This window comes from Talpa europaea, assembly GCF_964194135.1.
Source record: "Talpa europaea genome assembly, chromosome: 9".
Classification (NCBI taxonomy): Eukaryota; Metazoa; Chordata; class Mammalia; order Eulipotyphla; family Talpidae; genus Talpa; species Talpa europaea.
The window spans coordinates 9012632-9152541 of NC_140076.1; the positions used below are offsets into that span (position 1 = coordinate 9012632).

At 56.8% G+C, this 139910-nt stretch overlaps 1 protein-coding gene across 6 annotated transcripts; it reads left to right on the forward strand.

Moving 5' to 3' along the window:
• Window positions 1–4408: 4408 nt before the first annotated feature.
• ARHGEF10L (Rho guanine nucleotide exchange factor 10 like) lies at window positions 4409–91268 on the forward strand (the record flags this gene model as incomplete). 6 transcript variants are annotated; one of them, XM_084242129.1, is made up of 28 exons in its annotated part: window positions 4409–4445; window positions 9705–9890; window positions 10643–10673; window positions 19952–20043; window positions 21481–21564; window positions 25694–25863; window positions 30308–30424; window positions 33123–33231; window positions 35709–35815; window positions 37892–37969; window positions 38409–38588; window positions 39568–39684; window positions 41050–41142; window positions 41668–41841; window positions 45698–45843; window positions 47470–47484; window positions 47721–47902; window positions 50309–50424; window positions 50931–51058; window positions 51956–52056; window positions 59635–59756; window positions 65441–65527; window positions 66736–66968; window positions 68372–68526; window positions 72551–72699; window positions 84319–84493; window positions 89636–89758; window positions 90730–91268. In XM_084242129.1, the coding sequence occupies 28 exons, from the start codon at window positions 4409–4411 to the stop codon at window positions 91266–91268; spliced, it is 3846 nt and encodes a 1281-aa protein (XP_084098255.1). The 6 variants fall into 6 exon arrangements, with proteins under 6 accessions (XP_084098255.1, XP_084098254.1, XP_084098257.1 ...); XM_084242128.1 differs by lacking the exon at window positions 47470–47484; XM_084242131.1 differs by lacking the exon at window positions 30308–30424.
• Window positions 91269–139910: the final 48642 nt, after the last annotated feature.

Sequence of the window (139910 nt, forward strand, 5' to 3'; positions counted from 1 at the left end):
GCCGGGCCCGAGGGAGCGCCACCAGCCACATGCTATTAGGAGGAGGTTAACAGAAGCCACTCAACTCTGCAGGTGTCCAGGGGGATTGAATCCCCTGTGCCCTGGGAAGGCAGGGCCAGGCGCAGAGGGAGACGGAGATCTGTGTGAGCTATTTGGGTGGTTGGGGAAGGCCTCTCTGATGGTCTTTGTGCAGACCCTGAAGGTGAGGGAGCCAGCCATGTGTGTCCCTGGGGGGAGGGCATTCCAGGCAGAGGGGCAGCCAGTGCAAAGGCCCCGTGGTTGTTTGAGGAGCCGCACAGTGACGGAACTGGGCTTCAGATGGAAACAGCTCCACAAGGTGATGGGGCGGCAGTTGATGCTGTCCCCTCCAGCCCCCAGGGGTGCCCTGAAGGCACCATTGCAGCGGCCTGCCTAGGACACAGCTGAGGCTCTGGGGCCTCCAGAGACAGGGCTGGGCAGCTCCGCCCATCATAGGTAGCTTTTCACTTGACCTTCCCCCCGGACCTCCTGCCTGGGATGGATCTTTGGGGTGAAGGGGTATTTTGGTACCTGGGAGACGAAGAGGAGGAGGAAGAGAGGGAAGCAGAGGAGTCGCGCCACTGGGGCAGCCCCGTCACGCAGTGTCCAGCAGCTTAGCCGGCCTGGCTCTGTTTCCTGGGCAACCGCCTCCAGGGATCCCCTCTTGCGGGGCAGGCCAGGCACTTCTGTCCAGAGACTTCCCCCCTGGGGGCTGCTCCCCATCTGTCCTGTTTGGGGAATCATTGGCCAGGGGTACACCGCAGAGGCCAATAGGGGAGGGAGGGCTGGTGGGGGGCCCCTACTCTGGGCTCAGGACAGAACTGTCATTGTCTGAGGCTTCAGCTACTGATGAAACTCAGCAGGAGGCAGCAGGAGGGGCTCCTCTCAGACCCCCACCCCTCCTGGCCATTGAGCAGCCTGGCGCCTAGTGAGCGAGGGAGGGAGCTGTCTTTGCTGTCACTGTGGCATTCGGAGGCTCCTGCCAGGGCTAGGGAGAGCCTGGGAGTCCTGCCCCTCCCCCCTCTCTCCCACCCTCCCACTCTCTACCGGGCACCTGGGGATGGCCAGCCACTCTCCCAACTCAACCCTGTGACCCTGCCCCGAAGCCACGAGGCCTTGAACCGTCCCTCTGTCTCAGCCTCTTTCCCCTGTCTGCTGTGGGAACTAGAACTGGGACGAGCCCAGCCTGGGGCCTGATGGGTGCAGTGCTTGGGAGAGATTAGCTGTTACTGTTTCAAAGATGATAGTTGGTGATCTCGGGGGTGACGAGGGGCGCGGGGCTTGCGTTCCGGTGCACAAGCTCGTCATTCAGCGGTCTGCGGGGCGGGCCAAGGCTGGCTGTCCTCGTGGGGCACCAGGAGCTCCGGAAGGATTTGCACCCCTCCTCCCCAGCTCTGGTCTTTCTGGACAGGGCAGTGGACACTGGAGGGGTGAAGTTGCCAGTGGGCCTGTGCCCCTCCTTCCATCTGGTAGGGAGCGAGCCCCACAGCTACAGCTGCACCAGGCCCAGGGCCGCCCCAGCCTCAGCGTTCCATGAGCAGGGATGGTTCCCAGGCTCTGGGAGTCATTCAGGGTAGGGCAGGAGCTGCTGTCCAGAGTGGGGCCAGCGCTTCAGGCACCACGGTGGCAGTCGTTCTCTCGCTGGCGACAGTTATTACAGGGGCTGGATGTGTCCCTGGGTCAGCCCTGGCTGCACCCTGGAGCTACTGAGTCAGAACCTTGGGCCAGACATGTTTGCTGAGAGCTCCATGGCCAGGCTTGGGACCCTGTCCGGGAGCTGGGTCTGCGGAGGCCTCATAGAGGCAAAACTTGTCCGGGCTTAGGGTTTAGGAGGTTGAGAAGAGCTTTTCTGGTTTTGAGAAACTTCTGCTCAGAGGAACAAACTGCCTGGGCAAAGGGGCAGTGTGCAGGACAGGCCAGAGGGTTGTGGAAGTCCTCGGCGGCGGGTACGGAGTCAGGTGGGGCCTGGGAGCTTCAGGGAGCAGGCAGGTCTGTGGGGAGGGGAGTATGAGTCATCGAGGCCCGCGTAGGGCCTGGGCTTACTCTGAGGCGAGGAGGGAGTGTGAAGGTGTAATGTGTCGTCTCTGGAGTGGGAACGGAGTGGCTGAGTACGCCTCAGACCGAGGGCCCAGAGCCAGAGCAGCCTCTGGGCAAGTGCAGCTGTGGGAGGGCCCTGCTCGTGACTAGACCCCGCACCTGGCCTTGCTCCACTGTCCCTCCGTTTCCTGGCTGTCAGGAGGCAGAGCAGCTGCCTCTGAGGCAGGTGTGAGATGGTGTCTGGGCCAGAACCTAGTCCTGTTTCCCACCGTGTGAGGCTGGGAGCAGCCCCCCTTCTTCTAGCAGGGCCACCCAGCTTGGTTGCGCCAGCATCTGCTGCCTCTCCAGCCCTGAGACTGACTTCCAGCCCATCCGGAGCACCCCACCGTTGGCCTCTCTCCCCGAGGCCAGCCTCCCCGACCTTGAACTCTTGGCCCGGCTAGTGCTGCCTTCCTGACTGCAGGGGCCTCCTGGTCTATTTCTCCGGTCTCAGGTGGAAGAGGCTGGGGCTTCTCTGCTGTGTGGGCGTGGGAAGTGGCCCAGGCTGCCCTGAGTCTCACTGGATAGTGAACAGGAGCAGGTGTGGGCTGGAGCAGGGGTTCTGGCTGCGCCCCTGGCCTGTGTGAACTTTGAGCCCTCGAGGGAGAAAGAACTGATAAGCGCTTTGATTCATTTCAAGCCAGACTGTGGGGTAGAGGGAGAGGAGAGGGAGGTGCCCATGTGGGTGGTCTGGGTCGCTGAGCTGACTTTTGGGGGATCCTGCAGCCAGAACTGGGGCTTCCTCCTTGCTCCTCTGGGCATGGTTGAAATGGGCAGCCTCCTGCTAGCATTACATAGAGGGGCACAAAAGAGAGGGCGTGAGAGCTGTGTTCAGGGGTTCTGCCTGCCCACCCAGAGTTGGCAGTTTTCAAGTAGATGACCTCAGGGAGGGAACATCCTCTCTAGCCCTAGCACCCCCAAGGATAGCAGTGGCCACCCTCCACCTCCCGGGTGCAGTAGATGTGCAGGCAGGTGCCCATGCGGGGTCCTTCTGTGGGATTCGCAAGGAGCCAGTGACAGTGGCGATTCTGGGCTAGGACGATTCGGGCAGGAGGGAGGCAGACTTTTCTTTGTGTTGTTTGCATTTTGAGAAGCACAGAAGTCGGTGGCTACTTAATGAGCACAGAACCTGTTTCAAACGCTGGCTCTGCCACTTTCCAGATGTGTGATCTTGGGTGACTTCATTGCCCATTCTGAGCCATATTTTCTTATAATTTGGGTTCATATGTGTTAATATTTGTAAAGTGCTTGGAATAATGTCTGAGCTATAGCAGGCACTGCTCGAATGTTTGCTGTAGTAATTAATTGCCATTACCTGCATCCTAAGCTTGTCTAGAAAGCTGGTTATTAACAGTAAAGGCTTCGCAATGGACAAGAAACAGGCGTGCAGTCAGTTCTGGCCGATTAGGCTGGGGGAGTCGGTGCTTTCCCTCCAGGGTTAATTCCGCCTTCATGGAATGATCCAGAAGGATAGCCCCCAGCTCAGAATTGAGGATGCCAGTAGGGAGTGGGGAGAACTTCCCCTCACTGCTCAGCAGGGCTTCTGGCAAGGTTGGCTGCAGGGTCCAGGAAGCCAGGGAGGCACTGGCGTCTCGGTTGTGTGAGTCCCCAGGGGAAACTGCTGCTAGCCCCCAGCACTGGGATTCTGCCCCTTCTTATGCCACCTGCCTCTCCACAGCCCTTTAGTCCCCTTGGACCCGTGTGCCGAAGACTGGGTGGCCCCTTGCCAGCTGGCCCACCCTGTAAGGGCAGGCCTGGAAGACAGAAAGAGCGAATGGCCTTCAGTGGGGGCTGGTGAGGGCAACTGGACAGGAGGGAGCCGGTGGTTACTGGGCAGGCAGGAGGAAGAAGCGTCCAGCCATGTCTGTGAACGTCCAGCTCCCGGAAGTCAGGGGCCTGAGCGTGAGCTGCCTCTTGGGGCTGGAGCTTCACCTGTAAACAGGAGAGGGGGATGGAGGAGTCCAGCTGAACCCCTGGGCGCCCGAGGTTGGTCTCCCTTGACTTGGGCTGAAGGAGAGTCTGGCAGTGGGGGCTTCCCCCCAGCTCTGGAGGGGGCCTTGCAGCTCTGCAGCGGCTGGCCAGGCTTTCTGGGTTAATGATTTATGAACAGTGAAGGCCCGGCCATTCCTGGGGCTACCCTGTGCTGCTGGAGCTGCTGGGAAGGGGCGTGAGAGCTGGGGGGCTGGGTGCACGGGCCATGCCCAGTGACTCTCTGTTGCTGACGCTTTGGCCATGACGGCCCTCTAATGAGATCTCTGGCTTCTTTTCACAGGCGAGCGGCTGGACGCTGCTGGTCTGAGTGGGACCTTGTCTGATGGCTTCCTCCAACCCGCCTGCACAGACTGCCAGAGGTACGGCACCCGGGCCTGCTCCCTCCCCTCCAGCGGGGTGGGGGCTGCTAGCTAGGCCAACCCCAGTGTGAATAGCGTCCTTGGGGAGTGACTTCAGCCCTCTGCCTCAGTTTCCTTGTCTGCTAAATGGAAACAGAACTCCTCCTCATGGAGTGGGCTCTGGATGAGCGTTGGGGTTGAGGGAGGTGCGCTTGGGCGAGCTGCGAGTGAAGGGTAGGAAAGGAGCCCAGGGCCTGAGGGCAGCGGGCGGGGCCATGTCACTCCAAATGTTCAGGCTCTAAGGCCACTAGCCAGAGGTGGCCCCCCAAAGAAGAAAAATGCATCTCGATGCTAAAAGCCAGTTATTTGTTATCTGAAATTTAATTCTACCCGCTGTATTTCCTCTGGCAGCCCTAGCAGTGGAGCCTCAGGCGCTGCAGGTGTCCAGTGCTGGGGGAGCTGGACACAAGGCCATTTTACCTCCATCCCAGCTTCCTGTACTCTTGTCCCTTTTGGGGGAGGCAGATGGAGGGGTGGTAATGAGCGAGGGCTCCCTGCCACTGCCACCATGGCTTAGCAGATGCCTCTGGTCTGTGGTTCTAGTTCATCATCATGAGCTTGGGGGTGTTAGTGACACCACCTCCTGGTTGTGGCAAGGTTCACGTCCCCAAAAGGCCTGGCGCGAGGTGCTGGGTGAGTGGGAAGGATCAGTGCCATGGTGTCCGCAGGAGCATGGTCCTGAGCCCTGGTCGGTGCCTCTTCCTTCCTGAACCTCCATGTTCTTCTGCAAAGGGGGGCAGCTCAGTGGACTCGACTTCTCCACATCCCTGGGTGGCTTCCTGGATCCTCACCTCCTGGACTTGCTGAGGTTGGCTCTCCCAAGGGTGGGCATGTCCAGAAACATTACCGCTGTGTTTGGTCAGAGGGGCTGGAAGGGTGCAGTTCAGCTCTCAGTCACCCAGGCTGGGTCTCCCGATCTCTCCTGAGGAGCCACGTGTGATGGCCCGTGTCTCAGGATCCTGGGGACAGAGCTGGGGCTGATCCGTAACTGTCACATTGGTCCCAGGTTGCCCACCTTCTGGCCCCTGCTGCCATGGGCACCCTACACCCTCTCTCCTCTCTACCCAGGGGACCCAGCGTGGAGAGTCAGAACAATAACAACAATATATCATCTTAGCATTAAGTGGCTGTTGTTACCTGCTGGATGGACTGGGCTCTTTGCCAGTTTCTGATTCTTCAGGAGCTTCTCATTGTCTCACCAAACACCATCCCAGTTTTCCCAAATACCTCTTTAGCTGTCTTGCTGCCTCCTCTTCCTGGCTCATCTCCTCAGTCGCACTGGGTCCCTGTTCTCCACTCCTGCTGTGACCCGAGCCTACAGGCCCCTTCCCAGCCTGTGGGGCCTTTGAGCATCCTTCCTCTGCTATATCAGTCCGCTACACCCAGCAGAGAGCTCCTTGCTGGAGGAGCCATGTCCCACTTCTGACCTCCTGGCCCGGGGCCTGTCTGGAGCAGGTTGCTGGATACATGACAGGCTAGCCGGACTGCGGTCGCCAAGGAAGGGTGCAGAAATGACCCTTGTCCCTGGCCACAGCCTGTGGCCAAGGGGCCTGAGACTGGCCCGGGAGTGGGGAGGCTGCCCACGTCACCCAGGTTCAGGGGCTGAGCCGTGACTCATGGTGATGGTGACGCAATGACGGTGCTGACGGGTAGAACAGTCGCCATGAGAACAGCTGACGTTAGTGCAGCATCTTGCGCCAGGCGCTTTACGCAGCCCATCATCCTGACCGCCCTGCAAGGTAGTCACCATCAATGCGCTCGTTTTACTGATCAGCCATGGCAGCTTTGGGGATAACCTGACACCCACAGGCCAGTATGGGGGAGAGTGGACTCTCAGCCCACCTGGCCTGACTGTGTGACCTTGGTCACTACATCAATAATGGCCATGGGTCAAGGGCCCAGCAAAGTCAAGTGGGCAGGGGCCCAGGCATCAGAATGCATCTGTGTCTGGTAGCCCCAAAATAGCAGGCAAGGACTTTGTGGTATTTATTCTAGTATTTTTTTAACTTTGATTCAACCCATAGCCCGAGACATGACAATAGCATGTATGTGTGTGGGTTTGTGTGTGTGTATGTCTGACAGGCTCTTGGCATGTGCCTGCCATGTGCTGGGCCTGGCCTGGAGGCAGAGGAAGCAGCCGTGAGCCAGGCAGACATGAACATGTGCCATGAGCTGGCAAGGGCCGCAGCGGGAAATAAGCTGCCTGGCAAGTGGGGGTCCGGGCATCTCTTGGGGTGGTTTTGATCGTGGCAGCCTCGCTGGGAGATGACGTATAGTGAGACCTGAAGGGCTGAGAGTGGGGGAAAGTGCCTGGTGAAGAACATTCTGGCTTCCAGGACTGAAAGCGCAAAGGCCTGAGGCAGGAGCATGTCTGGTACATTCCTGGTTAGCAGAAGGCCTGTGTAGCGGGGCGTTGTGAGCAAGGGGGTGGCAGAGGAGGGTGGTAGAGGATGGTACACATACACATGCACACACACGGGCACACACACGCACAGCCACACACGCGCACACATGCAGGCTCACACACACAGGCACACACACAGGCATGCACAGGCATGCACAGGCACACACGGGCACTCACACACATGCACAAAGGTGTCAAAAACAATGTCAAACATCTTACCAAAGGTGATTTGTTAACATTATAATTTTTAAAAATCCTCAAAAGGCTGCCTGGGAACCCCCTAATTGATTTCATGACCCCACTGGGTTGGGAATAGTAATTTGAAAATTGCTGCTCCACCCCGGACACTCCTGCCGTATTTCCTCTGTTAATTCATCACGGGGGCCCGGCTTCCAAGGGCTGGAGGCACTTTAGGAGGCAGCGGGAGAGAGTCCGGAGTGTGCACTAAGGCAGATGCCGGGTCAAGCCGGCTCCCTGCTTGTTAGCTGTGGGGCTGGGAGCTGGGGGCCTGTTTAACCCTCAGACTCTCTGGGTCTCCCTGTATGAAATGGAGGTGGTGGTGAGGCTCCCTCCACCCCATCCCCAAACATTCCAGTGTTTTTTCTCTGCTCCCCAGGAATCTCTGCCACAGGCCACAGCACTGCCCAGAGGTGTCTATCCCTGTGTTGGCCTGAAGTGTCCCCTAGCTCCCAGGAGCAGGGGCTTGGCCACCCATTCAGTGGTCTCTACCTGGTCATCACCCCCAGAAAAAGTTAGGAGGATGGGGGAGCCCTGGTTTCTGCAGTAGCGAGCAGCTGAGGGAAGGACTTTTTGAACCTGATATAGTCGCATCTAGGGCCTCCCTGGTGGCGCAAGGGGTTAAAACACAACCTATGGAGCTATCTGCAGCCATTGAAGCACCAGTTAGATGCCTGGCCAGGGAGCTACCCACATGGCGCAGCAGACCTCTCCTATCTTGCCCGCTGCTCCCCTCAGCAGTGTGTTTCAGTCCATCTGCCTGCTCTGTTCCCCACTGTCTCTGGTGAGTCCTCTCACCTCCACACCTCTGGCCTGTACCCCAGTTCTTGTATGCATAAATAAATAAATCTTAAAAAAAAGTAAAATGTTCTGTTCGAGGAAACCCCAGGTTACGTGTGGGACGGATTGGATTTTTCTGGTCAGAGAGATGGCTGGAATCGGACACGTCCATCTGCCCCTCTGCAGCTCAGTTCTTGAGTCTCGCTGCTCCCCACCCCCCCATCCTCCCATCGCTCCCTTGCATCTCTGAACACCTTGGGCTGGGTCTGAGCGGGCACCAGACAGTCCTGTCCTCAAGGCTGTCAGGCGGGGTGGGGACAGGAATTACCTCAGGTGTTACTGTGTGACTCCACTGGGCACTGTGTGACCCCACTGGGCACTGTGCCAGTGAGGGGTGAGTGTGCCCCCAGGGGATATTGGCAGTGCCTGAGGACAGTTTCTGGGCCACAGCTGGAGGGTACCACTGGCTTCTACTGGGTAGTGGCCAGAATGCTGCCCCACATTCCTCAGCGCCTCTCGCGGCAAAGGTCACACGGCCCCAAAGTCAATAGTGGCCAAGAAGCGCTGCCCGACATCCCAGTCCATATTCACTTCGGCCTTGCCTGCTGGTGCTGCTTTTATTCTCCAGTGTCCAGAGGGGGAAACCAAGGTTCAGAGAGGTGGAGTGATGTGCACAGAACCTCACAGCTGAGAGGACCCAGATAGGACAGGCTGAGCCCAAAGCTAGACTGTGTGGCCTGAGCAGAGACAGGCCCCACTGCTCAGGGGAGCCCAAGGGCGGGTGGCTGACCTCACAGACTTTTAAAAGCCAGACCACACTGCCCTTGGGGTTTGGCTTGGGTTTGCATGAGGCTGGAGGATGGACTTGGTGAATGCGGGAGCTTCTGTCCAGGCCTGGCTCGTAGGAAAGACATCTTAGAAGGGAGAAGACCATGGGCTCGAGGTTGGGGCACTCGGACATGTGAGGGCTTGAATGCTCTCAAGGACGGAGTTCTTTCCTTTTCTCTGTGACACCCTGGGCCATGACCAGTCCCCGTAAAGGGGACACTCAAAGGGTCTGCTCTTAGCATTCGAGATTGGTTAAGAGGCACAAAACCAATTGTATCCGGTATACAGGAACAGATGGAGGAAACACACAGGGCTAAGACAGAGGAGAGGAGGCAGGTCCTCGTTTAGGCAGGCCGTCAGGGAGCTCTGCTGGAGACATGGAAGACATGGCCATGAAGCAGGTCTCCCAGGAGGGAGAAGTAGGGAGTGAGGCCTTGTGGGACAGACTCCTTGCTGGGAACATGGCCCCTAACCCTGCCCAGGCAAGTCTGTGCCTGGTACCTGAAGCTAGTACTCCAGGCTGCAAAGACTTGCATTGCAGGCAGCTGTGCTTCATGCCACGTGGCAGCCTGTAAGCGGAGCCTGAGTGTGTTCATTCACACACACGCCACGTAACCAGACACACATGCTCGCTTGGGAACACACACGGAGGTGAGTGCCCACGGGCGCTCGTGCAGATGCCTTTAGAAAAGCCCCCTTGCTCACAAAGCAGGAAAATAGAAAGCCAAGACAATGAAAGTCATACATGCACCCCAGTACTGTGCCACATGCTCGCCATGGAAGCTCGCTCCTCTCTGTCCACTGCCCATGGACTTAGCGCCGGAACCAGCCACAGAACACCCCAGGTTCCCTGGCCCGAACCACCTGGAATCTTGTCTCTAGGACAGACCCCCAGCAAATCAGCACTTCAGCAGGCTCTGCTCTGCTCGGCCCAAGACCCTGCAGCCCCACTAACTCCTCCTTCCTTCCAGGAGATCCGCTGGTTCCCGGAGGCCCAGGCCCCTCCCCCGAGGTGGAGGATGACCCTGGAGAGGCCTTTGAGTTTGACGATAGTGATGATGACGAGGACACCAGCGCTGGCCTGGGCGTCCCGGGCACTGCTTCAGAGAAGGACACAGACGCCCCACTGATCCACTTGGACTCCACCCCCCTCACTGGTAATGTGCTTCTGGGAGCCTTGGTCCTCCCGTTTCCGGGCTTCTGAGAGCTTAAGGCTGGGTGGAAGAGCCAGGCTCCCCAAGATGCCTGGTGCTCCCTCCACTGTCCCCAGAAAGCAGGAAGGGAGAAACCCTTGGGTAGGAGCTGCATTCCATTGCTTCCCTTGGGAAGTGGGGATTCCAAGCATTCCTGCTGCATCTGGTGGGGGCACTCTGGCACTTCGGATCTGGAAGTGGTTGGTCTGGGCTGTGCTTGTGTTTCTCCCAGAGAATCACACCAGCCAGAGGAGCCACCTCCCAGGGGCCAGGCTCCAGTCGGCCCTGGGGAGCCAGTGGCCCTGGGGGTGGGAGGGCCCTGATAAGGCTGGTGTTAAATGGCAGCTTTTGGGCTCTTAGATTTTGTCATCTCAGAGAGGCTGGGGACCGGACCAGCAGGAACTTCCTGCAGGCTTGGGACAAGGGGCTCCTTGAGGAGCTGGGGGTGGGGGGCAGGCCCAGGGCAGGCAGGGCAGCTGGTTCTGCTTGGAGTTGCGATGTGGGCCATGGGGATGCGGGTGGGAGTGGGGGAGGTGCAGGTAGGACAGGTAGGAGAGCTTAATGATGGTGGCTGGAGGGAGGAGGCAGGAATCCAGCAGGCCAGCCAGGCCCTGTCTCCCACACCCCTGGGGAGGCTGGGAAAGGGGCGGGGATGGGCTGAGTCCATGGGGCCAGCCTCCGGCCTGACGGGCTCTCCCTCTGCTCTTCTCCCGTAGACCCAGACCCAGCAGCCGCACCCCAGACGCAGTAAGTGAGCCTCGTTCCTTTGCCTTGGCATTGGGAAAAGGAGAGACTGGGCAGGAGGTGTGGGCAAGGGTGGAGCTGTGACTGGGAGCCCCAAGACAGGTCTTTGCCAAGGAGGATGCTGTTCAAGATGCTTGGCCCCAGGAAAAGGTCATTCCCTGACACTCATGTGACTTCTTCCTTTATTTTGTCCGCAAGCCTGTGAAATTAGGCAGGCTGGGCTCCAAATCCTGTCTCTGCCCCTTGCTAGCAGCATGGCTTGAAGGCCTGGTATAAACCCTTCCTGTGTCAGCCTGTCCCTGTGCAGAGTGGGGCAGAGTACCCACCCCCTGGGTGGAGAGTCCCATGGCTGGCTGCTGGTGTTTGGTGCATCCATCCACAGCAGTGGTCTTTGCCATCTGCTGGGTCAGTGCCCTTCCCACCCCACTGCTGTTGTTGCCAGGGTTGCTGCCTCTCTCAGCCTGTGAGGCTGGGTGGCCTGATGGCCCGAAGTCGGGCAGGTGCTGGGTGCCAGCCTGGGTCTTACTCCGCCCCGGCATTGGCCGCGGATCCTGGTGCAAATTACTGCCCTCCCGTCTGTGCTTTTCTCATTGGTACAGTGGGCCCCTGACTCCTCCCTAGAGGGAAGCACTGCCCGGTGAGACCACGTCGTAGGCGTGGCCACAGTCCCTTCTGTGGTCTTTGGCAAGCCGCTCTGGGCTGAACTGCCCATGGTGGGTTGGGGCCCTGAAAGCTGTGGCCTCTCCCGTGTCTCTTCCCTGCTGCGTGCTGCCTGGCTTTGGGCACGCAGGTGCTCAGAGTCCGTTTCTAAAGGAAGTAGTGAGCGGTGGTCTAGACCCTGGGGCCTGAATCCTGACCACTCTGGTGGTAGTGGGGGGTCTTTGAACCTCCCTTGGTCTTCCTGAGAGCTGGGCCAGGGGGCTGATTCTTCAGCAGGAGCTGCCCTGCTGGAGCAGGCTGCGGCCTGGCCCTGCAGCAGGAGGTAGTCTCGGATTCCCGTCTGGCCCAGGACCTCCGCCTGTGCTCACTTGACGCCTGGAGTGGGCGGACCTTGGGAAAGCTTCTGCCGGGCCTGCTGCTGTATAATTAGGGCCAGAAGTAGGGGCCAGCCTCTCCTCCCTGATTAGAGACCTGAAATGAGTCAGCAGCACCTGTTTGTCCTGCACCTGGACTGGGGAGGTCGGCCATGGCTGTGGTCCCCCTGGATTCTGGGTAGCCTCCAGGGCAGGTCAGGCTGAAGCTTCCATGAGACTCAGCTGGCGAGGGATGTAGACACGTGCAAGCAGAGAAGGAAGCCCTGGGCGTGGGGACTGGGGCTGGACTGCAGGGGTCTGCAAGGCAGAGGGCAGTCAGGGAAGGTGTGTTTCGGGGTCTGGGTTTAGCACAGTGTCGGCTGGCGCCTCCTCACTCCTTGTCCAGTGCTCCCTCCACTCTTGGTCATTCCCTCCCTTTCAGTGACTTAAGCCCGTCTCCACTCCTCCCTGGGTGGTGACATTCTCTTCTGGAGCCCCCCGGGAGGAGAATCTTCCCGTTTAGTTTCTTCTCATTTTTCCCCCAAAAGGGAAAAAAAGGTCTAAAATCCTGCCTTGGAAAAACAAGCCTGCAAGTGGAGGACACTTCACGTCCTCCTGTGTTTTCTTGGCCCACCTGCCCAGGGCTTTGCTGGGTTGCTTGGCAGCCTGGCGAGGAGCTGGGGCTGCCCACTCTAGGCTCCTGACAACGGAGTGAGCACAGCTTCCCAGATCGGCTGCCTGAGTGTCTCAGGCCCAGCAGGGCGGGAGGTGGCAGCCCTGGTCCCCAGCTCGGGTGAGCCGCCCTGGCAGGAGCATGGTGGGCAGGTGAGTGGATGGCCGGGCTCTGAGCCACACCGGCCTGGCTTTAAGGCTGGCTCTACTGCTCACTGGCTCTGTGTCACGGGGCAAGTTGCTTCCTGTCCTGAATCTTGGTTTCTTAATTAGTTAAAGGGAGCTGGTAAGTCTCCCATCTTGCCGGACTCTGTGAGGGGCACAAAGGTTCGTGTCTGTCCAGCGCTTAGTCTGGCCGGCACATGCTGGCCACTCCCAATGTGCCTGTGTCGCTGTTCTGCATCCGGGTCTCGGCTTGGCTTTAGCGGGAGCTGGTTGGCCCTGGTCTCTGGACTCAGACAGGCCTGGGTGTGACCCAGCTCTGGCTGACATGCTGCCAGAGTCTGCCCTGGGAAGAGAACTACAGCTGCTGGCTGGTTGGTGGTTGGGGCGGGGGGGGGGGGGTGCGGTGAGGCTGACTGGCAGTCGAGGTGACTCTGCAGGCCTCTGGCTCTGAGGCCTGTGGAGGAGGCAGCCAGGCTGCTGTGGGGTAAAGAGAGCTGCTGGCATTGCTGGGTGTCTGTTCACCTGAAGCCCGTGGGTGATTTTAGGCTGCTCCACAATCCAAAGGAGTGAGGATGGTCTCAATTGTGTGCACCTTGCTGTTGGGCACAAGTACAATGGAATCCTACTCACCCACAGGAAAGATGAAACGCTGCCATTTACAGCAAAATGGAGGGAGTGATGCACAGTAAAGCAAACCCTGGACATATACATAGCAGCTGGCTGGATAAAGCAGGATGTGGACCCAGGCTAGCAGGCTCCAGCAGATTATGTGGCCTCTGGAGGTCGTCGGGTGAGGGAGGGTCAGAGGTCCATAAGGGAAGGCTGCGGGAAAAAATAAAGACTCAAAGCACAAGGAGCTCCGCTCGCTGGTGACACTTTCTCTTTCCCCAGCTGGTCACGTCTGTTGTCAGATAGTGACATCATAATCGCAGTGATGGAAATAATCACGATTACTGATTAGCGGGCACGGAGCTGAACGCCCAGTCCCTTTCTCCTCGTCTCCAGCAAGCAGACACTGTCCTTACCCCATTACAGACGGCGACGCTGAGGCTCAGGGAAGCTCACTCAGGACCGAGACAGGATGCTGGCAAGCCCCAAGGCTGGGGTTTCACCTCTGCGTTACCCCAGGAAGTGCTGGTCCAGGCCCAGAGCCTCATGGTGGGTTGTGGCCCCCCCAAAAGAACCAGCCGGTGGTGTGTGTTTACTGGGTTAAGGGTTTTGCCTGTGAAGAGAGGCTCTCTGAGCCCTGGGAGAATAGCTTCAAGCAGTCGGTGGGGTCTCCCACGCACCCGGGGAACCGGGCACAGTGGCCTCGATGCTGGTGCTGCTGGTGATTCTGGGTGAGGCCCTTCCCCCAGACATGGGAGAAGAGTAAAAGCAGACCCCCCCCCCCCCCAGAGGTCTGGTGATGGTGGAGGGGGCATGCAATTGTCACCCCTTGGAGAGAGGGTATTTTGGGTGGTGGGGGCGATTTGATTGTTGCTGTACCTGCAGCAATAAATCAAACTAATAAATTTGGGGCATCCCTCAGAGCCCATATGCAGGGCAGACTTTTCCTGGTGGACTTTGAAGCCTCTACACTCACAACCCCCTGAGCTCCTGTGGCCTAAAAGAGCTGCCCGAGTACCCAGTGGCCACCGGGAAGCCAGAGCATGTGGCCACTGGACTCAGGCAGCACTCTTCACCTCTCAGTACACCAACCCCTGGACTCTGGCCCCCTCCAGGTTGTTTGTTTTTCCTGCTCAGTTTTGCTGCCAGGCTCAGAGGCCCCCTCAGCTTCAGTATTGCCTGGTGGGTCAGGCCTTTGGCTCCCTGCCCAGACTCTCAGTGGCTCCCTGGAGGTGCCTTCCTGGCTGCCTTTCCTGGGTCCATCCAGATAAGATGGACTGTGCTGCCCACCCTGGCCTGGACCCTGAGGGAGACGGTCAGGCAGCTGGACTTCTGTGAGAGGCAATGAGTCGTGTCCTCCCCTGAGGACACACAAGCCAGTGCCGAGACACCAGAGGGGGCCATGCTCAGCGTTCAGACAGGACAGACTTAGGTACAGTACAAGATGCCTTCTTGTCTGCGGCTTTGAGGCTTCTGAGGTTAGTGGCGTTGGGGGACCATGGTGGCTCTTAGGAAGGGCAGGCTGATAAGGTTGGAGTGTCCCCCAGCACTGTCATAGAATTCCCTCTGAGTTTTCCAGATCCTGGAGACCCAGCCTGGGGTGCTTGGAGCCCTGGGCTGTGCTTCTGACTGCTGCCTTCCCAAATCTGAGCACCTGTAGCCCCCCGAGTCCTGTCCTCAGACACGGCAGATCGTCACCCCAGCGGAGTCACTCATGGGAGGTTATGGGGTTCAGGCCTCCTTCTCCAGCCCCTCAATCAGAAAAGCTGTATTTTATTTGTTGTTTTCCTTTCCACCCCTGGTTTCAAGGGTTTCCACAGTAGAGCTGTGGCCTTTGAATCACAGACTCTTTTGAGTACCCACTAAAAAGCCAGCAGCCTCCCTGTGAAAGGTACCCTTGGACCCATGTGTTACACTGAGCACCCCCACTGGGGGCCTGGTGAGGTCCACCCCTGGTCCTGCACAGGGGTGCTCTGCCACCTTCATCTTCCATCCCTGGTCTCTGGCACAAAGAAAGTACCATCCAGTAGTTGGCACGTGCCTCACTTTACAGTGTGTGGCTCATTCTGGTCCTCACCGCTGTGCTGGCAGGTAGGCCCCTCCCCCAAGCCTCCCACTCTAATCCCCAGAGCAAGCTTGGCAAAGGGACTTTGCAGATGTGGAGTCTCTTGCCTTGGGGACACTTCCCTAGACTACTTGGGAGACCCAGTACATCCCAAGTGCAACCAACCAAGGGTCTGAGGTGGCTAGATTAGGCAGGGGACATGGGACAGCTTCTCCCTCCCACCTCCCTCACTTTGCTGAAACCCATTTTGGATTTTCACCCTCCACAATTGTAAGATAATATATTTGCATTGTTTTAAGTCCCCAACGTTGCAGTCCAGGAGGAGACTAACAGAAGGAAGGTGAAGGGGATTGTTATGGGCCCCCTTCTGCAGGCCCAGAGAGGTGTGGTCACTAGCCCCAGGGCCTGGGCCGGCAGGTGGTGGTGCTGGGGCTCAAAGTCAGGGGCTGCTGCCCTTGGCCATTGTCCTGTTTGTTGATTGGGAATCCCACTGCCCTTCACCCCTGTCCCCCCACATCCTCCCACCCCACATATCATTATCAAGCGCCCAGGAAGAGCCTGGTGGTCCCTGCCTGGCTGGTGCCTTGCCTGTCATTTCCTGTGATGTGTTTCCTTTCTTCCTGTCTTTGTTTCTTTTTTTTTCTGATAAGTCATATGTGTTTATTATTAAAAAAAAAAAAAAAAAGGAAAGTACAGAAAATGACAGAGTAAAAGTGACCTTTAATTCTACTGCTGGGCTCCGGCCCAGCTTCCTTCTGTGTGTACACACACATACGCAGGATTCTTCCTTTAATGGAGCTGTGGTTTTATTGCACATGCTATTTCATGGCTCACTTTTTAACTTAATCAACTTAACTTTGCATTCCCCTGCGGGAACCCGTGTTCTACACCACCCCACATGGCTCTCGACGAGCCATGGCTGGGGGATGGTGCCTGTCCACAGTGGACCACACTGCCTCGAGGTTTCAGAGAGGGAGGCCAGGGTCTGCATGGCCTCCTTGGCTGTGGGACCAGGCCTGCTCATGGAGGTGGCTCCCTCATCCAGGTCTGTGTTCTGGACACTGCATGGGGGCTCTTCTCCAGATTTCCCGAGGCTTCCCCCCTGCTCTACTCAAGCAGAAGTGGATCTGTGCCCACGTGTGGGGCAGCACGGACAGACTGGCACTGTGGATGCTTCTTGTAGGGGAGGGGTGCGGCCCTGATGTGCAGGGCAGGCCTGCAGGTTGGAGCAGGACGCTGTCGCTGAAGCGGCCCAGAAGGATGGGGCTGGAGTAGCCTCGGCAGGTGCCAGACCCCCGTGCCTTCTTCATGCACTCCTTACCCGAACCCTGGGAGGGAGAGATCGTCACCCCATTTCACAGACAGGGAAACTGAGGCACAGAGAGACACTAAGTACTTTGGGCCAAGGCCCTGTTTATTCCTCACAACAGAAAGTAGACCCAGTTGTTCACTGTGGCATGAGTTAAATGACACTAGGTGACGTCCCTGCTCACAGAGCAAGAGAAAGAGCCATTTATCCCAGGTCTTCTGAGTCCTGAACATTCGCTTCCTCGGCCCTGAGCCCGGGAACCCTGGTTCTCAGCCTTGGCTCACGGGGGAGCCAGCGGGGAGCTTTAAAAATGCTGATACCTGGGCCCCTCTAGACAAGGGGTGAGAACTGGGGCTGGGCCTGGCTGGGCTGTGGGCTTCCCGGGGGCTGGCGTCATCTCTTCAGGTGGTTATAACCCTTTGTCTTTAACAGATTAAAAAGTTGTTGGGGCAGGAAAGAAATCTGGCGGCAGGTTCATCTGCTGTTCTTTTGTTGTTCTTGGAGTTAGGGGTAGTGGAGATGGGGGGGCTGGGAATTGCTGGGGACAGTCCTGCTGGGAGCCCCCTGGGCTGCTGATGGATTCATGAAAGGCCATATTTCTCATACCTTGTCCTGGAAGAGGGCCTAGAAATGCCCTGTGGGTGTTTGGTCCAGCTGGCCAGACCTTCAGAGCAGTCTGGTTTTGGGGTCTTCCCCCCAGCACCCACACTGTGTCACCTGTGGGATGGAGCCCCGAGGAACTGTCACCCACAGAGATTCACTATGAAGTGGGGCCTGCACCGGTGGCTGTGGGGCATTGGGACACTGCCCTTCTCCATAGCGGGGTGTCTTATCTTTAAAAAGCCCTGGGAGGGCATTGGTGTCCACGGTGGAATGGGGCAACCAGGATTGAGCCTGTCTCTGCTGTCTGGAGACTCTCACTCCCCTCACCTCCTCGCTGGTCCTCGGGAGAGTGGGTGGGCCAAGGAGACCCTGAGGGCACAGTCTGGTTGAAGGTGACACTGTCGCTGTGGGACTGGGAGGGTCCTGGCCTGTCTCCTCTTCTCTACCCAGCTCTCATTGTCTGTTCCTCTCTGTGGGCTCACTTCTTCCTTTGCACTGGGGAGGTGGTGACACCACCTTGTGAAACTGGTTGCGGTCACTAGCCTTTCTCTCCTGTGCAAACTGAGAGGCTTAAGAAGTGCAGGAAGCTGAGATAAATGTGAGATAATTGGCCTCTTACTGCTCTTGATGGCTCTTTGCTTATCGGGAACCTTTGTGGAGGCCCCAGAGTGAGTGTTTGCACAGGAGCATTGACTTTCCTGGCAGCAGCTGGGAGTGGCAGCCAAATGGCTGGGTGCAGGTTGGGCAGTGGCCTCGGTGGGCAGCTGAAGGGACTAGGAGGGAGGACGCACTTCCAGACTCCTTTCTCTCTCTGCCCTCTAGGCACATGCACCCTGAGCGCACAGCTCCCCTGCCTTAGACACATCCCTGACCTGGGGGACCCGCCCCCCCTCCTCCACCTGGGAAACACTTGCCCCAGAGCCAGTGCAGAGAGCCAGGCATTGCAGCCAGATCAGATCTTTAAATCGCAGCTCTGCCACCTGCTGGCCAGGTGACTTGGGGCAGTGGACTTGCCTATTGGGAGCTTCATTTTCCTCACCTGTGAAATGGTGACCTCAGGAGGGTGAACCTCAAGCTTCCAGGACACTGCTGGCAGACACCAGCAGGCCACAGGCCGGGACGGGGCCTTCTCTAGCCAAGCCTGCCTAAGACTCCTCTGCCCAGGGCCACCACTCTCTTCTCTGGGGATCCTGGTTTGTGTGCTTGTCTCAGCCAGGGAGGTGGCGGGGGTGCGCAGGAGCTGGACTGCTCTAAGCTATGTGGTACCCCACCCCCATCTCCAAGCCCAGGACGCCTGGGCCAGTCAGTACCTGGGGTGCCTGCTCCCTGGACCTCTGAGCCCAGGCTGGCTTTTCCGGCCGTGCAGGTGGCTTAGACCTTTGCTGTGCTTTATGGTGGCCGCCAGCCACATGTGGCTATTTAAAAGTCAATTACTACTTAAAAATAAATATAACCAAAAATTAGGTGTGTTGTGTTTTGGTCATGCTCAACCAGGAGGCTCATGTTGCAGCCTCTCTGGCTTTCATAGTGTCATGAAGTATTTCCAGATCCTTTGTGGAGCTGCCTGGCTCGCCCAGGGCTGTCCAGCCCCCTGGTGTCACTCTTAGAGTTTATCCAGGGCCTTCACGTGCTCTCTGGTTGACCTGCTCCGCGGCCTTGGGGCTGAGTGTTACCACTTCTCTTGAATGGAGACTTGAAGTTGCCACCGTCTTGGTACCCAGAGCTATTTCTTCCCTCACTTAAAAAAACATAAAACATCTGGCTACGTCCTGTGAGGCTCGGGGTCTCATGCTGCAGCAGGTCTGTGATGTAGGTGAATTTTTTAAAAAAAGATTTATTTATGCATATAAGAACAGGGGTACAGGCCAGAGGTGTGGGGGGTGGTGAGAGGATTCACCAGAGACAAAGTGGGGAACAGAACAGGCAAATTGACTGAAATACACTGCTGAAGGGAGCAGTGGGCGAGACAGGAGAGGTCTGCTGCGCCATGTGGGTTGCTCCCTGGCTGGGGATCGAACTCATGCTGCAGAGGCTGCGGATAACTTTATAGGTTGCTTCTTAGCCCTTTGTGCCACTGGGGAGGCCCTGTAGGTGAATATTTTAATGTGAGTTTCCAGCTTCCACGTGGCACAGTGGGAAGAACACAGCTTTGCAGGGGGCGGAGCGACTCTGGGTGAGTAACTGAGTCTCTGTGAGCCTCGGTCTCTTCATCTGCAGAATGGGCAGCAGTGCCCCCTCCTGTGCCATCTTGCAGAGTACAGTGTGCAGTCTCGTGACTGGACTGGGGCCTTGGGCTTGGGTGAGACAGCACCGAGGCGAGGGCCCTTCCTGCTGCTCTCTGCCTGCCCTAGGCCTTCCCCTCTGCCTCTAGCTCTGGTCCTTGCCAGTGTCTCTCAGCCCCACCCATCCTCAAATGTGTGGTAGGACTGATTCTGCCTCCCATGCGTGGCCTCTTCACGTTTGCCCATCCTTGTCTCTCTCAAGCGTCCGGTGCCCCCGCCCGAGACTCTACTTGCATGGGGGGGTGGGGGATGGAGAGCACCCCCGAGTCTGCCCTGGCCCGGAGTGCCCTTGATCCTCCTCACCAGGACTCCGTGGTGTTTCTGCTCTTGTGAAGCCTCATATCAACCTTCCAGTGCCTTCTAAAGATGGGGAAACTGAGGAGAAAGGGGCCTGTCCTAGTCCAGCCCCCCTGACTGATGGCTTTGGGGGCCGCTGCTCCAGCCCCTCAGCCGCCCTTGCCCATGCGAGGTGCCTTCCACGCTGGTGCACCCTCCATCCTGGCCCTTGGGCTCGCTGGTGGCTCCCCTCCCTGCCTGCTCACCTGTGCTGTTCTGGCCTGCAGGGTACTGCCTGTGCTGAGCAACGGAGATGCTGGGGATGCAGCTTTCTCTGGGGTCCGGCGCTCCAGCTGGAGGCGGAAGAGCTCCCGCCGCAGTAAGTAACCCCTGTCCTTGGGCCCAGGCGGGGACTGCTAGGACAATGACCTCAGAGCCCTCGCTGAGCTGAGGGGCCATCCTCACCGGGGGGTGGGGGGGGTGGGGGTGGGGGTGGGGGTGAGGAGTGGGTGGGGGTGGGTGGGTGGGGTGGGTGATGGGTGGGGGTGGGAGGAGGTGGGTGTGGGGGGGTGGGTGTGGGGGGTGGGTAGTGGGTGGGGGTGGGTGGGGGCATGGCGGCGGCTCGGGGGGAGGTGGTGGCATCCACACTGGAGTGGTGCCCCGTTTGCAGCACAGTGAAAGCTGTGCCCGGGAGCAGAGACAGGCTCCTGAGACACTTAGGGAGCCCCTGCAGCAGCTGGGCCAGGCGGGGTGGTGGGTGACTGGTGATTGGACCAGGTCCCTTGTTGGAGCAGAAGCAGACAGCATGCAGGATGGGTGCCAGGATGGGGAGGTGGCAGCTCCGAGACACAGGAATCCTGCAGGCAGAGGGCAGGGGAGTGGGGCCAGGGGAGGGGAGCAGGCAGAGAGGCTGTTGTGCAGGAGCCCAAGGATCAGCCTGGCCCCAGGGAGCAGCCATTTTCCACAGGCAGCAGGGAGCCGTGAGGCACGCGATATGGCCACCTTTGCCTTGCAGTTCAGTTTCTCCTGGGTGGGCTGGAGCCGGCAGGGACGCTGTCCTGGAACAGGAGTCTGCTGGTGGATCAGGGGCCTGGGGAGGGGTGGGCTGGCCTGAGAGCCACACGGGAGGCAGAATTCACATGGGCATGGAGAGGGGTTGGGGACGAGGCCCTGAGGGTCCCGGAAGCATCACATTTTGGACAGTGGGGACTTCACAGTCCATCTGGTTCCCTGTCTTCCCTCACCTGCGGGTGAGGACAGCTCCTGTCAGTGGAGGAGGCTGGTTTCTGAGCCCAGAGATGGAGCACACAGTCTGCGGGGAGACTCCTTGGCTTGTCCCCATTGGCACCGCTGGCGTGGGCAGGATGGGCACTCTGCCACACTCCACCCAGGGAATGTCAGGGATGCAGGTGCTCATTTGCCAGCTGAGTTTTGGGGACTTCCTTAGCCCCACTTTTCAAATCCACCCTGCCCCCCACTGCCATTCTCTATACTCACTAGGGCTGCTTTGCCCTCACCCATGGGGGCAGCTGGCTCCTTCTGGGGGGAGTCTGGAGACCTGGACCACTGAGCATGCTGGTGCCATGAGTCAGACAGGCAGGCAGCTGTGGGTAGCGGGGGGAGGCAGGGGTCTGCTGAGGTCACTGGGAGAGTCTGCGGGGCCCTGATAATGGCTGATGGGTCTCCCTGGGACTGGCCTAATCACCAGGATGCTGAGGAGGGAGGTGCTGCCAGTGCCTCCCTGAGGTCAGCCTGGCAGCCACCAGCTGCCAGGGCCGCCACAGCCTGGCTCCTGCTCTTCCACCTCTTTCCTCAGTCGACCGGTTCACATTCCCTGCCCTGGAAGAAGATGTGATTTATGACGACGTCCCCTGTGAGAACCTGGATGCCCATCAGCCTGGTATGGCCTCTTCCCAGCTTCTCTGGGGACCCAGGGGTGGGGCCAGGGGGCTTTCGGGTCTCCTTCCACTTCTTGCCCAGGCACCACCCAGCTCCTCCTCCTTGTCTTTATAAAGTGAGTCAGTCATGCAGGGGGTGTGTGGGGGCTGGAGAGCGTGGCCGGGCTGGGGAGGGGCCAGGGCTCCTTGTCCTTGATTTCTCCTCAGGAAGATGGGTGAATGATTGGGTTCCCCAAGTGTCAGGGGAAATGACAATTTCCTTTCACCAAAGGGTGAAGCAGAGAAAGCTTGAGAAAGCTAGTGCCCTGCCGGCACTGAGAAGGGGTGAGAGCTGCTCCCAGGAGGGGATGTCTAACAGCAGCCCACGGCAAGGGCCGCTTTGCCTGCTCACACCGGGCCAGCGACTCTGCCTGTGTTGTCCCAGATGGGTCTTGTCATGTCTGTGTGTCTCTCCAAAGCTTTGACTTGGGGTCTTATGCCCTCATTTCATAGGCCAGGACTGGAACTCAAACCTGGGTGGTCCTGACTAAGTACAGTGCTCTGCCCCTTCCCCAGGAGGATGCGGGCAGCCTTTCACGACAGAACAGCGGCTCACTCTCACTGTTCAGTCAGCCCTGTGAGGTTGGCGGGGCTTGAGACTCCAGTTGATGGTCACATCAGAGGTTAAGCCACCAGCCCTAGACAGCACAGCCAGGACTTGAGTGGACAACTGCTTGACTCCGCTCTTTCTACTATACCATCCTGCCTGCTTTCAGGGCTCCCCACCTTCTGGGGGAAACAACCCCTGCTTATGCCTGGCTCCTAGTGTGATGGGGTGGCTGTGAGCATCCTGGGGCTTATGAGGGCCGAGATGGGAGAGACACACAGACATGACAAGACCCATGGGCTCCCAGAGCCCCAATCCTGACTGACCCAGGCCCAGTGATATGGCCATCCCTTTAGCAAGCCCTGGATGAGTCTGGAGCATAGTTCCCTGCCAATCGATCATTTGAATCCTGGGAACAGTGGGGAGAAGACACGGTGTGCTGGTAGGCGATGGGGTCTCCCAGGAAGGTCCCAGAGCTGGGAGAGCTTAGTGGCCTGTTGTTGGGTCCCTTGGGGCTATTTTCCCATGGAATCAAATCAAGGATCTTGTTCCCAGTCTTTGCATGTCCCCAGGGTCTGGCCATGTGGCATGTCCCTGCCTTCCTAACACTTACCCCAAGGCAAGGTGGTTAAGAGCTGGGGCCTGGGACTCAGCTCTGAGCCTGCAAATCCTGCAGGGCTCAGGGGAGAGCGGAGTGTGGCTCTGATTGGCCTCACTTGGAATTACGCCCAGCACGGCGTGGGCTCATGTCCACATGGACTGGTGTGGGCTCAGCGTGGCCTTGGGGGCGAGGGTATCGGCTGAGGTGGGAGCCACACATGCCAGTGGACACACCATCCGGGGCTCAATTCTGGGCTCTGCTGTCAGTGGGGACAGGGTTCTGGGCCCTTGGGACTGGCCTCTCTCCTATAAAACCAGTATCAGGGGAACGATTGGGGTCAGAATGGGGGGGTTGCAATTGTATGGGGAATATAAAAATAAAATGTATTATAAGAACTTTAAAAAAAAAAAAAAAAGAAAAGAAAAAGAAAAATACCGGATGGTCTCACTCATAGCAGGAATCTAGAAAACTTAAATAAGGGACCAGGCAAATGAATAACTATAAGAAAGTGAAAATCAAAATCAACAAAAACCTATGAACCAGAGACACTTTTTGGGGGGTGGGGGGCAGGAGGGGAGGGATTGGGGTTAGAATGTGGGGGTTGCAATTGTATGGGGAATATAAAAATAAAATTTATTATTTAAAAAAAAAAGAGGTAAAAATAAAGAACCAGACCAAAAAAAAAATAACCAAGATGAAAATGGATATTTTGTTCAAAAATGAAAACGTGTAAAAATATGCAAAATAAAATAAAATAAAAATAATAAAGAATAATAAAAAAAAATAAAACCAGTATCACCCTGATGTCACGTGACTTGGAGAACACCAATAGCTCCCTCCTTAAGGTGTTGAGGCTTCCCTGAGAACTACTGTAAGGCGCTGAGCAGTTGGGGGGGGTCTTGTGAAAGTGGGGTTGTGACCGCCCTCGAGCATTCTGAAGCTCGAGACCCTGGGAGTAGGGGCAGAGGACCAGGAACCCGTGATTCTCCGGAAGCTGAGGATTTGGCATTTGGGTCCACCACAGGCTCAGGAATCTAGTGACATAGATGCCCTGGACAGAATATTCTAATTGGGCTCAGGGTGGCTGTCAGGGTGGCGGGACCTTTTGAAGGCTGCGTGGTGAGTGGATGGAGCTGGGCTAGGGGCCCGCAGCCACCTCCCCACGCATGGTCTCACCATGGGCCAGCCCTGTTTTCTTATCTGTCTGATTGGAGGGTGTGATGTTTTGCACCTGCTCACCCCACAGGGCCTCAGGGAGAACTGGCAGGCAGAAGTGGCACTTAGGAGTAGGGGGCCAGGGAGGCTGGTGCAGGCTGATCTCGAGGTGTTGCTGTGGCCCTTCCTTTTGCTCGTGGGTCACAGGGTCTCCCTTGCAGTAACAGAATGATCAGCCTGGCCTTGTAAAAGTCACAACCTGGGTCACAGCTGCTCAACTCCCTGGAGACATTAGTCACTATTATCTTTTGCTTAAAAATAACCTCGTGCTCCCTCATCCTGGGACCCGAGGCTCCAGCTAAGCCTCAGTGCCTCTGCTTTGTGGTTTGGCTGAGTCTCTCAGGCCTTCCTCCACCCCACTCAAGCCCCCCTCTTCTCTTGGGGGGTGGGTATGACGAGGGGGACTCTTGGTCAGCGTGATAACCCCCGAGCACACCAGAGCCCCCACAAGTGGGGGCCAGCCACTCTTGGCCCAGCACCCGCAATGTGCCAGGCTCTCTGCCAAGAGATTTTTGTTCATACTTTATTTGTTTGACCTTTCAGTGTATTATCCCCATTTTGCAGCGAGATCTCCAGTAACCAAAGTTCTCGCCCAGTGGCTTACATGGGTTTGGCCTGAGCAGATTATTTATTTTTGAGCACATTAAAAACAAAAACATAAAATCCTCCCCCAGCACCAGGTTTCTTCTGTGTTGACAAGGGCGTCCGGCCGGCCACGTTCTGGGGCCCAGCCTCCCTGGGATGAGGTCTGCTGTCTGGTCCCCTCAGGTGACGGGAGCAGGTGAGGCGGGGCCTCTCCCGGTGGTGGAGCCGGGCCCCGCCCTCTGGCCCCAGCGCCTTGCCCAGTGCACACCCGGGAAGCTGCGTCTCACCCAGACTTGACAGGGACCCCAAGAGTGGCCCTGCCCCTTTTCAGTTCAAGGCATTTCCTGTGGGTCTCTAGGCCAGGTGCGCCCCCTGCTGGACCATTGTGGACCCACACTGGGAACTTGGACTTGGGGTGAGGAGTTCAGATTCCTTGAATGAGCCCCATGTTCTGTGTTTCAGCCTGGAAGATGCTGAGGCCAGAGTCAAAGACCCGAGTCAGGACTTGGGCCTAGGTTTTATCTTTCCCACTAAGAAAATGCAAGGAGGGCCTCCCCAGTGGCGCAGCGGTTGAGCGCTGGGTTGCGAAGCTGCCTGCGGCCTCTGCAGCGCCGGTTCGATCCCCGGCTGCTCCCCGGCCACTGGAGGAGGGTCCCACATGGCGCGCAGACCACTCCTGCCGCCCGCTGCTCCCCTCAGCAGTGTGCTTTGGTCCTTCTGCCTGCTCTGCTCCCCGCTCTGGCTCTGGTGAATTCTCTCACCCTCCCGCGCTTCTGACTGTACCCAGTGCTTGTATAAATAAATAAATCTTAAAAAAAAAAAAAGCTTAATAAATTAAAAAAAAAATTATAAAAAAAAAAAAAAGAAAATGCAAGGAGGCGCCGAAGGAGCATCGAGCTCCCCGAAAAATAACGTGAAGGTGGGAGGCAGTGACGGAGCCTGTGGTGGGCCTGGTGCATTCTGGCTCTTCTCCCTTTTCGCGTGTCCTCCTCACTCTGATCCTGTGTTGTCTCCGCTTTATGGATGAGGAGGCAGCGCTGGGGCCCCGGGGCCCTGCCGTGCCCTCCCCACTTGCCCACCTCAGAAACTGGGTCAGGTGGGCTTTGCCAGGCCTCCACTCACAGCCCTGTCCCTTGGCCAGCAGGGGTGGAGCGGAGCCTGCTCTACGAGGACGTGCAGCGGGACGGGGTGCCCCGGGAGCCCGAGGACCTCGGCTGGAGCTCCAGCGAGTTTGAGAGCTACAGCGAGGACTCGGGGGAGGAGGCCAAGCCCGAGGCAGAGCCTGCCAAGCACCGCGTGTCCTTCCAGCCTAAGGTGAGGAGGGGGCAGCTCCAGCTGGAGACCCCCAGGGAGGCGGAGGTCGGGTGGTGAGGGCCAGGCCTGAGGCCTGCATCTAAACACCAGTGTTCCCAGGCGTGTGTGGTAAGAGGGACAAGTGTCCTAGCGAACCCCAAAATAGGGGATGACCCACCGGCATTGAAGTTGGTATGAAAAGCCCTAAACTTGGGGTGGGGGGCTTGGTGCCTGGTGCAGGTGCTCCCCCCACCCCATTCTTACGGTGGAAACTGGGGGTTGATCCTGCTGCCCGGGGGCTCAGTTCTGGTTTCAGAATCCCAGTCAACGCTCTGCTCCAGGCAGCCCCGTGGACTGATCGGCACTTGGGTCAAGTCAGCTTGACCTCCATGGCCTGCGGGGTGTGTTCTCACACCAGCCCTAGCCTCGCCCAGCCCTTTCCCCGCTCGGGCAGCGGAGGCCGCTGTGGACTGCCCTCCCCCCTGGGGGCTTCTTGCCAAGGCCTTCCGCGCACTGGTTTCTTCTGGTGTTTCTGCCTGGAACAGGTTCGTTCTGCTGATTTCATGGAGGGAGCCAAGAGAACCAGAGGAGGATGGACTGTGTGGCTCCTCCTGTCCTGTGACAGCTGGCTCCTCTCCTTTGTTCTAGAGAAGCCACCAGAAGGCAGACTCTATCCATGCTGAGCTTTGGGATTTAATGGGAGCAGCTTCTTACAGACTCTGCCCGGCCAGAGGTGACTGAGTCCCTCTCCGGTTCCTTCGAAAAGACTCAGACGGGCCGCTGGGCTCAACCTGTGGCCACGCCTGCTCTCCAGGCCTGGGCTGGGGTTGTGGGACCTCGGAGTCTTCCTTAGTGCCTCCTGCATGTTTCTGAGTTTGGGGATCCTCTGTGGGAGAGGGTTGCTGGCCAGAGCAGCACTCACCCCTAAGAGTCTCAGACAGGCTTTCTTCATACCAAGTCAGGCTCCCCCAGTTCTTGGGGGATACAGGTGAACAGGTTTCTCCTGAACCCTGGTCTCCTCATGGCTGGGCCTGCACTGACCAGGCTGTGGAGAATGGCCTTGGCATCTTGCCAGTGAAAAGTTAGGCATCTCTGACACCTACTGTGTGTCCAGCCCACAGCTTAGGGTGTGGCCTGGGGTGCCCGGGAACAGGAAGCCCTCACCCAGGCTCAGCTGACCTTTGTGGTCTAGGAGCAGATACTGTTTGGGCAAATAGCAATCTATCAGAAGCAAAGGGAAAATACCTTTTTGTCAACACGAGTACCGTGGCTACAGGCCCATCCCGGGTGGACGCGTCTGAGAGGCAAGCTGGGTGCTACGATGCAGCGCCCAGCAGGGATGGGAAAGGTGCCTGAACTTGCTCTGTCCTCGAAGGGCAGAGTGCACTGCTTTATGGGGGAAGGGGAGGTTTGGTTTTGCAGCCACTGTGTGCCCTGGCAGGCTCTCCACATGAGGGCAGGGCAGCCTCGTCTCAGCCCAGCTCTGGACAGCGTGGTCAGGGGCACTCCAGGCCCTCGGGGCAGCCCTTGTTGTCAGCCTCTGGTTGTTCCTCCTCATCCCCCACGGCCACCCTTCCAGGCCCTACCTTCTTGCTGGGGACCTGGAGGGAGCACTCGGCCCCTCTCAGGCCAGGAGGCATGGAGATGCGGGGTTTCCCCAAGGCTGGCCCCCAGACTGACAGGGGTGTTGGCATTGCGTGGGAAGCTGGTGAGGTCACAGTTGTCAGTTCCCCACTCCCAGGCACTTAGGTTCAGAGTTGGGGTGGGGCCCCACAACCCACTTTTAACTGGGAGAAATGCTGGGCTGTCCTCTGCATGGCCTGACCCCAGGCTGGGTCTCTGGGGGATGCTCATGAGCTTCAGTCCCTCACACCCCCTGGCTGGACACTGTGGACTCTTCCTTTGCAGACATTGTGGCCATGGGCAAGGGGTTCTCACCACGAGAACTTCTCTGGCCATGGCCTTCCTGTCCCCCAACAACTAGCTCCAGGGAGATAGGCTGTGGAGGGACCTTTCCTCTGGCACCTGCCTCTGCCCGGGAAACCCTGTTGAGCCTGCCTACACCTCTGCCCTCCTGAGCTGCTGAGGGCACCTGCTCTCACGCCTGCACTGTCGCACCTGCATGTCTCGGGGCCACGCTGCTCAACTGTGTGTTCTCTGTGCTGTGGGGCGCTGGGCAGCAGAGGTCTGGGGAGATGTTTTGTACTATCTCGAGTCTGATGGGGCCCCTGCACCCTGCCCAGCTGTAAGAGAACTAGCAGAGCCTCTCCTTCAGATGTCTGGGGAGGCCAGCCCTTGGGGAGCCATTCTGGTCAAAGAAAGTGACCAAGGGATCTGCAGAGGAACCTCAGAAGCACCTGCCCCAGGTATAAGCAGGAGCAGGGGCTTTTTCCCTTAGCTGTAGAATGCATGGGTCCATTGTGCTCTTCTGCTTTCTGGTTGTGACCTCTTCATGATCAAGGTCACCATCATCCAGCTGGCCAAGGCACTGGGCTGATCTGACCAAGCCTTGTTCACACCCCTGCTTTGATCAGACTGGTCTCAAAGTGGACCTGGAGCCTCATTCTTCTGCCCCTTCGGGAGGCAGAGGGGCGTCCAGAGGGCTAGGGGCCTCCTGATTTTATGTGTCATTCTGGTTTGCACGTGAAACAGGACTCCATACAAACCCCAAACTCCAGGTTTTATGAGGTCTCAATAACTCTCAGAAGAATCCCTGTTTTGCTGCTGCTTTACATAACGATAGTGAAGATGTGCCGCGTGTGCCTAGTGTGCAAAGCAGCTTTATTTACTTTCCCTAATATCCGAGAGGCCTGTTATTTGCATTGAATTGTTGATCAGAGAACCAGCAACAGAAACTCAGAGAGGTTAAATGATGAGGTTGGGGTAACACAAGCCAGTCAGTGGTGGAGCTGCACATCAACATCATGTGTGATTTGAAAGAAAATACCTCTTTCAGCAATCATCTGTGGATCCATCACCCATCCATCGTCCGTCCGTTCGTCCATCCGTCCATCCATCCATCCATCCATCCATCCATCCATCCATCCATCCATCCATCTGTCCCTTCCCCCCTCCTTCCTCCATCCACTTCCTTCCATCTCTCCAACACTCCACCCAACCAATTAGTCATCTGTCAACAATGTGGAACACTTATTATCTGAAAGCCAGCACAATAATAGCTTCCACTTTTTGAATACTAGCTAAGCCCCGGGCTTCCCATAGACCGTTCATTTAATTTTCTCAGGAACTCGATGAGGTGGTTATTATTATGGCTCTTTACCACTGAGGAAGCTGTAACTCAGGGAAGCAAAGAGGCTTTTCCAGCCAGTGAGCAGGGAGCTGCGTTCTGAATGTCGGCCCGTCTGCCCCAGACTCGTGCTCTTGAACTTGCTACTTGTTGCCTCTCTCCAAGTAGAGCCCGTCTTGGTCTTCTGGATGCTGTATCAAGTGTCACTGTTGCTCACACATACGCCTGTAAATGCCTGTTCGTCCACCCTCCTTCTTCCTGGAGAGTTTCTAAGCTGTTACCCCCCCTCCATCCTACCCCTCCTCCCCTCCTCCCTGCTTCTGTCTCTCTAGTCATTCACTCCTCCTTCTAGGAATGTGCTAGAATCACTCGTCCGAGCTCACAACGGTGTGTATCTCCTCCCAGCTTCCCATTCAGTGATCTCATGCTGGTAGCTTGAGACTGGCCAGTGTGGGTGCAATCACACCATGGAAATGCTGCGGAACAGGGCTCTTTCTCCTGGAAAACCTGTGGTTAAATACTTAGGAGCACCGCTTCTGTCCACCCACCAACCCATCTGTCCCTTTATTCATTTATCTGACAGTCTATTCATCCATCCATTTACCCTGCTTTATAGTCACCCAGCTACATGTTTCCATTTACTTGCTATTTCATGCACCAATGCATGCGGGCATCCGTCCACCCACCTGCCCATGAGCCTGTTCCACTGCCCATGTGTCTGTCACATTCATCCATTTTCACCCCCATCTTTATGCGTCACCCACACATCCGTTCATACCCTCACTCACCCATCCTGCCTGTCCATCCACTTGCCACCCATCCAACCATCTCACAAACTTGCAGAGAACCTTTTGTGTCCCAAGTCCCATGTGGGCTGTGGGATGAGGGGGCGACCAAGATGCAGCCCCTGACTGTGCAGTGTTCCCCATCCCCGAGAGAGGGGCCCGGGCTGTTCCCATCCTATCCGAGCAGCAGGATCCTCCACTGCCACGCCCCCGCCCCAAGCTGCCTGGCGCGCTGTGGCTGGGTGCTGCTGGCGCCGCCTCCACACAGGAGCCCGCCCGGACTGCTGCTCGGCTCCAGATCCCACCTGTCCCTGTGGTCCATGCCGCCTTACCTGAGTCTCCTTTTTCCTCTGTTGTCCATGTTTTGTCTCCTCCCTGTCCCGCCTGCTCCTCTCACCTGCTCTCCTTCTGCCTGGCTGCTTGGGGGCTCCAGCTTTCTCCAGACCTGACCAGGCTCAAGGAGAGATACGCCAGGACTAAGAGAGACATCTTGGCTTTAAGAGTTGGGGGGAGAGACATGCAGGAGCTGAAGCACAAGTACGATTGTAAGGTATTGTCTGTCTGTCCCTCCCTGGTCCTGGGTGGGGGCCCCAAAGGGCCTTCTCTGCTGCTCCTGGGGCTGCAGCAGTGGCCTGAGCCTCCAGCTCACTTCCGAGCTGACTTGCACGTCTGTGCTGGGACGGGTAGATGCTCCAGGCCAGCTTACTCCTTGCCACGAGCTGGCTACTCTTGCTCTGCCCACCCCCAAGTCACCTTCGCTGTCTGCAAGAATTCCTGGGTGGGTTTCAAACTTTAGGGGCCTTAGAATAACCTGGGAAGCTTTGGAAAATCCTGACTCCTGAACTTTCTGGAGATGCTGATTCCGTCGATCAGTGCATATGTAGCAGCTACCGTGGGTGGCTTTGGGTTATACTTTGACAAATGTGAACACTGGTGCTGTTGGCTCTTCCCCCCTCTCTGGGCTATTCAGAAAGATCCAGAGTAAGGAAGTCTGGGGGAGAAATTGCAGCCCCTTCTGCTAGATGCTCCTGACTTCTGCAAACGATATCAACAGCAGTAGCTTCTGTTAATTGATCATGAGTGGGAGCTACAGGCTCTGGAGTCCCGCAGGCCAGGGTTTGAATCCTACTACCTGCTCGTGGTACGATCCCGGGCAGGCCTCTTGACCTCTCTGAGCCTCGGTTTCCTTGCCTGTGAAATGGGAGTGTCAGGGGTCCCAGCCCCCAGGGTGGATGTGAGGACCGGACAGTTCAGGGCTGCACTTGCACAGCCTGGGAGCTCAGTGTTGGGTGAGCCTTTTCATTCCCAGGTCACCCTGGGGCCGGGGGGCAGCCATCTTCCTGCTGTCATTCAGCACTAGAGAGGCTGGTGGGTAAGATGATGGCTGGTGGTCATTCCTGCCATCAGTGGCAGGGCCCACAGAGGCCAATGGGGTGCCCAGACCTGCAGCACCGCCCATCACAGCAGAAACTGAGGCCTCCCAGGAGGGAAAGAGGCACTTTATAGGCTGGGAGGCCCTGTACAGACCCCCACTTCCCAGAGTGCTCTGACCTGGCGGGGGTAGGTTTGACTTAGGAAGCTGAGGTCAGAGAGAAGCAGGGGCCTGTGGAGGAGGGCAGAGTGCAGGAGGGCGCCTGCCGGTGTGTCCTCCACCTGAAAGCAGGGTGACTCAGGGACACCTGTAGTGCTCACCTGCTGTTTCTTTTTGTCCAGAAAAATGCAAAGAGCAGGCACTCTGATGGGTGTTTGGGGGTTTGTAGGAGGGTCCCACTGACGGCTTCCAGCCAGGCTAGCACCCGGGCTCTGGGACAGAGGTTTCCAGTCCAGGGCTTGTGACCCCACTCCCGAGAGGGTGAGCATCTCTGTGCAGTTTCTGGGGTCAGCACCTGTTCCTCTTCTTAGATTCTCAAAGGTATTTATGACTGCCCCTCGCCCCCACTCTCCCCCAAAAAGCCATGAATCACTGCTCTGGATTGCACCACTAGATGCAGGGGGTGATACTTCCCTTTCCCTCCTGCTGGTTGTTTCCAGAAAGCCAGCCTTGTTCCTGAAAGCCTCCACCCTGTCCCCAGCCCAGTGCCCACTGGGTTTTCATCCAGCCTCCCCTGTCCACACTCCCAGCATGTGCCCAGGTCCTCATGCTGGGGACCTAGGCCTTGTTTGGATGAAGGTGACAGTGAGACCAGAGACACCCAGAGAACTTCGGGCAGGAGACGTGTTCCTTGAACTGCACTGTCCATCTGCAGAGCTGAGTGGCTGTTTAAATGAAAGATAATGAAATACGACCAGGACTTCGGGTCCTCGGTCTCACTGGCCACTTTTCGAGTGCCCAATGGTTACCCTTGGCCAGTGGCCACTGGCGTGGGCACACAGGTGGCAAGCACATCCATCCTTGCAGAGAATTCTGTGGGAGAGCACTGACCGCGGGTGGAGAACATGCCAGGGCTGGGCTGGGAGCGAGGGGGCCAAAGGGTGAGTTAGAGGGCAGCGGTCTGTTTGGAGGCTGGGGCCTCCCCGCCACTCAGGGCCCCCCACCCGGCATGCCGTCCCCTGAGCCTCACATTCTGCTTAGCTTGCTTTGCCTGTGCCCTGGCTCCTCCTGCCCAGAGGAAGCCGCACCCTGCTCCTGGCAGCTCAGCCTTCCCCCTTTCCTGGGCAGAGACAGTAAGAAACCTGGCTATTTGGGGGGCTGGGAAGGGGGTTCCTCCCTCAGGTTCAGTGGATGGGAGGGGGGTGGCCACCTCCTTTTAGTTGCCCCTGAAGTAACCACCAACCTTTGTGGCATTAGTCCCACTGTGAGGGTGCTTCCCAGCCCTGGGCTGAGTCCTCACAGAGGCGGTTGTGGCATCTCAGTGAGGAAACTGAGGCTGAGGGAGAGTGAGACTTGTCCAGGGTCCCCCCGCCGGGGCGTGGTGAGCCGGGCCCAGACTCCAGGCCTGTAGCCTTCTGCAGAGTCACATTTCCTCCTTAGCTGACACCTAAAGCCAGTTAGGACCGCCCCCCGCCCCTCAGGAGGGTTCTCAAAGGAGATCCCTGGGGTGTGGACACCCCTTCTCGGGCCCCCCTCCAGGAGGTCCCTGGCAGCACTGCCTGCTGCCCCTGGTGACCGCTGCTGCCCATCTTTCCAGGAGGGAGTGGACTGAGGTCGGGGTCTGGGGTCCAGTGGGAGGCCTGGGTGGGGTTGGGCCCTTATGGCAGGTGTCCCAGAGCCTCTCTTGAGTCTCTGATGAGCCTCTGCTTTTGCCCAGATGACCCAGCTCATGAAGGCCGCCAAGAGCGGGACCAAGGACGGGCTGGAGAAGACCAGGATCGCTGTCATGCGCAAAGTGTCCTTTCTGCACCGAAAGGATGTCCTTGGTGAGGCTGTCAGACAGGGCAGGGGGCGGGTCTGGGGCTCAGCCCTGTGACGGCGGGGGGTGGGGGGTGTGTGGAGGGGGAGGGCGAGGCTCCACTCCTCACCCCGGCGGTGATTCTGTGCGCCTCTGGCAGTGGGGTGCCCAAGTGTTCGGCCGGGCCCAGCCTCTTCACACTTGCAGGCACAGCCTGTCTTTTTGGGGAAGGTGGGCCCCCCTTGAGTGTCCCTGCCTTTGTCGGCTCCCCAAGAGTGCTCCCGCTCACTCCTCTGCCCATCTCTCCCCCAGCCACTGTGACCCGGGCCTGCTGGGTGCCGCCCGTGCTGGCATTTCCTCCGGGAGCTGCTGGCAGGGGAGGGGGCACCCGCGTATAAGAGGAAATGACTGTGCAGCCGTGCGTCGCCTAGCGACGGGGCTCACTCTGAGAAACGCGTCGGCGGGCGAGTTTGTCTCGTGAACATCACAGGGTGTCATCACACACACCTGGACGTAGGGTCACTTCTGCCACATCTCAGCCATTGACAGGGAGTCCTGTCGTGCGTGCGACAACGTCGCATGTTTCAGCTTGGCGGAAACCACGCGACAGACGACAAGTGGGAGTCGCCAGGGCCCTGCTGGGACGCGGAGGGGAGAGCATGGAATGAAAGGCCAGGGAAGGGCTGAGAGGAGGAGGCCCAGGTCAGCTGGGCAGTGGGGATCAGCCGCTCTGGGGGTGGGGTGGCGGTGCATGCAAAGGCCTGGAGGTGGGAGAGTAGATGCCCAGGGGGTGCTTTTCATGATGGTCAACATTCCTGGAGCATCTGTCGTGTCCCAGGCGCTCCTCAGGGCTCTCCAGTTCCTTCCTTAGTTCTTGGAAACATCACCCAGGTGCAGGGGACGGTCCTATTCCCAAGGGAACGAGGGGACAGGTGCAGAGTGGACCGGGGACCCGCCTGGGGACCTGCAGGCATGGGTGGGGTGGGAACAGATGAGATCCGGCCTCTTGCAAAGGTGGGGACCTGAGCCAGGAGAGGGCCCTGGAGGACACCCGTTGTGTCCTCTTGGAAAGTTATATGTGTTACCCTCTGTGCCTCAGTTTCCTCATCTGTACAGTGGGGCTAATCTGGCATCTGCCTCAAGGACAGGGCGAGGGTAACCAGCTGGCACAGTTCCGGGCTCCCCGTGGCAGCACCAGGCCCGGGGGGGTCCACTCAGTGGCACTGCTCAGTGCTGGATGGCGCCTCGCTGCCCTGGCGCAGGTCTCGGCTCCCGGCCATGTGACCTTCACGGTCCTTCTCTTAGAACTGTGGACTCCTCTTCTGCAACAGGGGTTGAACCCCACCTCTGCATGCTGTTCTAATCCTTTGGGGTTCACTGGCCCCGGATGAGGGAGGGGACAGGCAGGGGAGTCATTCTTAGCAGAGTGGCAGGGAGGAGTGGCCGGGGGCAGGCTGCTGGCTGGGAACTGTCTCTGGTCATCATTCCCACCCCCAGGCCGGCCAGGCAGCCAGTGGGGCTCTCCCCGGCCCTGTCCACCCCCCGCAACCCGGATCCTTTCCTAAAGTGACCCTCCCACCAACGGCGTTATTAATAGCTGCGGCCGGCTCAAGTCACTGGCCAAGAATGTTAGCCAGTGGCTCAGGGGGGAAGAGGAAGCCACGGGGCCGGCGGCTGGGGTGGGTGCGGAGTGATGCCCGGGGTGCCATGTGGGCCAGGCAGGAGGGCCCTCAGTACCCTCACCCCCCTGCGGTCGTGCGCTGCCCCTCCTCCTCCTCCTCCTCTGTCTCCTGCTCAGGTAAGGGCCTGCCCGTGTCCCTGTCCCCTGTCCCTCTGGCGTCTCTGCCACTTCTTTCTCGCCCGCTTCCTCACAGCACCCACTTCCTGCCTTTGCCACCTTTGGGTCTCAGGGTCAGGAGCAGCCGCGGCCCGTCTTCCTGGGCCCGTGTCTCTCTCGTGGGGGCCAGAACCCTGCTGGGCCAGACTCCTGCCCTGCCCACCTCTCGCTCTCTCTGCCTGAGCCTGCGTCTGTGCCCTTCTGTTCTCATCTGAGACCGGCCCCCAACCCCCATCCTGAGCACGCAGCAGTTGAGCTTTTTCCCTTTGGGATTTTTGCATTGTTTTCTTTGAAATATGAAACATAAAGTCAAACAGACCTGTTTTTCTCGGGGTTTACCCCCCCCCACCCCTGTTTCGAGTGTCCAGAAGAAAACTATTTTTAGTGCCTGGTGCTGGGGACATGGGCGGCCTGGCCTGCAGCAGCCAGAGCGGAGGGTCTGAGCAGGCCTGTCCGGGGAGCCGGCCCAGCATGCTGCTCTGCGCGGCTTGCTCACTCACTGGCTGGCTCACGCGGTCTGTGGACCGTTCCAGAGAGCGTGGCAGCCAATGTGAGGAGCAGCCTGTGCCCTGCGTGGCCCCGGGGGCTGCCCACCCCTGGGGCCTGGGTCTGAGCGGGTGTGTGGCCCTGACCTTGCCTGTGTCGCCAGCATGTGTCTGACTTTCCAGGTGACTCGGAGGAGGAGGACATGGGGCTCCTGGAGGTCAGCGTTACGGACATCAAGCCCCCAGCCCCGGAGCTGGGCCCCATGCCCGAGGGCTTGAGTCCTCAGCAGGTCTGTGGGAGCAGCAGGGTGGGTGGGGGTGTTTTGGGGAAGGTCCAGCTTACGACCTGGTACCATGCACATGTGGGTCTTGAAGGGAAAGTGACGATCAGAGACTCTTGGCTGGGGGCTTCCTGGGGTCGCTCCCAGCCAGCAGCTTAGGCCTTCCCTGTTGGGCCCTGCTGTTCCATGCTGTAGTGGGGTGTGGGGCCCCAGTATTTGGAGCTCTGGCTTTGCACCTCCATGGCAACTAGAGAACCCCTATTGAGCAGTTTGAACTGAAGGTGGTGTGGGGAGAAGGGGCTGTCCTAGCCGGAGGGCTGAGCAGCCCTGAGCTAATGCAGCTCAGGAAGACCCTGGAGGGAGTGGGGTGCCCGTCCACTGTCACCTTGGGACTCGGGGTCCCCACAGAGCTGGGGCTGTGGGGACAAGGACTCCCTCCTCCCAGAGTGTCATGCCACGGTCAGGACAGCTCTGCTGTGGGACCTGGGCCTGGTCACCTTTGCTTCCCTTTCATCTCGCTGCCCTAGCTTGAAGTGGGGTGCGAGACCCCTGCCTCGCTACCCCCTGCTGTGAGGACATGGGATCAACAGGCTCAGTGAGAGGATTGGCCGGTTTCCTATCGGCAGAAAATCCTGATGTTTGGCTTCTGGAGGCTGGGGGTTGTGGCTGCGCTGGCCGGAGCGGAGGAGGCGGCCCCTGTCTCAGGGCACCTGTGCAGTCTGTCCACCTGCTTCCTTTACCTGCCTGACCCCTGACCCCTCCCCATGGCAGGGGTCACTGTTGGGGCAGAGTCAGGCTTTCAGCTCAAGGTCCTGAGCCTCTCGGGCTCTCCTGTGGGGTATTGCTGGGGGTCCCTGGAGCCTTTTGCATTTCTTGGATCAGACATACAGTTACTCCAGCCACCGTCTTAGCCAGTACGACTTTTCTCCCTCCCAGGGGCATTTTGTAACGCCTGGCAATGTTTTCTGTCATAACTGGCAATTGCTACTGGCAATGAGAGATTAGGGGCCAAGCATACTACTAAAACCCCACAGTGCACAGGACACCCCCACGACAGAATCACCCGGCCCCAAATGGCAACTTGCTGGGTAGAGAACTGTGTGGGCACAGCTTGGGGCCCAGGGCCCAGGGATCCTGATGGTGCTGCCATGTGTGGGGCGGCCTAAGGGCCTGGGGCCTGTGGGTCGTGGCAGGGAAGAGGGGAGGTTGGGCATCATGTGCCAGAGGTGGAAAAGGTAGTGGAGGAGAGCGGGGAATAGTGGTGCTGATGGACACTCTCAGGCAGAGCAGGGATCAGTCACCCTCCTGCCCTGGAGCCAGGTGGACAGCTCTCCCTGGGGACTCCCTCATCAGATGAGCTCTGTCAATAGAACCACCTGAGAGACTTTATATCCCCTCCCCCATACCTGAGCTGCACCCCATGCCAGTCCGATCAGAATGTCAGAGAGGGAGCCGGATGGTAGGATTTTTTAAAGGTGTCCACTTGACTCCAACATCCAGCCGGGTTTGCCGGCCCTCCAGGGGAGGGGTTGCTAGTCCCATGCTGGTCGACGGGGGCTGGCCAGGTTCTCTCTGTGCTGAGCTGCTGGAGGGGTGATTCAGGTGGAGGAGGGTTGGGGAAGGGACTGGGATGTTTAGTCCGAGGTGGAGGTCACTAGGTGACATGTTGGGGTTACCCCAAGGACTGTCGCGGGGGAGGGGTTGGCTAAGGATTACATCCACAGGTGATGGGAGCCGAGATTTCAGTTCCATTTGAGAAGGAATTTTCAACAGGGTTGGTCCAAGTTGGAGGAGGCTGCGAGATCCACGGAGGAGAGGGGGCGACCCACCTCCTTGGAACAGTAAAAGAGGCCAGACAGAGGATCTGCTTAGTCCCCTTCCTGCAGTCTGGGGAACAAAGGGGTCCTCTGGGGTGGACAGGGCTCTGGAAGGGAATGCAGCCTGCCAGGCCCCCATGGAACCAAAAATGGGCTCTGGGAGGAACACGCGCCTCTGCCCCCAGGCACCACTCTGAGGGCATCACCCACTGGGCGCACCCCCTGTGCCACGGTGGGCGTGGGCACTGACGTGCTTCTGCCTGAACAGGTGGTCCGCAGGCACATCCTGGGCTCCATCGTGCAGAGTGAAGGCAGCTACGTGGAGTCTCTGAAGCGGGTACTCCAGGTATGAGCCAGGGCCTCGGGGGCGGCAGGGACCCTGGGGGATACCTGCCAGGATGTGCGTTTCCCTGTGTTTCTGACAAAGCTGGTCAGAGAATGTGGTGCAGGCTCGGAGCCAAGGGAGCTGGCTGCCTCCTCCTGCCCCTGCCTGGTGGACAGGCTGGCTCAGTTGGAGGAAAAGCACAGCAGGGCCAGGTCTTCCTCCCAGCTCAGCTTAGCCCTGAGTCCTGGGCACGGATGGTGGGTGGGCAGGGAGGCCAAGATGTTACCTTCACGGGGTCCTTTTAGGACAGCTGAGGTGTGCAGAACAAGCGCTCCTTCCAACGGGAAGGACCACCCCTGGCCAGTTCTGATGGGCCCTGGCCAGGTGGCCGCGAGGGCAGGAGGGTGGAGGGGCTGTGGCCTGGCTCGGGCGCACCCCACTCTCCCTCCCCGCCCTGCAGGATTACCGCAACCCCCTGGTGGAGATGGAGCCCAAGGCGCTGAGCCTGCGCAAGTGCCAGGTGGTGTTCTTCCGCGTGAAGGAGATCCTGCACTGCCACTCCATGTTCCAGATCGCCCTGTCCTCCCGCGTGGCCGAGTGGGACTCCACTGAGAAGATTGGGGACCTCTTCGTGGCTTCGGTGGGTTTCCCCAGAGTCTTTCCTTATTGGTCAAGGGGAGGAAGCACAGCCCTCGCCTGAGGTCCTCAGGGCCTGCTGTCTCCCTCTCCCGGTTGCTTTGCCCCACTCAGCGCATCAGAGAGAAGCAGGTCTGAGTCTGCCTGGCCTGAGATGGGGTGGTGACACCTTCGAGTCCGCAGTGTGACCTCAGAGCTATCTGCAGGTGTGTGCCTGCTCCAACTCTGCCCAGGTGGCTGCACCTCCACGAGGCCACAGGTGTCCCCGCCTCTGGGGGCAGCCCCCTGCCAAGCACCGTAGAGTGACCTCTGTTGGGGATGCTAGTGCAGACCCTGGCCTTGGCCCAGAGGAGCCGCAGGGTGTCGGGGTGTGCTGGGTCTCGGTCCCAGCTCCATTTGACACCCTTGAGCAGCTCCAGGACCTGCTCCCGGCTCAGGTTCCCACCTGTGGAACTGGGGTGGGGGAGTTTGCATTGGATTTGTGGTTTTTCAAACTGAAGTCTCAGCCCTGAGAGATTGACGGAGCTGGGGGCATCAGGTCGGTGGAACTGCGCTTTGACCTGTTGTAGGTAATTGGGTTCTGCTAAAAGAAAAAAGTGTTTTTATTTGAAAACCCTGGGGCTAAAGAGCTCCCATACCCTGATGTCCAAGGGGATTGGTGACCCCAGAGAAGCCATCTCCACCCTTGGCAACTCAATGAGGGGTGCACTATTTCTGGGGAGGGGCTTGGAGTGCTGTCCTTGAGAGGGGTAGGCCAGGAATTTTATTTCCTGGGGAGGTCAGGAAGAGAATGTCTTGCCTGTGTGCCCGTCACCAGTGGGCAGAGAGTGGGGTCAGGAATGCCCCCCCTCCCCATCGGGGTGTTGTTTCCTGACCCGTTGTTTCCTGACCTTGGGCTTGCTGGATGCCTCTGGGTGGGTGCTGGCAGTGAGGGTGGGGTGTGGCCCCAGCATCCGCGTGACGCTGTGCCCATGCCGTTGCAGTTCTCCAAGTCCATGGTCCTGGACGTGTACAGTGACTACGTGAACAACTTCACCAACGCCATGTCCATCATCAAGAAGGCCTGCCTCACCAAGCCTGCCTTCCTGGAGTTCCTCAAGGTGGCCCCTCCAGGGCACTGGCATCAGTGGGCGTGGGAGGGCCTCTCAGAGGGAGAGTGCTGACACCCATCTTTGGGTGTCGCAAGGTCACTTTGGCCCAGATACCTCCTCTCCTTCCTTTGGGGCACCCCCAGTCCCGGCAGAAGAAGATGGGTCCCTCCTGCCCTCGTGAAGAAGATGATAAAGAGTTTAAGGGTCTGTGAGCAGCTGGGGAGCCTAGAGCTCTAACAGGCGGAAGGGCAGGCCCGAGGCATCTCTCTGAGGCGAGATGGCGGTGGGTCTCTTGTGGGTGACCCAGCCATGTCCGGCCCGTGTCCCTCGGTCCTGCTGGCCTTGCCCGGGCCTCATGTGGGACTCATGTTGTAGCTGGGCTGATCCCTTCCCCTCAAAGGGGTATGTTGGAGACCTCCTGGGAGAGTATAGGCTAAAGGACCCAAGGCCAGGCTGCCCCTGGGGAGTCCCTGAGGTGCACAGCCAGGTGGGTCGGACAGATGGGGACGTGCCCACAGGGAACATGCACCCTGGTGGAGGTCGTAGGTTGGCTGGGAACCTCAGCTGAGGAGCCCAGCGCCCTGGTCTGAAGAGGGTCTGGAAGTTTTCTAAATGGGATGCCATCTGACATAGGTCCTGGAGGTGGTGGAGTTGGTGATTCAGGGGCGGGGGTAGGGCAAGGCTGGTAGGATAAGGTTAGAGGCAGGAGGACAGGGGCAGATAAGTCTGGTGGGGTGCTGGGAGCACTGGGTGCCCATTGTGGTGTTGGAGGAGGAGGGTCAGAGGCAGCCGAGTTTAGCTGGGTGGTTCTGGACCTTCAGGGCTGGGGATGTCGTATTAGGTAGCAGGGACCCAGTGAGGATTTTGGGGCCTGGGAAGCATGGAAGTGGAGGGTGGTGTGGGGCACGGGGGAAGCTGTGGCAGCAGCCTGGCTTGCAGGGGGTGCAGGTTGGGGTCAAGGTGACAGACGTGCAGATGGGGTGGTGGAAATGCAAGCAGGAGGCAGGAGACCCCCGTGCCTGCCCCTCACTCTGGCCTGGGCCCGCCTGCTTTGTTACATGGAGGGAATGGTCGTCTCTGCTGCTTCTAGAATTCTGACCTCTTAAATAAATTGCTGAGTCTCCCTGTTTTGCTTTCCACCCAAGACCTAATGGGATGGCCTTAGTCTCCCCGGGGGAGGGGCTATGCGGGGACCATTGGTGGCAGGGACCCCGGGCTGTGGAATCTGGGACTCCCTGGGCTCTTCTCCAAGCTGGAAGTGAAGCAGCGCCCCAGACATGGGGAGAGGAGCCCAGAACGGGGCCCCAGGGGCACTCTGGGGTGCTGGGCCCCTGCTGCACAGGGTCCCAGACGACCCCCTCTTGCCTCCCACAGCGGCGGCAGGTGTGTAGTCCCGACCGTGTCACGCTCTATGGGCTGATGGTGAAGCCCATCCAGAGGTTCCCGCAGTTCATCCTCCTGCTTCAGGTACCTCCCGGCTTCCCACAGCCTCTGACCTGTGGTGGGGGCTGGGGCTTGCCTCTCAGGGCCAGGCAGGATGTGGGGGCACCCAACTGCTGATGGCAGGAGCCTCCCTGGGATCCCAGGACCTGCAGGTGGGGACTCTTAGCCGATGAGCTGACCGCTGCTGCGTCCCACAGGAGTGTTAGCCCCTGGGGCCCTCACCACTTGGGATTCTTCCCCTGATTGCCGAGGGTCCTGGGTGGGGGCACCCCTGTCACCAGGCTGAGGGCCCCAGTGACATTTTCCTCCCTGTCCTGGGAGCTGCCGGTCGCAGGAGTGCGTGTCCCTCTTCGCACTAGGTTGAGGGTTCATCGGGGCTCGCGACAGGCTTTTGGGAGGCCTTGCTCTGTGGTGGCTACTGGCTGTCCTGGCTCATTTTCAGACCTGGGCTCCCACTTGATGTGGAGATGTGGAGGGTGAGGCTTGAGCCAGCATCAGGGAAGGGTCTCGAGTGCAGCTTCTCAGGCCTGGCTCCTTGGGCCCTGGCAGGACATGCTGAAGAACACCCCCAGGGGCCACCCCGACAGACTCTCGCTGCAGCTGGCCCTCACGGAGCTGGAGACACTGGCTGAGAAGCTCAACGAGCAGAAGCGGCTGGCCGACCAGGTGGCCGAGATCCAGCAGCTGACCAAGAGCGTCAGTGACCGCAGCAGCCTCAACAAGGTGAGTGGCCTGTGCCCTCCTCACCTGTCCCTTTGCCTCTTGCCCCATGGTCACCTTGGTCTTCTGAGGGAGGGGAGTCCTTGCCTTTCTGAGCCCCAGACTTTAGTCTCACCTGGACCCCCTCATTCAACAGTTACTATGTCAGTTTAAGATAAAAGTGCACTTTATTCATCGGTGTCGCTGCCAGTAAATTCATCAGAATTGATACTCCGGTGTTGTGAGGAAATAAGTAATGTCAGAGTGGAGTCCGTATTTCTCCACTGGTGCCTGCTGTGTGGCCTCAGGGGAATCCCCAACCTCTCTGAACCTCACTTGACCCCTCTGAAATGAGGAATGCCCAGGGGCGCCTAACCCCAGACCTGTTCCTGGAAAAAAAGGTGCTGGCAGAGGGACAGGCCCCCTAATACAAGGCGACTGTCATCCTCACTGCTATTTTTAAAGGAGAAAATTGAAAAATCCATGCCATATTTTGGGGTCGCAACTTAGGAACATTCTAGCAAAAAAGATCTTGAATATCTTTCAAATGTGACCGGAGAGAACTTGGTTTTTAAAAACAAACGGCCAGTACAAAAAAAATGTTTACCTGTTGGTCAGCTTCAGTCCCGTTTTCCTAGTGGCACAGCACAGGCGCCCCGGCTGCACCCAGTCCTGGGAGGCCCCCCTGGAGATTGGCCTGGGGTGGCTCAGGGTGAAGCGACACTGCCTCAGGGCACCTGGCCAGAACATGGGGACGTCTTGTGGGGTCCTCAGGAGGGGTGTTCAAATCTTGAGGGGGATAAACTGGGAACTTCTTGGTCCTGTGAGCCCCTGAAAGCAGAACTAAGGCGACTGACTAAGGCTGGGAGGTTATAGCCATGTGGGGTGGAACTTTCTGGTGATACGGGAGGGTGACGGAGGATGGCAGCCCTTTGGAGGTGGACCACACTGTGCAGTGTGTGATGCCTCTGACCTGTGTGCCTCCCAGTCATCGCCACAGGCTGTGTGTCAGGGCGGCACAAGGTCACCTGCAGGGTCCCTCACCTCAGGGCAAATTCAGGCTGTATGTGTATTTTGGGGTCTCCACAATAATTTCAAGAAAATGGAATAATTGCCCGCATTTAAAAATAGAGATACGTTCCATGAAATTCAGATGTGTGAACAATCTTGATGACTTGGAAGAGCCGACCCACCTTCCCACACGGCCCTGGGTCCCCTGAGCAGCTGTGCGCATGCCCCTTGTCCCCATAATGTCCTCCCACTGCATTACCATGGACCTCAAAAGCGTTTTGAGTTTGCCGTGCCTGTTCTAGGAAGTTAGAACTGGGGAAGAAAAGATAGGGCAGGAGACAAGCCCCCTTCTGGGGGGATGTCCTCATCCTGTGGGGTTATTCCCTCTCTCTCCCCCCCACTCCAGGCAGGATCCCCTCCACCGGCAACACAGCCTCTATTTGGGGAGATTTCTCAGAGAAAGTCTTGGACCCACCCGTGGCCTCCTGTGCTGGTGTTTCATGGTCTCTGCACATGGGAAGTGTCTTCTGTCACCTGCTTTAGCACTTTTTCTGCCACCAAGAGGATTTCTCTTGCTCTGGCTCACACACCAGTGCACTGCTGTGGGCGGGGATGTCACAGGAGAAGGGGATGCTCAGTTGCAGTCACTTTGGAAAAGCCATCCTTGTTCCCCTTGCTCTGTACCCCTGGGGGAACCTGGCCAACAGGGAGCAGTGGGTATTGGCTTGAGGGCAGGAAGACCTGACTGCTGTTTGGGAAGGAAGTGAAGACTGAGCCTCAGGATCTCCCATCAAGGGGTGTCTGAGAGGTGTGGAATGTTGGTAGAGTGTGGCAGTACCTGCATGCTGTGGCCTCCTCCTGCCAGCACCCCTGGCCCCCTGGGGGTCTCAGCCAGTGCTGAGGCTGGTCCAGTGGTTTTCCTCCTGCTGTCACCCTGGAAAAGTGGAAATGAAACTGGGTGTGCCTGAAGCGGAACCCTGCCAGCTATTTCAAAATGTGCCTGATCAGGACCCTCGGGATACTTGTGCAACATCTGACTTTTTAAAAATCTGCCCGAGAGGCCAAGGGCGGTTTCCAGAAGCCCAGGAGACTCTCCTCTGGCAGTTTTGGCTCCTGGTACACTCGGCCCTTCTGTGGGGCCTGCTGTCCTCAGGACTCAGCATTGTGTTCCTGCACTGGAGGTCAGCTTGGTGGTGGAAGTGGTGGGTGGGGGAGCCTGGCTTTAGCAGTGATGGGGTGCCCCTGAGGGACCCCGAGTCCTCTTCTGTGTTAGCAGCAGCAGGGCCAAATCTGGCCTGTGTCACACCCAGCCTGCTGCAGGGGACAGTGCACGTGACCCAGCTCTGTCCTGCACTGATGCTCAGCCAGCCCGAGTCCAGAGTCTGGGTTTCCCCGTGGGGAAGAGGGGTGTGAGGGGCCTCACGGGACTGTGAGCCAATAAAATGAGAAGCAGAATATTTAGTGCCTGGCGCACAGTGGGTCTTTGTTAACATCCTGACTTTTGTGTTCACTTGAAAGACAGGGTTCTGGGGAGATTGGCAGGGCCTTCTCCGCAGGGGAGGCTTTGGGCTGATCTGTCTGGGGAGGCAGGGGAGGACAACTGTTGTCGTCAGAATCACAGGACTGGGAGATGGATTTTGCTGAGTACTCTCCGCCCCTCCTCACCCCCTTCCTGTTAGATGCTGTCCTCTTCGTTCCTGAGTGGGCTGGCAGAGGTTCTTGGTGTCCGCCTGCAAGTGACTGCTCAGATGCCTGAGGCCTGAAGGTCTCAGCCTCCTCCGACGTCCCCTCCCTGAGCGGCAGATCAGTCCCCAGCCCATCTTTTTTTTTTTTTAAACTTTTTTTTTTTAAAGACTATTTTTTTTTAAAGATTTATTTTTATTTATTTATACAAGCACTGGGTACAGTCAGAAGCACGGGAGGGTGAGAGAATTCACGAGAGCGGGGAGCAGAACAGGCAGAAGGACCGAAGTACACTGCTGAGGGGAGCAGCGGGCGGCAGGAGAGGTCTGCGCGCCATGTGGGACCCTCCTCTGGTGGCCGGGGAGCAGCCGGGGATCGAACCAGCGCTCAACCGCTGCGCCACCAGGGAGGCCCGCCCAGCCCATCTTGCTATCTTCCCGGCTGAGGGTGGCTGAGGCTTGCAGCAGGTCAGGATGTAGGAATGGGACCTATTTCCAGGCCACGGTCGCCCGCATGAGGCCCGCCTCTTATCAGCATGGGCTGTGACAGTGGGGATAGCAGTGGCCTTCAGTGTCCACTCTGTGCCAGTGCCGGGCAGCCTTCTCTGCTCTTGATCAGATTGTCACAAAGGGCCCTCTTGCCCTGGGCTCTGTAGGTGATGCAGCCAGACCCTCTTCCCCGACTTGGTGGTCTGAGTGGTGGAGATGCTGCCCCGCTCGACAGCTGAAGTGTGGAGATGTGGAGGCACCTGCCCAAGCGCTTCATGGCTGGTGTGAGGGGAGCCAGAGCTTTCAGATTGATCTGAAAATCAGTTACCGAATTCTACCTCAAAAAAATTCTAGATAGATACAAGATACTGACTCAAGAAGGAAGAAAACTGTGTTAGGATTTAAAAACCTTCCCATAAGACAAAGGCCACGTGTCTGTGACACCAGGACTGTGTTGTGGGAGGTGCCAGTCCTGTGGGACAGCCACAGGGCAGGCAGGGCTGGCTCATCTTCGAGGGAAGCTGGCTTCTGAGCTGAGAGGGCAGTCAGACTACCCAAACGGGGTTCCTTGGCGTCTACCTCCCCTGCCCTATCCAGTACCCTGTCGCCTGCCTCAGCCCGCCCCCCTCTCCAGCCTTCATCCCCTTTGTGTATGGGGGAGGATTCTGGCGCTGACCTTGCCCTGTCCCCCTCCCCAGCTGTTGACCTCAGGCCAGCGGCAGCTGCTCCTGTGTGAGACGCTGACGGAGACGGTGTATGGAGACCGAGGACAGCTCATCAAGTCCAAGGAGCGCAGGGTCTTCCTGCTCAACGACATGCTGGTCTGTGCCAACATCAACTTCAAGTGAGTGGTCTGGCCTCGCCCCCCCCCCCCGGACCCTCCCTGTCCCGTCCTAGCCCCTGGCTGGCCCCTCTGTGAGGGGGTCCCACGTCCAGCTTCCTCTCCCTTCCCTCTGGGCCTGCTCTGCCTGAGGTCCCCAGAGCTGGAAGGTCCTGCAAGATCACGGGGGATACCCCCAGGCCCTTGGCCCAACAGCTGCCCACTGTGCAGCGTGGACTGTTCTGGACTCAGCTCTTTACCCAGGCGGCTGCCTGAGCTCGGACCATGTTGAAATTCCAGAGGCTCTTTCTGTGTCTGCCCCAAGTCCCTGTCACCCTTGCTTGGGGCTTTTCCCTCCAGCCAAGTCTTTGCCCTTCCCCGCAGCCCAGGGCGTTGCGGGCTTCCCCGTTCTGGGTCAGAGGTCGTGGATGTGCCTGGAACGGGTGCCAGGCTATGCCCGAAAGGTTGCAGCCCTGGTGGGATGAGCTCGGTTCTTGAGCCCAGAGCCTGCGGATGTGGGGCCCATGGCGCCTCCAGGCCTCTGGAAATCTGTGGTTTGGCTCAAAGAAGGAGTTCCCCCAGGACTGAGGCACTTTCTTGAAAATTTGAAGATCCAGCATTCTGGGTCTTCACGCCCGGGGCCACTTGACCGCGTGACCTCTGGCTGGGGTCTTTCCGGCCAGGCTCTCACGCACTCGTGGAGGGCCCTGCGCTCTATGTTTAGTAGCATGTCATGAAAATGAAGGACAGAGAAGGACGATAAAAACAGCGATATGGCTCCAATGACCGGGCTCTAAATGGTCACTGTGTTCAGGTGCTAATCTCAGCCTGACTCGCCCCACTGCCTGCCGTGCTGGAACACGGGGGGCTGCCTCTGGAGCCCGGCTCAGACCCCCTCCTGGAGTCAGCCGGTGCCTTTCCGTGCATGGATTTGGGGGTTTGCTGGGGTTGTGGCTCACGTATCCTGGAAGGGGAGGAGCAGGGCTTGCTCTGCCTCCACCTGCCCACCTGCCTGTCATCCATCAGTCATCTACTGGGCCCTTCCTTTGTGCCAGTTCACAGCTCTGGACAAGGCCTAGCCCTGGTCAAGACTTAGGCAAGGAGGCCTCTTTCCCGATCTGTGGGACCTCGCTTCTTGCTCACTCATTCAGTCAGTCACTCGTTCAGTGGTCAATCAGCCACTCATCATCCACTCACTAGTCCAGTCACTCGCTTGTTCAGTCCCTAATTCAATCAGCCACATACCCTTTACTCAGTTCACTCATGTTCTCTCTCACACACTCCCTCATTCAGTCAGGAATTCACTTACTCATGGAATCACTCTACTTTGTAAGTCCCGTCATCCCCCAGGCACCTGGGATCAGTGGGGTGAGCTGCGGTAGGCATGTGACCTGTTTGCGCATCAGCGTCCTTGTCTGGGATAACACGAGCTTCCCAGCAGGGCCCTGTGGGCCTCACAGAAGGCCAATGCCCAGTCCAAGAGAAGGCCCTCCGTGTGGTCTCTGCGGCCCACCCTGGCCCCTGCTGCCGTGGCTCCTCTGAGGGGCCGTCTGTCCCTCCGCTCTGCTGCCTGGTCCCCAGCAGGCCACAGGCTCTGTACATGTCGCGCAGGAACAGTAATGACCTCCCTTCCTTCTTGTCTTTCCTCAGGCCTGCCAACCACAGGTAGGGGCTTGGGGGCCCATGGCATGTGGGTCTGGACTGGGGCTGGGACCCTGGTGCTTCTGCCTCACCGATAGCTGCCCTGGCTTGGTTTGGCCTGAGATCTTATGCTTGGGCTGCAAGGGGCCTGGCTAAGCTGGCGTGCCCAGCCCGGTGCTCTGGGTTTGCTCTGGGGCCAGGGTGCTGTCGACAGGCTCACCAGACCTCGTCCCAGGGCCTTGAACTCCCTGTCCCGGCAGGGGCCAGCTGGAGATCAGCAGCCTGGTGCCCCTGGGGCCCAAGTACGTGGTGAAGTGGAACACGGCGCTGCCCCAGGTGCAGGTGGTGGAGGTCGGCCAGGAGGGCGGCTCCTACGACAAGGACAACGTGCTCATCCAGCACGCCGGCGCCAAGAAGGCCACGGCCACCGCCCAGGCCCAGAGTGAGTACCCACCCACATCACCCCGAACGTGCACACACACACACACACACACACAAACAGGCACACACACATACACATACCCCCCCCCCCCCCGCACCTGGTTGAGTCAGAAAACTCACTGCCTGACCTCCGCCTACCTCCTGTGTTGCCACCTTTCTGTGCCTCAGTTTACCACTCTGTACAGTGAGGGAACCAGGTGACACTTGCCCTGCCCCCTGAACCCTCGAGGATCAGGCTCAGGGCTGTCTGATTCTCCCTGGACCGTCCTTCTCTGTCGTGACCATCCCTCAGACTGTCAGGAGACAAGGACCTCAGGGTGACCACCTCTTCCAGGCCTGGTGCTGCTGCAGTAGCTTCCTGGCTGGCTCCTCCTCTGCCCCCTTCCTGCCCACCCTCCTCCCTCCCCCAGAGCCAACTCTTTAAAATGCAGGTCAGATCTCCCACCCCAAGTCTGCCAGTGGCTCCCCAGCACTCTCAGGATAAAGTCCAGGGTCTTCCTGGGGGTGCCCATGACCACCCACCTCGGCTCACTCTGCCCCTCAGCCCTGGCTTGGCCACTTGCTCCCTCTTGCCCTGGACCTTCTTCCAGTTTCTGTGCTTTCCCAGAGTGCTCTCTGCCTTCTGGTTTCTGTCGGTGTGTCCTGACTTATGTTGGCTCTTCCTCAGGGAAACCTCTCCTGGCCTCACCTGGGCAGGCGCCTGTCCTGGGCGCAGGGCCCTGCTGTGTTTGCACCTACCTTCCTGGTGACCGGAGCCCTTGCCTGGAGCCCGGCACCTCCTGTGCTAGTAGACCTTTGCTGAATGGATGCGAGGTGCTAATTGCAGGGGTTCTGTGAGGCCCTCCCTCGCTCCCCACTGTGGGTCACGGCTCTGTCTCCACCACCCCATGGGGAGCTTGGACTTCTGGAACCTCTGTGGGAGTAAGCACCTTGGAGGGGTCCCTGCGCCCGCTCCCAGGTGCTGAGTGTCTGTCCCCAGGATCCCTGAGGCAGCACAGACTGCTGTGTGTTCCCCAGTCACTGTTCACAGAAGCACCCCCACCAAGGGTCCTCAGCCCCAAGTACCTCTCTGGAAGGCACCTTCAGCCCCAGCCCCACTCCCTATCCCCCCAGCAATGCAGCCCTTGTCTGGGAACCCCTTCAACGACTGTCTACCCTGGGCCATGTTCCTCAAATCCAGCGATGTACTGCCAGACCCCTTTAAAGGGGAAAAAAGGAATTCTGGTTGAACCCCAGCTGGCCTTGAATGATTTTTTATTATATTGTTATTCAAATATGTGCAAATATAAGACTAGGTGTAATAAGCTCCTTATGTTTATATCCCTCGAACAACTATAAAACCAAAACAAAGTCACAAATGGAATAAAAATGAAGCAACGAAACAATAAAATTCAAATCAACAGCATTAATTTAATGTGATGGATGATGCTGTGGTGCTGGAACCAAATTGCTCCCAATATGGATGTGGCCCTTTCACGGGACTGGGCATTTGGAGCTCTCTGCGCCCCTAGTTCCTCCTCGGAGTACCTCAGGGTCACCCGAGTTCCCAGCCAGCTCACCCCACTTGGGGGGCTGCAGGGCCCTTCTTTGCCCTCTCCTTGGTGTGAGCATGTCCCTCGCCTCCCGCGCCCACCTTGCTCCCTGCTCCTTACCTGGCGGCCATGCAGGTGGCCGCTGAGAACAGGAGGTCGTGGAAGCCGACGCCGCGCAGCCGGCTTGGCTTTACGTCGCCACGTCGGGTGGCTCAGGATGTGCCCATGTGAGTCAGATGATCATCTCAATGAAAGCCCAAGATAAGGCCCCCACCTTCGTATGTATCATCACCAGAAATCTCGGTGTCCTCACTCCCATCACTCCCTGTCCCTTTGTCCTGACGTCGTCTTTTTCTCCAGTACCTTTCACCATCTGCAGTTGTCAATTGACTGCCCCCAGCACCCCTAACTCATAAGCTCCATAAGAGCAGGAACCCCATCTTGTTTATGGCTGTCTCTCCAACACTTGGAATAGAACCTGGCACTCAGTAGGTTCTTTGGAACCTACTTGTGGACTTCGATTCGTGGACTTCCTCTAGCCACAGTGCCTTTGGACATGTCGTTCTTCCTTTTGCCAGTGCTGCCCGCTGCCTGGCCCCATGAGGTCTTCTCTGTGCTCTCAGGCACAGTGGGGCCAGTTCCCGGCCACCTGTCACCCTCTGAATGGGCTGAGTGTGGCCAGAATCCCAGGTGGTAGACTTTGCCCGTGTCAAGTCTGTCCTCACCAGCGGGCGGGGCACTCTGCAGGGCAGGAGCCAGGAAGCTTTCCTTCTGTCACTCTACTGCCCATCCCAGGGCCACCCTTTGTTTTTGCAGCAAGTGGGTTCCTGTGGGCGCCCCACCCTGAGGCTGAGTTGGGTTTCTTCTCTGCCCAGACAAGGTGTACTTTGGACCTCCACGCCTCTTCCAGGAGCTGCAGGACCTGCAGAAGGACCTGGCGGTGGTGGAGCAGATCACCCTCCTCATCAGCACTCTACATGGGACCTACCAGGTGTGTGGCCCGACCGTACCTTGCTGGGCTCCAGGGTGGTGCCCATACTTGGTAGGCAGCATTGGGGGTGTCTCTCTGTGCCCAGTCCCCCAATGTGCCCCTGGCTTCTGAGGTCCCCTGAGCAGCAGCAGCAGCTAGCACTCTGGGTTGCACCGAGGGATCTTCAGGTTTGGGGGGAAGGGGGCCAGGTTGCGTGATTTGTTGGGAATTGTTTTTGTCCTCTGCACAGCCGGTCTTGCAGCCCCTTTTTGGGCATTGCCCAAGGCTGAAGAGGGGCTACCCTCTCAAATTAGGGCTGTCAGGTGGAGGTCTGAACCAAGGGTGGGAAAACCTGGCTTCAGCTTGGACGGTGGGGAGTCATCCTTCTGCTTGTGGCTGGGCGAGGGGTACAGGCTGCCTCCCCGAAGCTCCCTGCGACCTTTGCCGGGTACCTGGCTTCTCTAGGACCTGGGGTGGCTTTGGGGGGCTGGCAGGCTATGTGACCTCATTGGCCTCCTCAACCCTAGAACCTGAACATGACTGTGGCTCAGGACTGGTGCCTGGCCCTGCAGAGGCTCATGCGGGTGAAGGAGGAGGAGATCCACTCGGCCAACAAGTGCCGCCTCCGGCTCCTGCTTCCTGGGAAACCCGACAAGTAAGAGGAGGGGGCGCCGGCGGAGGGGAGGGTTCAGAGAGGGGTGCCTGGCGTCAGGGCTCCACACCAGCATTGCTCTGACGGCAGTGGGCGTGGACACACCGAGCGCCTTGCCCAGCACAGCACGTGGCATGGAGTAGGTCTCATGTGAATGAATGAATGAATGAATGAACAAATGGGCCGATCCCACCTGGGGAGGCCCAGTGCTCTGACAGGATCCGCTGCTATTGGTCGGTTTCATTTGTCTGTGTCCTTTTCACTCACATCAGACCAGGCTGTGCCTTGGTGCCAGCCCTGTCTCCTTTCACCAACCTCTGCCTCTGCTCTGCCCATCCCGAATGCCCAGAGAGGGCCTGGTGCTCAGTGCAGCCTCAGCGGGTGGCCATGGAGTGCATGGCAACCTTGGCTCTCAGCCAGCATGGATGGGGAGGGGTCTTGCTGATGCTCCCGCAACCCCAAGCCCGTGCTCCACGCCCTCGTTCATCTCTTCATTCATTCGTGTGTCCCTTCAGCAAACATTTACTGAACGATGGCTGGGGGCCAGGTGCTGGGAATAGGCCCACTGAGGACCCTGCTCGGGTGTGCAGGAGCCTGCGAGAACAGGCCGGGTGGGGCCCCGAAAAGGCCCGTTGTGTCACAGCCGCTGGGCCAACCTGCTCTGGCTTTGCAAGGCACCTGGGCCGGGCTGGGGAGGTACCTCTCTCCTGGGGTCATGGCGGGGGAAGGGCCTCCTCCCCCAGAGCCAGGGGCTTGGCTGGGCCCCACCTCACTGGCCATGCTCAGTGCTCTGAGCTGACCTGGCTGTGTCCAGGGCAGAGCTGGGGCATGCCCAGGGGTGGGGGTTGGGGGGGGGGCTGGGCTCTTGTTCTGGTGCTCACCCTCGCCCTCTCACCACAGGTCTGGTCGTCCCATCAGCTTCATGGTCGTCTTCATTACCCCCAACCCCCTGAGCAAGATCTCCTGGGTCAACAGGTTGCATTTAGCTAAGATTGGACTCCGTGAGTAAAGCTCTAGGGAGGGCGCCTGGGGGTGGGCGCTGCTGAGTGTGCCCGTGGGGTGGGCCAGGGGGGCTTCTGAGCTGGAGGGGGAGGTGGAGAACCAGTGGGGACCAGGCTGCTGAATCCTGAGGCTCTTGGAAAAGTCACATCACCTCTCTGAGCCTTAGTTTCCCCATCTGTAAAATGGCAGGAGTTGACAGGTACGAAATTAGTGTTTCCAGGGGATGGGGTGATGCAGTGCAACTGCAGAGGGCTTTTTGGTGCGTGATGTGGTGTTCTGAAGCTAGAGCGTGGTGCGGTTGCCTCTGGAAGTGTAAGAAACCTGCAAAGTCACTTTTAGAAGAGTGGGTTTCACGGCACCTAAATTATAGCTCAGTAAAGCTGTTACCAAAAAATGATGCAGCTTGGACTAAACTGACTCTCAGCCAAGGACTTGTCTGCGTTTTTTCTCTCCTTGGTGCCCGTAATAACAATAGCGACACACAAGAAGCATTTACAGCGACTTCGGCGCGGCGAGCACCTTCTGAGTGTTTTACACACTGTTTCATTTCCCATGCACAGTAGTCCGAAGAGGCAGGGCTGCTGTGAACAGCTGAGTGTTCTGGCCGGGGACTTATCTGAGCTCACCCAGCAGGAGGGGGCCGGGTCCCTGCACACGCTGCTCCCCGAGTTGGCTTCCTGTCTACTCAGCCACATTGTTAAGTGATAATTACCTGATTTGTGCTTTTTTTTGAATTGATGAAAGGCCCCGATCCTTCCCGGTCGGAGTGCTTAGCCCCACGCGCCATGTGCTACATTCCCCTTTACTGATTTCAGCTAATAGCCGGCACATATTCTTAGTTTCATTTTTGGTTTTTGTTTCTGGCATGATGTTTTTATAGATAAGTATACATTTCCAATTGGTTTTAAGGCATTTCTGGAAAAAAGCCAGGACTTCTACCACTGGTTTTCATCAATTAAAAAGCTGTTTACTGAATCTCTGCAGTACTTCTAGACAGAGGGGAATGGAGCAATGGTGAATCCAGAAGGATCCCTGATCTCAAAGAAATTTCAGCGAGGAGCAGACAGATGGCACATGAGGGGTAATCTATAGTAGGGGTGCTGTCAAGGGGGTGGAGCTGGGTGATGTGACCATCCCCGAGCCTTGAGTGGACAGCTATCAGGGAAGGCCTCTGAGGAGGTGACATCTGAAGCCATGCAGAGAGCTGGGCACAGGGACCCAAGCTTTGCCACAGCAAGTGCAAAGGTCCTGAGGTAGCCAGAATTGATGAATGGGGGAGAGAAGCAGATAGATGGAAGCTGGGGGAGTTTTTCCAGAAAGCAAAGGTGAGATTTGTGCAGTGTTTGGACATGAGGGGAAGCCTTTGGTTTAGCTCAGATCCAGATGATGTCACAACCTGGTTTCCATTTAAGTGGATCATTCTGGCTGCCGCTCAGAGAGGGAGCCAGGGGAGCAGGTATGGAAGTGGGGGGGTTGTGACTCTGGAGGAGCCGGGGTCAGAGGCTTCTCTTTAGATCATTGCTGATGTTGCACAGGCCTCCACTGAATGTTTCTGGGTGACCAGGGGGCCCGGGGAGGGTGGAAGAAGGAATTTACATTAAGGCTATCGCTGGGGGCCCCAGCAGAGTTTGCCGGGCATTCTGGCCCAAGGAAAGATGAAAGGCTCCATCCCTGCCCACGGGCACTGCGTCTCTGGCCAGGGTCCAGTCCTGTTTGCACACCTGCTGTAAAGCCAGGTCAGTCTCCCGTTGGAAGCAGACACTTTGCTGGCGGGGCTCGGCGTGGGAGGGACCGGAGCTGACTGGCGTGGGCATCCCAGTTCTCAGCCGCCTCATCTCTACGCACTTTCACTGCTGCAAAGTTTTAATGGAAGGAGAGTCATTTGAAATCTTATTTGAATGCCGGGGTTCCCCTGGGGCTTGAATAATTTGTTCCTTTTATTTTGCCAGTTTGTTTTTTTATCTGCAGTGCCTGGTTGGGGGGAGCGGATGATAGGAGCCCTTTGGAAATAGAATATCTGAAAAACATTTATTCACAAAGGATGTTCTTCCTTTAATTTTTTTTTGTGTGTGTCTGTGTCTGCCTCACTCTCTGACTAGAGTGTGCCGAGGTCATGATCCACTGTAGATGGAGTCCGGCGAGGGATGGAGTGGGGGTGCCTAGGGCCCAGGGGGGTCAGTTCTGCCCCATGGCAGGGCAGGGGGTTCCTGGGGAATCTGAGGACCCAGTTCTCACCCCTGTGCCAGGTGGTCCGGAAAAGGCAGGCTCCTTCCCATGGGCGACTCCCCCTGTTGCCTTTTGGGGTCTCAGTCCTTAGTGACATGGGGCCAGACTGCCTGGGTGCAGTTCCCAGCTCTGTCACCCTGGGCAGGACATTAAACCTCTAGATGCCTTTTGAATTGCCATCAGAAAGTGGGGGGAATACCAGTGCCTCCTTCACGGGTTCCTGTGAGCATACGGGGAGACAGTCAGGGCCCGATACATGGGAGAAGCAACAAGGACAGGACAGGGGCCTGCAGCTCCCAGGTGGGGCTGCGGTTGTTAAGGCCACACAGGCTGAGTCCCTCCTGTCTCTCTCTACCAATTAGTTTCCCGTTTATCAAGGCCCCAGGAAGAGCTGCAGATGGAAGTTCCCCAGGAGGGATAGGCAAGGCTCGGGGTGACTGGGGCTCCCTTTCTGGGTGTCCCCAAACTGTCGTAGCTCTGCAGACCTGATCCTTACATTCCACCACCTGCGGGCCTCTCCGCATGGCCTCCCCGTTCACACCTCCCCAGACAATCTGGGCTGGCAGACTGTGGGCCAGTGTCACATTCACGGGACATGTCCATGTGGCCGCCGCCTCTGATGTGGTTCATTTCCAGCCCTCGTTACCCCGGCTCACCTCGTGTGGCCCTGGTGATGGAGTCCTAGCTGATCCTGGGGTCTGCATGGACTTCTCACCTTCGTCCTCTTTTTTGCAGCCATCTGGAGGTGGACTTGGGGACCTGCTAGAGCCCTCGCAGGGGTCTGTCCTCTAAGAGGGCTGAAGGCATTGGCCTTGGGACCTCGTGGGAGTTTTACCCCCATGGAGTGACCGTGGTTGCTCTCTTGGCCTCCCTGGACACTAGTGTCTCTCTCTGCATGAGCGGGGTGTTTGGAGAAGACCCCTGCTGAGTCCTGCCAGCCTTGGTGTCTGTGGCCCACAGTGGCCCTGTGGTGTGGGGGTAGAGGGAGCCTTTATTTGAGGAAGATAGAGAAGAGCAGCCTGGACTGTCCACTGGGCAGCTGTGGTGGGGAAGGCAGGGCGCTGACCCCCCATGCAGGAGGCGTTGGGGAGGCTCAGGAGGGGCTGGAGAGGTGGCCCCATGGTGGTGCATTGGTGGCTGTGGGCGCTGGTGTGTGCTGGGCATGGTAGAGCATATTCTCTCCAGAGCTTGCACCGCTAATGGTTGGCAGCGGCGCTGAGATGTTAGGTGTGCGGCTCAGCATCACCCAGCAAGTTGGGAGCTGAGTTGGGATTTGTGGCATCAGCCTCTGTGGCCAGCAGGGCTGTTCTGAGGGTTCTGGGGGGTGGGGAGCTGAAGGGGTCATGGCCTACACCCTGGTCCTGTGGGGTGCCCTTGTGTTTTGTGGGTGCTGGCAAACATAGTCGGGTGCTAAATAAGCCCCCAGTTAATGTCAGCTGGAAATCACGACTTTGCCGTTGATAGCAGCTCCTAATGTGACTTATCCCAAGCGGGCTTTCAATTTTCAGTGGCAACAGCCTTCTAATTTGGTCTCCGCCGCTCTGGTTTTGTGATGGGAACAATGGCAGCGGCAGATGGGGAGAAACAACTCCATTTTCTTTTAACGTTCCCAATTGCAGTCAGGAAGGCACCATCTGGAAGGAGAAGGTCAGATCATTAAAAATATATATAATAATACATTGCTGGGACTTGATGGGCTGTGGGTGCCTGGAGAGGAAAGCGAGGAAGGGGAGTGAGCTGGGGGCACCATGGCGATGGGGGCGGGGTTAGCTCACGGCTAGTGCCCGAGGGAAGCTGCTGGCAGGGAGCTGGGGTTGTGAGCGCTGCCGGGCACGGTGTGGCGTGGGTCTGCTGCACGAGGGTCCTTCTGTGAGGTGACGCCTGTCTGGAGTTGTCCTTCCCCCACCGGCCTCTCCTCTGAGGTGGGAACCAGGTCTCAGGACTGTCTCCAGGCCTCGTGGGCCCGACTGGGGAGTGAGCTCTGCCCGCAGGAGGGGCCGCACTTCTGCCACCCCTGCTCACGTGGCAATGCCTGATGTCCACGAAGGTCTCAGCTCTCAGGAGCATCTGGACCTGCCATCTCCTTCCAGCACCGCTTGCCGCGACTGGCTGGTGGCAATGACATTTTTTTAAAAGCCCCTTTGTTGATGTACGATTGGAGCACGGGAGCTGTGTGTGTTTAGTGCGCACAACGTGGTGAGTTTGGAGATACGTGCACACCTGTTAGACCATCGCCACAATCTGAGCCACAAACACACCAGCCCTTCCACAGTCCCCTCCTGCTCTCTCTTTTATTGTTACCATGATTGCCACTCGTGATATTTTTTAGAGCATAGCAAAGCGTTGTTGATAGGACGGTTCTGTTGCACAGACTCTCTCTACGGTGTCTTCTTCCTATGGAACCAGGCTCTGTCCTCCTTCAGGGACCCCTGTTTTCCCCTCTCCGGCAATGGCATTTCTCCAGTGTTCTCTGGGTGCAGGTGTGGGGACTGCTCTTCTGGCGACTGGTCCTCGCTCATGTCCACCCTTCTCTCTTGCATGAAAGTGAGTCACGGTGGCCGTACCCATTTGACAAATCCTGAAAATGAGACTCCAGGAAAAGTTGTTGTTCATGCTACGCATGTGTGGGCTGTTGTGGGTCCAGCCCTGTGTGAGGGGTGTGGAGTAGATGTTGGGGAGGTTTTTGCCTTCATGAAATATGGGTGTAGCAGGGAGTCCATGGGTGCATGTGCACACACACATGTGCACACATGCACACACACATGCACACACCATCACAGAAGAGGCACACACACTGTACACACACATGCACACAGTACCCACACACAAGGCACATGTACACAACGCACGAAGCACACATTCACACACAATGTGTATACACACAAGAAACATGCTCACATAGGCACACCACACATGCACACATGTGCACTCACACAAGGCACACATAATGCACACACATGCACACAGCGCACATGTATAAGGCAATGCAGATGCACAGGCGGATACATGCGTACACATGTGCACAGAGCACACATGGACACACATGAAATGATCACACATCCGGGGAGGGAGACAAGCCCATAGCAGAGCTGTAATGATGGTAAGAGCCAGACATACAGTGGGGCTGAGACAGGGAGATGGGGGGTGGGGGGGTCAGTCATGTCCACGCCAGAAGGTGCATGCTTAACGTGCACCTCTGGCAGGAGAGGGGCGGCCTTGGAGAGAGCAGAGGACGGCGTTCCAGGCAGAGGGAACACCTAGAATGAGGCTAGGAGGGAGGAAGCATCCTGCAGCCCTCTGGAAAAGTTCCAGTTTTATCCCAAGTGGAGCTGGACTCCATGGACCTTCTTAAGGAGGGGAAGAGCAGGACCTGGAGGAAGGGTAGCGGGACGGGGGGGGGGGGTCTGGCTGCTGGGGGTAAGTGTGACTGTAGGGGGCAGAAGTTAGAGTGGGGAGATGGGTCAGTGACCAGTGGGCACTTGTGGGCTAAGCTGACCTTTCCTCCTTAGGTGAGCAGGTGTGCAGCTGTGTTCCCTGTGCCACCAAGTGCTGTGTGGGTGGTGGGAGGGCTGCCATAATGGCTGCTCACCGGTGACCTCTCCTCCCACCTCCAAATCTCCAGAACCTCAGTTTGATGTCATTCTATAAGTGGCCTCCTCTCCTGGGGCGCCCTGTCCAGCACCCATGGCTCTTGGGGGTCATCCAGTGTCCCCTCAGCCAGGGTCAGTTGTGCCGGAAGCATCTGTGGGAAGATCACAGGGTTTAGGCTAAAGACCTAGCCTCTGAGTCAGACAGACCATTGTCCCCGTCTGGGCTTCACCACCTGGCCATGCACCCACTTAATCCCCGAGTGTCAGTCTTGTTCATAAACTGGCAACTGTTAGTCTTACTGTGCTTGGTTATTGTGACAGCGAAGCCAGGGAACAGGCCTGCAGCACTCGGTGTGAGCCTGCAGGGCATATGGAAGCATCTTAGTGGGGCCCTGCCCTGCCCCTGCCCTGCCCTGTCCCTGCCCTACCCCTGCCCTACCCTGCACTGTCCCTGCCCTGTCCCTGCCCTACCCTGCACTGTCCCTGCCCTACCCCTGCCCTACCCTGCACTGTCCCTGCCCTGTCCCTGCCCTACCCTGCACTGTCCCTGCCCTACCCCTGCCCTACCCTGCCCTGCCCTACCCTGCCCTGCCCTACCCTACCCCTGCCCTACCCTGCACTGTCCCTGCCCTACCCCTGCCCTACCCTGCACTGTCCCTGCCCTACCCCTGCCCTACCCTGCCCTGCCCTGTCCCTGCCCTACCCCTGCCCTACCCTGCCCTGCCCTGTCCCTGCCCTACCCCTGCCCTACCCTGCCCTGTCCCTGTCCCTGCCCTGCCCCTGCCATCAGTCTCCCAGTAAGGCTGTGGTTATGTGGAGCAAAGGACAGGCTCCTTGGCAGGGAGAATCCCTCGGGAGAGAGGGCGGTTTGCTCACTCTCCCATTCACCCACTCATTCATCCTTTCAGCCCATGTTCGCTGAGCACTTACTGTGCCAGCAGTGTGCTGGGGCCCGGGGAGACAGCAGTGAGCAAGGCAGCCCAGACCCCTGTGGCCCGGGCTTACAGTCCAGAGGTGAATGGGTCGGAGCTGTCAATAAGGAACACAGCGCTGCCAGGTTGTGGTGAAGGGGGTGCGGGAAATGCAGGGTCTTCAGCTGGCTCCTGAGCGAAGGGGCCACCACAGTGAGGGTGTTCAGGTGGGCTCTGATGTGGCGACATGGGGCCCTTGGCCCACATGAGTGAACCACCTTGGAAACGTGGCTTAGTGCCCAATGGAGTCCAGGGGTCTGGGCTCGCCTGGTGTCTGCACTGGTAACAGGTCCCTGAAGATGCCCGGCCGAACGGGGGACCTGGAGGCAGTGCCCGCTGAGGTTTCAGGGTAGCCAGGAAGGAAGCAGGAGCATCTCCGCTTCCCTGTCATCACACAGGGGTGAGGCAGCAGGGCGTGCTGCAGTAGCCTCCGTCCTCTCCGTCTCTGGAAGGTCAGGGTCCCAGGCCAGGTCTCAATTCAGTGTCTTAATGTTTTTTTGAGACTTTCCCCCATTGATTCTGCCACTGGATCCTCATAACAGCCATAAGACGAAGGCATTTTTATTGTCCCTATTTTATAGGTGAAGAAATAAAGGCTCAGAGAGTTGGGGTGACTGGCCCAGGGTTGCTCAGGAGCTGGGTGGTCAAGCCGGGACTCAAACCTTAGATTTCCTGACTCCCTGGCTGGGACCCAGGACCTGCAGCGGCTCCCTGGTCTCATAGGGCAACTTGCTGCCCTCTCGGTCCCCCTGACCTGACCTCGTCACCCACCTCCTTCCTTTTGCCGCAGGGGAAGAGAACCAGCCGGGCTGGCTCTGTCCAGATGAGGACAAGAAGAGCAAAGCCCCGTTCTGGTGTCCGCTCCTGGCTTGCTGCATCCCTGCCTTCTCCTCCCGGGGCCTCAGCCTGCAGGTGAGTGGAGCCGATGTGGCTGAGCCCTCCGCCTTCTCCTGGAGGCCGTGCCTGTAGCAGAGCAGGCCAGTGTCCAGCTCCTGTCCCGGCTTCCTGCTGCTAGTGGGCTGGGTCTTGTTGTTGCTCGGTGGCAGCTTCCCGCACACAAAAAATGGGGGTAGATGGTGTTCTTCAGCGGTAACCTGTGGTGGTGATGTCAGGCACCATGGCCTAGCTCCTTAGAGAGGTGAGAACAGGCCCAGGTGGCTGTGCTGGACTCTGGGTTGAGCTTGTTGTGACGCCTCCGGGAGGCACGGTGGGAGTGGGGGGATGGGGATGGGGATGGGGGCTGTCATGTCTCCCCCAGGAGACATGTCAAGCGTCCATGGTGCTTGTCATGTCAAGCACCCATGGTGCTCCCCCAGGACGTCCCACCACGCTCTCATGTTGAGATTTGTAAGAACCCTGTGACTGGATGTTTCTCGATCTATTTCACAGGTAAGGAAATTAAAGCTCAGACAGGTGACATGACTTTCTAGAAGTGACACAGCCAACAAGGATGGGTCCAGGGAGTGGATCCCTGCCCTGCCTGATCCCAACCCCGGGTTTTTATCTGTCCCTCCTGCCCTGCCCCTCCACCTGGCAGTTCCTGCCCTTTTCCTCTCAAGGAGGCCAAGTCACTGAGCTCTGGGGGCGGAGAGCAAGCTTGGGACTCAGGCCCAGATGCATAAGCCCCGAGGGACGAGCCGAGTGGCTGCACGCGAGGGCACGTTGTAGCTCCAAGGACATGCTCTTGCAGTGTTGTTCATTCATCCGTCCATTCTGCGTGTAATTTTGGAACATCTACAGAGTTCCAGGCCCTGAGATGGAATATCCCTTCTCTCATGCGTACAGTTTTCAGTCTAGCAGAGAGAGGGAGGCAATGCCCAGTCGGTCAAACAAGGAACCAGACAAGAGCAGTGTGTCCTCTCAAGAAGATAAATCAGTGATGTCACAGGTCCAGAGATGGCCACATAATTAGGGGTCAGGGCCTCTTGGAGGAAATGACATCTAAACTGAGACCCCAAAGCAAGAAGGATGCAACCCCATGGGAGTCCAGGAAAGAATATTTCAGACAAACCACACGAAGGCCTGCCAGGAGCCGTCAGGAAGCCTGGTGTGGCTGCACCCCACGAGCCAGCGGAAGGAGGCGGCCGTGGGGTCAGAGGGTGGGTGTGCTGGGCCGCGCTGGCCTCACAGGCCCGATCGGGGTTGGATTTCATTCTCAGAGCAATGGAAAGCCAAGGGCAGCTCCAGCAGGGGATTGGCACGACCTGCCTTGTGTCTCGGGAGGATCATTTGATCCTTCTGGCCAAGCGCGAGCTGTGGGCAGGAGGGGGCGGGGCTGGGGTTCAGCTGGGCATGGGCGTTGGCTGGGCTGGGTCCCGTGCTCCTGGGCACCAGCAGTCTCATCACCAAGAGGAGCAGCGCTTTGACACAGCATGTTAAAAACCAAATCAGATGGGCAAGCTGCGGGCTTGCTTGTTTTGGAATCAGGGGCTGGGGCTAGGGTGGACAGGGCCGTGCAAGCTCATGGCCAGGCCCTGTTTTTATTTAAACTCCTGGTCATTGCCCATCATGGATTTGGGGGGAGCATTTTTTTTTTAATTTTAAAAAACGGCAGTAAACCATTTCCCTTGATGTCTGAGTGTTTTGGTCGCCCCCTGGAAGTTAGCCCCTGTGGGGAGGCCTCTCCCCGAAGCCATGCCCTCGGCCCCATCTGCCTCGCCCCAATGGCTGGGGTGTGGGATGTTTCTGGGAAGTGCACTGGGGTAGGACTGCCCAATCGGTGCAAGGGGGGTGCTGGACATGACGGAGGGGAAGGGTGTGGGCCCGGACCACAGTGGCAGAGGGTGGTGGTGTGTTTCTGGGGCCACAGGCTGATTTAGGGGTTCATCAAGCTCGAGATGGGGCTGGGTTCCCAGCACAGCCTGCCTTGTGGCCGGTGCTCGGTGAAGAGCGGCAGTGACAGTGACAAGACCACCCAGCAGTGGTTGCGTGACTGAAACTCAGTCAATCTCGACAATCTGGCGGTGGGGCCCTCCTGGAGGTGTCTGGGTTTCAGGCCCTGACCTCGGTGCTCCCCTGTATTTTACCCTCCCAGCACCCCATGAGACAGTGAGGGTCTGGTCCCATTGTTCAGGGGGAAGAGGCTGAGTCAGGAGCCCGTGGTTTTTCCTGCCCAGGCGATCACACTCCCGCGCAGCTTGCCTGGCCCGTGCACGGCATCGGTCCCTTGCCAACCATTTTTGGGGGAGCCCAGGATCCTGATCACATCTGTGAGGCTCAGGAACCTCCGCTTTTATGGGGCTGCAGTCTTTGTTTATCAACAGGGAGGCCTGCTGACTCTCGTGAACTTCCTTGCCTGGGGCTTTTTTAGAGGTGCAAGCTGTAGAATGGGGATTATTTAAATCCACCCTGCCCATGGCTTGCCTGGCCTAGTACATCCCATGAAGGCTGACCAGGTGACCCTGTCTCCCCGCAGGGCCCTGGGCCTTTCAGGTCATGTGGCTGGTGGCCACAGGCAGACTGCTGCCCCCAGGGCCTCCCTGAAATAAACCCACCCAAGCAGGGACCTGTCTGCTGCCTTGTACCTGGGGATGAGGGCCTGAGAAGCTTCTCATTTGGCGCTTTTGGGGCCTGGGTATACCTAGGTTGGCAGCCTCCTCAGTGCTGCCCGGTCCCTGCCTGCCATCTCCTGAGGAGCCCCCCGTGAGCCAAGGGAGCTGTGAGTCTCCTCGGGTGATGGCCTGTGGAGCTCCTGGGGGACACACCAGAGCCTGTGTACCCCCATTTTCTGGGCCAAGATGTCATTCCTGCTCTGCCTGAGCCCACCTCCCACTCACACCACACAGATGTGCCCCATCCGCTCCAAGTTGCAGCCGCATGAATGGGGGCCTTGGCATGCCAGGGCCTGGCTCAGTTACTGCAGGAGCAGATGTGAGCTTGTCGGCCCCGCCTGGCCTCCCTCCCAGCCCCCCTCACCTCCCCAGGCCCGGTCCCAGCGCCCCGGGCCTGGGGGAGTCTGCCCTGCATCTGATCTCCAGAGAGACCTGCTACCCCAGCCCCGCCCCTATGCACATGTGCTCAGCACTCTCGTGTGGCCAGCTGCATGGGGTGCTGGGCTTTTTCTCTTGGGGGACAGGGCTGTGGGGGGCTGAAGGAGGAGTGTGTCTCAGTGCTGAACACTGCCTGGACCCCCTAGGTCTTCCTGCTTATGGATGAATGGTGGGGTGAGCGGAAGGGTGAGACGGGGGCCACTCCTGGGTTTGGGGCCCCAGCCCTGCGATACCAGAAAGGCCCTTCAGCTCGCAGCATCACAGCCATGTCCCCAGTGTGAATGGGGGTCCCGGTCTCCTCTGTTGGGCTGTCGTGAGGATGATTATGATACTGCCCAGGTCCCCTGTATTAGCCTGTTGCGTGGCGGGCCTCAGAGTCGAGGGAATGGAAGGGAATTTCTGAGGACACTTTCCAGGAAGGAAAAGCCCTGGTGTCTGTTTGGGGGGGCTTCTGAAGGCCTGGCCACTGAGGTGTGGGGAGATCCTTCTTGGACCCCAGATCCATCCAAGGTGGATGTCTGTCCCTGGAGGGCAAGGGAAGGACCTGCAAACCCAGCTCTTCCCCGTCGGCCTGAGGTCCAACCTGGAGGCCTGGGGCATGAGTCTGGGGACTTGGGGGTGTGGGGACTGCTCGCACTGAGGTGCTGTAAAACACAAGTGCCTTAGGCCTTGGGGGCTGCAGCCCAGCCTTGCCGAGGGCCTGTCGCTGGCTCGGTTAGGCCTCTGCCCAATCTAGTAGCCTCTGTCCTGATTGTCTTCCCCCTCAGCCAGAACTGCTAGGTGTGGGGCCCTTGTCTCCTAACTACCACAGGTGCTCACTAACAGCCCTCCCTCATAACGTTGCCCTACCCATGAATGAGAATGTGCTAGAACAGTCCTGGCCAAGCAGCAGCCGCTGCCATGTGTCTGGCCCTTTGTATCCTCAGTGCAAGGGGCTTCCTGTCCCTCTCCAGTCCCCACAGCCACCTGGCGGGATGTCAGCGTCCGGCTGAGGAGATGAGGGCCTGGTTTGCTGGCAGCAGCTGAGCTGGGGCTGGGGCCAGGCTGGCCGGCTGGAAGCCTGTGTCCCCTCTCTCTCCTCCGGCTTTCCCTCTCCATACCACACCAGGGCATCTTCGGGGGAACTGGCTGCTTTGCACAGGATTTCTGGGTCCAGGGCCTTGCCTGTCCAAGGGGTTGTGTGAGTTTTTGCCATTATATTGCTCCCGGGCTTTGTGGACTCAGCTGGCATCCGGGGCCTGCTCGAGTTGCCATGGAAACACCTGAGGCCGAACTCATTTGCCCCCTCCCCTCTGGGAGGACCAGCACAGCAGCCCGGCAGAGAGAAAGGGCAAGCACCCTGGGCTGGAGGGGGCCCACAGTGATGGGGCAGGGCCCGAGGGTGCTCAGGTGGTCAGGCAGGGGAAGCCCCCTCCTCTGTGCATTTGGACCCATGGTCCCCCTGGGTGGAAGTGGGCCCCGAGTGCAGAGGCTTCCAGTATGGCGGCTTGGCCTCTAGGTAGCATTCAGCCAGAGGACAAGAGGTGCTGCGCTAGGAGTCCAAACCCGATTCCAGGCTTGGCTCTGCCACTGACTTGCTATATGACCTTGAACCGGTCCCATCCCCCAGTCCCTCTGCCCAGCGTCAAGTCTGCCATCTCCTAAATGAGGGGGCTGGCTGGGCCGATGTCTTTGGGCCCCCTCGCCTGTGGCCGTCAGAAATGCAGAGTATTCCAACAGGGCTGGGGCTGACCGGAGCCTCGGCACCAGTAGAGGGCAGCATCGGCCTGCAAAGGGTCCCTGGCACCTCCATCCTCTCTGGAGCCTCTTCTTACTGTCCAGACCTGGCCTCTTTCCCCTTCCCTGTCTTGTGGGGAGTCCCAGCAAGGTCTGAGAAAGGGCTTGGCCAGCTCGTGTTGCTGTCCTGGCCAGAGAGACAGACTGGCCATTCTAGCCCAGCAAACAGAGAGTCACCTGCTTGGGTCTGGGGCAGCAGGTGCAGGTGGAGCAGGCAGCCTAGGGTTCTTGGGGCAGCTCGGCACCGACGGAGCCCCCAGCTGCACTAGCAGCCTGCACAAGCCAGCTGGTCGGCCCTCTGGCCCTGGCCGGCTGCCCGAAGAGTGGTTCTGATGCTGAGGTGGGGAAGCCCACATCTCCAGCACCCCCGCTTCCTCCATTGTGCCTCTCTGGAGAAATGCAGGAAAGTCAAGGAGGGAGACGGTCAGGTGGGGCCCTGCTTCTTGCCCTCCTGGGTCCCGGGGCTACTGTGTGTTCTTTGTGGACCTCTTTTTCCCCATCTTTAAAATAAGGGGGTGGGTGAGTGGTTTTCAATGACTGTTATCTGGAAGTCACTTAGTTGCTCTGCTTGTCCACAGTACCATTCAGGCTCCTTCTAGCTGGAAGGTTCTAGAAGTGCAAGGCCAATGTGCATGCATAGAGTCTGTTGGAGAACCTGCTAAGGTGTTCTTTCCCAGCCCTGCCCTTCGGGGTTCTCATTTGGGCCTAAGTGGGGCTCAGGAATCAGGTTTAAAGGCCCACCCAGGTGGTTCAGACAGAGGTCCTGCTGCCAGATACCAGCAGGGAGGCCCCTCGACACTTAATGCTATGTGTGCTGTCTCTGTCTCGCAGCTTGGAGCCCTGGTCCACAGTCCTGTCAGCTACCCCTTGCTGGGCTTCTCAGCGGTCAGCACCTCCCTTCCACAGGGCTACCTCTGGGTGAGTCACCCCTGCACCCAGCCAGGGTTTTTGGCCCAAGAATGGGGTGGGGAGGCAGGTGGCATCTGGGAGGGGTGCTGGAGAAATTGCCTGCCCGCTGGGCCCATTTGTGCACCTTCCTGGCCAGTCTTCCTGGGCACTGCTGTGCCAGGCTCCATATTTGGAGGTGGCAGGTACAGCCCCTCTGGGGACATCAGGAAACCAGGGCTGAACACAGAACCCTGACCCCTGCATGGCGGCCCTAGCCCCACAGGGAAACACGATGTGCAGAGTGTCTGGGTGCCAGGCTACCCCGTGGTCAGGAAGCAGGGCTGGTTATTACTTCTCTCTTATGGATATCCCAGCCTCCCTTTCTGCCCCTGGGTTCTTGGCAAAGCCTCTCTCGATTTGACTAGGTACCCCCATGTTCCTCGTGTAGATAATGCCTTCCCATAGACCCCCCACCAAAGGTTCCCTCACCACCCCGTGTCCGTCCTCTAACCTCTATTTGTTCCTGTCTCTGGGCACTTGGCAGGAAAACTATGACTCACCCTTCAGAGTCCAGCCCCAGTGTCCCTTCTGAGGGTGATTGTTCTTCACTGTTTCCCAGATACTTAGCACATGGTGTATCTACCCATCTACCACCCACCTGCCTTCCCATCCCCCAGTCATCCACCAGCCCACCCACCCATTCACCCACCCATGCGTCTACGTACATCCACCCAATCATCCATTCATTCCCCCACGCACCCACCCATCCCTCTACCCACCCATCATCCATCCATCATCCATCCACCCATCCGTCCTTGTATCCAAACATCCATCCATCTATCCAGTATATATTGAGTGCCATAGAGTAGACACAGAAGTAGAACAGTGTGGACAGAGGACGTTTTCTAGAATAAGGGGAAAGTGTGTTTTCACTGTTTGTTAGTTGACATGCACACTACAGACAAGGAGGCTCGTCTGACTCGCTGACTGGGTATCTAGGCCAGCTTACCTCCGTACCTGATTTCCTTTGGGTCCTGAATCTAACTTGTTGCCGTGGCAGCTGGGGATGAGTGACCTTCAGTGACAGCAAGATGTGTGTGGGCAACAGGGGTGTGCTCCTCTCCATACTCAGCCCCGGTGGCAAGGAGAGGTTTGGGGAGGTCACTGGGAGGGCAGTGGCTGAGCCCCACTCTGCTCTTGTGGTTCTGCCTAACAGCTGCTCTGGGTTTCTGCCCCAGGTCGGGGGCGGGCAGGAAGGCGCAGGGGGCCAGGTGGAGATCTTCTCCCTGAACCGGCCGTCGCCCCGCACGGTCAAGTCCTTCCCGCTGGCGGCCCCTGTGCTGTGCATGGAGTACATTCCAGAGCCAGAGGAGGGGGAGAGCGGAGACGGAGACAGAGAGGAAAGCGGCACAGCTGCTGACCCCTCGGCTGCAGTGCACCCCACCATCTGCCTGGGGCTCCAGGATGGCAGGTGAGGACCTTTGGAGGGGAGGCTGAGGATAGCCTGGGAGGTAGGGCGGGCAGGCAGGTGGGGGATGGAAGGTGGGGCCTGGGGCGCCTGGCGCAGCAGTTAACCGGACACCTCCCTCCAGGCAGTGCGCGGCCAGAGTGGCTGGCACTGCTGTCAGACAGTGCCGAGTTGAAAACCGGCATTTCTTCTCTTTGGGGCCTTTGTAAAGTGGGGGTTCAAGCCACTCCCCCCCCATACTGCTTTGAGAGTCCAGTGGGACATGTGGCCCATGCTGCCTTCAGGTCACTTAGAGGTCACCTACCTACAGCGTCCACCACTTTTCGCCTTGACCCTTGGAAGAGTGGGTGGGGTCTGGGCAGCCCCAAGTTATGCCCTTCTGCAGAGAAGGGAGCCCCTGTAGGCCGTGCCTGGAGCAGGCGAGTCAGCAAACATTTGGTCAGGGAAGCCAGGTGGGCCAGGGTCTGCCCTGAAGTGTGCACTGGACCCTCCTCCACATCCTCCCTGCATCTCTGTCTTCCATGCCCGTCCTCCCGTGAGGGAAGAGGGGAGACAGGGTACTTTCTGAGCACCTACTATGTGCTGCTCCCTGGGCCCAACAGCAGCTCCTGTGTGTCCCCTATTTCCCATGTGAGAAACCGAGGGAGGAGCAAAAAGCCGGCACACACAGAACCAGCCTGGAGATGCTGCAGGCGCCGTGAAGTCCAGGCCTGGGGCTGCAGCCCCTGCCCAGCCCGGCCCCAGCTCAGAGGGCCCGGTCAACACCTTTTCCGTTTTTAATGAGATAAAACAGACGTAGCGTGACATTCACCTTTTTGCCCTTTTCCCACTTTCTTTTTAAAAATTGAGATCTCGTTGACACAGCATCGTGTTAGTCTCAGGCATGCAACATAATCACTCAGCATGTTGTGAAACACAATAGGTCACTTTTTTTTTCATGTTGACCATTTTAAATTGCGTAATTCAGGGACTCGCAAATCACCACATGCAGCTAGCATCGCTGTCTTGTTCTAGAACATTCTCATCACCCTAAAAGAAAACCCATGCCCACTGAGCAGCCCTGTCCCCCGCCTCCCAGGCCCCCCGGGTGCTCTCTGCCTGTGGCTCTGTCTCCTCCGGATGTTTCACAGAAGCAGGGTGCATGGTGAGCCGCCTCACCTCCCTCTCACTGGGTGTCATGTTTTCAGGGCTCACCCCTGTGGCATGTCAGTGCTTCATCACTTTTTAGGGCTGTGGGGCTATGAGGTAGGCATTATTGCCCCATTTTGGGGGAGAGGACTGAGGCTCAGCAGCCTGGGGTCGATCAGTGCCTCCATCGTGTGGAGCCATGAGCCTCCCACAGTCCGGAAGTGTTGTGGGGCAGGGCTGAGTAGGGCTGAGTGAGTCACGAGGGCCTCTCCCTGCAGCATCCTGGTTTACAGCAGTGTGGACACGGGCACCCAGTGCCTGGCGACCTGCCGGAGCCCCGGCCTGCAGCCCGTGCTCTGCCTGCGGCACGGCCCCCTGCACCTGTTTGCCGGCCTGCAGGATGGGACCCTTGCCGCCTACCCCCGGAGCAGCGGTGAGGAGCCGGGCTGGGGTGGTGTCAGGGCTGGGTCCTGAGCCAGCGGGGTTGTGGGACACAGAGCAAGGAGGCAGCTTGACACGAGTCATAAAAACTTGGTGCCAGGGATGCGGAGACCCCTAATCCCTACTGGGGTTTGTGCAGGAATGGGGACCCACCGCTGCTGTCAGCTCAGCCAGTCGGCAGTGGGTGAGAGCAGAGACTCAGGTGGCAGAGCCCGGTGACAGCTGTGTCCCTTGGCAAGTGGCTTCTCCTCTTTGTGCCTCAGTCTTCTCATCTGTAAAGTGGGGATCACAGTGGTACTCATCATAGGTTCCCCCAGAGAAGGCAAACAACCCAGTGAAGGCAAAGCAGAGGGCCTGGCACAGTGAGTGCCTGTGGAGTCCCAGCCTGGGGGCCTTTGTTATGCCGCAAGCCGGGCGGCAGAGTCTAACTGCTGTGCTCCGGGTCGGGGTCGCCTGCACAGTGTCTTCTCACTGCTGCCCTGAGAGCGGCCTTCTCTTCACGGACCTGAAGCTGAGCCTAAGGGAGGCCTGGGAGCCTTTCCCTTGTGGCCTGTTCGGTTTGATGACACAGGCTGGGCAGAGAGGTGCCCCCCAGTGTCCCCGAGAGGGCGGAGAGTGGCCCCAGCTGCTCCTGCTCTCCCAACTGCTGTGTCATCACAGCCTGTTGCAGGGTTATAAATGGATATTTGTACTGAGCTGGATTTTTTTTTTTTTTTGCCACTTGGCACTGTGTTGGTATTTTTAATTAGCTTTTGATAAGGCATTTATAGTTTTTAATTAAAGGGGGAAGAGGGAGGGAAAAAAATCCCTCTCACCGTCAGGCGGAGTGTGTGTGTGAATGTGAATCTGGGATCAGCTCTGTGCAAATTTTGACCAGGGGCTCTGAGGGCCCCCACCCTCCGGCTCCCTCTGGCGCTGGGACAAGGCGGGTCACCCCCGGAGGAGCGGGTGACCCATGGGAGAGGGGATGGGCAGGGTGGAGTCCCAGCGGTGAGAGGGCAAGCAGTTTCCTCTCCGGTAAAGCGGGAGTGAAGCAGCCCCACCCCATGGAGAGCACATGTGACCCAGGTGACCTGCCACACCAGCACCCAAAGGGGGCCTGGAGCCTAGAGATGGGCGCCCGTGACCTCCTCCGGCGGCATCGCAGGCGGCTGACCACTGTCGTGGTCTCCACGACTCTCCCTCTGTGTCCTGCCTCCTGGCTCCAGCTGGCTGTGGATTCCTGGGCCGACCACCTGGGCCTGCTCCCTCGGGCTGGGGCAGAGGGGCTCCGGCCTCTGGAAGGCGCCTTTGCTAAGACAGGGCTTCACCTCCTTCGCCCGGCTGAGAGCTGGTGTGGGACTCAGACGGGCGGGCTGTTGTACCCAGGGCTGTGTGTGCGTGGGAGTGCGAGCGTGCGCATGCCCAGGACCCCCGAGGGGAAGGGGGTGGAGGGTGGGTCCCCAGCTAGGGGGGCACGAGGGCTGCCCCTGGCCAGAGCTCACTTAAAACCTTAGAACTGTGGCTCGCGAAGGCTGGGAAGACCCTGAGAGGTCAGTTACGTCCCTCGTGGTTCACTTGGGCTAAGTGAGTCTCAGCACGGGGAAGCCTCTCATGCAGGGCCCCACTGTGGGCCCTAGGATGGGGGACTCCTGTCCACTGTCCTTTTGGTACAATAATGTTGGTCTTATTAAGTTTTATCACATTTCATTCAGTCCTGGAGTCAGGACTTCAAGGGGTTCTGGAGATGCCCAGTGAGTGGAGGAGGGGTCAGTGCCCATGTGCCGTCCCAGGGTGTCAGACCCCAGCCCCTGCCCTGGACAGCCCGGGTCGGCAGGACAGAAGGTGCAGGGCTCCAGTGGCCACCACTGTCCGGGCCACTTTACTGCTTTCAGGGTGTGGTCACAGTATTTCTAGTGACCTCCCTGGGGCGGGTCACAGCCCCCCTTAGTCACAGGGGCAGGATCCCCAGCTTCTGGCTTCCAGACCATGTATCTCTGGCCACTGGGGGGCGCTCAAGGCCTTGCATTTTCGTGTTCTGGCGTTCCGGTGGGGTCAGTGTCCCTTGCGGAGGCCTGGCCGCCTCTTGGTCACTCACCCCGCTAGGCCCTCAGTCCTGGCCCCAGAGCCCTTTGGGAACTTGGAAGCAGAGAGAGCGGCAGGGGTTGGGGAAGGAACATAGCCCATCACCCCAGCTCTGTGGGTCCCTGGCGCCGTGTTGGTTGGGTGGAGTCGATACCCGCTTGCCCACCATGGTGTGCGGCTGGGGACACCAAGCAGCACGGCTACTGAGCAAGAGTCCTGTCCAGCGGCGACATTCTGGCTGGTTATTCAGTCTCTGCCTCATTTTTCTCAGTTGTGAGATAGGGCTGGTCACAGAACCTTCCAGGCGGGCTTGCCAGAGTTCAGGGGGGAATTCCTGTGAAGAGCCTGGCGTGCCCACGTGGGATGGCATGAGCACCATCCCCAGGCGCGGGCACTGTGTGAGTGTCCTTCCCTGTGGCACTGGCCCGCTTTACAGATGAGGAGATGAGGCTCGGCGCGGGGAGGTCACCTGCCCCGTGCTGCATAAGCTCTGGGGCGCAGCTGGAGTCAGCCAGCCTGCTCCTCACCCTCACGCTCATGGGCGGGGGCGCTGGCCCCAGTGAGTTTGAGGGTCCTGCTTCCTCAGCTCTCGGCTGAGCTGGGAGGCCGCCAGTGGTAAGTAGGACAGAGGGGAGAGGAGAGCCTGGCTTACGGGGGAGGATGGGCAGAGGGACAGCCTGAGGAGGGTGGGGATGGGTGGGGATACGGCTCTTCTCAAGGACTCCTCCCCGAGGGCTCCTCCCCAGCCCAGGCGGCGGCTCCCTCAGTGGACGCTGGGGGCCCCTCTGCTCAGCAGCTGGCTTCCAGGGGGGTCTGTGGTGGGCTCCTGTGAACTCATTCCAGGGACGCGGTGGAGGGGCGGGGCTCTGTCCTGCTCCTGGACCCTGTCTCTGCTTGTCCCTCCCGGGTGGGCCATGGCCTGGGCAACCTCCGCCTCAAGTTCCTTCCCCACCTGGCATCCTGGCACAACAGGCAGCCATGGGGTGCTGTGTGGCATCAGGTGTGGCTTCAGAGACAAACCAACCTCCAAGCACACCACGCAGCTGCAGGGCATGTTCCTGGGTGAGCTGAGCATCCCCGGGGTGGGCAGTGCCAGGCCAGGCCAGGTCCTCCGTTCTGCTCTGTCCTCAGGGGTGCTGGGTTAGGGGCTGCTGGCCTCTCGGGACCTCTCCTCCTTCTACACCTGGGGCAGTCGCCTCTCTGGAGGAGGAAGGTCTTCAGAGAGCTTGGGGGAGGTGAGAGCACGTTGGAGGAGGCAGGAAGTCCTGTGAGGAGGCGAGGGTCAGTCCCTCTAAGCCTGTGTCAAAAAGTTCTAAGGCAATCTTGTTTGCTCTGCGACTTCCCACTTTACAGATAGGGAAACCGAGGCATTGAAAAGCGGAGTGATGCGCTCATGGTCCATAGTGAGTTGCTGGCAGGACCAGACCCCATGTCTCTTGACTTGGTCCAGGAAACGTCCTGTCATGTTGCACTGCCTTCCTGGCAGGATCGAGTGAGGATGCTGCCTCCTTTGGGAAGCCTCCCTAGATTTTCCCTGTGCAGATTTGTTTTGTTTTCATCTCAGCAGTTCTCATGGCCCCCTGTGCACGCCTGGTCATTTGTGCTTGACACCTGTATGGTAACTGCTGATTAACCCCATGGTTTCTTGGACCAGCGGGGTTTCCTGAAGAACAGTGCGCTTGATTCATTTCTGTTCTTCTAATACATAGCATCAGCCTGGCATGTAGCAGGTGCTTACTAAATGTGCGTGGAATGGATGAACAGAAGAGAAGGGGTGGGATGTGAGTGGAGGCAGATGGGAACAGCCATCACCCTACAGCGGGTGGTGGGGGGCAACCGATGGGTTCGGGAACCTGGGGTGCTGGGCCAGGCCTACACTGAGGCCCCTGACCTGTTTGGGCCCCTGACCTGTTTGCCCTCTCCCCTGAGCTGCTTCCTTCCTCTCCCTCCAGGAGGCGTGCCCTGGGACCTGGAGAGCCCTCCTGTGTGCCTGACAGTGGGGCCCGGGCCTATTCGCACCCTGCTGAGCCTGGAAGATGCTGTATGGGCCAGCTGTGGGGCCCGGGTCACCGTCCTGGATGCCACCAGCCTGCAGACTCAGGTACTGCCCTGCCCCGGGGCATCTTGTGGGCACTCATACATGCTCGAGTTCTACTAGACACTGCGCTTAGTTCCTGGCTGTGTCTTAGGTTCAGAGTGGGGAGCCTCCGGGAGAGGCTGCAGTGGGGCTCGGCACTTCCTGCCAAGCTGTGTGAGACCCAGGTGGGCCTGGACTCCAAAAGGCTCCAAAGAGCTCCATGGGAATGCAGAGGGGGCCCGAGATCCATGCTGGGCCCTGGCCACTACCCGGACCTGCATCCCCCGCTGCCGTGAGGGTGAGGCTCCCAACCACACTGGCTGGGATCTGGACCCCGGTATGTCTGTTGCTGCCTTGGAGGTAAGGCCAGGGCCCCGTCCTTGTACTGGTCCCCAGGGTGCAGCCTTCTGGGGCGTGGGGCAGCCAGTGAGGACGCAGCCACCTGGAGACTCTGAACAGGGAGGCTGCTGGGTCCTGCCTCTGCCTGGGGTGAACCCTGTCCTCTAGCTGGTCCCTTGGGGCCCACACCTGCCGGCGACTCTCACTGGGGCCCACTGGCCTCGCCATGCTCCGGGGACCATCGTACGTGGCTGTTGTGGCTCCCCGAGGGCATTTTGTGACATCTGCCAGCATTTGGCTGGTTTGGAGGCTCAGCAGGAATGAGCTGCCCCAGGCCAGGGTCAGTGCTGGTGGAGGCCAGAAGTCAGAGCAGGCCCGAGTGGCCTCCATGAGGGCTCTGCATCTGGCCACCCGCTGTCTCGCCCATGCGGTCAGCGGCTCTGCTCTTGGGCGCCGGGTGGGAGGAGGAGTTGCTCGGGTTGGCACTTAGGCGGCAGAGGAGGCCGAGCCCAGTATGCCTGCACCAGGGTGGGCTCTGAGCTCTCATCACCCTCTGAGGAGGAGGCTGGGGCTAAACATGACTCTGTGCCCCCTTCAGGGGCTGCGTAGACAGCGCCTCCCTCATGCTTAGGCCTGGCACCAGGACCATATTCCCCACATGCCCCGCTGGTGCTGTTGGGCTGGGCAGGTGAGTGGGAGGGAAGGTGCCAACAGGAGGAGACACTGGCGAGAGGTGGGTGGTGGGTCCTGATTTCTTGGTTCTTTCTCCTGGAGCAGGAGGGGGTCCCCTGAGCCGCTCCCTTCCCAGCCCCTGGTTCATCTTGGGGGTCTTCCTTGTTACCTCCCCCCAACTTGCTTCCAAGGGTCTCTCCCCTCAGCCTTATGGAAGGGAGGTTCTCCCTGGCCTTTTGGAGCCCAGGCCCACCTGGTTCTCACACAGTTTGGCAGGAAGTGTCTGTCCGACCAGCGTCCCTGACCCCCAGCCTCTTCCGAGCCTTTCCCCTGCCCCCCATCCTCACACCAGCTGTTCTTAAGAAAGGGCTCACCTGCTCTGCACACCAGGGAGGGCGGCAGGAGATGTTGGGTGGTGGGGAGCATCGAGAAAGGGGGGACTCCGCGGCGGGCCCAGGGGATCACGCGCCCGTGTGGGCAGGGAGATTGAAAAGTTTGTGCGGTGCGGGCAGCTGGCCTCAGTACACTCAGCCTTCGGCACAGTAACGAGGTGCTCGCCATGCATATTTAATAAGCCGAGCTCTGTCGCTGCTTGGAACAGGGAGGAAACCGGCCCGCCTTCGTGCTGGGGTCTGGAAGCGCCTCTGTCTGTCTGCTGCTAATGACCACCCTGGCTGGCTTGCCCGCCCGCCGCCACCACCCCCTAGCCGGGCCTGGAGGCTGGGCAGCTGTGTCTCCTCGTGCGTGAAGCTCCTCGTCTGCTGTCTCCACACATACTTGATAGGCGATGCTAATAGGCACCACCGATTAGCAGCCCTGCAGCCAGGTCTCCTCCAGCCTTGGGGAACCCTCTCTGGGGGTCTGAGCCACATGGGTTCATTCTTTGCCCCAGCCAGGAGCCAGGCGTTCCTGGGGTGTGCGGTTGGCCCAGATGTGGCTGGCGTGGCTCTGGCCCCAGTGTCAGATATAGGGGTTAGCCTCGGGATTGTGCCGCTCTCAGGAGCTTCCCTGCTTTCTCCTACTCCCAGAAAGTGACAACCACCAGCACACACTGTGGGCTTCGGGTGAGCCCAGCGTGGACGTCAGCACTTGGTAGGAATGAACTCATCTAATGCCGACTCAGAGAACAGTGTTATTATTATTCCCAATTTCCAGGGGAAGAAATAGGCACAGAGGGCCTCCCCGGTGGCGCAGCGGTTGAGCGCTGGGTTGCGAAGCTGCCCGCAGTCCCTGCGGCGCAGGTTTGATCCCCGGCTGCTCCCTGGTCACCGGAGGAGTGTCCCGCATGGCTCACAGACCTCTCCTGCCGCCCGCTGCTCCCCTCAGCAGTGTACTTCGGTCCTTCTGCCTACTCTGCTCCCCGCTCTGGCTCTGGTGAATTCTCTCACCCTCCCGCGCTTCTGACTGTACCCAGTGCTTGTATAAATAAATAAAAATAAATCTTTGAAAAAAGAAAAAAGAAAAACTGTGACATTAAAAAAAAAAAAAAAGAAAGAAATAGGCACAGAGAGGTCGAGTGACTTGCTTGAGGTCATCCAGCTGGAAAGAGGCAGAGTGGGGATCTGACACAGACCACTCTCGCGCCTGCTCTTGAACTTGTGCTGGCGTGGAGGACGGCAGGAGGCACGTCTCCTTTGGCTGTGTGCCCCCCTCCCCTCCCACAGTTTCTCTGCTGTCACATGCAACTCAGGACCTTGCATTGTGTTTCTGTGCCTGTTTTTCCTGCCAGCTTGTCTTCCAGGCTAAGGGATGCCCACACTTCATCTTTGTCTCCCCAGTGTCTAACTCCGTAATCTGGGCGCATGGGCAGGCCAATGTCCTGACTATCAGGCCTTGGTGTAGGTGTGAGAGTGACAGAAGCCAGACCCGGTCTCAGCTCTTAGGGACTCAGCTTCCAGTGTGGGAGCAGGCTTGGGACAGTCAATGTCAGGCCAATGAGGAGGTCTGCAGGGCAAGCCCTGACCCGGTGGGAGCCCAGGGAAGGGTGAGGGACCAGACCCAGCTGGAGGAAGGATGGAGCCAGGCAGGTGCTTGGAGGTCAGGGATCCTGAGCCAGATGGGGCAGGTGAGTGGCTGTGATGGGCGAGGGAAACAGGAGGCGGGAGGATGCTCCAGGCAGAGAAGTCACCGTGAGCCAGAGGAGGCCTGGTGGAGTGCAGGAGACGACCGGGTGGCTCCCAGGGGCAGGACCTCTGGGCTGGGCTCGCCCCAGCTGTCTCCACAAGGCCCACTTGGCCCCTGCTGGCTGCCCTGACCTTGCGGCACCTGTCCCCTGCCGAGCCAGCGCCTGAGGTCTGTCTCCGGCTTTGACACTGGCCCACCAACTGCTTGTTCAGCTCCTTGATCCCAGCGGAGGCGGCAGCGAGGCCTGTTAAATAATAATGTAGCTCACCAGGGCCTGTGTCAACACCGCATCCTCCGTGTTCATTATCTAGATCGCCACCTTCAAAGTCTAATCCAGTCGTCTGGAGTTCATTTCAACCGATCGCTGGAGGGGGAAGCCAGCTGTGGGATGATTGTTGCATCTTAATTCAAAAAAACTTACTGGGGGACAGGCTGATAGACGGCTAGGCATGTGAGGTGTGTTCTGCTGGTCGGGGCAGAGTGGGCGCTCCCTGGCTGGGCTGTGAGTGGGCTCTAGGTGACGGCGGGGTCCTCTCCTTGCTGCAGACACCAGCGGGTTCATCTTAGACGGGAAGTGGGCCAGAGGGCAGACCCTGCAGCGTGGCCGCTGAACCTGCCCCACCTCTGGGCTGTTGCCTCTACTGTCCCCTGCCCCAAACATTGTTGTGTAGAGCTTCCTCCTCATCACTAGGCCCTCTGACGGCTGCCACCAGGGTCACCTCTGCCCCAGGCCTGGCCACATCACCCAGCCTTCCGGTGCTCAGAGCATTGCTCACTGTGGGAGATGGTTTTGACTGTCACCCCTGCACCCAGGAGGCTGTCAGCAGATGAAAACGAGCACTCTGTCTGTCTCCCAGGCGTGGCGCCACACCTCAGCCAGCGTTGGGGGGGCCTGGAGGGGACCCTTCCTCTCCATGGGGGGGTGTGTGCTGTGCCCCTTTCACTGTTGTGCTTTCGGGCTGAAGGCGGAAGTATGGGCTGGGAGAACTCGGGGTGCTGGTCAGTGGGCAGGTGACCTGGGAGAAGCTGTCTCTGAGGAAGTGGGATCACCCTGGAGAGGGTGGGAAGGAATCTGGGCAAAGGGCTTGTTGGCAGGCCCGGCAGCTGGGCTGGGTGGGTCCTGCCCATCAACACAGGGCTGAATGGTTTGGGCAGTGACCTTATTTTTCTGGGTAAAGCGGTGGGGCACATCTGGGTGGGACAACTGTGTCACACGAGGGCTGGGGTCCTGCTTCTGATGTGGCTGCCACAGCCTTGAGGTGTTCCCACGGGGGCCCCTTTCCCCCAGAGTTCCCTGGTCCCCCAGCAGGCCGCTGCTTATGTGGCCCCACACCGGCACCAAGTGCTTTCCTGTCACTGACCCCATCAGGAAAGAAACTTCCCAGCCAGCTGCCCTATAGACCCCCCACCCCTCCAGATTTCCCCCTCCCACCCCACCTACGCCCACCTTCCCCGCCCTTAACTTTCACATTTAGTGCCCAAACTTAGTTTGCATGTATTAGCTGTTGTAAATCTATCATAACACTGTGACGCGCCATGAATAATGCATCGCTGGGCTGTATTAGTTTTCTGTCTCCTATCTTATTTATGACACGAAACGGGTGGGAATTTGCAAAAGCAAAATCCAGGCGCAGGGCTTCTTGGGTAATCGTATGCAAATTGGCATGCGGGGGAAGGATCCAGGCATCGGTGCCAGGGAGCCCCCCGCGGGAACTCCGGTGTCCCGGCCCCACCAGCGCGGTCGGGGTCACGTCACCCCACGGAGTCGTCTCTGTTCAGTGGTTTCGTCTTAATTTGTGTGTGTGTGTGAGAGAGATCATTGTCGTAGTCATCCTGTTTAGCTTTTTTTTTTTTAATTAAAAGTTGGCAGGTGAAATTTGAGAAAGGAACTTCCTAAAGATGTGGCAGCAAGGACTTGCAAAGGGAGGGTGAGCGTTTTCCACCAGCAGCAGGAAGGATGGAGATTAGCTGTTCAGAAGAACTTCCTTTTGGGAAGCTTGTGAAGGGTGGGGATGGGTGGGTTTGGGGTTTCTCGGGGATCCCTTCCCTGTGCAGGGGCTGGGAACCTTGGCGTGCGGGTGGCTGGGGCAGGGGAGCAGGCCCAGCTCTGGGTGTGTGCATGTGAGGAGGGGTCTCACGGGACCCCTGGTGGGCGGGGACCGGCTGCCTCTGTCCTCACTGGGAGAGCTCAGGCCTTTTCTATGTCCAATATTTGGTTTTCCCCCAGAAGATTTAGGCTGATGAAGAATTTCATGGTTTAAAACAAGCAAATAGGACTTTGAAGCCGTTGGCTTAGGGAACAGGTTTTGTGACGCCGTGGAGGAGAAAAGGGAGCTGTGCAGAGAAGGCAGACAAGAGGGCACGTTGTGGCCAGAACAGCCAGGGGACCCGAGGCCAGGCCAGGGGAGGACAGTGGGGCAGGTGGCCGGCCTCGGCGCTGAGCCCCGGGCGTCTCCGGCTTTCAGTCCTTCCTCTCTTCCAGAAGCCCCTCCATGCTCCCTTCAGTGGTTTCTCTCCGCTCCGAGCCTGTGTGGGTTGTGGGGGGGCAGGAGACCAGACACAAGAGCAGTGGCCCGATCCCCCGCACAGAGCCGAGGGTGGTCCTGGACTCGAGAATGCTTGGCCCCGGGCTGGAGGCCGAGCGGGAGCCCAGGCCAGACTCCTGAGTAATCACAGGCTGAGTGAGGTCGCACAGGCAGAGGTTAGGCCAGTCCTGCACTCAGGGCACCCTGTGTTCACACGCTGGGCTTCTCAGGGAGGAACCACCGGGGCCACGCCAGGGACCCCTCCTAGTGCCCCTGCCGCCTCATCTGAGCAGGCCCAGACCATGTGGGCTCAGGAGCTGGGCCAGCTGGCTCTGGCCTCGGCCACTGATTGCCTCAGTTTCCCCACTTTCAAAAAAGGGGCTCATTATGGAAACTGCCCCAGAGCTCGGCAGCATGATAGAAAGCTCCCAGGTCTCTGGCAAGGAGTTAGCCCAGAGCAAGAGGCCCAGCGGCAGAGTCAGGTGCTCACTGGGCTTGCTTGGGATCACAGGGACCACCTGGTGGGCGGGGGAGCCAGGACCCCAGGGTGCCTCTGACCCCAATGTGCCCACCAGGCCCTCCTGTCCTCTGTGCTGCCTGGGCCCATGGTCTGTAGAGTCCGGCAGATGTGCGTGGCCTGCGTCCTCCCGCAGAACCGCAGGTTGATGTGAGCACCAGCAGGCAACGAGCCACCTCCTCTGTCTTTGACTGGGCTGTTGGCTCCCCCTGGATGCCGGGCACAGGCAGTGAGAGGAGACCAGCTGCACTCAGAGCAGGTACTTAATTTGGGGGTTGTTGTTGGTGATGCCCTGTTGGAAGTGGCATAGCATGAGGGAGAGATTACTTAAAGTCCACGCAAAGCATTGAGCAGCCTAGAGGGGCTAGGCCAGAAGTAATGTGCAGCCCCATCCAAAGGCATCTCGTGTTTATCTGACTTCACATACACACGCATGGAGAGAGTGTACGTGCTTGGGAGTGTCCATGTGTGGGGGTGCGTTACAGGGATGCGAGTTAGGGTGGAGTGACCAGAGGCTGTTGCCTGGGGTCCTCCGTTGTTCCTGCTCGTCAAATCATACTATCTCTAGTCTAATATCTGCCTGCTGCTTCCAGCAGATACTGGCTCCCTGTATGTTCCTCATATCAGGACTTCTGCCCTTGGTGAGAGGCCTCCTGCATGGCCCTACACCTGGCTGACAAGCAGGAACTCTGGGCACCAAGACGATATCCCCGAGAACAAGGAGGGCCGGGACCCCTCATGCCTGTACCGTGCTCAGCTGTGGGCAGACACCAGCAGGCCCCCGCTCCACCCGGACACCTGCCAGGACAGGCTTGGTCGGTCGTCTGCTGGAGGCGAGCTCTTGGCAAAGGTGCTCGGTGGCCTCAAGTGGCCGCGGTCCTCCCTCCTCAGTGCAGGCGCTGGAGAGGCAACGCTACGCTGGCTCTCATAATTGAAGAAAACAAAAGGAAATTAAATAGGTCTAATGAGGAGAATATCAATAGCCCGCGCCTGGAGAGGCTTTTATACTCCACTTCCTCCAGGGTGACCAGGCGCACCCAAGGTTCTAAGCCATTGCGCAGCCACGGCGGCACAGCCCCCCGGGGTGTGATGGGGCCTCCACCCCTGCCTGTCCATCCCCTGGCGGGTGGAGTGACCGGGGCCCAACTTCCCGAAGTTTCCCTGCCTGGCCCGCTGGGTGAGGGTGGAGTGGAGGCGTCCTCGCCCGGGTTGCTGTGGGAGGCAGGGTCGCGAGGTGCAGGCTGTGCTGTCTGGGCAATCTCTGGGCCAGTGATCTTGCCTCCCAGGAGCAGCTGGTCCTGGTGCCTGAGCAGGGAGTGGGAGGCGAGAGCCCCTCCATGCCCACACTCTGCTGGGCCCGGCAGAGAGCACCTGGGGGAGGCCACTCTGCTCAGTGGGGTCACCTGGACTCATGCTTCCCCGGCCGGCCTCTGCCCTCATCTTTCCTTAAGGTGAGGATGATAAACTGCGGCCAGGTACAGCCGGCGTCCCCGCTGTGGCAGCTCGCAGCACTCTTGGGGGCTCCTGGTGTCACCCAGCCCTAAGGACTTGGAGTGCGGAGCTGCTCACTAGGGAATTTATGGGAACAAGCACAGCAGCGTCACCTGGTGCCTCATGAACACTGCGTGGCTGGAGGCTGGGCCGTGTCAGCACCGCTGCGGCCGAGGCTCACCTGGAACCTTGCAGGTGCCTGCAGCGTGGCCAGAGAGAGTGCGTGGGGGTGGCGTGGGGGCTCACCCCGCTGCCCCAGCAGCTCAGCCCCAGCTGCTGATCCTGGGGACCCCTTCAACCTCCCCGAGGAACCTCTTAGTGCCCCTGGGGCAGCGGCTCTCCCTGTCCCTTAACAGGTGAGAGAGGAGCCCACTTACCTGGCCAGTCATACCCGGCCAGCTATTTCCTCTTTTTAATAACTACCTTCCCCCACCCCAATTTTTTATTTAAAAAATTTCAAACTATAGGAAAGTTGAAAGGATGCGATGAACACACATATTCTTTACCTAATGAACTATTCACACGCACTGCCCTCCGCCTGCTGCAGCGGCGCTGTCGTGCCCAGGGGTTGAACACTGGTCCACTGTCCAAGTACAGTTCCCCATCTTCTATCCCCAAAATATCTTCCAGAGCCCCCCCCCCCCCCCCGCCAGGATCCAGCTGGGATCACTCGTTGAGTTTGATTGTCCGGCCTCTGTAGTCTCCTCTCATCCAGAAAGATCCCTCAGCCTTTCTCTGGTCCCCAGGGCGTGACCTGCTTTGAGAGAAGCCCCAGTGTTTTGTGGACGGCACCACAATCTGAAATTGCCGGGGTTGTTTCTTCTTGCTGAGACTCCAGGGCTTGACCCGATTCTCAAGCAGAGGCGGGGAGGCAGGCTTGTCCCGTCCTGATCACTGGGTGGAGGCGGGGTCCTCTGCAGGTGTTCCCATCCTCTCACCCCCCCAACCTCTCAGTAAAGTTCAGGGCTTCTTTGCAGATCTCTTCGTCCTTAGACAGAGACAGGGTGTGGTCAGCGTGCTGGCTTCCATGCTCCTTGAGTGAATTCCTCTCTATGAGGGTGCTACCACATTCCAGAAAAGCATGATTCTCCAATACAGGAGCCGAGGGCCATTGTTTGCAGGCCACTGGCCCAGAATATCACGTAGCAGGGCCGTGCCCCAGGGCCAGGAATCAGCTATAAACAGCTGGTCCTGCCTGGACCAGGAATCAGCTATAAACAGCTGGTCCTGCCTGGACCAGGACCAGAGTGGCCGGCAGGCAGGAGGCACTGGCCTTCTGGAGCGAGAGGAAGGCATGGCTGTGCTGGTGTCAGGTGGGCGGGGGCCTTCCTAAGGGCCAAGGGGGCAGCTTAGAGGATAAGGTGGGCCCATATTCCCGGGCCCCCAAGGCTGGCCAGTGATTAGAGGCAGGGTCCGGAGGTGAGAAATGGGAAGCCCTGGTCTGGGATTGGGGTGCCCTGTGGGCAGCATTTCACCCGGCTTGGGTGGGAGAATCACTCCTAACAATCACTTCTGAGCTCCCACATTTGGAAAATGCTCCTGCTCCCACCCAAGGGTGCTGAACTGAGCTCCCTCAGCCTCAAAATATCTGGGCCTACGGTTCTGGTATAGCCCCTACTCCTGCGCTCGTGCCCAGGAGGCCCCTGACCGGCATGCCCAGATCACGCTCCCAGAAGGCGGCTCCCAGCATGGGGAAGGGTGCTGGGGAGTGAGGGACCGGAGCTGCCAGGCTGTTCTTCACATTCCTCCCTGTCCTCTCTGCCCACCTCACCCCTGACTTGGCTGATCCCCACTTTGGGGACCCCAGATTTGCTGTCCCCCAGCCTATTGACCACCCTTGTGCCTCAGACCTGAAGGGAGTGACTCAGAAGAGGGAATTTCGGTGCCCAGCTCCCAACTCGCCCTCCTGGGCCCGGCGTCTGGTGGGGAACAAGCACCGAGTTCATTGCTTGACTCCCCTTAGGGACGCCCACCCCCTACTCTTTATCAGGTGGGAAACCTCTTGGTTTGAGCCAGGGTGGAGTTGGGGCTGAGGCTGCAGTGAATTGCCGCCTCCTGCCGCTGAGCTGCAAACTAGATGGTGTCACACGCACCGCCTCCAGCACTTCTGTACCAGCCAAATGCTTCACGTGGGCCTCGAGGGGCCTGGGGTGACCCCTCGCCTGTCTTACCCCTGTGCTTCCCCCACTGACCGCCTCTCTGTTTCTCAAAGTCACCCACCTCTCTCCTGCCCCAGCATCTCCAGGCCTGTGTGTCCCCCTCTCCCACCATCTCCCTGGGGCTGTGACCTTCCCCTTCTCGGCACCTCCGAGAGGCCTCTCAGGACAGCCGCCTGCCTGGCCCCAGGGTCCTTCTGTGCGGTGGTTGTCACTGTCTGAATCACACATGCCATAAGCTCAGGTCCTTGTTCTCTTGTCAGGGTTACGTTCCAGCACCTGGGCCGTGCTGTGCACTTAGTAGGTGCTCAGGAACACCTGTTGGATGAATGCGACCAAATTGGGGGATCAGGCCTGTGCCATGCTCTCCTCACCCAGGTCCCTATCGTCCTCACTGCAAGCTCCCCACAAATAGGGAAACCGAGGCCCGGGCCTGTGAAGTTATTGAGGGAATGAGACAATAGCACATCTGATTCCAAGTAAGTTTCTGTGCAACGTCTCCCGTGTTCTGGGGCTTCCACCTGAGACATGCTTTTTTATAGAAAAAAAAAAAACATGGAGAAAACAGAAAACTGGAAGGAGCAAAGTCAGCAGCTGCTGCTCCTGGGATAATCAGCTTTTTTACAGAGGGGGCAGGCCTCTGTCCAGCCCCATTTCAGAAGGGACCTTGTTTTTCCCTTTTGCACTCACCACTGTAACGTTCACGTGTCCTGTGGTCGTCACGCCGTCTCTGCAAACATGACTCTGCACAGAGGACCGCCCACCGAGTGGACGCCCAGCCTTGCCCACGCGCCCGCCTGGTATTGGGTGACTGGCCTGGGGTGCTTGCTGAGTATCATGGGCAGAAGTCACGTGTCTGTCCACTGTCCATTTATTCTATGACCTGATTTTACTGCATGCCGGGTCCTGTGCCAAGCAGGGTCGCGTGGCCAGGCCTAAGGCTCGGCGCTGTCCGTGGAGCTCACAGTCCCGCGTGGGGGCAGGGAGCGTGTCCTCCATGGGGCGGCGTCTCTGGGCCGGTCGGTGGACTAGGGCTGCAGAGGCACCCATGGGAGCCGGCTGTCCAGGGCTCTGGGCTCTGGAAAGCTGTTCCCAGGAGGCAGGGGCTGTGTGCTGCACCCGGGTCGTGGCGAGGGCAGAGGAAGGCCCGGGGTGGGTAGCCTGAAGCCTGGGGGGCCTGCTGGGACAGGAGGGGTGAGGGCTGAGCTGGGGCCTGGAAGGCCGAGCCTGGAGCTTGGAATTTCTCCTGCAGTGGGTCATGGGAACTCTGGTCGCTCGTCCCCTCTGTAAAAAAGCTGTTTTCTTTCAAGATCAAAATTAGACACTCGCAGGTGAAAAACCGAGCCCCGCAGCGTGGAATGGTTTCTGCAGAACTGAGGCCCTCCCGGTTACTGGGAGAAAATGCTCTCACCTGCTCTGGCACTTTCCTCTTCCCTCGGACTCTCCTGCTTTCTCCATTTCTCAAGTCTCGGACGTGCCACCTCCTCACTCCCATCCCAGCTCCCCACCAGCCTTTCTGCTCTTCCCCGTTGTCATCATGACGCCAGATGAGCACGTGCACCACCACTGCCCCGTCTGCTCTGGGCCCGTGTTGCAGAGGAGGGTGCGGGAGCCTGGCCCTGCGCCCCTGCCCCCTTGTGCTCCTCCATCAGGCACATCACGGGCGGGGGCTTGTGTGACTGGGGGTGGGGGGTCGGCAGCCGTGACCATCCAGCATCTCCCACCAGTCGTTAAACACTGGTGGACATCACTGCCGGGCCCGGGTCCCCCTTCCAGCCCTGGGTCCCCAGCACCCACATGCCCCTCCCCTCTGCTGCAGCAAAGCTTCGAGGCGCACCAGGACGAGGCCGTGAGCGTGACGCACATGGTGAAGGCGGGCAGCGGCGTCTGGATGGCCTTCTCCTCCGGCTCCTCCATCCGCCTCTTCCACACCGAGACGCTGGAGCATCTGCAGGAGATCAACATCGCCACCAGGACCACCTTCCTCCTGCCAGGTGAGCCTGCTGGGGAGCGGGCGCCCCGCTGTCCCCGCCTGGGGAGGGAGGGGCAGGCACGACAGGCCGGCAGCCAACCTCCTTAGCCCCCTGGAGTGCCTGGTCATCAGCCTTGAAAACCGGGCTCCAAGCGGGGAAGCAGCGGGTTGGGATCCCGGGGACTGCCGCCCCAGAGCTCTGCTTGCGGTCGCGGAGAGCTCCCTCCCAGCAGCAGGCAGGCCGGCCCGCGGAGGGCCCTTCCAGGTCAGGTAGCTGCTCAAAAGCCATGCAGGGGAGACCCCAGCCCGAGGCAGCCCTGGGCGTCACACTGGTCGCTCTCAGCGCTCACTCTGCGCGGGGGACACGGCTCCGGAGGCGGTTGGGCGGCCGGCGGGTCCCTCCTGTGTGTGGGGCGGGGTGGCTCCTGCGCTCAGGGCAGGCGCCGCCAGGCATGGGCACATGGGCAGACACCTTGCCCAGCGGGACTTTGGGTGGGTGCCCGAGAGACTCAGTGTCTCCCTGGGGTGTGCCGGTCGCGGTCATGGGTCCTTCCTGCCCCCCTCGCTCTCCTTCCCTCCTGCCTCCCCCCACCCCTCCCCTTCTCCTGTTTTTCAGCTTCAGTGTCATTTTGTTTCATAGTATTTGGCCATTATACAAGGTAAATCCATTTTAATGATAATAAAAATTTCTCCATATCACAGAAATACTTCCACATTTGTGGTGATAGCTAAATTATTTTGCATTAGTGGAACAATAAGGAGGAAAATCTTATGAGCCTTTTTTAATCTCAGTCTCCTCTGGGGGGGCCTTTAAAGGAGGAAGGACAATTTCTTGTCATGATGAGTTTCAGAGCCAGGTAAACTAAGGCCCAGGATGGTAAAGACCAGCCTAGCCACTGCTCAGACCGTGCAGCTTCCACCTCCCTGGGCCTCAGTTTCCTCATCTTGAGGTTGGAGCCAGAGCTTGGGCACAGCCAGGCTCTGCTCCTTCCAGCTCTGTGAGCAGGAGCGAGCTCCTGGGTCCTGACCGCTCAGGGCAGGTGTGGCCTTACCGGCGTCAGGCAAGGACGGCGCCCGCCATCTTGGCCTGCATGGGGCTCAGTCCCTGTCACTGTCTCCATCACCACCTTCACGGCCCCCAGCCCATCCGGTCACACGTGTCCCATGGGGTTCCCTGCTTGCCCCTCTGTTATCAGTGTCTTTCCACCAAACCAGCATCCGCAGACAGAGGCCACCTCTTGCCACACCTCCCTGGGACTGGACCTTGACATGGGTGGAGAGGCCTGACCTGGGCACGGGGCTTCCCCAAGGCCCCCCGGGGGTTGCTTCCCGGGCCTCCTCCCCCAGGCCAGCCCTTGCCTGATCAGCCACACCAGGGAGCCTGGGGCCCTGTGTGCTCCGGGGGCCCCCCACGCCTGGGAGGAGCCGGGCCGCGCCCACCCCAGGTGGGGGGTGGCTTCCAGCCACCCTACGTGGCGCCCTGGCGGAGAACAACAGAGCAGAATTCTTACATCCTTTATTAGAGATATTTTTAAAAGGCTTTTAAGTATTTTTTCTTCCCCCACACCACCAAACGAAATAATTGCATAATTAGTAATAAATTTGTTCTTCCTCTAAGTGTGGATTTTTTTTAAGGGCGTGTTAAAAATTTATCACCCTTCCTTCCTGTGACCTCTTTCTTCCACTCGAGGGCCCGACTGGTATTAATGCATTTTTGAACCTAAACTCCCTCCTCCTCTTAACTAGACAGGTCATTAATAAAATGTTCTCCGAGCGCCTGAGCTTTTTAAAGTTGTATATCTCCAGATAGATGGCCTGGGTGAGTTGAACACTGCTGCATTAAGTCTCTGTGATAAAATATTTATCCACCATTAGAATTTTTTTCTTTTGGACTGTTTGTGAAGTGCCTTGCTCTTTTCCTCGAGGTGGAAGGGGGGGGTGGGGCCCCGGAACGAGGTCTGCAGATGAAGCCATTCCTCAATTCTGGCATCTCTCTCGGTTTCTCGCTCGCCTGCCTTTCATCTGTCGGGCCTGGGCTGTCCAGCGGGGGCCGAGAGGATGCGGGGGCACCAGGAAATGGTCTCTGATGGTCTCGGGCCCCAGGGGCCCCGGCCGAGGAGGTGAGGGAGCTGGATGAGAAACGCCACTGTTCCCTTTCTTGGCCCGATTATTTTTTGTGGGTTTACGGCGCTGATGGAGCTGGTCTGAAGGCATTAGAATCTAGGTCCTTTGAATAATCGCAAACATTATCCTAATAGCCTCCATTTATTGATTGTGCACACTGTGGGCTAGGAGCTGTGCTCAACCGTGTAAATACGTGATATATACACACACCGTGTGGATAATCACGCGTGCGCACACACGCACGCACACGCACAGGCACACTCACGCCCGATTGCTAATCATCATAAAGTCGAGCACCAGAGGTTTGTAAAACTCATTCATCGATGAAAGAGACTTGTCCAGACCCGAAGAGCCAGTGCATGAATCAACACCCATGTCCCTGTTTTACTTTTCTTTGTTCATTCACGCAGCTGCTTCTTGGGCAACTGCATGAACCAGGATGGTCGGCCAGGAACTGGGGGGTTCACTTTGGGGTTCAGATATCCTGCTGCCCTCGGGGAGCTTACATCTGGGGGGCAAAGAGCAAATTGCGCACAGAGGATGTCGAGGGGTGCAGCCCTTGATCCCGGCCACGGAGGGTGGGAGGGGGTGTGCAGCCCGAGGCCTGGGAGGACGGACGCTGGCCTGGTAGCTCGGGGACCACATTTTGAGTTGATGCAGGTGTGGGGGAGAGTCTCAGCTCTGTGGACCCCCAAACTCTACTGTTGGTGAAGGAGGTGTCAGGGACAGGCTAGCTTTTGCCAGTGAGTTTGCATTTCCACATGGCATCGACACTAGGAAGGTGACTTTTTGAGTTGGCAGCACGTTGTAGGCTCAGAGATGCCACCCCCAGCTGATGTGATGCAGATGCACCTCCCACAGCACATCCCGTGGGGGACTCGGGCTTCCCTCCCCCTGCCCCTCCCCCCTCCTCCAGGCTCCTGGCAGGGAACCTCAAAGCTGCCCTGACCCCTCTCCTCCTGCTCCAGTCTGCCAGGGGTCTGTCGTTCTGCTTCAGAATAATCACAAGCGCTGTCAGCTTCTCATCACCTCCCTGCCACCTTTGAGTCTCCGCCAGCACCCTCTCTGCCTTGCTGGCCTCCTGTTCCCTCCCTGCACCCCACCCTCTCTCACCCTGCAGCTAAAGCCTCCTCTAAAATTGGATTGCATCACTCTTCTTAATCGGCCTTCCAGTAGCTTCTCACCATTCTCAGAACAGGAGTGGCACCCTCTGTCCTGACCCCCTCTCAGGTCATCTCCTACCTGCCCCAGCAGCCTGCCCCACCGGCCCCCCAGCTCATTCTCAGTGCAGGGCTTTTGCACAAACGTCTCCTGGCCCTCGCTGGTGTCTTGGTGCAGCTGCCTCCGCCTCGCCTCCCGCGTCGCGATTGTCACACCTGCCTCCCTGTCCTTCCGGGAAGCAGAGTGAGGCACGACAGTCCTGAAACACGCCCACTCTGCACCACTTGAGCCCTCTGCCTGGTATTTATGTTCCTCATGCGTGTTCTCGCTCCCTCGCTCCCCTTCCCGGGCTGCACTCTGGAACTCCACAGCCACTATGAGATGGAGTGAAATGAAATGAAATGAAAAATCCAGTCCCTCAGTCCCAGTCGCCACCTGTCAAGCACTCAGGCTGGTGGCCACCAAACTGCAGAGTCAGGCAGAGAGAACATTTTTGTGACCACAGGAAGTTCTAGAATGTTTGCTCTTCCAGAGCAGACTCTGTATGGTTCCTGCATGCCATGTGCAGTCCTGGGATGCCAGGTGCCGGGGCACGCGCCTCCAGGCATGGACTGGTCAGACTGGACAAGCCGGGCCAACCCTCAGAGGTGAGCCCCCAAATGCATTTCTAGCAAGTTCGCAGGTGACACCGAGGCTGCTGGTCCAGGAACCACACTCTCAGAGATGCTGCTGTGGGGTTTCCAGAGCACCCAATGTACCAGTCTGACCTAAGCCTCACAGGGCCGAGCTGTGTGCCAGGCACGACGTTATGCCCGGTTTCCAGGTGGGGGTATTAATGCCCGCCCCCCGGGTGCAGCGGGGATGCAGGCAGAGCTCAGGTTTTGTTGCAACTGCTCCACTCCTGGGGAGATCACTTCCATGCCAACCTGTAGGCATGGCATCCCCAGGGCTGCACGTGGCATGGGGGAACCACACAGAGGCCTGCTCTTGGGAAGCACACACTCTAGAACTTCCTGTGGTCACAGACTCTGGCTCATTTAATCCCCAGGCCAAGGCTCGGAGACACCGTTGCTGTCCCTCTTGCAAGAGAGGAAACCGTGGCACAGGGTTAGGGACTGGTCCCCGGTCACGAAGCAGGAAGTGGCAGAGCCGGGGCTTGAACCCAGCTCTGGGCCCGGAGTCCTGTTGGCCCCTATGCCCAGCAGCCCATTCTGTGCCTTCTCCCAGTGAAGAGCAGAGAGACCCTCTAACCTTCGCGCCATCGCCCTTCGTGCTGACATGAAGAGACAGTAGCCAGAGGAAAGCTGAGCTAGAACCAATACGAATTGATATTAAAAACACACTAGTTCCTGGCGTCATTTCACTGTCGGGGGCCCAGACTGTGGGGTGTGCTGTGCCCTCCACAAGGAAAGGGTCCATGTGGGCAGAATGCCAAGCCTAGGCTGGAAACCCAGGGGCTTTGATACGCTGCCAGCTTTCCCTCCTTCCTGCCTCCCCCGTCTTCCTCTTCCTGCATCCCGTCTGCACCAACCTCTGCTTCACCCCCAACCTCATGCTCCCCATAGGCTGGTTGCGTCCCTGGCATGGGCCACCCTTGACTTAGCCTTGGTGCAGGATGACCCAGCCACAGCCTGTCGAGAGCACGAGGGCCAGCTCTGTGCTCTCTTAACTCATTGCATCCTCGAGGCAGCTCCATATTACAGGGGAAACTGAGGTTGGTTGGGGAAATGCCCGGCTGGCATCCCGGGGTCATTTTCCCCAGCCTCACGTCTTACCTTCCTCCCTATCCAGTCTCTTGCTCATCTCCTGGGTGGAGCCCTGGCTGTGCCCCCCTGACCTGGGAAGGTGGCTGTGCTCACGGTGGCCTCTCTCTCTGCAGGCCAGAAGCACCTGTGCGTCACCAGCCTCCTGATCTGCCAGGGTCTGCTCTGGGTGGGCACCGACCAGGGTGTCATTGTCCTGCTTCCTGTGCCCCGGCTGGAAGGCATCCCCAAGATCACAGGTGAGGGGAGCTGGTCCCAGCAGAGCCAGGGAGGCAGCTGCAGGTGGCTGTTGGCTGGGGGTTGGCAAATCTTGCGTCCAGAAATTTGTATTCTCTTCTGATATGGGGGTGACAGCCATTCCCCAACGCCCTCTGTCATCACGGAGGTTCTGTGGCATAGTGCAATGAAATCACCCCAACTTCATGGTTCCCTATTTTCTTTTTGAGACTCAATTTTCTAATCTGGCAAATGGGCACAGTGGTGCGCTTTGGCCGGGTGGCTCAAGGCTGGACCAAGGCATCTGATCGGGGCAGAGGCTCCGCAGGACCTTTTCCTCCCTCCCCACAGCAACTTCAAAACATCCCGACTCCAGAGGTAGAATTAGCTAAGGACTTCTGGGGCTGGGGGTCTGTGTGCGAATGTATTTTGGAAGGTCTGTCTTGACCATGCGTGGGACCTAGAGAAAGGGGTGGATCAGGGAGCACCTGGAGCGCTGGCCCCCCTCTGCCTGAGAGTGAAGACCAACCTGGGGCCTGCTGCTGGGGGAGTGAGTGGGGTAGGGAGCACCCTACGGCTGAGGCAGGGGCTCTGAGGGCGGGTGTTCCAGCAACTACAGGACACAGAGATGGGGCGATCAGGTGATTCAAGAAGGGGGTGCTGTGGGGGTGCTTGTGTGGGGATTCTCAGGCTGAGTGATAGAATCAGGTAGAAGGGAGAGACTTTCCAGGCAGAAGCAGCAGCTTGGGCAGAGGCATAGACATGAGGGTGGCTCAGGGCGGAAGTGGGGGGTCTGTCTGAACTCCCCCTCCCCCTGTTCTGCTCCACACCTGAAGTGTGGGAGGGCCCTCCCCAAACCATGGGCTTCTGGGAAGTTTCCAGTATAGATGACAGTTACCCCAAAACCCAAAATCCCAGAAATTTCTCCAAGTTGCCGTGTGGGTATCTCCCCTAAAGCTCTGGGCCTTTCGGCTCTTCTTGCCCCACCCTGCAGGGAAAGGAATGGTCTCACTCAACGGTCACTGCGGGCCCGTGGCCTTCCTGGCTGTGGCCTCCAGCATCTTGGCGCCCGACATCCTGCGGAGCGACCAGGAGGAGGCCGAGGGCCCGAGGGCCGAGGAGGACAAGCTGGACGGGCAGGCCCACGAGCCCGTGCCCGCGCCCGCCAGCCACGGGGGCCGGGAGCTGACCCGCAAGAAGGGCATCCTGCTGCAGTACCGCCTGCGCTCCACCGCGCACCTGCCCGGCCCGCTGCTGTCCATGCGGGAGCCGGCGCCCGCCGAGGGCTCGGCGCTGGAGCACAGCGAGGAGGACGGCTCCATCTACGAGATGGCCGACGACCCCGACGTCTGGGTGCGCAGCCGGCCCTGCGCCCGAGACGCCCACCGCAAGGAGATCTGCTCCGTGGCCATCATCTCCGGGGGGCAGGGCTACCGCAACTTCGGCAGCGCCCCCGGGGGCAGTGGGCGGCCCGCGCCCTGCGGGGAGACGGACAGCGCCCTCCTTATCTGGCAGGTGCCCTTGACGCTATAGCCTTCGCCCAGGGCGCACAGCTCAGCCGTGCCTGACTCTCAGCCCGCTGGGGACCCTGCTGGCCGTCCAGGGTCCCCCAGGGAACGCGGGGGGCATAGCCTTCCAGGGACCTACCTGGGGGCCGTGCAAAATGGGTCTGGATTCTCCAGGAACCGCGTGGGCCATGCAGAGAAGAACCTCTTCCTTAAAAATGTCTCAGACTGTTCTGGGGAGTGTTTCGGGTTTGGGGAGAGGAAGGAAATGGCCTTCTTTTCAAAAGCAAAAAAATAATAATAATAACAGAAACCTCACGAATGCCTGGCAAGCCCAGGGCCGCCGCCGGGGCAGCAGGCTCAGGGCCGCCCGGGCTCTCCTGGGAGGGCGTGGGCGTGTGCGTGTGCGAGGGCACACGGGCTGGCGTGTGAATATATATAAATACGTATACATGATGTATATTATATGTGTATAAATAAAGTCTGTACATATTGGCACTCTGGGAGATGCTGGAATAAAAGGCAAGAGTAACGTCAGGGTCGACGGTGTTTGTTTTTGAGATGCAGCAGGGTGCAGCTAGCATCAGAGGGGGCTTCTCAGCCGCCAGGAACCGCTGCCTTTGGCAGGAAGCCCTGAGCCTGGCACCCGGAGGACAGGCCCGAGAACTGCGCTGATCGGTGCGGGCAGCATCGGCCACGTGGCTATTTCATCTTCAACGCGTTATAATCAAATGAAATGACAAATTCAAGCCTCGGTCTGATCGGCGTGTTTCTACGTGGCCCGTGCACCATGGGGGCGTGAGACCCTATTGGGCAGCATGGACATGCCAGAAGGTTCTCTGCTGCTGCTCAAGAAGGGGCTCTGGGAGCGGCTTCTCCGAGTATTGTTTGAAGAACGGGGTTTTAGGCCGTTGCTATGGGCAACAGCGAGGTGGGAGGGGCTGAGGTCCGGGGTCTGAGGGAGGATGGTGGGAGCAGAGCTCATGCTGTGGGGTGGGATTGGCAGGGGGCACCTGGGGCCATGGCTCCCCTCTTCTGGCTCCTTCCATCCTGAGATTTCTCCCACTGCCTGAGGGGTGGGGAACCAAACCCAAACTACCACCCAGAGCTTCGTGCTTCCTCCATCTTCCCACCCACCTGCCACCTGTCTGTCCACCCACCTGCCAGCCCTTGTGTACTTAAAGGCAGTAGCGCCAGGATCGGGGGAGGGGAGGGAGGTAGCTGGCAAGGCCAGACCGAGACCTGGCTCCATAGGCTTCTGTGAATCTGGGGACACAGTTAGGGGGTCGGCGGGTCTGAACCACCTGGATCTCGCCCACTGGAGGAATCGTCGCTCCTTCTGCCCGCTCCTGGGGCTCCGGTTGTGCATCAGGCACTGTGTGGGTTGCCATGGAGGTGAGCAAGCCGTGGTCATCATGTGTCCAGGAAGCACATGGTTCGGGGAAGGGCAGGCGTCAGTGCTGGTGGCGAGGGTGAGGGTGTGAAGGGTGCTGCCGAGAAAGGGGGAGGGTCTTGCAGAGGGCGGTGCAAAGGTGGAGGTGTGCAGAGACTGGCTGGGGAGGGGTTCCCAGGAGGAAGGGGACCTGATATCTGGAGGAACCATAACCCCCAGCACTGACTAGCTCCATTCTGTTCCAGGTGAACTCATCACCTCTCGGCCTCAGTTTCCCATTCGTTTCAAAGGGAGACTCCACACTGTCCTGGCCCCTCTCCTGGGAGGTGAGGTCCTCCTGAACACAGATGGGATAAAGGCTCCTCACCCAGCGCCCTGTCTGGGGGTGCTCCCTGGGGTGCCTTTATTCCCCTAGATGCTGGCTGAGACTGTTCTGGAGCAGTGATCAGTGGGTAGCAGCCTCTTGGGACAACCAGCCCGCAGGGGAGGATCCATCAGGCTTGTGATCTGCTCCAGCTCCACCCAAGACCTTCCGTGTGGCTCTCAGCCGGGTCCCTTCACCCACGGGCCTCGGTCTCCTTGTCTCTGAACCAGGGACGGTGACCTCTTGCAGGATGGCCGAGGGCAAGTGGTAGCAAGTTCGTGGGAAGAATCTGGAATGTCTCTGAAGGCAGCTTGGCGATTACTCCTTATATCATCTGAGCTCCCCTGTTGCCAGCAATTGGAGGCAGACTGTTCTTCCTAACAAGTCCCCCCTTTGGAGCTGAGTTGGCCTCTGAGAGTTCTTTGGGCCCTTTAGATCCTAGACATGCAGCTCGCTCAGCTGAGGGAGCCTTGGGAGATCTGATGGGACCCGTGAAATCCGTCACTGAGAAATGACTGACTTTGCTACTATAGTGAAATTATCATATCAGTCAACAGCTCATCTCCCCAGTCTCTGACAACAGAGCGAGGGAGAATTGGGGGCGTCGGAAGCGGCTCTTGAGGCATGTCAGGACGTGCCTGGCATGCGAGAGGAGGCTCTGGCTTTAGATATTGATCAGAGTAATAATACCACGAGCACACCTGCGTCAGCTCCCTCCCCCCACAGCCACCCCAGGGGCTGCTGGGTTTGCCTCCAGCCGCAGGTGCGGGATCTCAGGCTTAGGGAAGGTAAGTGACTTGCCGAGGGAGACCGAGGTCTGTCTGCTGCCAAAGCCAGACACTTGGCCACCTGACCACTCGCCTCCAAGAGCAAAACTTTGGGGACACACAGTCCAGCGCTCTGACTACTTTCCCTGTTTTGTAGCTGTGTGATGTCAGGCAAGTGACTTAACCTCTCTGTGTCCTGGACAGGGGATAACAGTCCCTGGCAGGGGAATCAAATGTCATTGATTCAGTATTTATAGAAAGCCTACTGTGTGCCAGGACAGGCTCTCTCACACACCCTGCCCTCCTTTTACCAGTGAGGGGAGGAGGGAACAGATAATACATAAAAATACGTTATTGGTGTTTGTGCTCTGGAGACAGCACAGGGAAGGGGTGATAAAAAGTCTGGGGAAGGGTTTGGGGTTAAACAGGGTAGCCGGGAGTTCTCCTGGGAAGGTTACATTTGAGTGAAGCCCTGGAGGGGGACATAACAGATGGCAGAACATTCTGGAAAGAGGGAAACAGCAGTGCAAAGTGCCGAGGCAGGAGTGTGGCTGTAATGAGGTCTCTCTCTCTCTCTCTCTCTCTCTCTCTCTCTCATACACACACACCCCTACCTGGCATCGATTCAGAGGGTGTGAGGACTGGGGAGATTTCAGCTCATCAAGATTTATGGAGGTTGAAAATAAACTACAAGTTTATACTCAAACAAATCATCCCACTACACAGCTGAACACCTTTGCTGAACACTAGGTTAGAGTTACACTGGATGTAAAATCATCCCTCTCCTTACAGCATGTACGGTCCAGCGAGCGGGATGCTGATGTCAAGGAGATTCAACCTAGGAAGGCTTCCTGGAGGCAGCGAGGCGTGGCACAGCAGACATGGGCTTTGGATTGATGCAGATGTGAGTTTGAATTTTGACTCTATCACGTGTTTACTGTGTGTCCTTAATCAGCACATCCATGTCCTCAGCCTCGTAAATGGCAACACTTGCCTCTCGGGGTGTGTCAGTGTACTAGTTACTACTCTTATGTCTTCTCATCCTGCTGCTACTCCTACAGCAGCACTAGTTCAGTGAATCCTCTTAAATAAGGGGGAAGGGAGGCAGATGCAGAAGCAGAGGCTCAGAGGGCACAGTAACTTGCTGGGCACACAGCCTCCAACGTGGACGGGGCTGGGGTCTGCAATCCTGGCTGGGGTAGGGGTGGGCGCCGTGCCCAGTTTGGCTGGTCTGTTTCTGAACCCTGGGGGTAACTGAGCCTCTGAAGCCTGCTTTCTTATGGGCCCGATGCCTGCTTTCTTTTGATGACAAAGTGTGTGCATGTGTGTTCCCGTGGGTGCGCCACACAAGGACACATTCTGAACTTCCGCTACGGGACGTGGGGATATTAACGCTGACCCTCCCAGCCTGATGGGCGAGCACAGCCACTGGCCTGGAACATCCCCAATCTGGCGGGGGAGAAGTTCCAGTGCTCCCTGTCCGATGGAGGACTCAGAGCTTCACCTCGCACCCCTCCACCTGGTTTGGAGGGGAAGCTGCTAGTATGACCGGAGGACATGGGTCTGCCCTAGGGAGGCCCAATCTGATGGGAGAGGTCCAGCCCAACTCACAGGGACCACCTGTTTAATGGAAAAGAGTTTCTTCCCAGGTGCCCTTGTTGGATGGGGGAGACTGAGCTCTGTCTTCAGAGGATTCTCCGGCCCCCTGGGGGAGCCCCTGGGGATGACGCTGGAAATGATGCCCTTGGCCCTGGCACGCTCCGGCCTGAGAGGGGAGGTGGACCCTCTGCAGCCACAGCCCTACAATAGGACACGCCACAGCAACTTCTTAACAAGGCAGACCTAATTACAGGGCTCGACTACTCTAAACTCCTCATTTACACTTTCCCGGGGAAATGGCAAATAGCAAGAATGTGTAAATTGAGGGAAATTAATATAATTACCTGAGCTATTCCTTGTCATCTTTTCATATCAACAGAAACCACAGACCTGTCCTGGTGCGAAGCAAGGGCATGGTGGACGTCGCTCCGCAGACAGCTGGCTCCGAATCTGCAGGGGACAGGGTCTGTGAGCTGGGGAAGCCAGCCCTGCCTGGGGGCCGGCCCCGCTGCCTGGGGTGAGGGCAAGGCCTGGAGTCTGGAGACACGCCTGTCCCCTGTTGGCTTGCGCGGGACCCAAGGGTGTCTGCACCGCTGTGAGCCACTCCCGCCCCCATGCAAGTGCACACGTGCTCTGTGTCACGTGTGTGATGCCTGGGTCACAATGGGTCATCCCAGAGGGGAGCCCCACTTTACAGCTGAGGACACGGAGGCTCAGGGAGGTGAAGTGTCTTGCTCAGCGTCACACAGCACAGAGACCCTGGGCCTTCACCTTAATGCCGATGCCCTGTGCCCTGAGCTGCTGCCCCGTCCTCAGCCATTAAAGGGGCTCATTCCCGGCTCCTCTCTCGAGAACAGGTGCCCGGTACCAACACAAGCCACAGAACGTTCGCAAACCTGCAGCCTCAGTTTCCTCTTCTGGAACATGGGGGTAGTAACAACACTGACCACATGGGCTATTCTGAGGGTGAAATGAGTTCATGCATGGGAAATACGCAGAGCACCTCTGGCCGGTGGTGCGCTCTCATTAACATGATTATTCCCGCCTCGCGCAGGAGCCCTGCCAGGTGTCTGCATCCCGAGTGCTCCTCTTTCCAGCGTTAAACACCCACACGTATCCCGAGGGCCTGAGCACCTTCTTGAAGGTCTTAGCTCTGCTCAGCCAGTTTGGAGAACCTGCCAGCAGAAGTTTCTTGTAGAAACTTCTATCAGTTCTGCTGACTCAGGATGCACAAACGCTGGTGCCACTCACCAGGCACTTTGGAAATAGGGCAACGTGCCGGGAATGCTGTGCTGTTGGACAGACACCCCAGAGTGGGCTGTTTAATGGGCCCAGAGAAGAGACAGTGTAAGTTGCAGAGGCACCCTTGTGTATGGCCATGAGGGGAGAGCCTGAGGTTCGAGAGTTTGAGGGTACACTTTAGCTATTTGGCAGGTGGCTGTCGCTGGCTGCAGTGTGCCAGGCTATGGCTCAGAGACTGGGGCAGAATGGGCAGGCGGTCCCTGCTTTTATGGAGCTGAACCTCCAGCCTCACAAGCAAGACAGATTTGAAGAGAGAAAGCTCCTGGAGGTCCAACAGGTAAGGGAAGAGAATGGTGTCTTTGGGGGGGTCTCAGATATGGAGTCTCCCATTTGCCAACCTCAGTTTCTCCTGCTGCAAGGTCGTGGTAACAGTTCCTTATGCCAGACCACTGCCAGGGCCTGCTCAGGGTCAGCTCTTTTTAATAGAGAAGGTAGCGCTATCGGGCCTGACCAGCAGTGAGCACGTGGCTGTCAGTGGGGGGGCAGAGGCTAGGGAGTAGCCTCTACCAGGGTACCATCTGAAGGGAAGGGAGATCCGGGGTGCTCAGCTGCAGGAGTATTGGGTACCACTGTGAAGCTGGATTCTGCTGGTAAGCCCGGGACTGGGGGCTCTTGATTCCAGGGATTGGGGGCGGGGGGGGGGGCTGTGGCCTAGAGTGGCCAGAGATCCCTCAGCTCCATTCCAGAAGATCTCCTTTTTTCAGGAGAACCTAACTCTGAGGAACAGACCCAATCTTTTCCTGTTATTTCTGCTAAATTAGGTGACCAGGCCTTTTCCTTTGGCAAATCCAGGGACATGTATTTGCATGCTACTTTGCATAAATTAGGGGCTTATTTGCATCAATTTGCATGTTTTCTGGAAGTGCAGTTCAAGAGGCCCAAGCCCAATTGTGTGTTAAATAAAATAAATATGTCAAGCCCACCCTTGTGAGCTGGCCTGAGCCCCACAGGTGGGAGGAAGTTGCTCAGAGGGGCAGTGATCTCCACAGGGGGGTTAACCCCGGGAAGGACCTGGGCAAGCTCCCCCAGTGCTGTGCAGGACTGTGAGGGAAGGAGAGCTTTAGGTACCTGGATACAGAGTAGCTAAGGGAGCAGAGATGAAGCCACCAGCAGGGCGTTCTGGACTGGCCAGCGCAGACCTTGGGACAGACATGGACAGTGGGGGAGGTGGTGATCCTTCTAATAGGCCCTGGTTCTTTGTCCCTGCCCTGTGTCGGCCACTGTCCCAGTCCCGTCATGCAATCCAGGCCACTCCTCCTTAAAGACTTACAGGGTGGGCTCAGAGCACCCATTTTAGACATAAGGGAACTGAGCAGCAGATGGCTGGAGCAACCCATTGAAGGCCGCAGCACCGGGCTGCAGAAGCCTGGGGCTCAGCCACAGGCCAATGTGGCTCCGTAACCTTTTGTCCTTGAGTAGGGAGGGGGAGAGATCCAACCTCAGAGCTCCCTGTGAAGCCTCCCAGCACCTCTCTGCTCTTCCAGTCTTGTGTTTCACTGGGTTGCCTCCTAAGGAGGGAATGGAGAAGCACAGGTGCCTCCAGAATGGCCTGGTTTCTGTGGCAAAAAATGGCCACCCAGGGAAGGGGTGTGGGGAGAGCCCCAGCTTCACACAAGGCCTGGCCTGCGAGGGCCTCCTGGGCCATCCTGAGTGAATTCACATCAGAGGGTGCCCCCAGGTCTGGTCTGTCCAGCTTTCCCTGGAGAGGGGAGAAGGGCTAAAGACAGTGAGGATGTTTGTCACCCTCCCCCGCCGACTGCAAAGGGGCATGTATTTCCCTTCCTCTTGGATCAAAGGTGATCTTTAACTGCCTTGACCATGGAATACAAGGAGGGACAGGACCCCAGCTCTGGCCTGGTCGCTGTAGCTTTCATGGCGTGAGCTGCAAGGTGAGGGGTGCAGCTGCCCTGAGGGACTGATGATGAGGACGGGGGTGTTTGACCCCTGCCCCAGGTGAGCCATCTGGAGCACTGCTCCCTGGCCAAGTCCCCAGGTAAGCACAGATCCTGGTGATGCCACATTGAACAGCATGACCTAATTGAGTCCTGTGTAGCCACAGCATTGAGGGAGACCATCACGAAGGGTATCGTTTAAGGTGCTGCTGAGTTTTGGGATGGCCTGTTTCTCCTCCTCTGCTGGGATGCCCTCTCACCTGCTCACCTGGTGGGGGTGCCGAACATAGTGATACCTCATTTCTTCTGTTACAGGAGTAAGGCAGCACTGACCAGGGTACCCCAGGCAATTGTTGCACGCCCAGGAAATTGTGATTGGTCTGCACATGGGCATGTGACCCAAGAAGAACCACTCACTCACTTCCCTGGGCTTTATAGATTGACACTAGGCAGAAATTCACATAAGGGAAGCTCTCTTGTTTCTTCTGGGGTTGCTAGATGAAACAACATAAACCCCAAAGCTGTCTGCGGTCATGTTCCCCACTCCACCCCAATGCCAGCTTGCTGCGGGCAAGTCCAGCTTCAGTGGGTGAGCCGGAGGCTGAGACCGCAAGAGAAGAGCTGGCTTGGTGACACTTCTGGGTTCCTGATGTCTTGGGTCAGTCCTGCCCTGGGGTTCCTAGTTCCATGACCCAACACGTGTTCTTTTTCCTTTAAGCTGGCTTGAGTTGGTTTGAGTTGATTTCTGTCCCTTGAGCTGATGGGACATACTTCCCTACTGACTTCATTTCTCTCCTTTACAATCTTGGAAATGGCCTGGACTGCACTGTTCTCCGTCTCAAAGACTCAGTTCCCATGTCTCACGGGGGACACAGGCTATGTGACAGGGCGGCCCTTGCTGGGAGCTTTATTCTGTTCTCTTACTGAACTCTCACAATTGCCCTCAAGCCAGGTGGCTCCCGGCCATTTGCAAGGTGGGAGTGGGTCAGAGGTACAAAGCAGAACCCCTCTGATCCCCTCTCTCCACTCTGGCTGTGGAGGCAAGGGAACCCCATTCATTTTTCCAGCCCTAAATCAATTTAATAGGAGCCGCCAATGGCTCTGACTTGATTTTTCATTTTCCATATTATAGTTATTAACGGATATGACCAGCAGCTCAAGCTTGAAATGGGCCGGCGCAGCAGAGACTGTCAAAAAAGGACTGGTACCAGATTACACCAATTATCTAGTATTTTGCTAATTAGAGACCCAATGCCTCGCTCTGGTTCACAGCAAGGGAAAAACTGCTTTGCACTGTCATTGTTCTTCTCTGTTGATCAGCTGTCATTACCTCAGCTCGGGGATTTTACATCCCAAGGAGAACTTCATTTTCAGGATCCCATGGTACTGCCTGCTATACAGTCGGGGAATCCCTGATGTCTAGCCTTAGTCCTTCTTGCTGCGCTCTGAGGAGTCAGCGTGCGGGCATCTTCCACGTGCTCAGCCCCCCGTGGAAAGGCGTGTGCCAGATGCGTGGTGAGAAATTCCAGGCACCTCCAAACCAAAGAGCAGGTGACTCAGATCAGATCTGAGGAATGAATCGGACTGGAAAGGTGTTCAGGGTTGGAAAACTTTCTTCTTCACAGATGAGGAAACTGAGGCTCAGCATCTTGGCTAAGCTGTCACAGAGTTGTGGCAGAGCTGTGCCAAACCCCACATCTCTCGCCTGCCCAGTCTATGGTCTTCCCGCCCACTGCGAATGCCCAGTGTGAAGTTAAGGTCACTTAGGTTTCCTGTGCAACCCACTGAGTGAGCAAGCCCGAGGCAGAAGGAAAATGGAGTTCAGATGCACTCAGCCGGCTGTCAGGGCCTCACCTGTCTGCATCGCGCCCTTCCTTAGCACGTGATGTGGCGGGAGGGGCTTGACTTTGGGATCAGAAAACCTGGATTCAAATCCTATGCTGACCAGTCGCCAGTCCTGTGATCTCAAATCCTTCTGATCTTCGGCACCTCTAAGGGGGCAGAAGGCCTAGAATGAGGGAGGGCACGTGAAAACCAGGGGGGAGTGGTTTCCACAAAAGAACCATTTTCCAAATGGACACACAGTTCAGTGAGGGGGTTTCTGTTATTTTATTTTGTTATTTTTTGGTAAGAAAAATAGAGTCTCTGTGGACCCCAGGCAGTGTCAAGGGCCCCAGGTGCACCATCTCGCTAGCGGTGCTGGGAGGCTCGTCAGGCTCGTGGTACAGCTGAGAAAACCACGGGTCAAGGTCATGTGACTGCGTCCCGAGAAGGTCAGCAACGCCAGGGAGGGGCTTGATTGCTTCCGGGGACCTTTAAGATGAGGAATGCCCCCTGGTCTTTGGCCTCCAAGGGATGAAATGTTTGGGAGGCAGGGAGGGTGGAGGAGGGACAGCGTGTTGTGGGGCACCACCCCGTCACCCCTCCCCAGTTCCTGGTTCCTAGAACTTGGACTCCGGGGCAGCTGCTCCCAGAAAGATGGTCAGCTCTGCTCTGCTGAGTTTCATTATCTTTATCAAATTAATTTACACAAGCTGGTGTGGCCACCTAATTAAGTCATTTCCCAGGGCCCTGTGCCGGCTGCTTAATGAGGCAGGAGGCTGAGGGTTCAGAGTGGCCAGGTGGGGCCGGGGGAGGTGTCAGGCCGCGACCTGACTGTGTGGGGTCCTGCTCGCCACGGTCCAGGGTGTGAGTGACCACCCGGTCATTTCGTCTGTCCCCCGCCTGGTGCTGCTCAGCGTTCCGGGACCTCAAGGGACAGAGGGTGCGCGAGGCCTGCGGCTGAGTTCCTCTTCCTTCCTTCTGTAAGTGACTGAGATAAGACTTTCTTTTGAGCCTGGTCACGGCTCAGCCTGTGGCAGAATGCCCCCCATTTGGTTAATGACCTTCTTTTCTTTCTGTAAATGAGGTTTTTAGGGTGGGCAGAGGACAGGTCCGGGAGCCTCTCAGGAGGCTGTGGGCACACTTCTGGTGAACTTGGGCTGTTTATAGGGGTGCAGAACCAGGGGGCTGACAGAGGGTGGGGGGCTGCTCGTTAGGAGGGATGATGGTCGGGGGGTAGAGGGGTGGTGGTGAGAGGGGGAGTCAAGAATGGCGTCCTCGGTTCTGGTTTGGGCAACTGGAAAGAGAATAGTCTGTCAGTTCGTTCATTCATTCATTCACCCTACACACACACACACACACACACACAATCACATTCACTCACTTTCTGTGTGATGAGCCCTTTGTACCAGGCACTGGGGAATAAACCTTGAACAGAGCAGCAAACCAAATCCCTGTCCTCACAGACCTAGCGTTCTACTGGAGCTTTAAACTCGTCAACATTTAAAATCTTTAATCTTGAGTCTTAGGTTGCCTGAATCTTAAAATCTGAGACTCTACACTATGACGCCATTAGCTTCCAAGAGGCGAACGCTGACTTCTTGCAACACTGAATCCTTGTAATAATCCCGACAGGTGGATTCTAGGTTATTCCACTTTATTCCATTTTATAGATGAAACCACCAAGGCTTAGGGAGGGACGGGCTCACCAGGTCCCTGAGAGGCTGAACCCAAGTCGATCGGGCACCTCTCCCCTCTTCTGCCTCCATCAGACCTCACAGTGGGGCCACTTCCAACAGGTGTGTTTAGGCACCCCAGAGTTGGAAGGCGCAGTCCTCCGTGCTACTCAGAATCCTGTGGCGCATCTTGAATGAGGTTGGCAGCCCCCTGCTTGGTTCCACATTCCTTCTTGTCCTGATCCCCAGACCTTCCACTCCCTCCTCCCTGCCAGGCCCTGGCCTGGTGCCCCAGCGACTTCCCCCTCTGGTTGATTAGCTGCTTCTCTTCCTGTCTCAACCAGATCCCTGCAGGCGGTGCCCCTGCAGGCCCAAGCTTTGCCTTCAGCCCTACTCCCAACCTGCTGGGTCTGCTTATGCACCTGGGGAGCAGTCTCGAGTGGTGGTGACAGTAATCCATAGCCTTATTATAGGCTGACTATGTGCCACGCCTGCCTCCTTTATTCCGCCCAACTCTACCAGGCACGCGCTGGCCTTGTTCCCATCTCTGGATCAGGAAACAAGAGATCCTATGAGGCTCAGGCCCTCTTGCATGCTGTCTAGCGTGAAGCTCACCTAGACTCCAGGCACATGCAAATAACTGCTCTGTGGCAGGTACCAGGGACCACACATTGTGACCCCGGGAAAGCTGCCCTGTCTGTGAGCCTGGCCCCAGGCTGCATGCTGCACCCCCTCATGACTCCTCACAATAGTTCTTCAGGGTGACATTATTGTCGTTATCCTCATTTCACACAGCGAGTTGGGGCAGAGCCGAGGCTGGAACCCAGAGCCCACACTGTGTAGCTACTTTAGTTCTGGGCTTCAGGCGAGCTCCCAGGAGGAGCCCTGCACCCAGCCGGGGTGGGGGCAAGGGAAGTCTTCCTGGGGAAGGGGCATCTGTCCTGGCTCCCAGTTTTCCCTGGCGGTTGGTCTGTCATTTAGCAACGATTCACCGGCTCTGAGAACGTGCGGGGTCCTGCTCGAGGTGCCCAGAGGACAGCAGCAAGGATCGGAGAAGTCATCCCAGGAAGCTGGTGTGCCTGACTCTGGGTGCTGGGGTGGCAGGAGGGGCGGCGGCTGGGAGGGCATTCCTGGAGAGTCTCCCTGCAGAGGGGGAGGGCCTCACGGCCTGCTGCCTGCTGCCTGGTGGCCCCCAGCCTTCAGGAAAGAAGCACTTAGCAAGCGTGCAGAGCCAGCCTAGGAAAGAGGTTGTGCAGGTGCTTTCTTCACCTGCAGCTCCAGGAGGTGGTTCAGGAGGTGGTTCAGGAGGGGAAGGTGCTGCCCTGGGCGGGTGGCTCAGCTGGTGGAGGCCCAGCAGCCGGAGGTGGTGCTGGCGGTCAGTCCGTGGTGGGAGACAGGAAGCTGAGGAGAGGAAGGAAGATAAGTTAAGCTGCTTTTAGAGGGGCCGGGTATCTGCCGAGATGGAGCCCGCACGTCCCCGGGTGCTTGTAAATTGGCGGCTCTGCTTCCTTCAGGAGGCGCGTCTGGCCTCACCCCTCAGCATTTCCACATCCAGCGAGACTCAGCTGGCCTGGGAAGCCTGCCTCCTCCCGCCCAGTGAGACACGGAAGCTCCGGGGCATTGGGGGAGGGGAGGGGCCTGCTGCTTTCTCTTGGCAGGAAGGTCAGAGGCTGGGGGTTGCCCAGGAGGGCCTTGGTAGGGGGGGATTGGGATGATTGGGGGGTGAATTTAGGATAGACCTTCCTCCTGCCAGCTGGGTGTCCAGGGTCATGCGCTTCTGGTCACTCCCTCTTCCATCCCCTGCCCAGGGGTACCAAGGCGTACCCTGCCGTGCCAGTGGTTTGGAGTCAGAGACCACAGCGGAGCTTCCACCGTTGTTTTGTCCTCCCCCAGCACTCGAGCTTTGATCCTTTCTTCCTTTCTCCTCTTTCAACCTCAGAAGCTGCTTCTCCATGTCCACTCTCTCATTATTTTGCTTTGTGAGTTCTGCTGTTTCCTTATATTAGTCCTGAATGTGAAATCATCCAATATCTGTCCTTTATCTTCCGGTTTACTTTGCTACCCAAACTCCACCTTCTGCTCGAGGTGGTAACATTTCATCTTTCCTTGGAGCGGCCCAGCAGCGGCCGGCACAGCACCGCCTCCATCCCGTCCTCCGTCAATGCACTTAGCTTGCCTCCAAATCCTGGCTCCTCCAAATGATGCTGCAATAAACACTGGGGAGCATAGCACTTTGCGAGCTGATGCTTCTGGTCTTTGAACAGATGCCCAAGAGTGGATTGCGGGTCGTGGGGTGTTTGCATGTTTAGTTTTTGGATGTAGTTCCAGCCTGCTTTCCAGAACGGCCGCCCCGTTCACACTCCCACCAACAGTGCACTGGGGTTGCTTGTGGCTTCTTCGTGTGCACCTGCTCTGTCCCAGGCCCCGTGAGAAGTGCTCTCATGTCGTCCTTGATCCTCAGAATTCTCAGGGGCGGCCCTACACCTGCCCATGGTACAGGGGAAGAGACAGAGTCTCAGCGAGGAGAGGACAGGCCTGGGGTCACCCAGCTGGGTGGAGTCAGGTCCGGCTGCAGTGGACCCGTTTCCTGCTGCTCCCCCATCAGCTGACTCGAGCTCCTGCCTCCACAGCTCAGCCTCCCCTTATCCCTTTGTCCTTGTCCCCCGGGGCAGCCTACCCCATGGGAGGCAGGTAATGGATTTTTCAGGGAGGGAGCTCTGCGTTGGAAGGAGGTGGGGGAATAGGGAGAGAGGCAGTTGTGCCAGGTGGGGCTGCATTTTCTTCGTCCTTTCACCACCCCCACCTCATGTCCTCAGTCTTGTTTCCATCTCCCCATCTCACCCCCTCTTAGACTCACAGAAGGGTCTTTGTGGCTCGTCTAGTCCAGGTTTTCAACAGATTCCTTGGAAGTAGTGAAGGGTTTGTAGGAATGACATCTTGTGTGGACTCCAGCACATCAGGCAGATAAAAGCAAGTGTGGTCTGGTGGCAGCTGGGGCTCAAGGTCAGAGTGTCACTCTCTATTCTTCCCCTTTAAAATGCTCCTGAAGCCATTGCAGGGTACCCTGGTGTCCCAAGGAACACACTTTGAAAACCGTGCATCTCATCTATCCCTTCTTGGAGCGGATGGGGAGAAGGAGGTCCACAGAGGTCACCCGCCATGCTCAAGGTTACCGCTGGAGCGAGGGGTGGCGGCGAGGCCTGGGCTGCATGGCCTGCATGTGTGTGTCCCCTGTGTCCGCTGCACGCCCCCCACAGCTGCACTTGGTAAAATTCAAATGCAAGTGCTGCGCATGGTCCCGGGGTTTGCTCACAGCTGCAGGACTGGCGCTTCAGCGCCCTTATCAGAAGAGCGGGATCCTCACTCCAAGCCTCCCCACCCGCTCTCCAGGCTCAGATAAGGGGCATTATCTGTCTCAGAGAAGGGAGCACCAGGAGCAGCGGACGTAATATACGATGTTTGCTGATCAGCTCGGGGTTCGGCAGAATCTCCTTGAAAAAGACACAAATAGCTCAGGGGGCCTCTGGTGACCCGGGCCCGCCATCCCTGGGAGATGTGAAGGCTGGGCAGTGGGAAACCTTCACAGACCCTACCTTTGCTGGGCCTGCTTCTCACTGGGTGATGCACGGGTCAAGCTGGGCCACCTGGGCCAGGAGGAGCGCCCGGGTCTCATGGCCTCTGTCTGCACCCCAGTTTCTACACTTGCACCATAGCCATTGGCCTGGCTCATCCGGGGTTTTTGCAGCTCAGGCAGCCTCTGTCCTTATAACCCCACCCCACCACGGGCCCCCACCCCACCATGAGTGAAGCTTGTGGGGTCCTCACCCCCACCTGCCTGCCCAGGGACCTGCTCCGCTCTGCAGCCTCCCCCCTCCTCCGGGGGCCTCACTGCTCCCCTTCTGGAGGAGCGACTGTAAAGGGAGCCTGTCCTTTGTCATCTCTGAGAGCCGGACTTCATGCCACATCAGCAGAAACTTCTGGCTGCAAGAAATCAGCTCCTGCCGGTTTCAGAGGGCCCAGGCGCTTGTCCTCGGGAATGTCAGAGCTGCTGGCTGCATGGAGCGGGTGTGCTGATGGGACTCTGGTTACAGGGGTGAACCTGGGAGTAGCTCAGACCTGGCCCGGCTTCTGGCTCTGCCACTGGCTTGCTGTGTGACCTTGGACTAGTGGTTAAATCATTACGTGACTCAGTTTCTCTAACTGGATTATGGGGCTAATATTAGTATCCAATAAATTATAGGCGTGGTTTAAGAAATGAGTGATAACACATATGAAATATCTAGTGCATTGTCTGCCACGGGCTAGAGGCTATTGTGATAAATTAATTACATTAATAACCCCAATCTTTTGGTCTTCCTTCTACCGATTTCTCTGCAACGAGACTGGCTTTGGCCACACAGGAATACTGTGTGTTGAGACCTAGTTCTGAGTCTCCATCTTGTATGTTAACACTGTTTTTTCTTGCACTTTTGCTTTGCCATGAGAACATGCCAGGCTCGCGTGGGGGAGAACAGGATGCGTAGAGACGGGCATGTTTGCCCCCGCTGCTCAGCCAATAACCAGTGAAGCCCCAGACATGGAGCCCAGCCTAAGCCAGGACCACAGCAGCTGACCCACAGATGCATGCGCTAAATAGATGCCTGTAGTTTTAAATCAGGGAGTTTCGGGATGGTTGTTACACAGCAGTCCTTGGCACTAGGTAAGTGACACAGATGTTTGGATTCTTAAACTTAAAATGGCAGCTCCATGCACCAACTTCCTGTGTGGCCTTGGGGAGGTCACATTATCTGAGTTGTGTGTGCCTGTGTGCTAAGTGGAGATACTAACACCCTGGGTTTTGTAGGGACGATTGCAGCTTAGATACTGGGTTTTGGAGCTCCACTGCATTCTTTTTTTTTTTTTTTAAAGATTTATTAATGCATACAGGAATTGGGGTACAGGCCAGAGGTGTGGGGGGGAGGGTGAGATGATTCACCAGAGATAGAGTGGGGAGCAGAACAGGCAGATCTACCAAAATACACTGCTGAGGGGCGCAGCAGGTAAGACAGGAGAGGTCTGCTGTGCCCTGTGGGTCAGCTCCCTGGCCAGGGATCGAACTCGTGCTGCAGAGGCTGTGTGTGCATGGCTTCATAGTACGGTGATTAGCCCCTTGCACCACCAGGGAGGCCCTCCACTACATTCTTAAAGCCTGCCCTTGAACATCGTGTCATCTGTCTGAGCCGCGTGTTGTCTGCTTCTTGGCTAATAAAAACACCTGTAAGGACTTTTGTGAAGGACAGAACATTACACCAAAGGTCAAGCCCAGAGCTTGGCACACAGTAGGGACATGTTTCAATCATCTACGTCTGTAGAACAGAACACCCCACATTGGGGTTTGGAACACTTTGCTGCTTCTCGTGATTCTGTGAGTGGATGGGCTGGTGTTTCTGCTCTGTCTGTTAGGGGTAGGTGACTAGGGTGGGGGGCATGCTCCTAGTCGATGGGGCTTTTCAGTGCTGAAACCAGAAGTGTCACAGGTAAGCTGAGGGGTGTGGACTTGTCACTGCTGCGCAGGTCACTCACACAGCTGCGGTGACCATAGACCTGATGGGCCTAGACAGCCAGGATGGCTCCACTCACATGGTTGGCAGCTCTGGTTCTCTGCCAGGGTACAGCTTGGGCTCCCTTATGGTTGGGGAGTGTTGAAGTAGCCTTGCAAAAGGGATTGTTCCAAGAGACAAACCCCAAAGAGCAGCCTCTAGAGAGCGTCAGCTCACCCCTGCTTACTCACATCCACTGACCAGTGGTGAGTGTGGGCAGGGCCTGTATGGGGCAGAACTACCAGGGGGCACAGTTGGCAGGCCTCCCAGGTCTGCTGCAGCTTTCTAAGGTGCTTTGGGGAGTTGCTGTGATTCTTATTGATATAATGAAGGCCTGAATTTATGATCTCCAAGGTCTCTCCCTCCCAGCTCCCGTGCTCTGTGATCCGGGGGATAAATGACTTGCCCAGGGCCACACAGGGAGGTAGGGGGCCAAGGCAGATAAATCATGGAACTCACAGAAGTAGCGCTATTGATAAAGCAATCAACAACTGAGAAACCACAGAAACATAAAACATTACACATTTGAACATTTGTTAAGAGTTTTAGAGTTTTCAGTGTGGCAGGACCATTGCAGGGACAAGTGGTTTCTTGCCTGTGTTACTGCAGAAAGAGGAGGGTTGGGGGAGGGTCGTAGGGGCTGGGACCCTGGGAGTGACGGCTGCACAGACCCAACTCCCTTTTCACAACTGTGCAGGGGCTCTGCTGGAGAGGGCTGGGTTTTTCCAGCCAAGAGGGAGGGTATGTTTTCAAACCCAGGCTCAGAGAAGTCAAGTCACTTGCCCAAGGCTGCACAGCCAGGACGTGGTGAGCAGGGATTTGAACCAGGCCTGTGTGTGCGGAGCCTGGAGGTAATTTTCAGGCCAGGCTGCCTCTGGGTTTCATATGGAGCAGCCATCTCCAGAAATCCGGGTCAGGAAAGATGGTTGGCTCTAGATGGGCACCCCTGGCTCCTCTCTCTGCAGAATAGGAAGGGCCAGACTGAAATGAAATGGGGCCACTAGGGATTATATGCAGAGGGTCTGCAGCTTAGGAAACCTTTTAAGGGACTTGACCCCCAAGCCCTTCTTTTTTTTTTTTTTTTAAAGATTTATTTTTATTTATTTATTTATACAAGCACTGGGTACAGTCAGAAGCACGGGAGGGTGAGAGAATTCACCAGAGCCAGAGCGGGGAGCAGAGCAGGCAGAAGGACGGAAGTACACTGCTGAGGGGAGCAGCGGGCGGCAGGAGAGGTCTGCGCGCCATGCGGGACCCTCCTCTAGTGGCCGGGGGAGCAGCCGGGGATTGAACCGGCGCCGCAGAGGCCGCGGGCAGCTTCGCAACCCAGCGCTCAACTGCTGCGCCACCGGGGAGGCCCCATCCCAAAGCCCTTCTTGACAGGCAGTCTGGTGGGTGGTTGAGGCTGAATTTGGATTGGGGTAAGTCAGAGCTTGAGGCTCAGCAAAGAGACCCTAAAGCCTCTGGGCCTCAGTTTCCCTAGATAGCTCTAACGGTGAAATGAGAGGCTGCTTGGCTCTCAGAAGCCCTCTGCAATGCTCACCTGTATCCAGTCCTGAAACCCCAAGATCCTCTCTGCAAAAGCAAGTGGGGCGGGATGACAGATGATCTCGCTGGGCCCCTCAGACAGCCTTCTCCCCCCAGGCCCAGGAACTGGAGCGTAGACATGTCTGCCTCCCCCACCACTCTCCCCGCCCCCTCACTCCCCACCCGGCACCAAGGGATGATCGAAAAAGAAACGTGGGCAAAACGGATCGCTGGCTGGCGGCGCAGGCTGCTGATTTATTCCTAGGAAGGGTCCCACGTCCCCTGGAACGGTGACCTCTATTAACGTTGACATGTTCAAAAGCGGCATATTGGGATGCAGCGCGCCTCTCCTGTCCCTTTAAAGAACCCGCAGTTAAGTTTCAAAGACCCAGGCTGAGCGTTAGGAGTGTCTGGGAGCACAATCCCTGGAGGAGGAATATTCCATCAAACGCCGCCTGCGTGATAAATGCGGACCCGCGCCCCTGTAGACACTCACTCTGGACGAGCGGCCCAGCGCGGAGACTTGGCTTGCTGGGATGAAAGGAGATTCATTCCAAACGGAATGCCTGAACAAACAGTCGGCCCCTCGGTGCATTGCTACAGCCCCATCACTTTGCTGCAGCCCCGGCTGCCCTACCTGGTCAGAATCAGTCTGGCCTTGAGGGGACCAGCTCTCTGCCAGGAAGCAGAACCTGGAATTAGGGGCCTCTGCGTGCCCAGAGCATGCCAGGGGCTTGGCATAAGCTGTCTCTACGTGGCCCCCACTGGAGGCCAGGTGGGAGTCATTCCCTCCATTCTGCAGAAGACTAGGGCCCAGAGTGTTTGGGGAGCTGGCCTGGCATCACGGAGCACAGTAAGCCAGGAGCTGGGATCTGGCCCCGAATGTGTCTTACCCAGAATGCGAGCACCGGGTGAACCCTAAAAGGCAGGCTGTACCACCAAGACATATTTGAGCAGGGAAATGAAGGCCCAGAGTGGGGACTTGACTAGTCCAAGGTCACACAAACAATTCAGTGGAGAGAAAGGATGAGCAGGTCTTGGCGCAACCCTGCCGCTTGCTACCATGAAGTCTTTTTCCTTCTTCCTTTGTAGTCAAGGCCAAGGGTAGAAGACGAGTTACAGTGACAGGACCTGGGTGTCTGGGTGGGTAGGAATTGGGGTGTGCTGAATGTCTTTTCAGACTCCTGATTCCCCTCCACCCCATTTCAGGCCAGTGGACAGGAGGTCAGCTATGGGGGCAGCCCTGGGGGTCAAGGATGGTGCTCTGCTCTGTGGGGCCCTGGCTGAGCTCAGGCAGCTTTTAAGGACCTGGGGCTGACAGAGGCTGCCTGGGAATCCAGATGACAGCCTCTTCTCCCATTGCACCTGCCCTCCCATCGGTGCCTCCCTTCAGAGACAGGGTCTCGAACGGGCTCTTTCAATGCCTTTAATGCTCCCTTGATGCTCATAGGCTAACAGTGGGGTCCCTGCCCTCCCCTCAACTCCGGCCCCCTGTAGCCTGGCTGCTGTCCCTGCACTCACCTTGCTCTTTCCTACCTCTGGTCCTTTCTCATGCTGTTCCCCTGAATGCAACTCTCTTCCCCCTCTCTCCCTGCTTAGGCATGTCTTGAGCTCAGCATAGGGGTTTTCCTCCTTAACCTGTAGGCACAGTGTGTGCCCCTCCTCTGGGCTCCCAGATATACCCATCATCTGAGCTGTGATCCCTACTCCAAGTCTGCTTCCTGGACCAGACTGTGAACCCCTTGTGGACAGGGCCTATGTCCATTCACTGCAATGACTTTGGGCTTGGCACATAGTAGGTCCTTTGTCAATTTAGTGGAGCTGGATTGAATTTGTGAGCTGCCACGCCCCAGCCTGCAGCTGTCCACTGGACATGGGCATGGCTCTGTGTGTGTGTGTGTGTGTGGTGTGTGTGTCTGGGGAGGACCTAGGATCCCAGCTGGGCAAAGGCCCAGGAGGACTGGTTAGGGTCTGCCTTTTTACCCCTGAGTGTCCGGTATGTCCCTCCCCTGAGTCCCATACAGGGAGGAGCCGGCCGGGGTCAGGGCCTGGTCCTCACAGCCTCCATTCATCACGCCTTCTGAGCTGCCATCAGTCCTGCTCCTAATGTGTCCAGGGATTGATATTCTTCCCTGGCTGGGCCAAGGGCTGGATCGATTCCTCTTAAAGGCACAGCTTCCCTTCCGAGCCATCAAATGGGCATTTTGTGGAGGTGGTTATTTAAAAACAGCACCTTTCATTTTGTTCTTGACTCAGAAATGCTGCGGACTCCTGTTCATTGACCCTGGGCGTGGGGCAGGCGCGGGGCTCCGTGCTCCATATGGATGATCTCATTCAACCTCTCCATAAGCATGTCAGATGGAGTCATTATGACCCCCTTTAACTTGAAGATGCTGGATTGGTTTGGTATTGCAGAGAGGCAGAGCTGGGATGGGAACCCCTTTTATCTGATGCTGGGGCCATATGCATAATGTGGATCAAAGCCGGCTTGGATAAAACCTGTAGCAGCCCCTCCCAGCACCCACAAAGTCAGGCAGTATCCCCAGGCTCTGTTGAATTTGGGCCACCACAGCCCCAGGCTCCTGTCCTGGGAGTGGGTACCCCCTCCTATCTCTCACACAGCCTCCCGCCTGCTTGATTGCAATTAAAAATGAGAACCTCTGAATAGGACTGGACTGGAGAATTAATCACCTTATCTCACTCCAGCCAACCCTGGGCCCCCAAGCACCTTGGCCCAGGGAGGGGAGGGCAGGTGGGGGTGGGGGGAAGGGGTTTCTTTATCAGGCTGCTGGCAGTGCTCAGATTTCCATGCCCCCTGCTGGCGGCTCCCCATCCCTGTGCTGGTGGCTGTCCCTAACATGGGAAAATGACCTAGGTTTCCCCAAACCCCAGGGGTTCTCTTCAGTTATGTCCCGAGTCACTGGTCTGAAATCTCAGGGCCGATGGGCTCCTGGGGCCCTTGGGTGCGTGGAGTGACTGTGTCCCCTGGAAGGGGTGTCTCTCCATCTAGCTCTGCTTGGGGTGGGGACTTTTAGCAGGGGCCTGTTTCAGGCCTGGGACAGAGAAGGGCCCAGCCCATAGTGAGGGACCCAAGGGGCCTCCCAGGAGCCTCTGGCAGCCGGTTCGTGTCCCTCCCAACCCGGTGGAGAGGAAAGGCCTCTAAAGTCCCGTGGCCTCCGCTGACTTGGGCTGGTTCATGTGTCTGGGGCTGGGGAATGCGGGTAGGGCTGTGGGAGACCCTGGTCATCGTGAAGGGAACCAGATTTGGCCTTGATGCCAGAGGAAGAGAAACAGCTCAATCCCATAACACGGACTCCAACCCCAAATGTTCCGTTAGGGGTCTCCACGCAGCACAATGATGCAGAGTCCAAAATCAGACGGACCTCGTGGACCCTGGCTCTGCGCTTTGAGGTCGTTGTCCTGGGACAGGGGAGTCACCTGGAATGGGTCCTGCTTATTTGGCAAATGGGGAGGGAAAGACAGGAAGGGCTCCCACGGGAAGCTGAGAGAAATACCGTGGACAGCCAGCCCCTGTGCTGATGGGGAATTGGGATCCTGTCTCAGGAGAAAGATGCTCCCATCCTGCTGGTCTCTAATGTTCACATCGGATTATCGACACCCAGAGGGGATGCCCCAGCCATGCTGATCGTTCAGGATCATTGGGATCCCCGCTTCTAGGAATTGTGATTGTACAGTTCATCACCCAAGAATACTGTTATTCTCGTCCCAGGAGCCTGATCCTCCCAGAGTATCGATTCCCTGAGTAGCTGATTCCCCCGAACATCTCTAGTCCCAGCCCTGCAGCAGCCTGATTTCCCGGGAGCTCATTCCAGGCCTGGTGGGCCTCTGGGAGGGATGTCCTCCCTGGAGCAACTATGTAGAAATACTTCTAGAACATTCTTCTGCCTTGAGCTGCCTTATAGCCACCTGGAGGGCTTCTCAAAACACTGCTGGGCCCACCTCCGCAGATGTAGCTCCTGGGGGATCAGGAATTCACGTTCCTAGTGCATTCCCAGGCATCACTGATGTTGCTGGTTGAGAGACCGCAGCGTGAAAATCATTGAATTTATGTCATAGGTTCTCAACTCTGGGGGGCTTAGAATCACTCTGTGGAGATTTTTAAACTGCACCCAAGGCCCAGAGCCTCACTTTGAGGTGCTGATTTAATTGGTGGGGCAGGTCATTTAAAAAGATTCTGGGTGAATCTAGTGATCAAGAGCACAACCAAGTTTGGGGTGAGGTGATGACAGGTTCTGAGATGGGGGTGACAAAGAGCCTCTGGGGTCTGAGTGAGCCCCTTGGGTTTAGCTTTCAGAAGGGGTCACTGGCAGCCCAGACTGGGGGCCCAGGCAGCCCAGAAGCCCCTGTTTGGAGCAGCTGAGATAGCCCCTGGGGTACATGGCTATGAATGAAAGAGACCCCCACCTTCATGGAGCTCATGTTCACTTCACAGCACCATTGTGGAATGTGGCTGAAGGTGCCCTGGCACCTGAATATCTCTGTTCACACGCATGGCTGTCAATGGCATGGGGATGGGGGCAGGCAGCAGGGGTGGGGCTGGGCACAGGCACAGGCACAGCAGGGAGGTGGCCACATACCCTCTGGGGAGATTCTCCAACATTGGCCAAGAGGGCATCAAACTATTTCCCAAGTTCCATCTCCTGCAACCTCATGGCTCAGTTTCTAGGTGACAGGTACCTCAGGGTCATCTAGTACATCCTGCTGCCTCCCACAAAAATGACAGGGCCCCCTGGACCCTGTGGCAGTGGGTCTGGGGTTCCTTGTCTCACATCTCAGCTCGTTCTGTTGTTCTGCAATTTTGTTCCTTTTTTTTTAAATCCCCTCTCTGTCTCAGTCTCTTATTTTTAACCCCTTCTTTCTGCTCCTCTCTCTCTCTCCATTAGCCTCCTGCCCACTTTAGGACATCGGGGGGTACCTTTGCTGTGGGGCTCCCTCTACCACACCCTTTTCCTTTTGGTGACCATGTTTCAACCTTGAAGAGCCAGGATCCCTTGGGCACCTTCGCTGGTCTCCCTTCTGTCAATGGAGCCAGCACCCCTCCCCAGGGAGGGCAGGCTGAGCCAACTCCTTCCCCAGACAATGCAGGGTCCCCACTGGGCAGGTCCCCATGCTGGTCAGGCCAGAGGGCCCAGCCAGCAAGAATGTCGGGGCGGCGACTCTGGTTTGTTCTCTGATACAGCAAGTCAATGAGCATTTATTGTCAATGAACAGTTACTGGCTGCCTATGACGTTTCGGGCACTGAGGTAGAGAGATAAATAAGTCACGGTCCTCACCCCCAGGAGCCAACTAAGTAGCATTTAAAGTTCCATCCATCGACCTTTCTATTCTTTCATCATTCATTCATTCATCTATCCATTCACTCATCCAGTAAATAGTCAGCACCCACCGTGTCACAGACATATGGAGATGGATAGAGGAAGAAATGCAAGACAGTCTGCTCTCGAAGTCACCCCTCGTGGGAAGACAGACAAGCACACGAATCACTAAGGGACACCGAGTTCTGAGTGCTCACCAGATTCCAGGGTTGGGTGGCCAGACCTTGTCTTGAGCCCACGTGGCTGTGGGCAGGCTGGGCCAGGCTGTGCCAATCTCTGCAGCTCTCTGCCCCAGGCTGGCTTGGGGATGGGCGGGGCTGCCCGGATGCCACTTAGACGAGGTCTGTGGTTCCGCCTGGCCTCTAAGTCTCCGGGAACTGGGAGAGGGTGAGGGTCTGCAGCCCAGAGCCTGCCGTGAGGCGAGCCTGTTACCACCCCCAGGATGTTGTGCGCGAGCATGCCCACCGCCCACCCCCAGGAACGGGAGGTAATCCATTTCCCAGCTAGGAAATCATTGCTTATTTAGGACCTAGAGCAGATCGTTTAGAGGGGGAAATGAATTTCTCTGGCTTCCTCTGGCCAAGATAAATCAGCCCACAGACTCTTACTTTCATTTACCCTGTGGATCGGGTCTAGATGGCTGTTTATGCAGCACTAAAGTAATCATTCTTCCAGAAGTGGTAACAATTGCTTCTGAAGCTGTCAACACCCTCTTAATGCTGTTGTGGTGGACCCATTGGTCAGCTCCTGTTGGTGCATGTCCCTGGGGCCCAGAATACAGGAAGGGGAGGGTGGAGTGGCTGCCATAGCACCTGCTTCCCTGTGATGGTGAGGTCTTGCCAGCTTGCCTGGCATTGAGCAAGATCCAGGGCTCAGCCGATGAAAATGGAAGTCTTGACAGATGCCCAGACTTGGATCAGGGGTCTGGCCCATGGGGCAGGAGGATGATGGGGTGCTGGATTTAGTTAGACTTGAGAAAGGACTTCCCCTGCCTGAGTGGCCCCAAGCAATTTCTCCTTTAGGGGGAACAGAGGCTGGGATGGACTGAGGGGCCTCTGAATCCTGAATGATCCAGATTCTGTAATGTCCAGGTTGCCAACCTGTAATTCCTCCTGTGTTGGCTCTGAGCTGACTTATTTTTCCTTTACAAACTTATATTCTTCTTAATCCAGTAGGTAAACTTTTTTATAAGGGGCCAAACACTAAATATTTTCATTTTTGAGGGTGTGTAATTTCTGCCACAGCTCTCAAACTCTGCTGTTGTAGGAAAAGGAGCCATAAAATGTGTAAATGATTGGGTGTGGCTGTGTTCCAATAAAACTTTATTTATAAACACTAGCAGTGGGCGGGATTTGGCTCCCCCGCCCCCCGCCATACTTTACCAATCCCTGTTGTAGACCTCGGGTTGTCAAACTGAGATTGAACCAGGGGTTTCTGGCTATTGCTGGTTTTGAAACAACTTGGTTTCATTTCAAAAGTAAAATAGTATAGAAGTTGAACGTTGTTGGCAACACCGCCTTCTCAAAGACAGACATGGTTCGCAGTTTAATGTCTGTATATACTTTGTCCTAATGTCCTAACAGTGTATTCTTTTTAAAGTTCATCTTGTATGGGCAATATTACTGAGGGTCTTATATTTTCAGTCCCAAGTTGACTCAGGATTAAAAGAAAACTGGAGATGGCCGCTGGAAAAAGAAAAGGACTTTGCTTTGTAGAAACATTGCCTCCAGGGAGCTGCCTGGTATGCTGCAAATCTGCCATGTGATGAGATGAGGGAGGGAGGGGGGCAGGATGGGTGGGTGGGGCACAGGAGATACCCCTGCTCCTGGCCAATGTGAGGTCAGAGGTCACTAGGAAAAACTCCCCCACCCCAGCAGCAAGGCAGGGATCCCAACACACCCCTCATGGGGGTGTTCTCAGCAGGGGGCAGGTTCTTTGCTTGCCCCAAGGGGCTCTCAGCTTGGGGCATGGGACTACTTCTGGGGGAGAACGAAGGCACTTTCCAGGAAAACCCCAAAATATGGTGGGAAGCTGTTCCTTGTCTCCCCCCGCCCTCCACCTTGAGTAAAATGACCTAAGGACGGTGGGAAAAAGAAGGTTCAGAGAGGGAGAAAAACAGTCCGGGCTTGAAGGGCCCCCTGGTCCTCTCATGGCTTCCTGGGGTTGGGGAAGGAGGAGCCTGAATCCTCTTGTGGGTCTTCTGTCCATCTGTGCCCCGAAACAGGAGCCAAACCCCCCAAACACTGGCTTTTCTCCAGTCTCATTTCCACAGATGAGAAAACTTCCTTTCCCCAGGGTGACAGGATGGAGGAGGAAGGAGCAGAAAATGGCACCTGTGAGTGTGGGGGGGTATCTGTCTCCACGTCAGGGGAGAGGAGCAAGGGCAGCCCCTGTGTGGGCCCTCACCTAGCCCTGCTGCTGCCAACACCCCTTGGCCTGCCCTACCTGCCCCCCTTGTTTTCCATCCTCGGCATTCTAGGCTGACGCTTAGGCCTGATCCAGGCGCGGGAGGGGCCCGCTGCACCATAGTTCTCTAGGAGAGACAGCACAGCCCGGTGCTTACAGCTCTGGGGCTTATTCAGGTCTGGCTCTAAGTCTCTGCCACTTCCTTGCCATCCACCAGGTAGACCCTTTGCACCCTCCGTTTCCCCTTCGGTGAAGTGGGGACAGAGTTAGCACCCTCGAGACGGCAGGAAGCGGTTCATGTGAGGTGCCTGCCCGGGGGAGGCTTTGATTAAGTGTAATGAGAGCATCCTCTTGCGCCAAACCCCAGGCGGATAGGGGGTCTGGAGAACACCCTGACTCTGGCTGGTCTTGTGTTTTCTTTTTACTTATTCTCTAGACTCTCAGCGGCTAAGCTGGGCCGCGAGCTCCTTGGACAGGCTCACTCTCTAGTGCCAAGTTGGGCCTGGCGCCCGGGAGATGCTCACAGGGGTGGGGAGAATGAATGGATCAGAGGTGCCAAAGGAGGGCTTCTCCACGGAGGGTGAGGAGAGAAACCCCAAGCTGTGACCCCCGGCTCTGCCTCCTCTGGCCGGGCTGAGGCCGGCTGCCCCTCTCCTTCCCTGGCGGCTCCCGGGAGCCCACGGCCCGGTTTTCTACATCACTGTGTTATGGCGCAAATTAATTTCAAGTTGGTTGGAACCAATTTCATTGCTGAGTTTTAAAAAAAGGAGGTGTAATTAAAAAACAATAACGACAATGGGATAGGATTTCAGCTATCACAGTTGATTTTTCACAGAAGCTGATGAGGGGGAAACTTGCGTGGCCCCACAGGGTTCTGGAAGTTATGCCAGGCAGAGACCCCCACCCTGGCCCATCTCCCACCGGCCTTCGGCAGCCCTGCTCTGCCCTCCTCCCTCTGCGACCCAATGCCACACTCACCCCACTCCCTCTCCTGCAGGAAGGCTCCACACCACCCTGGCACATGCTGGGAACGCACAGAGCCAACGGTGGGGAGCTGGAAGGCTCCTGCAGAGCACCTCAAGTGGGGCCCCAGTTCCTCACAAAAGCTAATGATCACAGCTGGTTGTTTCTGTACACCTACTATGTGCCTCCTCCTGACACTATGAAGTAGGTGGAGTCCTGCTCCTATTTAGATGAGAAACTGGGCCTGGAAGGTGAAGTGCCTTCCTTGTCCAAAGACTAATAATTAGGAAGCTGTCACGTTGGGTAAGCCTGTGCTAGATGTAGTGCTGTGTAACGTTGGGCTACGGAATAGGTAAGGTAAGCTCCCGACTTCAAGTTCACAATCAGGGCAGAACTTGAACCAGGCTACATGGCTGGTTGATGGATGGTTGGACAAGGATGGGTGGTTGGAGGGGTGGGTGGATGCATGGGTGGGTGGATGTTTGGATGGATGGATGGACAGGCATGGGTGGCTGGACAGGAATGGGTGGCTGGATAGATGAGTGAATGAGTAGATGGATGGATAGAAGGGAGGCAGATGGACAGCCAAATGTGAAGATCTAGAGAAACAGCTAATAAGGAGCAGTAATAGCAGATCCGAAAGGCAGGGGACATATTGATTTGACAGATGACCAGAGAGCAGCTCTCAGTGGTCTTGACATCAGTTGCTGTGTGACTTCGGTGTTCCATGGAGCCTCTCTGAGAATAGGAAGCCATTTATGAAAGGAGGGCTTGATACTGCATGTCTAACTTCCCGTTGGCTCCATTGGGGAAGGAGGCTCTGACTTCCTAAGACTCTAAAACCAACCTGCAGTTGCAGGATCCTCATTCATACTGCATGAGCAGAGGAAGTTGTGTGGGAGGTGGTGTGGACACAATTTAATTCTGACTTGCTGAGATTTTTTGAGCAGCAAATGATAAACTGGCAGCTGAGAGGCACAACTATCTTTTGTTTATGCCCATAAATATTATTGTTTCCTTCACTAGGAGCCAGCATTTAAAAATGAGACACTTTTTCAATTCCTCTTGGAAAATGGAAAGTTTGGGCAACGTGGGTGCTCATTCCTAGCATAGTCACGCAGAAGCCAAGATTTGCCCCTCGCTGGAAGGGTTCAAATCCCAGCACTGACGTTTTGGAACTGTGAGGTTTTTTTTTTTTTTTTTTTTAATAGAGGCATGTTTTATTTATTTATTTTATCTGTTTGTTTGTTTTGTTTATACAAGCACTGGACACAGTCAGAAGCGCGGGAGGGTGCGAGAATTCACCAGAGCCAGGGCGGGGAGCAGAGCAGGCAGAAGGACCGAAGTACACTGCTGAGGGGAGCAGCGGGCGGCAGGAGAGGTCTGCGCGCCATGTGGGACCCTCCTCCGGTGGCCGGGGAGCAGCTGGAGATCGAACCGGCGCCGCAGAGGCCGCGGGCAGCTTCGCAACCCAGCGCTCAACCGCTGCGCCACCGGGGAGGCCCTGGAACTGTGAGTTTTTGGCAGAAGTTACTTAAACTCCTCGAGCCTCAGTTTCCTTGTCTGTAACATGGAGCTGCTAACAGTGCCAGTCTTGCAAGGTCGTTGTGAGGGTTAAATTCATTCATCCACGTGGGCATTTGACCGCTGCCTGGGATACCCTGGGACTGGGGCAGTGTTGATTCTTATCACTCTTATATTTCCCCTAAACCCGTTAGTCTGCTTAGAGCTACCAGAACAAAAGATCACAGACTGAGGGGCTTAAAGTACAGAAGCATTTTCTCACGATTGGGTTCTGGAGTCTGCAAGTCCAAGGTCAAGTTGCGGCAGGGCTGCTGTCTCCTGCGCCTCTCTCCTTGCCTGCTAGATGACCATGTCCTCCGTGATGTGCCTCTTGGGTTCCTCTCTGCCCATGGACGCGTCCTACTGGTCAGAGCCCACCCTCATGACCTCATGTAACCTCATTACCTCCTTCGAGCCCCCCTCTCCAGATATGGTCACCCTGGGGGCTGGGCACCCCAACATGGTAGGGGGACCCCAGGTGATAGCAATCAGCCCAAAGTGGGCAGCAGCAGCTCCCTTGGGACAGCCTGGGCTCTTTCTCGCTCCCTGGACCAAGAAACTCATCTGGTGTCTTCTGTCCAAGAGTCTCAGCGACGGTGATGGCCCTTCGTGGTTTTCCCAGGACAGAGGGGGCTTCCGGGACCCCAGACTCAGTTTTAAAACAAGGCAAGCCAGCAGAACTTGGATAACCTAGTTTTAAGTGATAGTTTCTTTCCTTCATTATTTTACCTGTTGGGCCCCTGAGTCATTTGACCTTGCCTGGGAGTGACCCCTGGACCCAGGAAGATGGGTAGGAGTTGGGAAAAGGTGTCCTCGAAGGCCCCAGATGAGTTTCTTGGTCCAGGGAGTGAGAAAGAGCCCAGACTGCCAAGGGTTAAACCTACCTCGAGAAAGCAAACACCAAGGGAGGGACCCGGCAACAGCATTATCATGATTAATGTTATTTCAAAGACTTAATTTTTTCCCCCTCTTTCAGAAATGTTTGTGTGCTATTGTGCTGAGTGTCCTCTTGATTCTGAGTGTCCTTCCCCTGGAGTAATTTGGAACAAGGTCACTCTCCGTCAGGCGGGCCGCCTCGCCCTGCTCTACCCACAACACCCGGGAGTTGAGGGCAGCCGGCAGCAGGGGCCCTGAGGAGGAGGCAGTGGGCAGGTCTGAGGCTTTGGGGCTGGGTTCTCATGTCCCACAAACTCACCAGGCCTGGGTAGATGGGAGGTCCATCCTGAGTGGTAGGAATGGGCCGGTCTGGGAAGAGGATCAAGAACTTCATCCTGGGGCTACCCCTTGTTGGCCCCCTTCTCCAAGTCTCAGTTTTGTCATCTGCAAGGTTGGCACAAAAATGGTATTCCCCCTTCTGGATTGGTTGTGCTAGCCCTTGGTTCTAAGAGGTTTGAGCTCTTTACAAACTCAATGGTGCATGCCCATCCTGTGTGTGTGTGTGTGTGTGTGTGTGTGTTTGTGTGTGTGTGCCAGAGAGAGAGAGAGAGAGAGAGAGAGAGAGAGAGAGTCTGCCTTTCTGACAAGTGTCCAGGTGATGCTCACTCTGCTGATTGGTCCATGGTCCACATTTTTAGTGGCAAATGTTGCGTCAGCAACACTGCAGTGATAAAGAAAAGAAACAGGAGTCATGGAGTAGGCTGTAGGATGCAGGATGCTACATGCAGATGCTGCTCAAGAGCAAGACCCCGGCCTTTTTATTGACAGAGAAGGGTGGGTCAAAATGAACACTGGATTTTGGACTTTAGGGAGAGTGAGTCCAATGATATACACTCAACTCCCACCCACAGCTCCAATCTTATTAACAAGGCTTCCACTGACCAGTCCCTGGGGCGCAAAGCACATCCATCACCAACCTCCCCCCTCACAGGTGTTCCTGGTCATCCCTCAGGATATATGCCTATTGCCCTAGGGCAATCAAGCATCCCGATCTAGTCTAACTTGAAAGGAGACTTGTACCCTACACCCACAGCAAAGATTTTAAGATAAAATGAAATGTAAGTTCCTAGTGTTGCAGGAAGGGCCCAAAGTACGTATTACTCATCCTCATCACCATGGCCACCACCATCATTTCATCATCATGTGAGTGGTCACATCAGCTTTGTCACCCACCTCCTATTCACCAGCTCTTATCTGTGCCCGCTCTGCTCCCATTCTCCAGAGGACATAAGCACATCCCGGAGAGGGTCTGAGGCTTGTACCAGCCAATTTTATAAAGAACAGAAGCTACTGGGGGCTATTTTGTTAAAGTGGACAAGAACCTGGTGTCTGGAAGTCGGGAGAATGACTGATGACAAATGCTAATTAAGTCTTTCAACTTTCTAAGAGGACAGGCCCTTAGGGTGACTCCGTGCGACTCCTTTCTCTGATATATCTAACATTGAGGGAAACCGAGCCTGGGTAGAGGAGAGGTGTATAGTTAGGGTATATATACATGTTGGGCTTGGACAATCCTGGGTTCAAATTTCTACTCCATCACGCTGGTTGTGGGACCTCGGGTAAGTCACTTCATCTCTCTGAGTCTCAGTTTCTCCCATGGTAAAATGGGATCCCCACCCCCTGGTCTTTATCCCCTTCATCAATATCTGCCAGCAGTGTACGAACAGAACATGGCAGAAGGGGTAATATTCACTTCCAGGTCCAGAAGACTAGGTTCTATCTTTCACTCTCTCTTCCTCTCTTTCATCACTTCCTCTGAAAGCCAGCTGCCAGTTCTGAGAGTTCTGAGGCCTCCTGCCAACAGCTATGAGGATGTACTTGGACGTGGCTCCTCCAGCTTCAGTTGAGCCTTCGGATGAGACTGCAGCCATGGCTGACAGCCTGACCGTGAGCTCATGGGAAAGCTAGTGTCTTCCAGCAAATTCACCCCCAGATACCTAACCCGAAAGCTGTATAGAATAATAAAAGTTATTTTACGCTGCTAAGTTTTGGGGTAACTTGATAGACAGTGGCTAAATAACATATGGGGTTGATCATGCCTGTCTTGTAGGTGCGTTGTGTGGATGAAATTCCTAAAACCGCTTTGCATAGTACATGTGTGATGGGAGACAGCGGTGGCAGTACAGGTAACCTTCTCACCGACAACCCCAGCATCACATAGGGAGGGCATGACAGGGTGGGTGATCCTGTGATTCCCAGCTACCAATTTTAACCATTTGTGTCCCCTAAGCCTTCCTGACCTGGGCAAGCACTGAAAGGAAAGGAAACTGCAGTGGCAGATCTCAGATGGTGGAGGGGCAGAAGATGCGATAGTGGTGGTGAAGGTAGGATAAGGAGCAGTCACTCTCTGCAGGGGTGGCGTGGAGGGCTGAGGCACGTGTGTTTGTATTCATATTCATGCACGTGTTTGTTGTGCATGCACATACATGTACATGCCAGTGTGAGCATACATATAGATGCATGTGTCTATGTGTAGATGTGTGGATGTGCCTGCCTTTGTATGTATGTGCATGTGATGTGTGCAATAGATGCATGTGCTTACACACTCATGGGTGTAGGTTACCTCTGAAGACCCTTCAGCCCAAGATCAGCTGATGATCTGATTTGCTGCTTGTTTCTGGACCTGCTCTCAATAGAAGGCTCAGAAAAACCATGGCAACAAAGGGATAATTAATGATCAGGGATGGAGGAGGCCATGCGCCTGGGAATCTCTGAGGACAATGAGAGAGAAGCACAGTGGAAGTTCCACTGTCTCTGGTAGAGAGATATCAAAGAGGCCCTGAATGAGAGAGAATCCCCTGGACCACCAACCCCTAAATACCAGGAAGCACAAGACTCTCAGAACCCCGGATGTCTCCTTGGAGGCCACTACTCCAAAGTCCTGGAGTGCGAAGTCAGATGCATTATTCTTAGAAGGCTGTCCATGCTTCCTCTAGGGTCACAGATGATATACACTCAAGACAAGAACCATGGAGACTTGTAGATTTTACTCATTGCAGAACCAGAGAAATTGAGGTGCGGAGAGGTTAAGGGACCATGGCATTGTCAGGGCTGGAATCCAGGCTCCTTGCTGAACACTCTGTCCCAGCATGGGGCCTCTGATGGGTGTCGGGCATGCACTGGTCCTGATGTCTCTTGTGCACGTAGATCCCTCTGGCTGGTAGGAGAGCTGGCCCACTCCCGCCCCCTGCCTGGACCAGATGGGCAGCCCTCTTATCCCCCCATCCTTGTCTTTTCGCAGAGATAACCAGGGTAGAAAATTTTGGGGGTGCACAAGGCTATCAAGTTTGAATCTGGCACGAGCCCAGGCCCCTGGATATGAGGTGGGTTGGACACAGAATTGGTAAAGTGGTTCCCTGGAGGGCTGGACTGCAGGGGGAGGCTTGGCAGTCACCTCTCCTGGTCCTACCAGACCTTCTGTCCCAGGGTTGTCTCTTCCCTCTCAGATCCTGCCTGCCCTGTGCCAGAAACATCTGGAAGAGTGTTTTCTGGCAAGTTCTAGGGTACAGAAATGGGATACAGGGGTCTCAGTCATGCATTCAATCACAAACACCTATCAAGGAGAGGGAATGGTGTGCTTCTGGGGTGCTGCCAGCACAAGGCACCAAGCGAGGCCCTGACACATCCTGTCCCTCACTTCTCATCACTTCTGTGATATGGGAGCCCCCACTTTACAGATGAGGAAACTGAGACTTAGGAACTCTAGGTGACTGACCCAATGTTGCCCAACCTTTAAGTGGTAGAGCTGAGATTTGAATCCAGGCCTCTCTGACTCCCAAGCCACCTCTGAGCATCCGAGTGTCCTTTATACCCCTGTGTCCAGGTATCAGTCTGGATGCTGGAGAGAGAGATGCATAAACTACGGGCCTTGCTCTCGAAGTGCTCATAGATTAGACAGTGTATCAGCTATCACTACTCTGTTAATGCTGTATAAAAAATAGCCCCCTAAATCTCAGGAGCTTACAGCTATGAGCAGTGACTGCTGCTACTGCAGAGGCTGGGGTGGCTCTGCTTCAGGCTGTAGGTTGGGGTCCAAGTGGGCTTCACCTGTCTCTCAATCCTTGTACCAGTGGCTTCTCAGAGCCTGTTTCCATGACTAGACAGAAACACGCAATGTCACCTACATTTTCAAATTGGAACTCATGCACTGTTCTGTAGCTCCAAGGTAAGCTGTGTGGCCAAGCCCACTCTTGGTGGGCTGGGGAAATTTTCTTGGCTCACTCTATTGGGAAGCACCGCAAAGTCACATGCAAAGGCATAGATATCTCACACTAGCCAGGAGGCAAGAAGAATAGGAAACAACAGTGCAGTCATCCACTGCCAGGAAGACAGACTTGTGATGATAATGCTGTGGTGCATTTCATCAAATCTAAGAAATCATCAACTGTAAGACACACCATTAATTTATGTACCACTAAGAAAGAAAAGCAGTTTCTGAGTAAAGGATGACACGATGTTTTCTTGGCTCATCATATTTTTATTTTATTCTTCTTCAAAGAGCTACTTGAAATTTACCTAGACAAGGAAATAATGACAATAGGAACAGACTTGACCATGTTTGCTCCTGCACCGGCAACTATGTCATGACAACTATGTGACAACTATGTCATGACAGCCATTGTCCAAGGAGATGCCATCGATTGTCAGACACACTCTGATTTCAGAGAAGTGCAAATGTGAAGATGTGTGTCTTGGAATTGATGAAATTCCTTGTTTACTCATGGTGAGCAGCTGCTTTGAGATGGACACCATGCTAAGCATTCTGCATAGATAAGCTCTGGCACCTCATGACCATCCAAGGGGGAAATATTTTTATCTCCTATTTCAAAGATGAGAGGAGTAAGGCTCAGAGTAATTACTTGTCTTGCTGGCCCAAGACCACAGTTTACAAGTGCAAGAGCTGGGATTTGAACCAAAGACACTCACTCCAGAGATTGAGGGGTGAAGAGTATAGATTTTGAGAGAGACTGTATCTCAGTTTCCGCATCTGTAAAATGGGGGTGATAGAAGTAATGATCGCATGGGTTGCTATTAATCATACTGACCCATGTTAGAATATCAGAGTGTCAGACCCACTTGAGACATCACTCTGCACTACCAGACACATTTTGCTTCTCTGAAGCTAAGATCACGGTAATGAACACTGTGACTGAACTAAGAGCAGAAGGTTATGGGAGCCCAGAAAACCAGGCCAATAGTTGAATGATTTGGGGGAACTCTTATAAGTTTGGTGTGAGGAAAGCAAAAATAGTGTGTGCATCCTGAATGCCTTTATCTACCAAACATATCTGTTTGACTACTGTGTGCCGGCAGTACACAGTGCTTGGATTTGAAACCAAAAAATTGGGGTCTAATTTAAAAAATTGGGGAATAAATTATGACTACAAAGTGCACAGATATTAAGTGTTCAGGTTGAAGGATTTTCAAAAACATCTATACCTCTATTGCCTAAACCCCCAAAACAATAGAAAATCTTTTCATTACACCAGAAAAATTCATTCTGACCCTTTCCAGTAAAATGCCTCCCTCCACCTCTTTTTTCATTTCTGTCACTGTTGACTAGATTGTCTATTCTTGAACTTCAGGGAACTTAAAGGTTTTGTCTGACTTCTTTCACTTGACATAATACCTATAATACTAGTCCATGCATCAGTGATCTTTCTTTTTCCTTTCCGAGTAATATTCCATCACTGCTGCTCATTGATAATTGCTTCTAAGCTCAAAATTCACCCTTCTTGAACACTCATACACCGTTGGTAGGAATGTGGACTGGTTCACTGATTCAGCCACTATGGAAAATAGTATGGAAATTCCTCAAAGTATTAAAAACAGAGCTATCCTATTGGGCAACAATTCCACTCCTAGGAATCTAAGAATACAAAATCACTAATTCAAAGGGATATATGTATTTCTGTGTTCATTGCAGCACTATTTACAATAGCCAAGTTACGGAAATAGCCTAAATGCCCATTGATAGAGCAGTGCATTAAGAAGACGTGAGGTGCGTGCACAATGGAATAATACTGAGCTATAAAAAAGGATGAACTCTTGTATTTGAGACAACATGGATGGAACCGGAGAAGAATTTTGCTAACCCAAATAAGTCAGGAGGAAAAAGACAAATACCAGATGATTTCACTCATGGAATATACAGAAAACAACAAAGGAACTGACAAAACTAAACCAAAACAAACCCTTGAAATATGACTACAGGGTTAAGGCTGTCAGATGGGGAGAGAAAATAGGGGAGGGACACAATGGTGGGGGTGGAGTGGTAACACATACGAAGAGGTGTGAACCTATTCCCCTAAATCATGTACAATGTTGTAAACCAACAAATAAACAAAAAACAAAACCAAATTCATCCTTCTTTGCCTACTCGTGGAAAAAGGCTCTGGGCCCTTTAAATTCTATCCCCAGCAGGGCTGAGCCTGGCCAGTAGGGGGTGCTGGGGGGGCTTTGCAGCTGGAGGCCTCTTCCCACTTCCCCTGGGCTGGCTGGTCTCCTGCGGCGTGGGCCCCAGTGTGGGCTCCTGCAGAGCAGGTGGCCGGGGGCACCCAGCAGCTGCTCCAACGCCCCCTTGTAGGCAGCCTCTGGGGAGATTCCTCCTGTGAGCAGCATTCGTGGTGTCCACCAGGGCAGATTTCTGGTAAGTTCCCCTGCTGGCTTTCTGGCAAGTTCCACAGGTTGGTCTTCTGGCAAGTTCCCCTGGTGTGGCAGCAGACCAGCTGTGGGCGTGTGGTGTGGCAGCAGACCAGCTGTGGGCGTGCCTTGAGCCACAGCGTGTTCTGCTCGCCAGGGTGTCACCCTTGCAGGGGGATGGAGGTGGGCTGGGTCTCTCCCTATGCCCCGGGGCTTCCCCCGGAGGATTTGACTTCAGCCTCCGGACTCTTCCTAGGGGCTCTGTTTCAACTTCGGGTGGCAGCTCCTCCCTGGGGGAGCTGTATGCCTGGTGGTGGGGGCTCTCCTGTATGGGGGTTTCTCCTCTGAGGTGTATACTCTAACCGTGAGGGACTGGTCCTTCCAGGGGGGCTCTACCTCAGTCCTGGGGGCTCCTTCTTAAGGATTTTATTTCACCTGGGAGGGGACTCATCCCAGATGATCCTATCAAAATCCTCAGGGTCTCTAAGTCCCGAGGGAGGGGCTCTCGTTCAAATGAGTGGCGGCTGCTCCTCAGAGCTGAAATTTTTACGATAATTTTGGTTCTCTCTATTTTTCAATAGCCAATGCCTCGTTAATTCAGTACCATTATACGGTAACAGTTTTTCTTAGGAAACTTTCCTTGTTAAAATGACAGTGTGGTTTTTCTTTCTGGGTTGGACCCAAACCAGGACAGTGTAGAGGTGTTACCAGATGCCCTTGCAAAGTTGAGATTTGCAGGCTGGTTTTCTGGTGCCCCTGGGCTTGAGGGGGCTGCTGAGCTCACTGCCGGGGGACCAGGGACAGGCAGTGGCCTTCCAATTTTGCAAACTCTCACCTGAGGGTGATTGACATGACGTGCCGCTGAGCCTGGTCCCTCGGAGCCAGTGTGAAGCTGTACTTGACCGTGAGGACTACAAGGAAAGTTTCTTAAGAAAACCGTTACTGTATAATGGTACTGAATTAACGAGGCATTGGCTATTGAAAAATAAAGAGAACCAAAATTATCGTAAAAATTTCAGCTCTGAGGAGCAGCCACCACTCGTTTGAACGAGAGCCCCTCCCTCGGGACTTAGAGACCCTGAGGATTTTGATAGGATCATCTGGGATGAGTCCCCTCCAAGGTGGGGTGGGTTCCTTTGAGGGCTCTTGAGCACTTAGAGCGAAAATAGCAAAGCCCAGGTCCCTTAACTCTCCTTGCCCCAGGCCCCGGACTGAGCAGGGTGCGTCCCCGCTCCCCTGGAAGGAGCTCTTGTTTCTTGTGCCTTCCGGGCTGGTGTTGCTGAAAATTAGACGTGCAATTTTTTAATTGTGCTGGTTGCTGGATTACAGCCACGATTGAATTTCCATCTCGACAAATTTCTCTTGTGAAAATGACGGGGTTCTTTGGGAAAGAAAGGGGCCCTGAAACACGGGAGGGAAGCTCTGAGGCCCCAGCTGAAACGGATGATTTTCAGCCCTGGTTGACTCTGAGCCTCCCTCGCCCGTGGCAGTCCTGGCCTTCCAGTGTCGAGGAGCTCTGCTCCCTGTTCACAGCCCCGTGACACCCTCATGGGGGCAGGCGCCCTAAAAAGGCATGTCCCTTCTCTTCCACACTCACCAGGGCCACCCCTGCTGTGGCCACATTCCGACCAGGGTCAGGCTCAGCCTGTTCACAAGGGCACACTAAGACCGAGGAAACGCCAAAAAAAAAAAAAAGGCAAGATTTTGCTGACTTGTATCAAATCAATGGCTATATTTATATATAGAATCAGTGGATTCTAAGAGTTTAGACCAAAGAGGGCAGAAATAACTCTAGATTGGGCCGACTTCATCCAGAGGGCTGCACTCACCAGGATTTGGTTATTAGCTCGTGCAGCTGGAGGCGGCTGTAACAAGGCTTACTTGGTTGATTGACTGAAATTTGTACTCAACAGTGGCCTGTGGTTAATGAGGTTGCGATGTCACGGTGTGGAAGACGGAATCCACAGGCTTGGGGAGCCAGGATTGTTGGAAAGGATGCATTGCCTGCACGCTGCATCCCCGCCTCCCCAACTATGTTCCACAAGAAGGAGCAAAGGACAGAGGCATCGAGAAAGACACGGGTGAGGGGTCCAGAGGCACCTCTGAACCTTCGTCCTTGAAATGCTCTGCGCGGTTCTCTCTGTGGATTGTGTGCGGCTGGGGAGGCCAATTCCGCTGAGATGGGCTCCCTGACTTCAGCGGGGAGAAGGGCTTGCAGGAGCCGAGGCCCGGGGCACTGCTCGCTGCATGCACAGGTGGGCAAGGCTCTATAAGGGCCGCAGGGACGTGCAGGGACCACATCCCAGCCCGCAGGGATCTTTGGCGGTGGCTAGAACACCACAGAGTTCTCCGGAATGCAACAAGTGGCGTCCTGTCGGGGTCTGGCTTGACAGATACGATATAAAGAGCTCTGGGTCTAGTAGCCAAAACCGGCCTGGTGTAGCCAGTCAAGTCCTGGCTGCCCATCCGGGTCCCAGACCTAAGTCCATTCACCAACCCAGAAGCCTGGGCAAGGAGCCGGTGTTGTTGCTGTAAATCCCCCAAACCTCAGGGGCCGATGGCCACTTCCAGAGAGACCGTGCCCTGGGAAAAGGAAACACCCAGGCAGCGGCACCAGCCGCTGCCCAGTACCCCCATTAGGCAGTCGTGTAGAGGCGGGCTTCTGGAGAGGCTTCTGTGAGCAGCTTTTGGGGTGTCCTCCAAGGCAGATTTCTGGCACATTCCATGTATGCAGTAGCAGGCCAGCTTGTTGGCACAGTGAACCCCGGCTGTGCCCTGCTCACCAGGGAGTGGGTGTCAGCCTTGCAGGTATGTGTGTGTGTTGCTGGGGGGCTCCTTGGGGGCTTTTTCTTGGGGGCCCTCTCAGCCTGGATTAGGGACATTTCCTTGGAGACTCTGTGTCAACCCTAGGGTGGTTCTTTGACGCTGTTCTCCGGAGTTTGCTGTACTTCTTTCTAGCCAGTCCCTTGTTAATTCATTCTCTAATTAGAGTTAATCATCCGCTATATGAAACTTTATATGAAACTGATATGTTCAAATTGCTCTGTGGTTTCTTCCCCCCGGTGGCTTGCGACATGATACCCCAGGTGTGTGTGTGTCTATCACACGAGAGTAGTTTGTCACTTGCATGTTGCTGTTCCTAACTTGGGGTGCTGTAAGTTCCCTCCGTGCAGTGTGTTTTCCCATCTCCAGGTAGGATACGCGGAGGGGGCTCCTCTGCCAGGGCCTTAACCTCATCTCCAGGGGGCTGCGGAATTACTAGGGAGTCTTGCTGGTGTGTTTTACTAGCAGTGATGGGGGCGGCCGATGTGGATCTTAGACGGATGGCTTGGCGTTGTGTGAGTGGAAGGGGTCCATCTGCTTTTGATTTCCCAGATGAGGGTGGCAGCTCAGCCTCACGACTTGGGCTCCGCTCCATCATCTAGTCCCGAATCTGTGAAATGGGAAAGTGCGCGGGCACCCGTGGGTTGTTGGCAGGACCGAGTGGGTGTGTGCGTGGGACTGGCATGGACTAGAGGCACGGGTGGCAGCCAACATGCTGTAAGCTGAGACACCCCAAAAGCTCCTTAGATTTAGCCATGATGTGCCCGGAGACCAGGCTCCTTGAGGGGCGGAAGGCCTGGGTGTCCTGTTCAGAGGTGCCTCTGGACCTGGAAGAGGCAGGGCACAGCTGCCATTGCTGCCTGGGGCCTGGCGCTTTCCAGCCCCTTCTGGTTTCCTCCGGGGGGTGGGCCCTCAAGGTGGCCTTGGGTTCTGGGCTCATTGCCCGGCCCCCTGACAATCACTTCTGTTGGCACTCTGCCAGTCCGAGCCCTGAGCCACTGCACCCCAGCAAGTCAAACGGCCATGATTAGTCAAATAAAATTTCCATCTGTTGAGGAATTTACGAGAGTTATTACTAGCTATAAAACCGATCGGAGGAGAAGGATGGATCCGAGGGGGTAAGTGCCTCTAATTATGTGCAGTAGTGACTTTTAAATAAGGTTGCAGATGTCCTAACCAGAGCGAGCCAGATCCGACGCCTTCTGGGCCAGGAAGGGGCTGGTGGGCTGGCACCTCCACTGCCAAGGAAGAGGAAGTGTCACGGATTGGAGCCCTGTGGTCCCCATGGCCTTTAGAAAGACCCCTGAGGGCCTAGCCCAGTGGCTGGCATGCTGCTGACACTTGGTGAAAGTTGTTTCCGCTTCCCTTCCTTCCCTGGGGACCAGCCAGGTCCCTGCTGGCGCAGACACCACTGGCCAGTCCAGGTAACCTCGTGGGGCTCCTACAACCCCATCTTTAAAATGGGACCATTTGTTACCGAGCATCTCCCCAAAGGAACACCAGGTGGGAAGATTTTGCGGAATGTGGGCCCAGTCTTGTTCTGCTGTGACTGTAGGGCTGCACTCTGGCATTTGACTGAGTTAACCCCCTGCATCTGGTGACAGAGGCCATGCAGGGAGCTGTCTCTCATCTCAGATGGGAAGGTTTGGGGAGTTAGAGGGGCTCTTGTGAGGCCGCCTTGATCCCAGATGCTCCTGCTTTCTGGGGACTTGACTTCAGAAGTCTTAGGCCTTTCCTTCCCCTGCTTGAGCACTGTAGGCAAGACTGCACTTGGGGGCAAACTTGGCTCCTGGTAGTGGGGAGCTGGTAGGGTGGTCTTGCTGGGAAGGACTCAGACATAATGGAGTCCCCGGAATGGAGGGTGGAGGTGGGTTACCCCACCCCAGAGGCATAGGCTCACAGGGTCCAAACCCTCCACGATGGGCTGGGGCTTGAGCCTGAAGGTCCAGGGTGTCCTGGCTGCAGGGTCCATTCACAGCTGCTCTGTCCCTCCCCCACCTTCCGCCCACCTGCCTGTTAAGTATAACTGCCCTTCCCACCTTGGGCCCTTTAAGACCAGGGGCCTGTGCCAGCACCCACAGCCGGCCTCACTCGCATTGCTTAGCGGCATTTGAAAAGCCGCACCTGAGTCTGGGCTGTCAGCATCCAGTCTTCCCCTGGGCTGTCAGCATCCAGTCTTCCCCGGCTCTGCTCGCCTCCGGCAGGTAACTCCCCCTGGGACCCTCCCTTTCCACCCGGCTGTTTGAGTGTGACCATTCAGGGAAGGCTTGCCCAGTCCTGATTCTGGAGCTGTGGGGCAGAGGGGGCTTTGAGGTGATTAGATGTTTCTTGCCCCGCTCTGCTGTACCCCGGGGACAGCACACAGTGCCAGGCCAAGGGCAGTGTTGGCTTGTGGTGCCCAAGCATCAGACTTTCTCAGAACCGCAGGCCCAGTCACCTGGGCCTGGGCCAGGATCTGTGGTTTGTCATATGCTTCCCAGGGGATCAAATTGAGACCCCGACTTGGGACCCGAAGACAGACAACTCTGGTGGGCAACTGTGTAGCAGCTAGGGTGTCAGCTAGAGGGGAGGTGGGGTGCTGAGGGGTGGAGAGATGGCTGAATGGAGGTGCTGCTGGAGGCTTCCTCCCGTGAAAGGGCAGCGAGCTGGGCTCTGCTGAGGGTGTGTGGTGGGGCAGCCTTCCCCCTGCCCTGGTCACAGGGACAGGGATTTGGATCTGCCCTCTTCACCACTGCCCCCCTGTGATTGGATAGCCTGGCCTGGAGGGGGGGGTGGTCATGCATTTGCTGGAATTGCCACATATGACCAGGCCCTCCCCAGCCTCCTGATCTCCAGATCATCACCTTGGCTCAAGCGCCATGGACCAGCCCTCATACTAACCGATCCGCCTTCACAACAACGCCACACGCAGGCACAAGACTCATACCCATTGACAAATGGAGAAACTGAGGCCCAGGGAAGTGTGGGAACATGCCTGGGCCCCTCCTGTAGGCCCCAAGTCAGGCTCCCCTCCTCAGAGGGGACTCCCTGAGCCCTGGGTCAGTCACCCAGGCCTGATCCTCTTCTTTCCTGGCAAGACCTCTGTGTCCTGTTTGCTCACTTAGCTCCCCCCGAGTGAGGGCCGTCCCCTCCAGGATGGTGTCTGGCTCGTGGCGGGCACAGGGGGGCAGAGCCAGCTGATCTGACTTGACACTTGTGTTCTTGACTGCTAGGCTTCCCTGGCCCTGGATCTGACAAGAGCGTGCATTTATTACGTGATGTTGGTTTCATTTTCCCAGGACCCCGAGGGAGACTGAGGTTCGCCATGTGTCTCCCCCAACTCCAGGGAGTTAAATCTCACCCCAGGTTTTAGATCAGCCAAAGTTCAGGCAGCCAGCCCTCCCAAGGAGTAATTACTATAATTTCCCTGGATTACCCTCTGCTCCTGGATGATATTGTGACCGAAATGCAAGAAGCTTTGACACTCCTTGCCCTTGTAATTGAGGCTTCCACAGCGCTGCCGAGGCCTCCGAGGGGCTGCTCGGCTGTGTGGGGCATCACCTGTGAACTCTGGCTTTGTGACCTTGGGGCTGCGATGCAAGTACATGAGTGACTAGTGGGTGGGGTGCATCCGTTCGTGGTCCCCCCAAGGCTGTGTCCAGCACGGAGCCTCATGGCTGCCCTGTAAGCTGGAATCGGTGCTAGGCCCTGACTCATCTGCAGAGAAGTTGGGCTCTTGCTGAAATTGTAGGTGGATGAGCATCAAGGCCTGGCTGGAACCCAGTCTCCTGCCTTGTGCCATAACCCTGCTACATCACGCGCTTCCTGTACGCTCTTCCTGTCTCCCACCCCTCCTGTTAAAGATGCCCTGTTAATGAGGACCTCCCGAGATGCTCAGCACTAGGCTGCAGTTTGTTACAGAAGAGTGATGATAAAAGCAAAACCCATAACCTTTTTTTTTTTTTAAACCCATAACCTTAAGCGCAGATGGCTCATCAGGCACGTCCTAGTCTCCTTGCGGAGCTGAGGCGTTTAGCCCTCTGGCAGCCTTCACCTGGGGCCGGTACTATCTCCAATTTGCATATGATGGAAATGAGGCCCCGAGTGGGCAGCTGGCCTGAGCATGGGGAGCCTGAAGTGACCGAGTTGGGGTTAGAACCCAGGCAGTCTCCTGAGGCCAATTTCTAACTATCTTGCCACACAAATTGTTCAGAAAGTCAGCCTTCCTGAGTGTGCTGTAATTTTTCTTTGGAGAGTTCATTTGCTCATTCATTCAGCTGCTGTTTATGGGTGCACAGTATGTGCCACGCATTGTCTAGGTGTTAGGGAGTCGGTCCTGAACAGAGCAAATTTTCCACCCCCGTGGAGCTTCTGTTCCAGCTGGGGGAGACAAACCACCAGGAGACAAATGATGCAGCTCTGCTGGGAGAACTGTGGAGAGAAGGACACGGAAAGGGGCTGCAGAGTGGTGGGAGAGGTTAGCTAGTGTGCTCAGGGTGGGTTAAACAGACCTGAGGGGCACAAGGGGCAAGCCATGGAGATTCCAGGCAGAGGGCACAGCTTATGCGAAGGCCCTGTGGTAGGATCCTGCAGGGCTTGCTCAAGGTCCTGCAGGGTGGGTGGTAGGAGGTGAGGTCAGGAAGGTAAGAGTGGTCTGAGGCTGGGTGGTGGTGGGAGGGTTTGAGCAAAGGAGTGACATGGTCTGACTTCCTGTTGAGAGCAAGCTTCAGGGTTCCAGACAGGCAGGGGGCTCAGTGTGGGGCCTGTTGCAGTGGTGCAGGAGAGATGCTGGTTGCTTAGATCAGGATAGTTCTAAAGAGCCTTTTAGAAAGCTCTCCTCTGGGCCTCCCCAGTGGCACAGAGTGTTGAGCTCAGGCTGTGAAGCTGTCCACAGCCTCTGCAGCATGGGTTCGATTCCTGGCCAGCCAGGGAGACACCCACATGGCGTGGCAGACCTCTCCTGTCTCGCCCGCTGCTCCTCTCAGCAGTGGATTTCAGTGGATCTGCCTGTTCTGCTCCCTACTCTGTCTCTGGTGAATCCTCTCACCCTCCTGTGCCTCTGACCTGTACCCCAGTTCTTGTATAAATAAATAAATCTTTAAAAAAAAAGAAAGCTCTCCTCTGACCCTTCCTCTCCAGACTGAGTTCTATGCATTCAATGCATTCTTCTCCATAGTGGGGTGACTAGGGATGGGGTGAGTGTGGCTTCTATGCCCACAACCCCCAGACGCTGCTCTTCTGTGTTTCCTGGGCTATCTTGTCTATCTCTTGGCATTTCACCAACCTTTCGATCTTTGGTTCCTGAATGAAGATCCCAGCATGTCCTGTTCATTTGACTTAGGTTCTTGGTTTTTATTTTTGGCGTCTGGAGAAATGCCTGCTTTCGATGAAATGTAATTTGCTCAATTACCTGTCATTGTTGTTTATTTATTTCAAACAAAAGGCAACCCCCCTACTTGGCTTTGAGGCTGACTTGGATTTTGTCAGCTGACACAGGGGAGGAAGGAAGCAGCTGGCAGCTTGACTTTGTCCTGAAAATGAAGATCTTGCCTCTCTGGCTGTGGCACAAGTGATGCCCACGAGGCCCTCTGCCCAGGTCGGGTGGGGGTCTGTGGGTTGGGTTCTGGGTGGTGGGTGAGTGAGTCTGTGATGTGGGGGAATGTAGAGAATCAGTCGGGGCTCTTGTCTGGGTGCAATAAGCAGAAAAAGGCTTTGGCCAACTTTGGCAGAGAAGAGATTGGCCAGAAGGGCGCTTGTGGGGCTGGAGCTTGGCTTTGGCTAGGCCAGGAGTGCGGGTAGGGTGGGGAGATTGTTTAACAAGATGTGCTCATTGCCTTTGGATGCCCCCACCCCCGCCCCCGGGATGGTGACTTTGAAGAATCTTGCAGGCCTGGAATCCCATGTCTCAGAAGAGGGGGGACCTCATGGAAGGGTTTTGGCCATGTGTCCATGTGTCCTGGCTTGAAAGGATTGGGGCCTTGTGATCATCCCCTCAGGCCTGCATTTTGGAGGGGAGGCTCATTCCTGGAACAGAATCTGGGGGTAACTGTGTCAAAAGGAGAGCAGATGGGTGCTTGGGTGCTACCAGTACTAGAAGGATCTCAGATGTAAGAGCTATGTCCTGCCTCTTCAGGATGCTCAGGACAGAGGCTGCCACCAGACTGGATGTGAGTGGTGGGGACCAAGCTCTCCGAGGGAGTGTAGGGAGGCAGAGCTTCCTGGGTCTGGGGGAGGTTGTGGAAACTCTGGGCCTTGAGCACTGGGTGGTCTTGAATGGGAGGGGAGGGGATGGCACTCTGGGCGAGACTTACTGCTGCAGCAAAGTCATGGAGGCTTGGCATGTGCCTGGGGCTCAGTGGAGGTGGAGGCAGCTGGTGATTCACTGGGAGGAGCAGGGAGCGCGGCTGGAGCTGCCTGGAGACGGGGTTGAATGCTAGTGGAGGAGTCTGGACTTGGGGAGACCTGGCAGGAGTTGAGCAGGTGGGGGGTGGCAGTAGAGGTGGGGACCACAGGTACCACCACTTTTTGAAAGCTACAGCACTTTACTTTTGTGAAAGACCTACATTACTCCCCATTTTTGCTAACTGGAAGAAATCCAAAGGGAATTTTTGCTTTTATGACAAAAGACAAAAGCGAAAAATAGCATCCAGTGTTGGTTTTGCAGCAGTGGGTCCAGCGGCAGCGGGAGCGACCCTGCCAAGCTCCTTCCTGGAACAACTGTGTATACAGGCCCGTATTTATCATATCCTTCCTGCTTTACTAGACGTTAGTGTAAATTTATGTGTTATTTGGTATGCTTTGATAGGTTATTTTTTGGGTCTGGGAACACTCAAAAAATTTCCATGTAAATTAATGGTAATTGCTTCTTTATGGCTATTTTGACTTACAAAAGGTTTCAGAGGAACATTCTCCTTTTGGAAAGTGGGTAAACCTGTACCCTCGGTATGTGCCTGCCACGATTGCTTTGTTGGGCCTTTATTTAACTTGCACAGCAGTCCTACTGGATAGTGTGCTGTTACCCCTACTGCACAGGTGAAGAGACAGGGGATCAGAGAGATGAAGCATCTTGGCGAAGGTCACACAGCAAGTAGTAGAGAAGAGATCTGAACCTAAGTTTGACCACCATTATCTAGTCACCTGTGCTTCAGCATCCTCCGCCACAGTGAAGTCAGGGGCAGCCAGCAGCCCGTCCTGGGCTATGGCAGAGTGCAGGGACACAGCAGAGGGTCTGAGGCACTTTCTTCTTGTCCTTACAGATCCTTTCACCTCCCTCCCTCCCCCTGCAAAGAGCTGGAACAAAGATGGCAAGCTTGGAGTCAGCAGAAAAATCTAATTTTCACCTTAGACACATCTTTAGCTGGCAGATTATCCCAGCCTCTAGACTTTTCTTCTAGATGGGTCTTAGCTGAGTCTGGTACTGGGCGTTGGGGGACCAGCTCTGTCAGCAATTCAGGGGGGGCATTTTTGGCAAGATGTTTTTTCTCTATAGGCCTCAATTTTTCCATCCATGAAATGGGGAGAATGGGTCCTCAGGGTGGGCTGTCACAAATTCAGAGTCCTGCGGGGGCCCCCTGGGAAAGACAAGGTGTGATAGGCGCTGGGTGCATGGACAAGAGGGGTCTGGGGACCTTGGGACCAGGTGGGCATGTGGCCTGCCAGCAGGGGTGGCCCTGCTCAGGCCTGCGTAGGGTTGCCAGCGTCAGATCTTTGCCTTCGTTTCAAGAAAATCCAGAAATCTGAATTGTGCTCCAAAGTATTTCAAATTTTAATCTTAGCAAACTTATTTAGACATTTTTGGGAAGACTGTCTGTTCTAATAAAAGCAACTCCCATGGCTCCCGTGGGCCCCTGGGTCGCCGGCTTGCAAAGCCTGGACGGGATTATTTGGGTTTCTTCCAGCCAGATGAGACGTGGCTCTATTTAATATGCATATAAATAAAAACCAAATATTTGCCTTCTAGATATATTGATTTGTATTTATTGATGAGCTCTGCGGTTTGTAATGTGCATCTAAGCTCAGAGTTAATAACGGGGTAGAAGCCTCTTTGAGAAACTTTAATCACAGCTTAGGGATCCGTGGGCTCGAACTTCTCCCTCTGGATTACTTCCGCCTGCAACGTCTATCTTTAATCCTTCCTGCTGCAGACAGAGCCTAGCCCAGTTTCTATGGCAACAGAGCATGCTATCGTCTCCACTCGTCACATAGTCACAAAGGGAGACGCGGGAAGGGTGGCCTTGCGATTTCATCACCAGGTCAGTGGCCCCAGGCACTTGTGCTTTTGGCCTCTGCAAGGTTGTGGATCCCACAGGTTGAAGGGAGACCAGTGGGCAGCCTGAGAGCAAGACTTCTTGATGCCTGTCAGTTTTAAGAGGCCACTGACCACGCTGCTGCCTTGGTCACATCTGCCACTAGCCCCAGTCTGGAGGGTGGCTGGATCCGTTGCATCAGTGTCCAGAGAGCAAATGGTTATAGGTCCTTTTAAGGGTAGGCTTGGAAAGGCCTAAAGAACCAAGAGTATTAGAAGAAGGTCTATGGCCATAACGACCAGTGAGCTGACCAGATACCCTGACCACTTCCACCATGGGCAGTGGGAACAGAAGGACCTATAGACAGGGCTGTCCACACTGGCTGATGGCCTGACAACTGTCAGCCATGGTCTGACAGGGAAGAGCAGGGAGTGGGTTGGACATGGACAGTGGTGCCAGGTGGCCTGGGAGGAGCCCGGCTGCAGTCCTGGTGAGGCTGTGGGACTTGGGCACTTTATTTAACATCTTTGAGCTTCTGCTTCCTCATCTGTAAAATGAAGGTTGAGAAAGTAACCTCCTTCTAGATGATTCTAAGGACGGAGCCTGTTAATGCACGGTGGGTGGAAGCTGGTGAACTTTCCCTGTCAAGGGCCAGGTAGCAAATACCTTAGGCATGGTGGCCGTCTAGTCTGTCAGCCCCTCGGCTCTGTGTAGTAACTTGAAAGCAGCCTCGACCATATGGGAATGATGGCCGTGGCTGTGTTCCAATAAAACTTTATTTATAGACACTGGAATTTGAATTTCATATACTTTTCGTGTTTCACAGTCCTCTCTCTCTCTCTCTCTCTCTTACTTCCTCCCCAACCATTTGAAAAGGCAGAAACCATTCTTGGCTCACAGTCCAGATGAAAACAGGCAGGGGCCCTGGATTTGGTCCGTGGCCATAGGATACTGACTCCTGATACAGAATTACACTTGTGCCAACTTCTTTACGCATCAGCCATTGGTAACACCTCTACCTTCATCATTATTCTTTCATTCTAGGAGGGTGGCCTAAAGGCAATGAAATATTTGGTCCAGAAGAAATGACTTGGGCCAGGTGTGTGTAATAGTTGCTGTAGGAAGGGTGGATGGGGTTTGTTGTCTTCTCCCCATAGGGAAGCCTCAGGCACAGTGGATACAGTTGACCAGCAATGAATTTTTGGCTCCGAGGCCCTCACAGTTAACAATGGACCAGGCAGCCTTGGGCAGTGTGAGCTCCTGTCACCAGAAGTGCTGGCCAAGAGCCAGAGCTGCAGCCGGATGCACTATTGGGGCACCCGACTGGCCCCTGGATGAATGAATGCAGTAGGTGCTGGGGTCTGACCTGTGTTCCTGCAGCTCTAACAGAAGAGTGAGAGGCAGATTCCTGTTCTTCCATGGTTCCTTTTCCAAATTCCCAGAGCACCTTCCCTTCTCCCTTGCGATGGGTCCTGGGCCAGCACTGCCTCCATTCTGCAGGTGGGTGAGCTGGGGGAGAGTGGATGTGTTGGGAGGCATGGCTTGCTGGGAACACATGGGCTGTGGTCTTGGGCCCAGACGCTGACTCTGCTTCCTACCTTTGTGACTCTGATAAAAGTCACTTAACCTTTCTGAGCTTCAGATTGCCTGTCTGTGGAGTGAAGGTCTATTATCTCCCTGCTGGGGCACTGGTGAGGAGGAGATGGGTTGTTACATGTAAGGTGCCCAGCTCAGCACCTGAAACACAGTAGGGATTCAAGTGGTGCTCATTCGTGTCCGCCTAGTCCCAGTCTGTGGCCCCTGGGCTGCTGTGATGGCCTGGGAGTGTCAGGGAGCTGCCTGTCCTCCCGCTGTG